Genomic DNA, 109,650 nt, shown 5'->3' on the forward strand with positions numbered 1-109,650 from the left:
TATTATTTGTACACATGATCAGATAAGGCCGGCCACACACAGAACCAGGCGGGTCGGGGCGCGACAGGGCACGACGAGGCGCCTGACTTAAGCCCTGTCTTGTTGCCGTCACACACAGAATGAGGCAGGGCACGTCAAATAAAAAGTTTAGCCCCCATAAACCTGAAAATTAATATAGGATTTTTTATTTCTGAGCCTTGAGCCGATTTAGCCAACTTTAAAATTTGACTTTGAGCAGAATAGAAAACAAAATTCAAAGTCATACCTCCAGAGGAGTGGTTTTTTTAAACCCTTAAGATATGAACGTTGGCCCTCTCTTTCCTCAGTTATTAATACCAAGATAAATTATTAGTTATTAAACCACTGTAGTAATATAATTGATATTACTACAGTGGTTAATATCATCACTGCATAGTCTTATCAAAGGGTGTAATCTTTGGTCGTATAAATTGTTACAGTCTTGTATGTAAATAATTGTCTGTCGCACAAGACGCCCCGGGGCAAAATGCCCTGTCGCGCCCGCCCCGCCTGGTTCTGTGTGTGGCCGGCCTAAGACAACACAAAGTTTACTCTCCAAACCACAATTATATTTCTAAAAATGGAAATCACCAATAATTTTTTTTTATTCCTGATCCTTTTTTATTGAGATTAACTGAAAGCACGAAAATACGTCAAATAACAGTTATAATACAGTAATATATTTACACTTATGCTGTTTACTCACAAGACAGTTCATACATATAAAAGATGGTAAGTGGTGATCGATTTTGATTGGACACTCCATTCATCACAGACCCAATAGGCCAATGATGAGTCATGAAAGAGTTCCAAAGAGACATTGGACTACTCCATCTAGGTGAGGTGAACCCCTCAACCTAATAGTGAAATGACAAAGTTCTGACATAAGCAACTATGAAAAGCTGCAGACAGTCTTAAAACAACTTGAGTCTATTAGATACATATAGTAGTACACAACTGGCAACACCACTGCTATGAGTACCTATAGTAGTAGGTAGTGATGAATGTACTCTGATAGTCGGTTTGTTTGGCCTTATGAGAAATAAAGGGTTCACTACTAAAATGTAATGAGGGGGAAAAGGGATGGCAGAGGCAGAGGATGTACAGTACTGTATAGTAAGGAGGATTAACACATTCACAACCAGATCTCGCAATCACAAGGCTCCTATAGACAACTTTAGGTTTGTGACAGAGATCTTCTAACAAGCTTGTGGGATATAAATATGAAAATTGGGATAGTACCATAGATAAAAGAATCTATGATAGTACTTACATTAAGTCAAATAATTCAGGCAAATGCAGATCTGGGCAGGAAAAATACTGTTGCATTAATCGAGTTTAAATCTTGCCGTGATGTGCACTGAAGTTCAACATTGTTGGACCAAAAAGACTAGGCTAAATAAAAAGAGCCAAATGTTTTGGGAGGTACAAAAACAAAATATTTAACTACTTATATAAACAAGTCACTGACAGTACTGTACTTAAATACGAGCAGCAAGGCTGGCTTAGAACTATGACGTTCGTGTTGTTGTGTTGTTATTTAGGGATACATAGGGTTGAAGTTGAGGGGGGCCCATAGGCATAGTATCCGAGTCTTCGAAAGGTCGTGAATCGTGATAGATCTTTCTAAGATGCAATACATTTGTCTGTGTTTATATTATTGGTGTACTGGTGTACTATCATGGAAATTAGTAATTTAAATCAGTATACAATCTATATCGGTGGCTCACATCGACTACGACCATGGTGGAAGGAAAAAACACCTGTTTTTTCCTTCCACCATGGACTACGACGATTTTGATTTAAAAACCAGTGTCTATGGTCAGTGTCTATGGAATGTCCATAAAGTATTTTTTTCCAATGATTTTAACTTCCAACAACAATTAATCCAAAGTGAAAGTAGTAAGAACTTCTTCGTTTGTAGTACATTCCATACAGTATACAGTCAACGAAATCAAATATATTTTTGCTCAAATGCTGCATTTTTTTTCAAACAGATGTTTTGAATGTATTGTCAAAATTAAAACAGACGCAGCGCAGACGACTCCGTTCCCTTTAACCAAAAGGACCAAAATAATATGTTGTTACAAATCTGTTTTGTGATCGGGCGTTGCCTTTGTGTCTAAAAGAGTGTTTAGCAAACTAGTGATCTGGGTTTTGAAAATCGTGATCTTATTTTCCTTATGTAATATAAGTTAAAACCTTCACTCTGAGAAGCTCAAATAACGAGGAGGAGGAACTAAATAGTCTACAAATACAACGAAAATCGACATGGAAAAACCAGTGTGTTTGATGAACTCCATTTGCCTTTTTAAAAAGCGGCATAGTTTTTTTATGTCGAGAAACATTTGACTTTAATAGATCTATGTAGAAGTTTTGAAATTCTAAAATGTTTATTATCAGTATTATTATTGCATTTTCCTCTACATGGTGTTTTCATTCAGTGTCTTCTGAAAGTGGTAAGTAAAGCTCACTTAAGATGTCCCTCCAAGACGCTTAGACTAGTATGTATTTGTAATAACTTAACTTATAGAGTTTTTTTTTTAGAAGTTAAGCCTATGTATATTCACTTTTCAATTACTCAGGACGCTATTAGAAGCTGTCCAATTGCATGAATTAATTGCCCTTAGGCCTATAGCCCGGATTTAAGTATCCACTTGATTTTCAATTTTGCACACCTTGTTAGGCTACGTTTACTGTGAATAATTTACCTTATTACCATCTTCTTGGCCGTTGACCCATCTTATGATGGGAATAGGCTGTGTCAGCGTTAAACAACTTATTTTATTTCCCGCACATGTATAAAACTCACAAGGACTCACAAATTAAAAAAATCTGGTAAGAAAACATACTTTAGGTGCTCATGGCGGTCGCTATGCTACTAATTTAGCTCATCCAAACTACCTTCCAGGAATTCCTTTATTGAGTAGTACCGTAAGGGTTTTACAAAAGAAATTTCCTGTGATGGTTTTCAACATTCTGCTGGCAAGGGTCTTCATCATCATTTGGCTCTACATCACCTCCACATAAATCTCATTGCAACAATCGTTGTGTATCTACATATAGTTTATTAACATAGACGTATCAAACGCTTTTTCAAAATCTGTGTAAACAACGTCAACCTGACCTGAAAAGTACTGAAAATGAGTTATAGGCCTATGTAGTTTTTTATATGAAGAAATATTCTGTCGTAATGTTAACTTAGCGTCTCGTTTTTAAGAACTCCGTGCAATATATCTTGTGACAAATGCCACCAGCATGGATGGATTCAGAATCTTTATTGATCATTAAGTTAAACACATACAGTGCAATAGATCTTTTCATGCAGCATGCAATAAAATAAGGAGAAAACATTAACGGTAGGCCTACCACATCAAATCCAAAGTTAGCAAATGCATATTAGGCCTACTGTAACAAATAAATTAGAGTCCAAGTTTAGCTTATATGCAAAGGAAGACATTAGGTGTTAAAAGCAAGATCTAAAAGAACAGATTATGTGCAAAAAAAGAATAAGTTAGGCCTATTATAGGCCTACATAACAGTGTTCGAACAACAAGCATGAACAACAACATGAAAAATACTGACTAGCCTAACCTTTAATAAAATTAATAAAACATAGATCAGTATAAGCTATCACAGGTACAATGTATCACAGGTTTAATGTAACGTAGATGTAACTAGGCCTACTAAACTGTTCAAACATAAAGGTGAACATGTGCAATAAAGTCAAGGGATTTTCATGATGTCCAAAGTTTTCTATAACAGCTTATGTCAATATTTTTAGAGAGCCTTTGTGACACCTGTTTAGTTATGTTTTCAGCATCATTCTACGGAGGCAGCTACGTGCATGTACCCCTTCAAGATGCAAAGAGCACGACTGAAGTGCAGCTCAAGTTTAGGACCAAGCAGTCCGAGGCGTTATTACTTCTGGCGGCCGGTCGCACTGATTACTGTCTTATTAGACTGGAAGCTGGCAGACTAAAAGTGAGTTTTTGATGCAATTTAGGTTAGCTACTAGTTGCCTATTGACAAGGCAAAATGATTATTTGTAAGGTGTGTGTGAGACAGGTAATTTGTGGAGTCAGATGTGAGGGAATATTAGAAGGGCCTAGTTTGCTAAGTACGGTTTTAATATTGGTTATCGACCAGTGGTAGTGTGTGGGGCTTATGTTCCTCAGGTCCTGGGTTTAGATTCCACCAATCATGAATTGCTTTGAGCAATACGCTATGATAGCATCGTGAACCTCTAGGTTTAGCCTGAATTAACGTGTAAAATGAACTACGTAGGCCTAGATTTCTAGGACGTAGAGGTGGGGTAAAAAGAAGGTTTCAACATTTCTTTTACCACTTAATCCAATGGTAGGCCTAAAACAAGACAGGCCATTCAAATTCAGAGATATGTGGAGAAGGAAGAATTTTTTTGTTTACAACTCTTTAGGCTACATTAAATAAAACTGATGTACGTAAGCATTCTTATTTTTGTAATTAGTAGCATAACCGTCTATAAAAGTTCCTTCTCTGGAACTAATCTACCAAATATATCAAAATGCCACCTCTATTGGCCTACCCCAGGAAACGAATAAATATACACTTTACTTAGGTTAAAGTAATATAAATGTTTGGTTAACCCATTTGATCGTTTTCTAGGTTCATATTAATTTAGGCGCAGGTGAGACGGAAGTAGCCTCCCCGAAGGGTTTGAAGCTTAACGACTTGACGTGGCACCAGGTCGTAGTGTCGAGAACAGATGCTAACATCACTCTGTTGGTGGATCAGATACACGTCACCAGGTTCGTTCTGTTGTAGTCTTCAATTTGTTTTGTTTTAGAATTTAACCATCACTGCTGCATAAGATGGCGGTTACAATATTTTGGCTGTTTTTACGTAGAAGAAATCTATCTCCACTTGATCCTACCTTTAAAACAATAGCTTGACAGCTGAGGTTTGCCACAACGTCAATCAGCTGCAACATATTCATTAGGCAAAAAATGTAGTGGAAAAACTTCCCGTCAAGCTGCCTAAATTTGTGAACAGACTAGGCCTAGGACTTTACCTAGTCTTTAGGCTTAACCATAGTTAGCACTGGTTTTGCCCCTACCACAGGAAAGAATATGTAATACTGTAACTAATTAGGCTACTTCTAGCTTAATACTAATATAACTTATATGGCACTGGACAGTAAATCAATAAATCATAGCATAAAAAAACTATTCTAAAATATGTTATTACAAAAAGAAACAAGTTGTTGAGGGTTCTATTTGTTTTTCTTCTCCGTTAGAGTTTGAAGTATCCGCTCTATACATTCATATCAATACATTTTTGTATTGATAATTGATAGTACCGTATTCAAGATACAACAAGATACAAGAACTTTATTGTTAGTAAAATACATAATATGGTACATTAGTATCTTTACTAATGTACTCGATCTAGTACTCGACTAATGTACTCTACTCAGTGCTCGATTTGTAAAAAATTGCTGGAACTGTAACCTATTTAATGTGATGAGTAACTATTAGGCCTAATGTACTTATTTATGCAAATATTTTTTCTTTCTGAAAGAGAGGTACCGGAACTCAGTTCCGCTGCGTTCCCCCGCAAATCGAGCACTGACCGTATTGATAATATTCTTGTTTTTACTCATCATCATTCAAATTATTAATTTTACTTTTTAAATATAAGCTAAAACAGTAACATATAATATTCACAAGTAGGCTAATGACTTGGATGTACTTTCAATATAAGGTGATTTCACTGACCTAAATAAGGAAGAGTCCAAAATGGCCAAAGAAACACTAAATTTTAAACACTATACAAAAAACATAAACATGATACTTCCTAGTAGTCATTAGGCCTGAAGAAACCCCTCTTTCTTAGTTGAAAATGCTGTCAGTGACAGTGAAATATTCTAATGTTTTGAGTTGGTATATAGTATAAAGTTTTGTGTTCCATATGCTATTTTGGACCCTTTTCCTATTGGGTAAGTGTGCTATTCTCACTAGAGTATTTTCTTATCTAAAATGAAATGTATTAATTTGTTTACTATTAAAATTTGAATTAAAATACAAGTTTTAAGCGTAACAAAGATCAAAGATCACTAGGTTTTTAAAATTAGTGACATTGCTCTATTGATTGAAAAAGAAGAGGTACAAGATCTTAAAAGTCTCAAATGAAATGATTGAACCATATAGCAGTAAACTAATCCCATAGGAAAGTATAATGTTGAATTCTAAGTCCAGATTAATGTGACCGTATTTTAAAGCTAGTTCAATAAATTTGTGGTTTTTGACAGAGAAAAGCTTCCGGGGAAGTTTTTCGAGCTCAACATCCACTATGGGGTGTACGTAGGTGGTCAAGGTGACTTCTCCGAGTTGTTCCTAGGCCATGGGGAGTGGCTACGGGGATGCTTAGCGGACGTTGTCTACAACGGGGTTCAGGTTGGTGCTGTTGTTCAGTTTTACAAGTGCATTTTGTGACAAATCAATCAATGCTGAGTGGTTTTAGTACTCGCCTTCAAATTTGAAGGTTCCTGGTTCGATTTGAATCATTGGTTTTGTACCTAGGTGCCACGATATTAAATGGTAGCAAGACAGAGGTTTGGAAGGTTTCCTTAAAATAAGCGTAACAAATGTGAGTAGAAAACCCTAAATAAACATAAATTGGTTTGTGCTAACCTACGGTTAACGACTCAAAAAATTTGACTTGAAAAGACTGGGTTCGATCTGTGGCACATAAGGAAAATTTAGGGTGTTGAACTCTAAAGTATTGGTGATTTTTCCGTACAAAATGTCACTGGCATAGACAAATCTACGATCCAATGTATGGGTATTGCAGGCACTGAAAACGTTTGTGAATTTTATTTTGGATATATAAATAACTATGATGCAATTGGATTCAAATTACATAAATAAACTTTGGAGCAATTCCTTTAGAAAAATGGGCTATTGGTCGGTGAGGGGCCAAGGACAAATGGAGATTATTTTTTGGCCTCCGGTTTTGATGAATATAAACACTTCGAGTATAAACTCTTCTAGACAGTTTTGTTTGTAACAAATTAAATTTTTGTGATTTTTATTTTAAAAGTTATTCCAGCTCCACAGGTTTAACACTCTGACTGTAGATAGGTTGGTTGAAGATCAAAGATCATAAGTAGACAAACATTTAGATCCATTCCTCAGCTTTTGAACTTGTACTATTTTTCGAGATGTCAGAGTTTTAGATTATTTGACAATATACTTTTTTCTCAACACTACGCTACTTGTCAAATTTTTCACAACTTTGATTGAACCACGATTTTTTTTCTTAACTAAAGTTTCTTTTTTTGTGACATCCACTAAAATATCTTTCAGTTGATCCCAAAAATCACCAACATCTTGGGACATGGTTTCTTCTTCTATTAATGACTCAAATCTATTTTTTAGTTTCAATTGGAAATTGTATACTAAATCCTTATTTTTTTAGTTTGCTGACATCTAATTTTTTTTTTTATAGCATTTGCCTTATTGTTGTAAGCACTAGAAAATAACCTACTCTCAACCACAATCAGCACTTCTTAAGCTTTTAATGTATATTTCTATAATACTGTGTCTGTGTATTTTATCAATCAAAATTTGATCAATTTTATTTCTAGTCTTTCCGTCTGGTGATACCAATGTTTCTTTATGGAAGTTTTTCCTAGGGAACGAGGTGCTTGCAACTGTAAAATGTGTGGCACATGCAGTTCCATTGTTGTTACGGTTACTATGCAAACTCTCTTTTCCACAGCAGTCCTTCCATATATCTTTTTGTCAATTTTGGAATACCATCTGCTAGTATAATTACATCATTAAGAGTTTGACTTACCAATAACTGTTCTAATCGACCATAAAAACATTTTTCTTGTCATCCCTCTTATTCTCTGTTGAAACATAAATGCAGGTAGGTTTTTTTTAAATTTTCCTTTTAATCTTACATAAAAGCTTTCATTCACAACCTCAAATTTGACTACAGTATCTACAATCTTGTTATCGATGGCAAATCCCACTCCTGCTTTTGATGTATGCCATCATCTCTACCACTGTAGTATAACTTGAAATTTCCAACGTTAGTGTTTCCATTAAATAGCCTCCAATTTCCTGCAAGGCTACCACATCCATTTTGTACTTTTCCAGTTCGCTGCTATATCAAGTACTGATGACGCAGCTTAGGTCGTCCAATGTGATCCATCCTGTCCGGGGTATTCCGTAGGACCGATGTAACCAGGTTTGTTTTACAAGCGAGGGTGGTTAGCCCATCACCTCAACCCCCAATATGAATGGAGGGCCTTACTTCTGGTCATTATAGACTTTACTTCAGTACAGACTTTACTTCAGTACTCAAGTACAGACTGTACTTCTGGTCAGCGGGTCCATCGGACCTAGCCGGGAGGACTGACAAGCAGATCCACCGACCTTCCCCATATCCGCCACCCAGGGGACGCTCCGTATACGCTGAAGTAGGAAAGCGCACGGATAATTTATTACCAGATACATAAAATACTAAGACTAGGTACAAAAGATGTTTACTACTAGATACCTTATTTTGATACATTCCTACTAATAAGTTGGTTCTAACTCTTCTTGATTCATCTTATTCAGGCCTTGTCCTTTTTTTTTCTTTCCCCACGTGTCTTCAATCGTCTCACAGTGTTGTTGCCGAAGTCTTCAGTTTCTTCCTCTTGAAGTTTCTCAGAATTCAATCGCCTCATCCATCACCTCCTACATTTCATCATGTTTCTCAAACGGTATTCCATGGATAATCCTTTGGCACTTTTAAACAATCCTCTCAACTATGTGGATCCTTTTGGTTTTACCGAAGCAATAGTCAGGTCTCTGTGTAGTTCTAATCTCTCATTTCCCCAGGATTTGCTACTTGGTTGCTTACTGTAATGATCTTCTGTAGCAATAGTGACAAGAACAGAAGAATTCTGCCAAGTTTTCACTGGTGTTTCATCTTCCAGAGCTGCTCTACATTCTACCCTCTGGAATGGAGCACATACTCTTAACTTTCTTGATTCTATATTCTTCCTCAAAATAATTTTGGCAGGAGAAAAATTTCATCTTGCATTAATTGAATGTGTCAGTGAATAAATTAAATAAATGGTTTCTATGGAGACATAAAATTATGTAGGCCTACTGTCAACATGCTGTTGTTGAAGAACCTTAGACCTTTTACAATGGACATATCTAGCCATTCCATCCTCTATCTATATATAAAAAAGGCAAAGCCCTCACTGAATCACTCATCACTAATTCTCCTACTTCCCATTTACCTAGGAGACAGAAATTTTGTACGATGATTCTTTAGGCATTAAATAGGAAAACCTTTAAGTAGCATAGTTTTTATTCTGATCTGACTTCCAGGCTCCGCCCCAGTGGCTCTGGAGTTTCCCATGTTAACCTTATGAGTATTCATATTTAAAAGTAATTAGGATGTTAACAGCTGTTTCAATTAAACAAGTTGGTTCTAAGATGTTTAATAGCATTATACAGTTTAAGGTTTACCAACAGGTGGCAGCACTTTTAATTATTTGTTTAAATTAATGACAACAGCTAATTTGAACTATGCAGCAACAACAAGCTTTGATAAGCACGGGTATGGCGGCTAATTTAGTTTCCTAAAAAATACTGATGAAGTCAAATGGGACCCAAGGGTAACAGCTAGTTTCTTCTAAGTTTAAGTCAAACTAGGTGAACCTGTGCGAATTCGCACAAATAATAAATTAGGATATTATAGCAACGTCGATAGAAGTTACGTCGTTGTATCGACGTTGGTCTTGAGCTCGATCGTTGGCTATATGCATTCTAAGTTCATTTGCTGTTCATTAGGAGTATTTTGCAGGACGGAACTAATGCTGAAAACTTGCGTGTATGGATTAAAATCAACCAAATGTTGAGTTAAAATGTGCATGAGTTCAGTGCTGCAAGAACCATTAGCTTTGTTTAGCATTCTTCCTTGAACAGCGGTTTTGACGTCCGTAGATATAAATTTGGGCATATGTGGGATGCTCCCCTTCTGACTGTTGAAAGGTGCCAATTGAGTGATAAATTGTGCACCTTATACATTAAAGGCCCTCCACCGTTATGTCCTTCAATTTTAGCTCGAGTGCTGACCATTGTGAGCGCAGAGTTGTATGATCTAATGTTCTCTTTGTAGTTTCTGCTCAAATGATTTGCTCCATTACGTAGGCTCTGGATTAATAGATTTCTTGTGTTGTTTGTGGTAGATTCACTTTTCCTTTATGGCAGCAGAATAAAATCCTTCACCTCGTCCTCTTTGTTCTTCTTTAAAATGTAGCACACCACATTTCTGACATTTTAATGCCATCTCGCCAAGCGAATGCTACTGAATTCTTGTATTTGTCAGTGTAATTTTGTAAGTACACGTTGCCACTAACAGTTCCAGCTCCTCGTCTGGGCTCCTTACGTTTTGCATTGCTTGCCCTATGTTGACTCACAGTGTCCGACCGGCAATATTTCTTTGTCGTCGGGTCCTTGACATGTTTCAACAAAAATATAATGTAAAACTTTTCTCCCATCGTGTCCTGTAGGTAACATTTCTTTGCCGGGTTTCTAATTATTTTTAAAAACATGCAAACTGTTTACATTTCAAAACCAAACAAAACATCTGGGATTTAATTTTTGTTTAAACTAATGTATTGACATCTGTTTCAAAATATAATAACACTCTTTGTTCTTCTTTAAAATGTAGCACACCACATTTCTGACATTTTAATGCCATCTCGCCAAGCGAATGCTGCTGAATTCTGGTATTTGTCAGTGTAATTTTGTAAGTACACGTTGCCACTAACAGTTCCAGCTCCTCGTCTGGGCTCCTTACGTTTTGCATTGCTTGCCCTATGTTGACTCACAGTGTCCGACCGGCAATATTTCTTTGTCGTCGGGTCCTTGACATGTTTCAACAAAAATATAATGTAAAACTTTTCTCCCGTCGTGTCCTGTAGGTAACATTTCTTTGCCGGGTTTCTAATTATTTTTAAAAACATGCAAACTATTACATTTCAAAACCAAACAAAACATCTGGGATTTAATTTTTGTTTAAACTAATGTATTGACATCTGTTTCAAAATATAATAACATTCAAATCAATCACAATGTTATCCTTATGGAAGGAACTTTGAGGGCAGCCCACGCCCTTAAAAAGACATATTTCGAAAATCGAAAGCCAGTTTGCACATCTACACACCTAGACGAACATTTTGGTATATAATATGTGGGGTTAAATCTTAAAACAAAAAAGCCTTATTGTTCACAAAGTTTCATGTCGCGTATTAAATATATAGATTTAGAACGAAAACAAAATAAATGTATTTATTTAAAATGAACCTTCAACATGGGTCACACTAGGCTAGCATCAGCCATCAATTGAAAGAAGCGACTAATCAGCTTAATGTGACCACAACATTTGCAGCTGGCACCAGTAGCTGGCGAGTATTTGTCTGCGGCTGGCGAAGTCAGACATGTAGCTTTTGGGAGAAAAATATTTTGCGACTATCAGGTCACAAGATTATAACTCAAGGTCAAGATGCACTAGCTAAAGACAGCCAAAAGCGTAGTGTGACCACCTCTAGAAGCGTGCCAGCGGCGATCAAAGCAATGCGGTGGTTTGTTTTGTTTTACTGGTTCTATATGATTATGATAGTAATTTGTAGTGTAGAAGTAACTGAGCTAAAGTGGTCGGGGAAGCAGTATATTATTTCTTTTTATTTATATCAAAATTATCCGTGCTTGTGAGAGGTTTCTTCAAGGGAGTATTTAAGATAGTAACTTCAAAGAAACAGATGAGCTGAGACCCTAGTAATAAATCATAAAAATCGTAAACAAACATCTGATAAAACTTTATTTTATGTGCTCCAAACCAACGGCAGTGAATCAAAAGTAATTAATTATTATAGGCTGTACCGAACCGTATTTGTACTGAGTAAAATACTGTACCAAACCAATGACGGTAATTAGACCAGAACCGTACTGTACTGACTTTTTCGGTGCACTGCAGACCCCTACAATATACTTATCATGTTTTACATAATAAACATTTATTGTTATACTAGCTGTGTACCCGTTCTACGCACGGGGATCTTATAATATTCAGTTGAAACCTTCTTATATAACGAACAGCAGTTGGTTTGCATATTTTAAGATATGCTGGCCAAACTATTATACATAGCTTCATTTTATGTTGTTTTTTGTTGTTCCGGATCGGTATGACAATCAATAAAAGGTTAAATTACCTCTGTGTCTGCCGGTCGATCCTATAACGGTAGGCTTACTTTTATTTTTACTATCTGATCTCGTTTGCATGGCTCAATCACGTCCTGGTTGAAGTTCGTTCGCTACGCTCACTCACCTGTATGTTGGAGCTCGTTCGCTGCGCTCACTTTCCTTCAGGTTAGCTCGTTCGCTACGCTCACTTGCCTTCAGGTTAGCTCGTTCGCTACGCTCACTCGCCTCCAGGTTGCAAATTAACTGTTGTCATAAATGTAAAAGAAATAATAGTGCTAGTGCTGCACCCTGTTGGTAATCCTTGTAACTTTAATGCTATTGAACATCACAGAACAGAACCAACTTGTTTAATTGAAACAGCTGTTAAGATTCAATAATTTCATTTCTCATAAGGTTAACATGGGCTTCCAGAAATTCCACGTCAAAAATCGACAAAAACTTGATTTTCAAGGGTTTACTGTTAAATATCTAACTGTCTCATATTCGATGAAATACGTCTAAAACCATCTCATATATGTATAGTATTTGGAAAATAAGTTTCAGGCGGGACAGTGCTATAGTTATTGAGGAGTAGTTGTAATAAAGTGCGTATTTTAGCGTTACCAAGAGAATGACAGATAGACAGACAGACAGACAGACAGACAGACAGACAGAAATTGAGATAAGGTTTGATTCGGTTTCTCTGACCTATGAAATGTAAAAATAACCAAAAAGTTCATTATTCTAAGCAATGTACAGACAAAACTCTAATTTTATTTATATAGATTTTGATTTATCTTTTCAACATGAAATTGTAAAAATGTACCTAATTACATTTTCTGATTCCATTCTTGTAAAAAACTTAAAAAATAAATCCCCTTCAATTTTTTTTATAAATCATGAGACGAATCAAACAAAATATCAGTTGAACTTATTTCTCTTATGTTTTACATGGTTTTGTCACAGGTGCTACAAAGAGCGAGGCAGCGTACTGGCAAGTCCGACGCACAAGGTGTGACGTGGAACTGTGCGGCAGAGTTTGATGCCAGCTTGGAGCAGGACATTAGTTACGTGGAGGATGGTGCCTATATAGCTCTGCCCAACATCATTAATCGAACTGGAGTCAGGTACATGTAATCTTTTTCTAATCTCTTCCTAGGGCCAAGCTTCAGCCTTTGTTTTGCCTCTGACTGTTGACGGACTTAGACATCCCATTTCACTTTATTTTAGAGTTCTGGGTTCGAATTCTGCCAAATGAAACACCACTGGTGTTGAAAAAAATCTTTAAAAGCTTGTAGCTGTGTACAAAAGGTTCTGACCAGGCGATTTGGTGCTAATTTAAGTTGTTGTCAGGCAAGATGAGTATTTTCACTTATTGTAGAACTCTTTTTTACTGGTTTTATTTACATTAAAAATATTATTGACTTTTATCCAACAGTTTTAAGAATTAAAATGGCAAATCTTTGCCAAATAATTTCCACCCCATAGCGGATTGATTAGCATACTGTAGTTATGAGTATATTTCTGAATCCTGATTACACTGTTACAATTGTATACGGGATAAATAATTGTAATGTTACTTGGTGATATTGTTGTAAGAAAATTCATCTTATTATTATTGTTAGCTGCTCATTTTATATTTTAAGGCAAATTTTCAAAAGAATTTAGAATTTTTATGTTTTGGAATTGCATCTCCAAAACTCTACTATCTTATTCATACTGTTTTCAAGAGCTTGCAAGAACAAAAAACTGCAATGACATTCCAATTTACCAGAAACTTGAGCAATATTTTTCTTTCCGCAGGTGGGAAGTAGAGATCAAAACATCATTTCTACAAGGAGTGTTGCTGTATTCCAGTGGCTTGTCTCCGGGTCGCAGCGATTATGTCGGTGTCGAGGTGTGTTTTAGTTTTTTTTCAATTAGTTTATAATCTAAATCTATATATTAATAGGCAAACATGTGTCTTGAAAACCTTTTTTCTCAGTTTGTGTGAATCACAGGGAAAATCTGCGCATATTGTTAGAGAGATATTTGCCTGTAGATGTGCAGAATCCCTTAGTAAATTGAAATAGGCTAAAAAATAAGCAGAAAAAATTTATTTAAAATAAACAAAATAACATTGGTCTTATGGGTTGCCATGCTGGGGACGAAATAACAATGAAATATTTAAACAGAAATTCAAAACAAATGGAAGAAAATTCAATCACATGTTTTATTTACAGTGTGTGGTGAAAATAGAGAAGTTTGCACAATAATATTTTTGGTCGAGTTTACAACCACAAAGCGACCACTAGTTATTATTAATTTTTAATTTTAGCCTATAACTTATAATATTTACAGTAAAAAAATTATAATTTATAAATATTTTTTTATAATTGTATAATAATTTATAAAAAATGTATAGGCCCTAATTTAATTATAATTTTTTATCAATTTTTTTTATAAGTAGGGCTAGCCTTAGTTGAATCAATTAATTTCTTAATAAGTTAGGCTTGCTATCTTAATCTTAGGTCGCATCAGGCTTATTGTCATTTTTATACTGTAAGCTGTCTCATAACTATTTATTTATTCGTAAAATAAAATTTAGTTCCCAGGCGTTAACGGTCATTGCAATTTCTGATCTGTATTTAACAATACTAAGAGACTGCTTTTCTTAAAGTTAGTTCTTATATTCTAAGTTAGCTTTTACAATTGAGTACTGATCTCAGGTGGTGGGAGGGCAAGTCAGGGTAACCCTGGACAAGGGTAACGGAGCCGTTGAGTTGACCAGTGACACGGGCGTCAGTGACGGAGTGTGGCACAACGTCGCAGTCAAACTGACACCTTCCATCATTGACATCGCAGTGGACGGACACAGTAACTCACTGCGGCTGGCTCACAGCGGGAGTCGATACTTCGATCTGTCTGACACGGTAAATAAAGCTGGCCATGGTAATATAAGGATTTCCTAAATTTCTGTTTGTGCACTTTGCTGGTACTAATGTTAAACAGCTGCCATCAAACTTTGGTTTAGTAGAGATAGAATCTTGCTTATGGAACGACCGTGCGCTTTAATATACTTGTGACGAGCAAGGAAGAGCCTTAACAGCGAGCACAGTGCGACAATTTGTAATGCACAGCTCACATGGTCTTCCTCCACAGTGAGCTTTGTAGTACATGATGGCGAGTGGGGTAGTTGGACTCACCAGATAACAGCCACTAATATTACAATGCATTGCCATGTAGATCACTGGTTCGGTTCAACAGACACCACTTAAGTGTGCCATGGAGTGAGTGTATCCTCTGTTATGCTTAGGACTCTTAGAGTTTATATAGAAAATTAAAACAGCGATAAATTGTTTAAAGAATCATTGTGGACAATTTCCATAAAGAAAATGACAGAAGAACCAAGTACTACTAATAGATGTTAAAACAATAAAATGAATACCTAAAGTAGTTAAGGAATAAGAATAGAGCATAGTTTTGAGGCCAAAATCCTGCCTCATTATTAGAAAATTGAAATAATGAAAAGCTATTAAAGGAATTATTGCAGAAATTTTCAATCACAGTTTTCATAGTTCAGGATCTGGGTTAACAATATGAGTACACAAACCCAGCCAAAGAACCTAGCCAAAGCTGGAAATTCTCTTTATTCCTTGATCTTGAATGAACTTTATTTCTTCTGTTATATTGTTATTTATACAGCAATGGTGTTTGTGCAGGTATACATTGGTGGTATGGAGCTTAACAAGAGGGCCCGGGCATTAGGACAGGGCCTGAAGGCTGCAGATACAAGCTTTAAAGGCTGCATGCGACTTTTGGCAGCCGACGGTAAACGTTTTGGCATCCCTAACGCCAAAGTGACACAGGTAAGCTATACATAGGTAATATTTAAACATTGCATTGAATAGAAGTTTTTCATGGGAGACAAACGTTTAAGATATTTTAGCTGAAATCGGAGGTACCGATCAGCTTTGAATCCAATGGGACTGTTTTCTTGGCAACACGGTACATAACTTAACTCCCAACCGCGTAGCACTAAGCGTGATTTGGAGCACTACCTCGAGAGCAGTTAGCTGCAAACCATGCTGCCGAACTGGTCTATAATTTACACTAGAAATGTGGAAAACACTAGTTTGAGTTATGCTACCAAGTTTACTGTTGATGACGACAGTTTATGGATTGAGTGTGAGTTTGAGTTTGAAGTTCTAATATTTTACATCTAATCACAGGGTATTCTGCCTGAGTGTGTGTGGTCGTACATGTGTACACAGAACCCCTGTGCTCCGGACGCTAAGTGTGTACAACAAGGGGTGGATTCTTTCCGCTGTGAGTGTTTACGATCACACTGTCTTAAAGAGGACTACGCAACATCGTACAAGGTATTTTTGTACATTTTATTTCGTCCTAGTTTAGATTGGTTAGAGGTTATTGTTTGTTGAGAGGTTGGGGCTTAAGGGTTTAGTTTTATGTACTGTAACAATTTTAACAATCATAAAGCAGTAATAAACGGCTTTCTTCTTCATGTTTTATGCAGGGCTAAAGTAGTTATTTTCACTCCTAGGGAGTACATTTTTCTTGATTTGTTAACTAAATTAATCAAAATCATTCTAAATGTCATCAATCATCATTCAAATCAATAAAAAAAAAATGAGAGTTTGTTATTTTGTCTATCATCCAAATTGTTCTTAAACTTCATTTTGTGATTGGAGAGAGTCTCTTGATGGGCCCTTTAGATGGACATGTTACATACTATTTAAAAAAATACAATTTAGTTTTGTCATTGACTTATTTTGGTAGACATATGAACATGCTGTAACAAAATGAGCCATTGAGGAAGTTTGCTACTTTCAAGCACCTATTTCCTCTTTCGGCAAATTTCCCCTATTAGTTTTTAAAACGGTGATAGTTAATTTAGCTTAGTATGCTATGATTACAATGAGTTTTCTTTTAAGTTTAACATAGTTAAAAATTGTCTTGTTCGGCCAGAAATCATTAATTAGCATCAGCATGGTCTGTTGGGGGCTCAAATCAATGTTCATATTTGCTCCAAAAACGGGCTAAAGCTTTAACTTTGGATCATATACTTCTGTCATGTCAAAGGTTATGTATGTTTGGTGAATTTGTCCACTGTCTCGTTGTCTTGTAAAGGTATTCACATCCCTATTGATGACAGGTGTTCTCCAAGACATCGCAACTTGAGTTGGTGGAGTTGTCGCCAGTGAGTGTGGTAGAAGGACAGAACGCACTGTTGACCCCGGCGCACATGAACGTAGTGCTGGACTATGCCAAGTACGGTGTGAGGGACTCCGGCGTGCTGTTCCTGACTGTAGGTGCGCCGGAACATGGCAGACTGGCTGTGGAAGTGTGGGAGAGGGGGGGACAGGGGAGGGACCAGCAGGTGTTCACACTCCTGGACCTGGCCAAGGATAAGGTAAGCAACTCGAAAATTGATGTAAGTTCTAAAATTGATTCCTTGACAAATTGTCATTTTTTTTATGCCATGGCAAAAGTTGGTAACGTTTTGGTAAAAATATAGGCCTACTTTTTTAATAACCATTAAAATGTATAAATAATAACATTAAGGGTATAAAAATAATGTTTTGAAAAACTTTATAGAGTGATGGGACAGGAGATTTTAAAATGTGAAATCATCTGATCAAAGGAAGTTAGATTACGTTTTAGGGCTGTGTTAAGTTAGGTTAGTTTAGGTAGAGTGAAAAGCCAACCTAAAAACAAAAAACAAAACTGACCATTGTAATTTTTTAACTGAACCGGGATGGTCACGAATGTTACCGCGATTGTAGGATACCATCACAGATGTTGCTGCTATTCTGGCATTAACAGTTGTGAAAATCTACTGTAAGTTTAGAACTGAATCAAAATAAAGTAAATAAGAACATTTTTTTTTCTCTATCGTATTCTACTTCAACTCAAGATGTGAAAAAAAAAATGTTTAGGATTACAATTTGTGATTTGAAATCCCTATATTATTTTCATTACCGTCTGTAGTTAGGACAATAGACCGTATCCAAAAACCAACATTTATATACATTAATTCTGTTTTTGAAGGTGCGCTACCTACACGACGGCTCTGAGAGCACACAGGACAGTATTATGATGGATTTGGAGCTTGCGCCAGGTCCCGGGTTTATCATACCCGGGTATCTGCAAGGCAAACACAGGTTCATACTGCACGTGGACATTTCACCTGTCAATGACCCGCCTACTCTCAACATCCCGTCCAGCCGGGTCCTGCGACTTGCTCAGGTAAATAACCCGTCTGTACTATGACATATAAGTGTAGCGTGACTCAGTGAGTCTTCAATCTAGATAGTTTTTGAGTTTGAGATTTTAGTTAAGTTTGTTTCGTTATAGTCATTGGCCATCTGCTGAATGTGATCAGCTGACTACTTGACTGTCTTTGCACCGAAAGATAAATTATTAAATGCTCTATTGATGGATTTAAAGTTTAAGTTAAACACCCAGACCCAGTTATTGTGTTAGTTGGAATAAAGTTACCTGTTGTGTCAAATTATCTTGTTAAGTTGTTGCTTCTTAAATAAAAATGTTTGGTTCCTAAAAGTTCCTACCCCCATTTTACGCCCACGTCATGATGGTTATGACTTATTTTAGTAATGAAATAGGTAAAGAATTTATCTTAACTTCTTAGGGTTTTTAAAGAAGTTAATTATCATATAGTTAAAGCCTGTTAGCCTGCAATCAGATGGTTCAGCGCTTTCACTAATCTGCCATCAGTCTAAAGAATTTTGGTTAAAATCCTTTTTTAAGCCATGTTACTAATTAGCGTGTTTGGGAGTGATCAGTAGGCGACAGGAGCAAATGGTAGACGTCAATTGCACTCGATTGAGTTTGGGAGGGTTTTTTCTATAATTTCCAGCATTTTATATCACTACCGAAATTAAAAAAAAAAACACAATAAAGCCATAATAATGGCTGTCCTGCCTAAGATTTCCTGTTGACACTATAAAATTAACAGTATTTTTTTGAGTCTTGCAATAACAGCTGTTTAGAAGACACTCGGTAATGTGGCACCACCCAAGTCTCGTTGTACCAGATAAGCAAGCATCTTACTGTAGAAGTTTTCATTCTTTTTGATATAGAGAGTTGTTGAACCCAAATTTTATCCAAGCCGTCATATCTTAAAAAATGTACATCTCCATACTAATATTTTGTCAGTAATATAGTTTTAGGGCTTCTGAAATATTTTATTATGGGATAAATTTAAAAAAATGATTGAAAATAAAGTAATGATTACAGGGATATTAGGTATAGTTAATTTTCTTAGTTTGTTTATTTATTTCAAATAACACAATAATAACCAATGGTAGGTGATAAAGTCGGGTGATAAATCAAAGTAATGAGAATAGCAGTTAACAATATAATCAAACAATGGGTCTGTCCTGTAATTTTAGTAAGGTTAGTAAAACTGAGAAAAATTAATAAATCTAGGTAATAGATTTGATTTATGTTTGCACAAGTTAACTTACAACATAACTTTGAAAATGAACCAATGCATTATTGAGGTTGCTATAGTCCTCACCACCCTAACTTGAGGCAGCCCAAGGCCGCACTAGATATACGGCGTGCGGCCTTGGGCTGCCTCAAGTTAGGGTGGCGAGGACTATAACTACTTTTTAGTATGATTTGACATCAGATCTTACAAATTAGTTTTCAATTTATTTTAATATTTTCTTTAGGCCTACTGTTTGTAAAATTGAACTAACTTTCTTTTGAATCAAACTAACATATTTTTTTAATCTTCATGTATTTTTTGTAGGCCTAATAGGTTTATACTTCTTGCAAATACAAATCAATTTAATTTTAATTTTAATTAACCTACATTTCTCTAACAAATGTATATACACTAATGTAAGTTTACTTAATAACTACACTACACTGTGCTAGGCAATTAATGATTAACAATCAATTCAATATTTAATGCCTTATTTGTTTGTTATTGTCCTAACTATAATTCTGTTATATTACTTTTTGTTATTTAAACAATTTCAGTTTTTTGAGTGCTTTTTATTAACCCACTTCAATTTTGCAATGTGTTGAGCATGTTGTTTCTTCTGTTTTGTAGATTAGTTGCAGCTTGTTACAATGCATGTTCTGTGTATTTTTTATATGGACTATTTGAAGGCTCCCGAGCGAACAAAGTGGACAGAAATAACTCTCTAGGTAAATATACCTTTTTTGATTTTTATAAAACCAATTATACTTCTAGTGTTTATTTTGGTAAATTTATAGATAAAAATGTACTAGTCATAATTAACAACAAAAGAACACCATAGAGTTTATTTTTAAAAGTGTATAAATAATTCATTAACTTATTGACTTTCTTTTTTCCAAAATGTTTATAAAAACCTATTGTATTTTGTATGGTTTATGTCCCAAAAAATAATGTCTGGGAAACAAAAGTAGCCAGTTAATGTTTTAAGTTAATACTTTTAGTGGATTAATAATTATTCTCTTAAGCGTTCTCTTCCCGTTTGTGAAGCACGGGTATGGAGGCTAGTTTTATTATATTTATTGAAATTATCATAATTCTCCAATGTAGGTAATTTCAAACAGTTTTCATCCAAAGATAAAGCAGATGTTTTTTGTCACTGTATGCTAATATAAAACCAATCCTTGATTTTGTTACTGGATGGTGTTGAAACACATTTTTTCCACCCTTTAAATAATTTATATATACTTTGTTGAATAGATTTAGTAACTTAAAATTTCAATTTGTTTATTTAGTTCATTGTAAATATTTTAGTAACTATTTATAAACCAAATTACGTTAAAAAATTATTAAAAATGCACCAATTGGCACAAATGTTAAAGAACCTCTTGACTAAGTAGCAAGACTTTATCAAAATGTGAGTTTTGATTTTCTGCTAAAAAGTTTTCCCGGAAGGATCGAAAGGTTATTGGTAGGTTGTTAAACATATTCAGACCAGCAGCTGGGAAAAAGTTTATGAACTTTGTCAGATTGCAACCAAAGAGCATGAAACACAGAGATTAGAACTATTTATGGATGCATGAACTTGTATTTCTATAACTAAATCAGCCCTGCAAAAAATTGTACTTAGTAGAGCTCACAATACAAAGTATTCTCTGAAATTTATCTAAGTATTTGATTGATTATTTTCTCCCACATGATACAGTGTGTTGTCTGTGCAGGGAACTCGTAAGAAGCTCGGCAGAGAGCTGTTAAACGCTACCGACCCTGATACGGTAGCTGACAGTCTCCTATACTCTGTGCTTGGTAATAGCAGTGGAGGTAAGTCTATTATGTGAAGCCAGTTTACAGTACGTATAATACTTGCCGTGCATTTAGATTGAGATGTTATAATTAACAGTCATTTGGATTAACTTTGAATAAGGATTTTGATTAACCGAATAAGGGTTTAAGAATGTAACATAGAGCACAAGGCCCTAGGTTTTTAGCATTTTTGTGGGGATAGCAGGCCCACCTGATTGGAAAAGAGTTCAAACTGGCACAAGAGACACATAACTTTATACTATATACTTTAATACTTTCTTTTGCTTTTGAAATGGCAGAACATTAAAATATTTCACTGTCACTAGCAGCATTTTCAACTAAGAAAGAGGGAACATCAAAAAAATTTTGTTTTTCTTTGGAAATTTACTTGCTGATTCCCAAATTGCAGAACAATAAAATTGATTACAGTTTTTTGTTGTAGGCGTAGTCTGAACAAAATAGAAATATTTTGATCACATCATTACGTAATTGTGATAGGTTTTATTACAATTTTAAAAAGTCAAATGTTATTTGTTTGGTCCATCCAGGTATCATAGAGAGAACAGACAACCCTGACGTGTCCATAACGTCGTTCACTCAAGCAGAGGTTGACGATGGAACCATCTATTACCGTCACACACGACGCGAGCCTGGCAACTCTAAATTGGCTCTGCAGGTAACCTTATAGTATTGACTTTGAACACCGAAACTCATACCTTTCCCTCGTTAATGAACTTTTCATATTTTGTCAAAGCCATTTGAAAATTCTCTAATTTTATAACGCTGCTCACTGCTCGTTTCCGAAATATTTCTTACTTCAGCCAAAGAGCTTAGAACCAGTTTTCTTTCGAGTAGATAGTGTAAATCTGAACATCCCTTGGCACAACAAGGTCTTGGTGAATGACGAATGTACCATATCAGGTTAAAGAAATGAATTTTTTGTGTGCGTTTTTATCAAAAATTTGTTTGTAAGTGAGTTATTTGCTGAAGGAGAAACCGTGTCGTCAGTTTACAATTCCTCCCATATGTTTCCACCTTAATTTGAATACTCGTCCTCAGTGGCTATGCTGAAAACCAAGTATTCTAAACCAACTGGGAGTTCGCTTAGCCTGCAGATTTTCTGTTACCGAGGTTATTTTGATCTATTTGTCACAATTTGTAGGAATATATGTAAGCTAAAATATTTCAAGTAAGTTATATTTACATGATTTCTTAATTTTGTTCAAATATTTTTCTTGTTTTATTTATAAGTTTTACAATTAAGTGTTTTATTTGTTTTAAAGTCAGTTAAAAAAGAAATTTCAATTGCAGGTGTCAGATGGCATAGACACTAGTCCTGTGTCGTTTCTCCACATTTCCGTGTTTCCATTACAACTTCAACTGGAGAACAACACGGGCGCTGTTCTCACGCACAACTCGTGGACAATGATCAGTCCTGCCAACCTTAGCTATACTACCAACGCTGACGATCCTTCACTCCTCGTACACTACCAGGTATACCAACTGTGGTAACGATTACTATTTACCAATTACCAGTTACTATAGAGACTGGGAAAAGATCCCAAACAAGAATGAAGAATGAATGTATGAGAGCTGTTCAGAAAGTAAAGAACTTTTCCGTTTGACGCCGATAGCACATGCTATTGCACATTTTCAAGTAGACAAATGTTAACCTACTCAATGACTGCCCAGCTGTCACAGCGGAAGTCTCATTTTGCTGCCCCTTGTCACAATATTAATGATAAAATTGTGCTGCAATTAAAAATCCCACTAGTTTTGAGATGCTATCTGTGTATGGTTTTTGGTGGGCGTTAACATAAAACGTAACGAAGTTTATCATCAAGTGCATGAAGTGTTCAGAAATAACGTAATAAATGAAAGTTCTGTTCAGAAATTGTGCATTCAGTTTCAAAATGGCCAAAGCAAAGTTGACGTCCAAAATTGGTTTTTGCATGACAATGCAAAAGAGACACAAAGAACAAAGAATCAAACACAAGATCTCGTTTATTCAATCAAATGGAAGATTTTCCCACAAAACCAACCTCTGGTGGGAGACCAGATCTTGCTTTCAGTGACTTTCACTGGTTTACAAATTGAGTGTTTTGGCAACACAGTGCTTTTGACTAAAGAGCTCCAATTGCGTGTCACCGAGTGGCTGAGCTGGCAGGCGGTGAAAATTTACGACAAAGGAATTTCAAAACTACCTCATAACTTTATTTAGTTTCCTTGATTTTTATTGCAACCTATTTTGTCTTGTACAAACCTTTTATTTGATTCCAAAATGTTCTTTACTCTCTGGACAATCCTTGTAGAATCTCAAATACTTTTTGTAGCTTTGATAGTGACTAAAACCAGCTGCTTCTTTAGTCATGACCAAATATTAAAAGCCTAATGATCAAGGACATTTGGGCCCAGTTTCTAACAATCAAAAATTCATTGGTTTTTCTCAGGATCAAACGAGCTTTCGACCTCACCTAGCTGCATTTTTACCAGTGCCACTATTGGTAAATAGGCACCATACTAATAGTGTTACAGATTTTTTTTGTACATATTAAAAGTGTTGCCAGTTGATCAAAACTGTATAACATATGCTATAACGTTATTTATCGTACAAAGGTGGTGAGTGGGCCGCATTGTGGGACGCTACAGAAGCAGATCTTGGCAGGTCAAGACTCGTGGTACAAAGTGGACAGCTTCACCAGCCACGAGCTGGCTCTGGGGGAGATCAGATATGTGGCGTGTGCCGGTACACCTCGCCAGGACAACTTTACGGTAAACTACCCAGTGGTTACAAACTTACAGTTCCAATGCAAAGTAGGCTATGGTTGAAGTGTCTGAACCTGGGGTCTAGTGGTAGAGCACGAGACTACGGTCCTGAGGTCTGAGGTCCCAGGTTACAATCCCGACAAATCATAATCATTTATAATGCAGCAAACCCTAGGTATAGTCTGAAGTAATGTGAAAAACTTTTGTTGTAAAATGTGATATTAAATCAACTTTGGTAATAATTAACTGATTCTCATTATTATGAATGTTTCAAAATTTTCAATTGATTCACAAAAATATGTGCCAGAATCGCAGCATAATTATCCAAACTCAAACTATCCGAATCGCCATTTATTCATATCCACCAGAATTCCTTCTTAAAGAAAGCATTATAAAACCCTAAAACTACAGTACTGTATTATTAAGAATCGTCATTAAAAAGGCAGAAGTCATGATTGCAGCAAAATCCTGAACATCTGCAGTTATGGACATCATTATTGTCTTCTGTGGTCAAAGGAAATCATAATTTTTTCTTACGTTAATAAAAGTAACATCACCAAAATTTAAGAGAAAATTAAAAGAACACCTAGTTGAGAGAGCATTATACTCACTAGATGAGTTTTTAAATAACTAACAGCCTTAAATTTAATATTTGCCAACAGAAATGGTGGTGTTTATAACATCATTGTACGTATTGACAGAAATTGTATTATAAGGATTAGTTTTAAGAAGTGACGCATGTTCAATGTACTTACGCTACAAAACAATGAATAAAGAATGTTTTGACTTTGACTTTGACTTTGAAAAGTGTGAATTTTTCTTACTTTGCAGATGCGTAAAACAATAAAATACCCCACATTTTGGTAAAAATCCAATTATCCAAAATTGTAATTATCTGATTGGGGTATGGTCCCAAGTAGTTCTACTGTATGAGATTGAAGACTTGAATTTTGAATCCAGCTGATCAAATTTTCAATTCAATCAGGTTAAATTTAAATTATATTTAAAGTTTTGTGGATTAGAGTTTCAAGATTCAACTTGGACATACGTTATTAACATTTGCGAAATATGTAGTTCCATTCCAATACTAAGTACGTCAAGATAACTAGATAATTTATCATGCTAGACAAGTATATGTAGTTGTCAATCACTGGAGAAATTCTAGTTATTTCTATTTTTGACAGATGCAAGTATCAGCTGCTGGCGTGGTCGCACCGTCCAAGCCCACGTTCAAACTGACGTTCACGGAGTTGCATTTGCAGAGTGTCAACAACGCAGCTGTAGTGCTGGATAGTGTAAGAGATGCTGTGGTTACTGAGGCTAACTTGCTGTACACCACCACCCCACTGCCTATAGACCCCACCACACTCACCTACGAGGTAAAAATACTGTAGACTTCATAATTTCCTTGTTTTCTGTGAAAGAACTCTATATGGTTTAGGCCTAATGGTTTTTTCCCCAGAGGACAAAAACACCATTAGTACAAATAATATTTTTATTATTATATTATATATTCATAAATACCAAAATCATATATATAGCAAGAAATTTGGTACAAACGTGGAATTAAGACTATTTGAACAAGTTCACAAACCAGCATGACCGGTCCATGTGAACGGGATTTTATAGGTTTGCTCAGTCTGCAGCTTTGCTGCGGCGGGATTATTAGTTTGTATACTATTTTAGGTTCAGTCAGCTGTACATGAGTAGTGTATCAGTAGTTTTGAAATACTATCTCAAAGTAGTATAAATACTAAATAGTGTAAAATTGGCCTCAATAAAGCCATTATGTCAACAGGTGGTGGGTCTGCCGAGGTATGGAACTTTGTCAGTCAACAACTCAGTGCTGCGGTTGTCAGATGTGTTCAGTCAGCAGGACGTAGCCCAGGGCAGACTGAGGTACAAGCTGCTCCGCACCGCGTACTCCCACGTCACTGACGGAGTCATGTTCCGAGTGTCCGCTCCACAGTGTCAGGCCCTGGCTCCAGACAAACTCCGGTTTCTCCACACACCTCCGTCCCAACTGCTGCAGAGAGTTAGCGTTGTGCTTAACATACTCAAGGTATGGTTTTTTTATTTTGTTTTTATTTTTTATATGATGAAACAAGAGTTTTTGCTACAACTCTGATATCCTTGATCTGCCTCAAAGTTGTATTTTAGTTTTGTCTCGGATGTCCCCAAAAACCTACAAAATTTAAAGATCCATAGTTGGTTTGTATAAATTATTCCTGATTTAAATGTTTTATATTTCTTTCTGAGAAAAAATGAATTGTCTGTAGTGTACTACTAGCTATTTTTATGCGATAAGTGAGGTTAGAAGTAGCTTGAGCTATGTTTTCAGCTCATGACATTTTATTGTGAACTGTGAAGTGCAAAATCATCAAAGCTAAGTCTTTTGTCAGCTGACTACAATATGTCTTGTCGTTACATGTCTGCTGCAGCATATGTTAGATAATTTACTTAACTTATATACACGTAAAATTTCCCTGCAATTTGCTGGTTAGGTCCCTGAAATCCCAAAATAACATCACACTTTTGTATGGGTGATGCTGTTGACACTCTGTAAAATAATTATTTCCTTACTTTTCTCCTTTTTCCCTACTCGCTTAGGCACACATAGCTAAGTATAAATTTGGTCACATCAACAAAATACTTCTAATGTCTATTCAAAGACAATTTTTAATTTCTTACTTTCTCCCTGTGGGCCAGAAGGGTGCAGGCTGTACCCGTGAGTCGTTTAACTAACCTGTAAGTGGGTTAAGTGCTGCTCATGTGATTGGTATGCTTCAGGTGGTGGAGGGTGGATCAGCCCTGCTAAGTCATGCACACCTAGACATCAGCATGCTGGGTCTCAGTTCGCTGCAGTATGAGTTGACTCACGCCCCGGCCCATGGCTGGGTGGACGTGGTCGGCCAGGACGGAAGCGTCAGTCGCCCCAACACCTCCACCTTTACAGCGGCAGAGGTCGGCCAACACAGAGTGCGGTACACTCACGATGGATCAGAGACGCAGAGGGACGTGCTGCAGTTTGTGGCTGTGTCTACCCGAGAGGAGGACTTTCTGGTGAGATTTTTAATGGTTATGTGAAGGCTAGTCTTGGTTTGAATTGAAATATTATTATTCCTTTTTTCCAAATCAAAATCCTATATCTTTTTTCCAGAGGTTTCTTTTAATTTATGGGGTTTTATTGGGGGCTCTTATCTCTCAGGTCAAGGTCAAGGTCAACTATCAATAGCTGTCAATAGCTATCAACAGCTTATCATATGTCTAGTTTTACTATTTTTATGTAATCATTATTGGCTATAGTACGCATTCCTAATTCAACGAGTTTTAGGAAATGTCCATTTAACCGGAAAACCTATTATCCTGCTTTTGTCCCGAGTAGTCAGGATAAGAGGAAGTCTACTGTACTCACATCTAGACTAACCTAAACCCTTAATGTTGCAGTATGTGGGAGAGCTAGAGATCGCAGTGAACCTGACCAATGACAACGCACCAGTGAGAGCTGTAGACAGAGTGTTCAGAGTGGTGCAGGGCGGTGAGCGGCTGTTGACCGGACGAGACCTCAGGTACATAGACGCTGATGTGGACTGTACCCCGGCCAACATACTGTACACTCGCAAGGACATCACCAACGGAGGAATCTACGCGGCTGACGAACCCAACTCACCGCTCTACCAGTTCACACAGGTATGAAACATATTTGGAGGATGTTCAATTTGGTAATATTAAAACTACTGTGTAAAAACTCTTGCTCTTGTTAGTTTGCTAACTGTAACAAAACATCAAACATTTCCTACCGTTACATACTAACCTCAAGCTCTATTACGATCGCAGGCAGACCTGGACGCTGGCCGGGTGCTGTTCCGCCACAGCGGGGAGACGGAGAGCCGTGTGTTGTTGTTGGTGAGTGACGGAGTGCATCACACGGAGGGAATGTTGGAAGTCAATGCCAGTCCTCCGTATGTGGAGATTGTCAACAACACCAGGCTGGTAGTGAGGCAAGGCGGTTCTGCTGGTATCACATCCCACAATCTGTACACTGAGACCAACGTCAACCTGGCACACCAGCAGATCAGGTGAACAATTCTTTCAGATGATTTTTATATTCATTGCCTTGAATATGGCACCAAAAGTACTAACGTTGGTGAATAGTGTTTCATCTATTTCGATCTGGTAGTTGCCTGTATACCAACTTATTCATTTATCCTAATTTTTAATATTTCTGTTTAACATGTGAAACATGACTTGTAGATTAATTCACAAAGTAAACCAAACCAAACTATGTATTTTTATTCTAGGGATGGACAAGTACAGAAAATCCAGAAAATGTTTGGGGAAAATATATTTTTTTATTTTTTTTCAGGATTACATTTAATCTGAGATTTTCTTAGAATTTGAGGTGTTCTGTGTCGGAATTTTTCCTGAAATGCCAAGTGACCATGATGATATCTCCATACCTGCTGGAGGTGTTCACGATTTTACCAATAAATAATGCAAGTGATAGTGATGATGTTTTACGCGATTGCGGAGATAATGATGATTTAGCCACTACCGTTGGTGACGATAATGATATCTCCTTAATCACGGTAGACAATCGTCATTTCGACCGCTATGATGGTTTTGGTAGGCGATGGTGATGTTTCCGCAATCGTGAGAGATGATAACAAATTCGCCGTGTTTGCAAGAGATATTTACAATTTCTCTTTGGCAAGTGATAATGACGATGTCCCTCTGTTTGCGGGAGATAGTTAAGATGGTGCCTGACTATGGATTACAGTCATAATGACTTAGAACAATGAAATACAGACTGAAAATTGATTTTGCCATTTTCACTTAAGTAAGATTTTGAAAATTAACTGTAGTTTTCTGTTGCTCTGGAAGAAAAATCCTATACCATTCTCATTTCAAAATTAGAAAAAAGTATTGAAATTCAGTCCCGTCCTAAACTTAAAGTTGTATCTCGTCCATCCTTATTTTATTGGAAAACATATCTGTAAGTCTTTACTACATAAATTAATACCCTTAACAAGTTAGCAATGCAGTTGAGTTCAACATGGTATCATTGTAGGTTCGACGTGTCCGATGGGCCTAGTCAAGGTGTGTTGGAGCTGGAAGGCAGTCTGGACCCTGTGAAGGTGTTTGTGCAAGACGACATCATCAACAACAAGCTGTCATATCGACACAACGGAGATGTCACCAGTGTGCAAGACAGCTTCCTGCTCAAGGTTTGAAACACCTTGAGTCTTGATAACCCATAATCAATATGGTATTTGTATCAACTTTAGATACTGCATGAGAATGAACCATTAGGTTCAAAACCATGATTGCTTTGCCAAGAAACAGAATCACTCAATAGTAAAACAGGTATTTTCAACCTTGGAAACATGAACCAGATGCTACAAATGATTAAACTCTATTCTGTTGCAACAATATCATCAGAGAGACTTGTATGTTAGACATGTGAGGAGACTCTGTGAATGCTAGCATTTTTCTTGCTCTAACATGTTTCAACCTGTTGCCAGGTGTCAGTGGAGGGTGCAGAAACCTCAGCTCAGTTCCAGGTGAGAGTGTTCCCAGCTGGTTACTGGGATCCGCTCACTGTTGCCAACAATCAAACTTTGCACGTTGAAGAATCCACGAGTGTGCCTATCACAGAGGAATACCTTCAGGTTTGTTGAACGTTGAAGATGTTGATTAAAATTGCAGGATATTGTGTTTATTCAAAATTTCATCTTCATTGAAGTGGAACTTAAAAGTGTCGATTTAGTTTAAATTGACTCTTTTAACGGTCCAAGACTGGTATTTACTTTACTTTCAGAAGAAAATCATGAAGTTATCTTGTGCTTTGTTAAACATAGGAAACAAAACACTTTGACACTCTCTACAGCTTATGTCTGGTGAAGAATCTGTCTAATTAAGAAGAAGGTATACTAATTTAAATGTTTTCAAATTGGTTCTAAGGGATCTACAATGGTAGTTTATTACGTTATTTTAGTTACTATCATTTTGAAATTTACAAATGTACACACAAAATCTATTCCTACAATAATTCATAGATATTTTCTGACTTTTAACTCTATCACAGTATAAGATTTGTGTTGTCGCCTGCTCCATAACATTCTGTTAACCAAGCCGGGACAATTGTTGCTAATGATTAAAAATGTTTATTTTGATTTCAGCTAACCCCAGTTTCGGTTAAACGGGGTGCAGTTAAAATGGTTTTTCTGAGCCAATCAGCTTTTAAATTTACACATTATTAAACTCTTTAATCTTACTCGATAGGTGAGGCAGCCGCACGTGCCCCCGTCGGACATCACATACCTGGTGGTGGAGCCGCCCCGCTATGGCTACTTGGACTTGGATAGTGACGAAGCAGTCACTACCTTCAGTCAGGAGACGGTCAACTCTCGACGACTGCATTACGTACAAGCTGCGGCCAATCAGACAAGGGATCACATGGTGCTGACAGTCACCAATGGGATTACACAGCTTACCAACCTGCTGGTATGTGTGATAACCAGGATAGTTGTGTGATGGAGTTTGGAACTTTGGGAGAGTTGACGAATATTTGTTAAGAAATATCAACTTATTGGGCTCACTGAGCTTTAAATCCCATGGGATGCTTGCATAGGTTCTAGAAGTCTGTGGGCCTGACTTTTACCTCGGCTCGAGTCATAAATTTTGGCCTTTGGGTCACAGGCCAAAATCTCGGTTGGGCCGAGATCAGGTTCCTTTGGAAAGATTCAGTATTAAAAACATGAATTGTAATACTACAATCAGTTTAACAATTTTGTCCACTATGCATAATCATATGTTTTGTTAGATTGGAAATTTAAGATTTTTCTGTTTTACTGTACAGGTAAGTTTCCTGGTGGTGCCAGAACGGTTGTACATCGGCGGAGGAGAGTTGCGGTGTGAGGAGGGGGGGAATGTGACCTTGCCTCCCTCTCTTCTGCCCCCCCTCACCGAGTACTATGTAGGCAGGCTGACAGAGTACCGGCTGGCACGACCACTGCACCACGGTCGACTTGTGTCTGCAGCTCAGCCAGCGCGCACCCTCACTCGGTGGAGTCCTCAGCAGATGCAGGCTGGCTTGATACAGGTGGGTTGACTGTTCCATCAGCTGAAGCCAGGTTTTTATTCAAAGAGTTACTCTATCAACAGCCAAGGAGAATACACATCCATTCATTTATGATTTTTTCTTGATCACAAAAAACTCTTAAGTAAAAATACTTGTCACCATATACACTCATATCGAAAAAATAGAATATTCTTTTCAACGGCCCAAACAATTTAGATTAAAATTTAGTATGTATGTCATAGTCCTTTTAATTCCAATCAAAATGGTACAACCCCAATTGCTGTAAAAATTACGGTTTATAAGTTATTGAAACTTTCGTGATTTTCCCCATAGAATTTCATAGTTACTTCAACCACCGCTTACCCTTGATAAAGCGTTGTTGACAAGTAGGGGTTTGCGAAGCAGCAAACAATTTTTTATTCGAAGCAACGATTCGATTCAAAAGATTTTCGCACAAAAAAGCAACATGCCTATTTTTCTATTCATACTGGTCAAAGAATTGAAGTAACAATCTTTATTAAAATTTGCCACTTTTGTGTAATCCAAATTTTTATTGATGTAGTATTAGGCCTATTCATACATATGGCTTATAGAAGACTTTTGGTGAAAAATATTTATTTTCAAATATATATGATGTTTTAGAATCTGTATTCATATACGATATTATATCAGTATATCCATATACATTATTGAATTGTAAGGTACCAAATTTTAAGGGGGGTAAAAACGTACTACGAATAAATGAACACCAGAACTTACCCGATTTTTAACCACAATAGCCTACTCCGAGGCCTATGTGTTGGCCATAGCTTGGGCTATGGGCCAAAGAACGTAGGCCTATTTTTATTCGCAGTGAAGTAAACAAACACATCCACAACTACATATTTTTATTCTTAATAGCACTTCGTTTCACATAATAAAGTTAAACCGGCCGATTTTACAGACATTTAACGCCGCCGACGACATAACCCCAAACTGGTGTTTATTTGTTGACAGACGACAGACGAAACTAGACCAGCTCAACAAGTGAATTCGATCAGCTGTTGTCTAGTAGTACTTGAGTTCGCCGCTTGAGCGCGTAAGCCTCGAGCGGGCAGGAACGAAGGATTTTACTCAAAGACAGGATTATTCGTTCGTACGCCGTCTTCGAAGTAACTTCGTCGTTACATTCGCCTGTTATCAACGCTTGCACGATCATCGATAATTTGTTTACCGAAGGTTAGCTATATTAGATAATCACATTACTACGATTTACGTTTAAATTTCCGTTTAACATTCGTATTCCCGTTTCCAAATTCGATTTTCAATAACTAAATTTAATAACGTAAATTTCGCCGACTTGATTCTCGACCCGCCAGTTCCTGCTTGCCAGTGACTAGCGGTGATTATCGTTTGGTTTGATTTAAACCAATTAGTTTCAAAATTACGATTTCTACGAATGATTAACGTAGGCCTACGTTTATTCTAATTAGTTCGCCGTTTTAATACCCCGAGACTCGTCGTCTGAGTTCTAAACCCCGTCTTTGGCGGGTGAAAGAATCGAGTCTTGGGAGCAGGCTGAGTTGAATAATCAGCTACAAAAATTAGTATTAAATTTATTTTAAACCACTCACGTTAAATTATCCGTCCAATTATATTAATTAGGCCCCGACGACTCTGTAGGAATTGCTTTTTACATTAGATTCGATTTTATTATCCACCACCGTCTTTAGCCAGATAGTTTACAGTTTAATACGAGTATTTATATCACATTGGCTTAAGATTGAATACTCGTCGGCCCTACAGAGTCATTCTAAAAGTTAGGCAAAATTCTCCAAAACACGTTAGCGAAGGTGAGGATGAAATAGCTCCTACTGAGCGTCTGCAGGATTTCCTGAGCGCTTCTAGAGCTCTGAGCCTTCGATTAAATTTAACTAAATTGATCAGTCAAAGCCGTGACAACTTCGTATCGACCCCTGGATTTTTTCTCGGCTCCTTCTGAGCGCTCCGGGGAAGAAATTTGAGTGTGGCCGGTTCTAGGGGTAGGCCTAGCCTGACTTAGGTGAATACTAGTTTATTCCCCCCCTAGAATTTTGCGTCACATCTCTGGCGCCCGAACATTTGGACTCGATAACACGGTTTTGACTTTGATATTTAAACGAAATTACGAGATAAACGAAATCTACGACGACTTCGACTACTACGACGACCATTACTCGACCCGAACGTTATCGATTAGCCACGTAACGATAGACACGGTGGAAATTCAAACGTCGACGACTACAACTACGACGAAATTTCCGAAATAATGACTTCGACTATGGAGAGCTTACCGAGATCGCCGATAGACGACCCGCGCGTCGGTTGGATCCACACTTTGAGCGGACGATAATAGCTGAGACGACGAAGTATTAGCTGGGAACTGGGAGTAGCGTCGCCGAGCTTCGCAAACGCTGTTGCGAGTCTTTGGAAAACCCGTTGGGAAGCATCGGTCAGCCGATGAACCCGACGGTGACTACGATATCGTGGACTACCGCTTATGCGGCCCATGATAGCCGAATTTGACCGCAGTTGCTGAAACCTCCAACGCGCCAGGAGACGGCCAGCATGCGAGATATATTCGGGACTCCCACCGAACATTCTTCACCCGTTCGACGAACCCTCGAAGTGTTGTTAAAGCTGCCAGCCAACATCCCGTCGCCCTGGCAAGATATTCCGTCGCGCATCACGTTTTTCGGTCCAACGACGGAACACGATCACCACATAACGTTCGATAGACACAATGATTTACCCGACGCCGTACGACCTCCGAGTGGAGCCGTTTGCTCCATTTCATAACACAATTCACGGGAACCGTCAGCCGCGAACGCGCCCCCAGAGATTACCGACCCTTCGTCAACGTGGTCATCTCAGGTGAGACGTTCAGCGCCCTCGTCGATACCGGCTCGTCAGTCAGTCTGATTGGAGATCGTACGTCACTTTCGGACGTGCGTCGTCGTACCCGACCAGACTGACGTCAACCAACGAATGGACAACGCAGCGTGTGTTTCGGATCGATACCGAGTAGACGACGATTGCTGGCCAACCTTATTCGCGGGATATCCACGTCCCGGGCCTAAGTGTGGAGGTGGTACTCGGCATTCGGTGTACTGCTGACCTCGCTCTAGTCAGAGTACACACCGTAGTACGAAACCTCCACAACGACGATGTCTCCCCGCCCTTTCCGGTCAAAAACATCAACCACGAAATCAAAAATTTTCAAAATTACACGGAAAACAAACACGAAATTCGCAGAATTTCTGGAACACGAAATACCGCTGTTTGACAACGATTAGGGGTAGTCGGCGTTGACTGAGCAGACGCAGTGGCTCAGGGCAATTGCAACCCCTGTCAAACAGAGGTATCCCAGAAATCCTGAAACGCAATTTATCGTAAAGGACGCTTTCCCGAGGCAACCCGTGGCAAACGGGGGCCAAACGGACCTGGCCACGGTGAGTCACCTCACATCGGAGGTGGCCGACGTGCCTCGTGAACGTTCCAACGTACTAATTCGCCGAGACCGGAAAGACGACGCATCGAGGCTACCGCGACGAACGACGGCCAATCGGGCCTTGTCGTGGTGAGTCACCTCACATCGGAGGTGGCCGACGTGCCTCGTGGACGACGCCCGACACGACGTAGATTCTTCAAAACCGAAGAGCCGACCGAACAACGCAACGAACTCCGACGCACGCCCCGACGGAGCTGGTGTGGTGATATCCCTCCCGTTGGTTGATACGATACGATACGAACGATTACGACTAAACGACGACTTCTACACGCACTCCTTCTTCGAGACCATTCCGACCCCGTCCGAACCCCTACGTTTAAGATATTTTTTTCTTTTTTTTTTGCTGAAGTTGGTAAGGGGTGTAAGGTACCAAATTTTAAGGGGGGTAAAAACGTACTACGAATAAATGAACACCAGAACTTACCCGATTTTTAACCACAATAGCCTACTCCGAGGCCTATGTGTTGGCCATAGCTTGGGCTATGGGCCAAAGAACGTAGGCCTATTTTTATTCGCAGTGAAGTAAACAAACACATCCACAACTACATATTTTTATTCTTAATAGCACTTCGTTTCACATAATAAAGTTAAACCGGCCGATTTTACAGACATTTAACGCCGCCGACGACATAACCCCAAACTGGTGTTTATTTGTTGACAGACGACAGACGAAACTAGACCAGCTCAACAAGTGAATTCGATCAGCTGTTGTCTAGTAGTACTTGAGTTCGCCGCTTGAGCGCGTAAGCCTCGAGCGGGCAGGAACGAAGGATTTTACTCAAAGACAGGATTATTCGTTCGTACGCCGTCTTCGAAGTAACTTCGTCGTTACATTCGCCTGTTATCAACGCTTGCACGATCATCGATAATTTGTTTACCGAAGGTTAGCTATATTAGATAATCACATTACTACGATTTACGTTTAAATTTCCGTTTAACATTCGTATTCCCGTTTCCAAATTCGATTTTCAATAACTAAATTTAATAACGTAAATTTCGCCGACTTGATTCTCGACCCGCCAGTTCCTGCTTGCCAGTGACTAGCGGTGATTATCGTTTGGTTTGATTTAAACCAATTAGTTTCAAAATTACGATTTCTACGAATGATTAACGTAGGCCTACGTTTATTCTAATTAGTTCGCCGTTTTAATACCCCGAGACTCGTCGTCTGAGTTCTAAACCCCGTCTTTGGCGGGTGAAAGAATCGAGTCTTGGGAGCAGGCTGAGTTGAATAATCAGCTACAAAAATTAGTATTAAATTTATTTTAAACCACTCACGTTAAATTATCCGTCCAATTATATTAATTAGGCCCCGACGACTCTGTAGGAATTGCTTTTTACATTAGATTCGATTTTATTATCCACCACCGTCTTTAGCCAGATAGTTTACAGTTTAATACGAGTATTTATATCACATTGGCTTAAGATTGAATACTCGTCGGCCCTACAGAGTCATTCTAAAAGTTAGGCAAAATTCTCCAAAACACGTTAGCGAAGGTGAGGATGAAATAGCTCCTACTGAGCGTCTGCAGGATTTCCTGAGCGCTTCTAGAGCTCTGAGCCTTCGATTAAATTTAACTAAATTGATCAGTCAAAGCCGTGACAACTTCGTATCGACCCCTGGATTTTTTCTCGGCTCCTTCTGAGCGCTCCGGGGAAGAAATTTGAGTGTGGCCGGTTCTAGGGGTAGGCCTAGCCTGACTTAGGTGAATACTAGTTTATTCCCCCCCTAGAATTTTGCGTCACATCTCTGGCGCCCGAACATTTGGACTCGATAACACGGTTTTGACTTTGATATTTAAACGAAATTACGAGATAAACGAAATCTACGACGACTTCGACTACTACGACGACCATTACTCGACCCGAACGTTATCGATTAGCCACGTAACGATAGACACGGTGGAAATTCAAACGTCGACGACTACAACTACGACGAAATTTCCGAAATAATGACTTCGACTATGGAGAGCTTACCGAGATCGCCGATAGACGACCCGCGCGTCGGTTGGATCCACACTTTGAGCGGACGATAATAGCTGAGACGACGAAGTATTAGCTGGGAACTGGGAGTAGCGTCGCCGAGCTTCGCAAACGCTGTTGCGAGTCTTTGGAAAACCCGTTGGGAAGCATCGGTCAGCCGATGAACCCGACGGTGACTACGATATCGTGGACTACCGCTTATGCGGCCCATGATAGCCGAATTTGACCGCAGTTGCTGAAACCTCCAACGCGCCAGGAGACGGCCAGCATGCGAGATATATTCGGGACTCCCACCGAACATTCTTCACCCGTTCGACGAACCCTCGAAGTGTTGTTAAAGCTGCCAGCCAACATCCCGTCGCCCTGGCAAGATATTCCGTCGCGCATCACGTTTTTCGGTCCAACGACGGAACACGATCACCACATAACGTTCGATAGACACAATGATTTACCCGACGCCGTACGACCTCCGAGTGGAGCCGTTTGCTCCATTTCATAACACAATTCACGGGAACCGTCAGCCGCGAACGCGCCCCCAGAGATTACCGACCCTTCGTCAACGTGGTCATCTCAGGTGAGACGTTCAGCGCCCTCGTCGATACCGGCTCGTCAGTCAGTCTGATTGGAGATCGTACGTCACTTTCGGACGTGCGTCGTCGTACCCGACCAGACTGACGTCAACCAACGAATGGACAACGCAGCGTGTGTTTCGGATCGATACCGAGTAGACGACGATTGCTGGCCAACCTTATTCGCGGGATATCCACGTCCCGGGCCTAAGTGTGGAGGTGGTACTCGGCATTCGGTGTACTGCTGACCTCGCTCTAGTCAGAGTACACACCGTAGTACGAAACCTCCACAACGACGATGTCTCCCCGCCCTTTCCGGTCAAAAACATCAACCACGAAATCAAAAATTTTCAAAATTACACGGAAAACAAACACGAAATTCGCAGAATTTCTGGAACACGAAATACCGCTGTTTGACAACGATTAGGGGTAGTCGGCGTTGACTGAGCAGACGCAGTGGCTCAGGGCAATTGCAACCCCTGTCAAACAGAGGTATCCCAGAAATCCTGAAACGCAATTTATCGTAAAGGACGCTTTCCCGAGGCAACCCGTGGCAAACGGGGGCCAAACGGACCTGGCCACGGTGAGTCACCTCACATCGGAGGTGGCCGACGTGCCTCGTGAACGTTCCAACGTACTAATTCGCCGAGACCGGAAAGACGACGCATCGAGGCTACCGCGACGAACGACGGCCAATCGGGCCTTGTCGTGGTGAGTCACCTCACATCGGAGGTGGCCGACGTGCCTCGTGGACGACGCCCGACACGACGTAGATTCTTCAAAACCGAAGAGCCGACCGAACAACGCAACGAACTCCGACGCACGCCCCGACGGAGCTGGTGTGGTGATATCCCTCCCGTTGGTTGATACGATACGATACGAACGATTACGACTAAACGACGACTTCTACACGCACTCCTTCTTCGAGACCATTCCGACCCCGTCCGAACCCCTACGTTTAAGATATTTTTTTCTTTTTTTTTTGCTGAAGTTGGTAAGGGGTGTAAGGTACCAAATTTTAAGGGGGGTAAAAACGTACTACGAATAAATGAACACCAGAACTTACCCGATTTTTAACCACAATAGCCTACTCCGAGGCCTATGTGTTGGCCATAGCTTGGGCTATGGGCCAAAGAACGTAGGCCTATTTTTATTCGCAGTGAAGTAAACAAACACATCCACAACTACATATTTTTATTCTTAATAGCACTTCGTTTCACATAATAAAGTTAAACCGGCCGATTTTACAGACATTTAACGCCGCCGACGACATAACCCCAAACTGGTGTTTATTTGTTGACAGACGACAGACGAAACTAGACCAGCTCAACAAGTGAATTCGATCAGCTGTTGTCTAGTAGTACTTGAGTTCGCCGCTTGAGCGCGTAAGCCTCGAGCGGGCAGGAACGAAGGATTTTACTCAAAGACAGGATTATTCGTTCGTACGCCGTCTTCGAAGTAACTTCGTCGTTACATTCGCCTGTTATCAACGCTTGCACGATCATCGATAATTTGTTTACCGAAGGTTAGCTATATTAGATAATCACATTACTACGATTTACGTTTAAATTTCCGTTTAACATTCGTATTCCCGTTTCCAAATTCGATTTTCAATAACTAAATTTAATAACGTAAATTTCGCCGACTTGATTCTCGACCCGCCAGTTCCTGCTTGCCAGTGACTAGCGGTGATTATCGTTTGGTTTGATTTAAACCAATTAGTTTCAAAATTACGATTTCTACGAATGATTAACGTAGGCCTACGTTTATTCTAATTAGTTCGCCGTTTTAATACCCCGAGACTCGTCGTCTGAGTTCTAAACCCCGTCTTTGGCGGGTGAAAGAATCGAGTCTTGGGAGCAGGCTGAGTTGAATAATCAGCTACAAAAATTAGTATTAAATTTATTTTAAACCACTCACGTTAAATTATCCGTCCAATTATATTAATTAGGCCCCGACGACTCTGTAGGAATTGCTTTTTACATTAGATTCGATTTTATTATCCACCACCGTCTTTAGCCAGATAGTTTACAGTTTAATACGAGTATTTATATCACATTGGCTTAAGATTGAATACTCGTCGGCCCTACAGAGTCATTCTAAAAGTTAGGCAAAATTCTCCAAAACACGTTAGCGAAGGTGAGGATGAAATAGCTCCTACTGAGCGTCTGCAGGATTTCCTGAGCGCTTCTAGAGCTCTGAGCCTTCGATTAAATTTAACTAAATTGATCAGTCAAAGCCGTGACAACTTCGTATCGACCCCTGGATTTTTTCTCGGCTCCTTCTGAGCGCTCCGGGGAAGAAATTTGAGTGTGGCCGGTTCTAGGGGTAGGCCTAGCCTGACTTAGGTGAATACTAGTTTATTCCCCCCCTAGAATTTTGCGTCACATCTCTGGCGCCCGAACATTTGGACTCGATAACACGGTTTTGACTTTGATATTTAAACGAAATTACGAGATAAACGAAATCTACGACGACTTCGACTACTACGACGACCATTACTCGACCCGAACGTTATCGATTAGCCACGTAACGATAGACACGGTGGAAATTCAAACGTCGACGACTACAACTACGACGAAATTTCCGAAATAATGACTTCGACTATGGAGAGCTTACCGAGATCGCCGATAGACGACCCGCGCGTCGGTTGGATCCACACTTTGAGCGGACGATAATAGCTGAGACGACGAAGTATTAGCTGGGAACTGGGAGTAGCGTCGCCGAGCTTCGCAAACGCTGTTGCGAGTCTTTGGAAAACCCGTTGGGAAGCATCGGTCAGCCGATGAACCCGACGGTGACTACGATATCGTGGACTACCGCTTATGCGGCCCATGATAGCCGAATTTGACCGCAGTTGCTGAAACCTCCAACGCGCCAGGAGACGGCCAGCATGCGAGATATATTCGGGACTCCCACCGAACATTCTTCACCCGTTCGACGAACCCTCGAAGTGTTGTTAAAGCTGCCAGCCAACATCCCGTCGCCCTGGCAAGATATTCCGTCGCGCATCACGTTTTTCGGTCCAACGACGGAACACGATCACCACATAACGTTCGATAGACACAATGATTTACCCGACGCCGTACGACCTCCGAGTGGAGCCGTTTGCTCCATTTCATAACACAATTCACGGGAACCGTCAGCCGCGAACGCGCCCCCAGAGATTACCGACCCTTCGTCAACGTGGTCATCTCAGGTGAGACGTTCAGCGCCCTCGTCGATACCGGCTCGTCAGTCAGTCTGATTGGAGATCATACGTCACTTTCGGACGTGCGTCGTCGTACCCGACCAGACTGACGTCAACCAACGAATGGACAACGCAGCGTGTGTTTCGGATCGATACCGAGTAGATGACGATTGCTGGCCAACCTTATTCGCGGGATATCCACGTCCCGGGCCTAAGTGTGGAGGTGGTACTCGGCATTCGGTGTACTGCTGACCTCGCTCTAGTCAGAGTACACACCGTAGTACGAAACCTCCACAACGACGATGTCTCCCCGCCCTTTCCGGTCAAAAACATCAACCACGAAATCAAAAATTTTCAAAATTACACGGAAAACAAACACGAAATTCGCAGAATTTCTGGAACACGAAATACCGCTGTTTGACAACGATTAGGGGTAGTCGGCGTTGACTGAGCAGACGCAGTGGCTCAGGGCAATTGCAACCCCTGTCAAACAGAGGTATCCCAGAAATCCTGAAACGCAATTTATCGTAAAGGACGCTTTCCCGAGGCAACCCGTGGCAAACGGGGGCCAAACGGACCTGGCCACGGTGAGTCACCTCACATCGGAGGTGGCCGACATGCCTCGTGAACGTTCCAACGTACTAATTCGCCGAGACCGGAAAGACGACGCATCGAGGCTACCGCGACGAACGACGGCCAATCGGGCCTTGTCGTGGTGAGTCACCTCACATCGGAGGTGGCCGACGTGCCTCGTGGACGACGCCCGACACGACGTAGATTCTTCAAAACCGAAGAGCCGACCGAACAACGCAACGAACTCCGACGCACGCCCCGACGGAGCTGGTGTGGTGATATCCCTCCCGTTGGTTGATACGATACGATACGAACGATTACGACTAAACGACGACTTCTACACGCACTCCTTCTTCGAGACCATTCCGACCCCGTCCGAACCCCTACGTTTAAGATATTTTTTTCTTTTTTTTTTGCTGAAGTTGGTAAGGGGTGTAAGGTACCAAATTTTAAGGGGGGTAAAAACGTACTACGAATAAATGAACACCAGAACTTACCCGATTTTTAACCACAATATCCTACTCCGAGGCCTATGTGTTGGCCATAGCTTGGGCTATGGGCCAAAGAACGTAGGCCTATTTTTATTCGCAGTGAAGTAAACAAACACATCCACAACTACATATTTTTATTCTTAATAGCACTTCGTTTCACATAATAAAGTTAAACCGGCCGATTTTACAGACATTTAACGCCGCCGACGACATAACCCCAAACTGGTGTTTATTTGTTGACAGACGACAGACGAAACTAGACCAGCTCAACAAGTGAATTCGATCAGCTGTTGTCTAGTAGTACTTGAGTTCGCCGCTTGAGCGCGTAAGCCTCGAGCGGGCAGGAACGAAGGATTTTACTCAAAGACAGGATTATTCGTTCGTACGCCGTCTTCGAAGTAACTTCGTCGTTACATTCGCCTGTTATCAACGCTTGCACGATCATCGATAATTTGTTTACCGAAGGTTAGCTATATTAGATAATCACATTACTACGATTTACGTTTAAATTTCCGTTTAACATTCGTATTCCCGTTTCCAAATTCGATTTTCAATAACTAAATTTAATAACGTAAATTTCGCCGACTTGATTCTCGACCCGCCAGTTCCTGCTTGCCAGTGACTAGCGGTGATTATCGTTTGGTTTGATTTAAACCAATTAGTTTCAAAATTACGATTTCTACGAATGATTAACGTAGGCCTACGTTTATTCTAATTAGTTCGCCGTTTTAATACCCCGAGACTCGTCGTCTGAGTTCTAAACCCCGTCTTTGGCGGGTGAAAGAATCGAGTCTTGGGAGCAGGCTGAGTTGAATAATCAGCTACAAAAATTAGTATTAAATTTATTTTAAACCACTCACGTTAAATTATCCGTCCAATTATATTAATTAGGCCCCGACGACTCTGTAGGAATTGCTTTTTACATTAGATTCGATTTTATTATCCACCACCGTCTTTAGCCAGATAGTTTACAGTTTAATACGAGTATTTATATCACATTGGCTTAAGATTGAATACTCGTCGGCCCTACAGAGTCATTCTAAAAGTTAGGCAAAATTCTCCAAAACACGTTAGCGAAGGTGAGGATGAAATAGCTCCTACTGAGCGTCTGCAGGATTTCCTGAGCGCTTCTAGAGCTCTGAGCCTTCGATTAAATTTAACTAAATTGATCAGTCAAAGCCGTGACAACTTCGTATCGACCCCTGGATTTTTTCTCGGCTCCTTCTGAGCGCTCCGGGGAAGAAATTTGAGTGTGGCCGGTTCTAGGGGTAGGCCTAGCCTGACTTAGGTGAATACTAGTTTATTCCCCCCCTAGAATTTTGCGTCACATCTCTGGCGCCCGAACATTTGGACTCGATAACACGGTTTTGACTTTGATATTTAAACGAAATTACGAGATAAACGAAATCTACGACGACTTCGACTACTACGACGACCATTACTCGACCCGAACGTTATCGATTAGCCACGTAACGATAGACACGGTGGAAATTCAAACGTCGACGACTACAACTACGACGAAATTTCCGAAATAATGACTTCGACTATGGAGAGCTTACCGAGATCGCCGATAGACGACCCGCGCGTCGGTTGGATCCACACTTTGAGCGGACGATAATAGCTGAGACGACGAAGTATTAGCTGGGAACTGGGAGTAGCGTCGCCGAGCTTCGCAAACGCTGTTGCGAGTCTTTGGAAAACCCGTTGGGAAGCATCGGTCAGCCGATGAACCCGACGGTGACTACGATATCGTGGACTACCGCTTATGCGGCCCATGATAGCCGAATTTGACCGCAGTTGCTGAAACCTCCAACGCGCCAGGAGACGGCCAGCATGCGAGATATATTCGGGACTCCCACCGAACATTCTTCACCCGTTCGACGAACCCTCGAAGTGTTGTTAAAGCTGCCAGCCAACATCCCGTCGCCCTGGCAAGATATTCCGTCGCGCATCACGTTTTTCGGTCCAACGACGGAACACGATCACCACATAACGTTCGATAGACACAATGATTTACCCGACGCCGTACGACCTCCGAGTGGAGCCGTTTGCTCCATTTCATAACACAATTCACGGGAACCGTCAGCCGCGAACGCGCCCCCAGAGATTACCGACCCTTCGTCAACGTGGTCATCTCAGGTGAGACGTTCAGCGCCCTCGTCGATACCGGCTCGTCAGTCAGTCTGATTGGAGATCGTACGTCACTTTCGGACGTGCGTCGTCGTACCCGACCAGACTGACGTCAACCAACGAATGGACAACGCAGCGTGTGTTTCGGATCGATACCGAGTAGACGACGATTGCTGGCCAACCTTATTCGCGGGATATCCACGTCCCGGGCCTAAGTGTGGAGGTGGTACTCGGCATTCGGTGTACTGCTGACCTCGCTCTAGTCAGAGTACACACCGTAGTACGAAACCTCCACAACGACGATGTCTCCCCGCCCTTTCCGGTCAAAAACATCAACCACGAAATCAAAAATTTTCAAAATTACACGGAAAACAAACACGAAATTCGCAGAATTTCTGGAACACGAAATACCGCTGTTTGACAACGATTAGGGGTAGTCGGCGTTGACTGAGCAGACGCAGTGGCTCAGGGCAATTGCAACCCCTGTCAAACAGAGGTATCCCAGAAATCCTGAAACGCAATTTATCGTAAAGGACGCTTTCCCGAGGCAACCCGTGGCAAACGGGGGCCAAACGGACCTGGCCACGGTGAGTCACCTCACATCGGAGGTGGCCGACGTGCCTCGTGAACGTTCCAACGTACTAATTCGCCGAGACCGGAAAGACGACGCATCGAGGCTACCGCGACGAACGACGGCCAATCGGGCCTTGTCGTGGTGAGTCACCTCACATCGGAGGTGGCCGACGTGCCTCGTGGACGACGCCCGACACGACGTAGATTCTTCAAAACCGAAGAGCCGACCGAACAACGCAACGAACTCCGACGCACGCCCCGACGGAGCTGGTGTGGTGATATCCCTCCCGTTGGTTGATACGATACGATACGAACGATTACGACTAAACGACGACTTCTACACGCACTCCTTCTTCGAGACCATTCCGACCCCGTCCGAACCCCTACGTTTAAGATATTTTTTTCTTTTTTTTTTGCTGAAGTTGGTAAGGGGTGTAAGGTACCAAATTTTAAGGGGGGTAAAAACGTACTACGAATAAATGAACACCAGAACTTACCCGATTTTTAACCACAATATCCTACTCCGAGGCCTATGTGTTGGCCATAGCTTGGGCTATGGGCCAAAGAACGTAGGCCTATTTTTATTCGCAGTGAAGTAAACAAACACATCCACAACTACATATTTTTATTCTTAATAGCACTTCGTTTCACATAATAAAGTTAAACCGGCCGATTTTACAGACATTTAACGCCGCCGACGACATAACCCCAAACTGGTGTTTATTTGTTGACAGACGACAGACGAAACTAGACCAGCTCAACAAGTGAATTCGATCAGCTGTTGTCTAGTAGTACTTGAGTTCGCCGCTTGAGCGCGTAAGCCTCGAGCGGGCAGGAACGAAGGATTTTACTCAAAGACAGGATTATTCGTTCGTACGCCGTCTTCGAAGTAACTTCGTCGTTACATTCGCCTGTTATCAACGCTTGCACGATCATCGATAATTTGTTTACCGAAGGTTAGCTATATTAGATAATCACATTACTACGATTTACGTTTAAATTTCCGTTTAACATTCGTATTCCCGTTTCCAAATTCGATTTTCAATAACTAAATTTAATAACGTAAATTTCGCCGACTTGATTCTCGACCCGCCAGTTCCTGCTTGCCAGTGACTAGCGGTGATTATCGTTTGGTTTGATTTAAACCAATTAGTTTCAAAATTACGATTTCTACGAATGATTAACGTAGGCCTACGTTTATTCTAATTAGTTCGCCGTTTTAATACCCCGAGACTCGTCGTCTGAGTTCTAAACCCCGTCTTTGGCGGGTGAAAGAATCGAGTCTTGGGAGCAGGCTGAGTTGAATAATCAGCTACAAAAATTAGTATTAAATTTATTTTAAACCACTCACGTTAAATTATCCGTCCAATTATATTAATTAGGCCCCGACGACTCTGTAGGAATTGCTTTTTACATTAGATTCGATTTTATTATCCACCACCGTCTTTAGCCAGATAGTTTACAGTTTAATACGAGTATTTATATCACATTGGCTTAAGATTGAATACTCGTCGGCCCTACAGAGTCATTCTAAAAGTTAGGCAAAATTCTCCAAAACACGTTAGCGAAGGTGAGGATGAAATAGCTCCTACTGAGCGTCTGCAGGATTTCCTGAGCGCTTCTAGAGCTCTGAGCCTTCGATTAAATTTAACTAAATTGATCAGTCAAAGCCGTGACAACTTCGTATCGACCCCTGGATTTTTTCTCGGCTCCTTCTGAGCGCTCCGGGGAAGAAATTTGAGTGTGGCCGGTTCTAGGGGTAGGCCTAGCCTGACTTAGGTGAATACTAGTTTATTCCCCCCCTAGAATTTTGCGTCACAGAATCCTTAACCATATACATTATTGAACCGGTAACCATATACGTTATTGAATCAGTATCCACATACGTTATTGAAATCAAAATAAGGTATTTGGATACGGATTCAATGACATATATGGATACTGATTCCCTCGTGAATCAAATCGTAATTTTGATCACCACTGAATCGAATTGCATTGAATTGGAATTTCGATGCATCGCACGCCCCTATTGACAAGTTGGGAGAAACTATATGTCATATTGCTAATAGTTTATTTTCCCTTGCAGTACGTCCACGACGGCAGTGAGACCACAGAGGAGGTGTTCAGTGTTGTAGCCAAAGCCGGAGACAAGGAGAGTCATCCTGCAAGAGTCAAAGTGATCATATCTCTAGTCAATGATCAGGTAAGGGGACAGAGCTTTGCTTTGGAGAGTCACAAGTGATGGTTTTAGGTAATTGAGAAAACCAGGTTTCATTGAAGAAATTACAAAATGGAAAAATTACTTTGCCACCTTTACTGTGTAAATGTGATCGATGGTTATTACCATTTAATTGACGAATATATTGATAGTAATTAAATAGTATTTTCCACACAATGTAAATGAGGTTTGCAGGCTCAAAGTTTAAAGTTTGAGAGCTTGTACAATGTTTTGTCCAAGGAGCAGACACTATTTTCCACTGATTCAACTCAAAGTGGCAAAATTTAACCCTTGTTACTAAATTATAGTAGCATGTTGAATTAATTTTGCACTTTACTCCACACACTCAAAATTTACATATATGTCTTGAATTTTTCTCAACAATCCTTTTATATTTGCACTTTTGTTATATTTGTGTCTGCTGTCATGGCATTTTGTTGTGGTGCTTTTGTGCACATTCGAGTAACAATGAGTGTTAAGAATTCTATTGATTGAAAATATATTTTGCCTTTAGTTTGTCTCCAAGACATAATATGTTTTGACATTTAAATATTTTTGCCTTTGGACTGGCCCTAACACATATTTTGGGTTTTTAGAATATTAACATGCGCTTGATTATTGTTCGTTTTGTTATATGGTTTGTATTCTTGTTCGAAATTAAAACTGAGGGGCTCAATTACTTTGCTTTTAATTAATTTTAGTGTTTTTTTCCTCAAAATATTAATAAAGTCTATAACTGTTCTTAATAACTCTAAATTTCAAATCTCAAGACACCTCAAAATTAATAATAAGAAAAAAAATTGCAGCACTTTATTTAAAGGTAAACTCTCTTCCCACAAACATTGTAATGAGTGAGAAAATTCATGTAAATAGTTAACTCTTAGTACTGTAGAGGTTTTATGGAATAACATACACATACACTACTATTTACTTCAGTAATTCCATTATCTATTTTATTAACCTCTACCACCATTTCCGTTACCCAGGATTTGATCATAAATTACCTCCATAATTCGTATTGCTCAAACTATGCTGTATTCAAAACTCTAAAATATAATTGTTCCATATATTTTTATCAAGGAGTGTCATCTTTTTTGTATCAATCTTGCTGTTAGTTATCTGGAAAATGTGTTATTTTTGGCACTAACTAGATTACTCTTGACAGGTGCCATTGGTGATCAACAACACAGTGCTGAGGTTGTGGCGAGGCGGATCACAGACCATCACATCTGCACATCTAGGTAAGTAATTTTAAAAAATGTTAAGAGGTTGGCGTTCTTTTTCATTTCTGTTTTTTCATCCACGTTTAAACTGATGGCCGTACGTGAAAGGTACGTAGAAGAGTTGAGCCGGTAGAGTATAAGATAAATTTTAGAGAACTGTAGTGATAAATTATTAGTGACGGCACTGGGACCCACAAAATTGCTCCCTTGGAATAAGTCCATTGCCCTACTCGTTGAGCCACCAACTCACAAAACAGAAATAAATCTGTTGAAAAATTATGGCACGAAAATACTTTACCTTCTAAGCTAGCTTAGATCTGTAAATAGTTTCAATTGATTGAAGTAGGCAGTGTGAAATGTAATCAGAATCCTTAGTCATATGTAGCAAAAAAGATTGATCAGATCACCTACCAAATCTGAGGATAGGGAGAGTGAAGTGGTTGTCTTTGTGATGTTATATTATCAGTGGGTAAATCCTGAAAATATTTGATTTAAAATGGTAGTTCTAAAGACTGAGAGAAATTAAAATTGGCCACGTAATTGAGGAATTTTAACTTTTGCACTGTTACTCAGTCCCGGATTTAAGGTAGCCTCAGGCCCGTAATGAAAATTCCCATTGTAAAAAGTGAACATCTCTCTTGATCATGGAGACATAATCATCATCACCCAAGGTCGCAAAAAAATATTAATTTTAGGAAAAAGTCCATTTTAGTTCTAAAAGAGTGTATTTTTTTTACAAAATGCTGCATCCCCCTTTTGCTTGCAGTGGTAAATCTGGCAAAAAAAATGACTATAAAGAACAAACCAACAACCAATTTTGATTTCTTTATTGAAGCTAAAATAATGTTGACACTATACAAGTAATTATACTCAGATTATGTGTATATTTAATGAGGTTATGTATGGCCAGGTGCTGAAGACCGGGACTCGCCGCCAGAGAACATAACGTTCGCCATACTGTCGGCCACAGCTGGCCACATTGCGCTGGCTGCCTCGCCTCACTCCCCCATCGACAAGTTCACTCAGGCTCAAATCAACAATCTCCAACTGGTATTTGTACATTCTGGTAGGTTGCTCTTTGAGAAGCGTATACCTCGAGATGTGTGTCAGAATTGTTGTAATTAATACAAGTTTGCAAGTCTGGTATTTGATGTGGTCAATGAATACAAACAAACCTTATAAGAAACAAAATGCCCATGTTAAAAATTTAGCCTGAGATTTTTGAATTTTGGCTAGTTCCCGCGACGACTGCCCCGCAGGAAAGGCGCTGCTATCGGGACCCCACAGCAGTGTGAGTGTGACATAGACTTGGCCTAGAAAGGGAGGGAGGGAGAGAGAACGAGGATAACTTAGTGCTTACTTAGGGGCGGCCGCACATACTCGTTTTGGCGGCAAAATCCAGTTTGACTATTCCTCATAAGCATTTAGATTCTTATAATGTTTGTATTCATTGATGTGGTACAAGTAAATTATTTTTATCTTGATTACTAATTTACATGAGTACCAAGTCCAAATGACTTGTTGATTTAGTACCTGGATAGTTTGGGCCAGTACCATTCTTTAATTTGAGGTTATGTTGCAAGACTAATGGAAATATGGAGAAATTGTCGTGGGATAAGGCCTAGTAAGCCCTGCTCTGCCGTAGCAAACCTGCAGACTAAGCAAATTTATATTTTTCTTGTTGGATTTTCACTTAAATATTTCCTATTTGAATAGATTTCTTGTCAGATTTATTCCCTATTTGAATAATATTAGGTTTAACAATTATTTAAAGGTTTGATACTACAGGAAGGATGATAAATTGTGTTTTTAAATAAATATTATTAGCTTAGTATTAAACTAGCTGTGTGCCCGTTCTACGCACGGGGATCTTATAGTAGTCAGTTGAAACCTTCTTATATTAAGATTAAGAACAGCAATTAGTTTGCATATTTGCAGATATGCTGGCAAAACTATTATATATAAACCTTCGCAAATACAGTATCTGACAGTTCAAGCCAAAATAAATGCTTCGCAATTAAATGTCACCCGGATCGTGTTGGTCCATATGTCCAATGATTAAACTTAAAAATGTTTTATAGATCCATGAAGCGTAGCCCTAAAGTAGGCCTATAATTGAAAGTTACTTTCTACATCGGTTAACTTAAACGTATTTAAAGTACTACCTCAACCTCACCATTTAACACTTTATTCCGGTTGACATTTTCAGTATCAAAGGTGCTCTTGTCCATTCCGTGAAACACTGAGAAATAAGGACATTAATGCGTTACCAACATACAACAAAACAACACAATACAACAATCCAACAAAGGCCACGAACTATTGATACATAAACAATATAAAGGCGTAAACAATTCATGATGGTTTGCCCAACAAATGTTTTACTCAAATAGGTTATCATTTTCTTAGCATACCGGGTAAGCTAAGATTTGGAATCCAGGCAGAAAAAGCAAAACTTATACAGAGTTAAGACATCACTTAAATTGAATACGGACGGCTCTAATAAATAAGGTGCAACACCAACGATATCTAATTTGTAAACTACCAGTTCTAAGGAAAAGAACCAGTACCTACGTAAGAACCTACCTAAGAATTACAGTAAATCGGACCAATTAAATACATTAATATCTAGTCCCGAGGTTATTGATCTCTTGCTTTTGGATTTTCTCGTAAAAAGTTATAGCGTAAACTTATCGGTGTCAGTTTGAAAAAGAAGCAACCTTACCCAAACAACTTTTTGTTATTTAATAGATTACGCATTCTCTAAACAATTATTAGTATATCTATTAACATTAGAAGGAAATGTGACGAAAATCACACAATGTTGGGGGTTTGGTCATTTGTAATTTTATTTTTTAAGTAGGTAGGCCATGTATTCTATGGAAAAGTACCGGTATCAAGGATCGTCGTCAAAAAGGTTGTTATGAATAAATATGTAGGCTTACGTACCCAAGATATGAGCTATGGGCCTATTGGCTGTATGGTCCAGCGATTGCATCACACGGTGAGTAGAAACAGAAAGTTACACATTGGAAAAGCGAGTTTAGCACTTCCTCTGTTAAACCTCTGTTACAATCACCCACTCAGGGGCGGACTGGCCCGCCGGCCCACCGGCCGGTGGGCCGATACGCCTTCTCAAAATTCCAATATTTGCGCCCTCGTTAAAGGAAAAATTCATAATTAAAAAAAAAAAATGAGACGAGACGTATTTTTAGAAAGCAAGAGTAAAAACTTCGAGTAAAAGTTTCAGCAGTAAATAGGAAAACATAAAGTCGGGTGTGAGACCTGAATAGACACTGTCGACAAGCGAGAGCAAAGCAGCTCTTCTCTCTCGTACGTGTAGGCCTACTCCGAGTGGAAGGCACTTTAATCTGTGCTGTGGTCTGAGCTACTTAAAACAGCTGTCCTCTCCCCGCGTCATTTTACGCCGAACCCGAAAAAAACTGCACTGCGACTGCATCCGACATCGGTCTCGGTCGGTGTCACGATGTATTGTCGTCTGTGGTAAACAACTAGTGAAGATAATTTAATATTATTTCATACTTGTTATAATATTTCATTATTGCTCACACTATAACTATTTCACTTTAAGCACAGAAAACATACTACTAGTATGTTTTCTGTGCTTTAAGTCACATTTAATTTTTATCAATGTCAACTCAACTCTCTTGTAAAATGGCGTTTGCCGTGCATGTAATAAATAAATAAAGAGTGTGAGCTGCCAATTAAAATGTGTCCCTCTTTAGTGAGTGTCTAATTTGTGTCTCTGTGTCGAAAGCTTCAATTTATTTTTATATTCTTTACCTACACAGGAAACATGAACGAATGTAGTATTGTAGAATCCCTACTTTTACAAAATTAAAATTAGATTTAGTGACAGTGTATTTGTTACTTGTATACTTACTTACTTGTATACTTGAAGTCTGTGTCGTTGACCGATGATATCGGTATGACTGCGTCATATTTACTTAATACTAAGAAAACTATTTACACACTATTTACACTGTGGCAATGGCTAAAAAGTGGCTCGTTGCCTAGCTCTTCAAGGCTGTAAAGAGGCCTATTTACCAGCCTGTCACGTAGGGCCGTCTTAAAATCGTCTAGGTCCAGGTCGCGTACATGTTAACTTAACCATTACACAGTAAAGGTTAAACAGTAAACAGTATTTTAATATGTGGCTACCGCCTATTAATTAATGATTTCAATATGCACTATGGCACTAATTTGGTCAACTTTCCTATTTTACTTACACATAGCCAGCCCAAAATACCTTCGTAGTTCTCTCTAGGCTATGGCTTCCATTTCGTTTGTAGAAATAGCTTAGGTAGGCCTACTTTAGGGTTTTTGACTTAATGTAATGCTAAAACAATTTAAGTCAATAAATTGGGGTTTTTCACAGTGAAAGCATTATTGTTTGTGTTAAAATAATTTCATAGAAATCTGAAATAGGTATATAACTTCTGTTATTTACAGTGCCAAAAAATACAGCAGTTGCAGGTTCAGGTTGTAAACAGGAGGAAGCACATGATTTATATTGTATGCATGCAGCCAAGTCATGCAAGGGAAAATAGTGAAAATACACAAATATAATACGAAAGAACCTAAGAAAATCGTTTGTATTTTTATTTTTGTTAGGATATTTAGAATAGCACCAAGTCGTGTGGGTAAATAGTCTAAATTTTGTAAACCAAACATTGACCAATAGTGTCAGTGATCAGATTTCTGATTTCCACTGTTAATGCCTCTAGATTGCCTAAAAATGCGAGTTTACAGGTATTATTTTTTTAAAATTTCCCGGGGGAGGACCCCCGGACCCCCCTCTGTCCAGGGGGGTATTCCATACCCCCCAGACCCCCCGGTTGGCGCCTTCGGGCTGGTCAAGGTTTACGCCCTAATAGAGTACCCAGTCCGCCCCTGCACCCACTGCAGTTGTGATTTTTTACTTTACACTTTACACAATCGCCATTGAAGCGCCGTCAATGAGTGGAAACCTTTTTTGTAAGCTATTGGCGACGATCATTTCAGTGTCACATCCCTATACAACACTGATTCAAGGTCTTCTTCTTTCTGGTTGTCAAAACTCAAGAAACATTTTATACTCAAAGAATTTCTGGTTCCGATTTGGACGATGTCTAGTTATTTAATTTCATTTACGGTTACACTATTAGACTATATTATTGCACTTGCGATTAATTAAATCCGTTATGTAAGAAAAACGTTTTTAATCTCACTTGGTTGGGATTTGCTTTCAAAACGTGATTCGAAATAGTTGCGGTATTTGTAAACAACATTTGTAAACATGTCATTGACAGCTAGAAAAAATAATCTTGATCCGAACAGCTGTTCGTTATTTCATAGACGATTATGTGATAAAAATTGAACGAAAATTTGACAAAAATCGCACAAAACTGCAATTTTGAACGTCCGTAATTTTATTTACAAAGTAGTGAGGCTATATTTAAATCACTAAAGACACTCTCGCCAATCCAGTGAATACATTAAAATGACTTGGATCTTGATATGTACTCTGGTTTTCACGGAGAAGATTGCGTAAAATGCCATCTTGAGTGTTACAGACAAAGGGACAGACAGACAGACAGACAGACAGACAGACAGAAATTGAGATAAGACTCGTTTCTGCTTCTTTAATGTATAAAACGTAAAAATAACTTAAAAGTATATAATTCTGAGCAATGTACAGACAAAACTCTAATTTTATTTATATAGATTAATACATTTGCAAACTTAAACCAAAATACACCCATAAACAAGCAAACTACAAAAGTTTGTCTATTATCCAATAACAGTAAGATAAATTTTAAATTTTTTTTAGTTTTCTCCGTGATCAATTACCATACACACTTCAAGATACTATGTTATAATTTTTTTAAGGTCTACTAAATGATTCAGAGATAAATTGGTTAATTCTGTTTTGAAGGTCAAAAATGAGAAAACCCAATTTTCACCATACACACTGCCGTTTCCATAGTCTGATCATGCTTGTTTGCAAACTCGTTCATAAACGGTACACGTCTGTACCAAATCTTATTGAATTTGGATAATTTTTACTCGAGTAATCACGCTAGGATGTTGTTTTGGCATCTGTGGACATAAAAACAAACAAGTAAATCGATACCGGGGTCTTACCATAAGACCTGTCATAATAACTTATCCATGAAATTTGCTAACATAAATGCAAATTGACACTGTTCCCCCTCAGGAGAAGCAGTGAATGGAGAGGTGGACCTGGCTATCAGTGATGGAGCCAACTCTGTAGGTCCGATCATCTTCAAGACCCGCAGTGAGGAGGTGACTCTGCACTTGTTGGTCAACAAGCCTCTCAATGTGTTTCCTCTGCTGAGACGTGTCGTCACCGCAGAACACCTACACGCTGAGTGTTCCGACCCCTCCAGACAGGTTAGTGGCGTGACAAAGTTGAACGGCAAATACATTGAAACACAAGAAAAGAGTTTTTAACGTAGGCTTTTGCAGCCGGTGTCATCAGAGTTCATAGTGTTTTTCGACGTGAACTGAGACTCGGTCACTGAGGATGACACTTCACAGAAAGGGCGAAACGTCTGCCAACATTGTATTAGTGTTGACCCTGAAAAACACTACCACGAACTCAAGAAAAGAGATTGATTAGATTTGAGAATCATATCTGACTTAGCTTTTTAACTCCTAACATAGTTGTATTATACGGTAAAAACTTACACCGTTTTGAGTGATGGGTTTAAAGTTAAAAAATTAAGTAGTTTTTTCTATTTATTATTCAACGTTCCTGTACCTCTCTTTCGGACAGATAAAAATATTGGCATAAATAGGTACTAATCATGTGAAATAGGTTACAATTCCACCTCATTTTTCCCAAATTGAGTACTGTCAAAAACTATTCATTTTAACGCAAAATTTTCTATTTAAAAAATCCATGATAAATTGCTAACCATAATGGTCCTCTTCATAATCTTGTTAAAGCGAACGGTTACAGAGTTACCAGAAAATCACTTTAAAAAATACTTTTTATATGGATAAAAGTGGACATTTTCAAACATTTTTAACACTTTAAAATATTTGACTTCATTATTATGGTTTTTTTATGTATACAGGATCTTTTTTTAAGCAAATTGTGACATTAGTGGCCTGTGAATGTTAATGATAAGCCCTTGAAGGAACAACAAAACCTCGCCGAGTCTCCCTCTTCTCAATAACACTACATTTAAGAAGAAAAACACATGTCAAAGCTCCGAAACAAAAAATATTACAAATTTGTCAAATTCACACCCCCCCCCCCTCCATCCAGACCTGACGCTCATAATGGTGTTACTTTTTACAACACAATACAGGGGCTATATCTAACAGTTTGGAGTCAAACATTGCTTTCACTTTAGTGTGTTTAGAGTTATAGGTCTAATTGCAACGTTCTTTGTTTATTATTTCTGTCCATCATTCTGTTTCTGTTGATCATTCTGCTATTTGCTATACAGGTTATGTTCCGAGTGAGATCACAACCCACCCTAGGACAGTTGGTGTTGGAGCCTGACAAGTCTCCTGTTCTCAACTTTACGCAGAGTGATGTGACAGAAGGTAGAGTCTCCTACCAGCACACTACACCTCAGAACCAGGTGTTCACAGAGCACGCGACCAATGACAGCTTCACGTTTGATGTGGTCGCAACTCACGCCACTCCTCTGCTTAACCAGGTAAGAATTAATATAGTGCATCAGCAAATAGCAATACACTGTGTGTTCCTTGTGTTGAAAAAGGTTTGCTGGAAAGGTAGGTTGAATTTAAAAAGAAAATATACACAAGAGGGGAAGTTATTTAGAAGTAGATTTTCAGCAAACTTTCCTGAGAAAATGAACGTCCAGGGGCTTAATGGTACTAGTAAAGTACAAACATTTTGTTCTAGTTGGTCTCTTTTTTCCGGAGAGTATATGTTGAAAAATATGATTGATGACGGAAGTTTCTTATAATACTACAAGGTTCTGGGCTGATTTTCTCAAGTTAGCTAAATATTAGGAATTGAGACGGGATTGTATTTTTAGTTCAGGATATCACGGGATGGTTATTTCCTTCCCGATTTTTGGGACTGGACGGGATTTTTTCATCATGCAAGAGAGGGTTTGTTTTAAAAATCTTGAGTAAACATTCTTACAGATAGCAATAATGACTAACCAAATCAATTAGCAGTCTTTGTGGCACTGTTATACAAAAACCAATAATGGGTAAAAACAAAAACTGTCTACTAAAAAAATTCTATTTCTAGCAATTTAACTGTGAAACATCAATTTAATTTTTTAAACACTGCACTAGCTAACCACAAACAGGTATTTAAACCAACCATAACTGCGTTTTTTTAAATCTGTAGGTTGTTAAGGCCTTATATTTTTACTATAGTTCGGCCGCTTAGAAAACGACCTGCACGCTAATGCTAAACCAATGCTGGAGGAGGTTGTTTTCTAAGCGGCCGACCTATAGTAGAAAAGCAGTATTAGTATTAGCTTTAGTAATCATATATTTTTTAATGCTTACCTAGCTCAACATCATCATAAATATAATCTGCAATCGCCATCGGGATCATGTCCTTTGTTCGTGGCCCCATCGTCAACATGTCTCATGTTCACAGTGCCTTCATCAACATTCCTCGCGATAATAATAATAGTGAACATCTTTCTGCAATTACACAGACATCATGGTCTCCTGGTTTTGCAGAACCATCTCAAACATCTCCCGTGACCCAGGATGTAGCAAAATTGCCAACGATTGGAAAGATTCCCGTTCCAAGAAAATCCGGAACAAAATGTTATCCCATCCCAATGGTTAAGAATATATTTTTTCCAAAAATGTCCTGAAATTTTGGGATCTGTCCCTTCTTACTAATATTATCTTTTCCCTTGATGCTCCGTAGTGAAATCATGAGTATTGCTTTACTATTTCATTCTGTGTATAATATTTCTCAAAATTCTAACTGTTATTTATGTGTTCTGTAATCACATAAAAAAATACTATTGTACTATTGTAATCTAATGAATGTATCCATTTTTGTTTAATAAGTAAAACTGATTGCTTGATTGACTATGTAAAGTTTCAAACAAGCTATCATTTTGTAATATATTCCAGGATTTCCAAGTGGACATTTCAGTGTGGTCGGGAGGTCTGGACGAGTTTCTAGACACAACCTACTCTCTGGAGGTGGAGGAAGGTGGTCACTCGAGCATCAACATCAACACCACTCTGATGATGAAATTCCTGTCTCAGCACGTAGGGACTCCCACCATCACGGCGAAGCTGTGGGTGCCTCCCTCACACGGCGCGGTGTGTTACCACGGCAACTGCGGTGATAATCGGACCACCTTCTCTAACTGGGAGCTCAACAACGGCTGGGTGGAGTATCACCACGATCACTCGGACACGCTACAGGACAGTGTTAGTCTCTCACTGTACCTGGAGCCTGGGGACGTTTTGTTGTGTAACATCACAGTGCCTGTCAGAGTGAGGCCGGTGAACGACCAACCCTTCCAACTCATCACGCAGGCTCCTCACGTCAAGTGTGTGCAGGGCCAACGCAGGACCGTCACCAAACTGGACTTGCTTACGGAAGATGACGACACTCCTCCGACAGAGATTGTTTACGAGATCGTCAGCGGTCCTAGTCACGGAGTGATTGCAGTCGGCGGGAATACGACTGTCGGGAGGTTCACACAGGCCGATATAGACTCTGGAAGAGTCGTTTTTGAACACTCTGGACCTTTGCAGCCTGCGTCTTTCTACTTTAGAGTTTCAGACGGTCAATTTAATCCTGCGTATACGGTGTTCAATATTGCAATTATACCTGTGACACTCAACGTGTCGGTTGTAACGCCTGTGCTGTTACAACAAGGATCAAGTGTTGCTGTAATCACCAGCAATGTTTTCCTCATCAACACTAACGGCAGGGAAGACAGTGTAGTTTACAATGTCACCAAGTCACCGTATCACGGTGTCATCTATGTAGACGACATTGCCACCAATAGATTCAAACAGAGTGATTTGAACACACGGAGAGTTATGTACATGCAAACAGACATGACTACTCACAGTGATACGTTCGAATTAGCTGCGACTTTCCCTCTTGAAGACGCTCCCGTCGTCACAGGACTCAATGTGAACATGAGTGTCGAACCACTCATAAAATTGGGAAAATTTTTTGCTACTGCAGGAAATAGAACAAAACTCACAACCGAGGCTTTAGATGCAAGTCCTCTAGCTAAGTTAACAAACTCTGATCCAACATTTAAGGTTTTGAAGAAACCAAGATTCGGGAGGTTGAAGAAGATAATTTACAGTTCAGGAGAGAAGCGAACCGTCAAAGAAAAAGAAGTGACAAGATTCACCCACGAAGAAGTGAGAAGCGGTGTTATTTACTACTGCGCTCGACGGATTCAAGAAAGTCAAACGGACAGTTTCCCGTTCCTCTTGGCAGCCTCTATTTTTCAACCCGCAATTGGAGAGATGAGGTTCGACGTTGTGTTGGACACGGGATATCCATCGACAACATTTACTCCACCAAAACCTCCCAGACTCCCCGGCCCTAAACCCCCAATAGGTCATGAAGGTGTGGAAATAGCCAGTCCCAACATGAGTGACGATTACTTGTTAGTCGTCGGGATGGTGGTGGGCACAATAATACTAGCCATCATCGTCGTGATGCTGGTGCGGTGTGGTTCTAAGCGAGCGGAGAGTTTACACAGTGCTAAGAGTGATTTGAACGCTCCTCTACCACTACCTCAACCTCCGGACGAACTACTACCCCTCTCTCCTCACCCGAAGCGTTCCGACTCTATGACGCCCGGTTCACTCCCCCAGTGTAAAGTGATCCCTCTCGGTCCGACCATGGACTCTGTGACAGGCTCGGAAACAGAACTGAACCTGCGTTATCCGTACGGAGCGGCCGACGAAGACTGGAGCAGTTACGAGGCGTCGGAAATGGGCTATTCTCAACGAGCCAACAACCCGATGCTACGACGCAACCAATACTGGGTCTGATAGTGTCCTCGACAACGCACTCACGCGTTGTCTGCCAAGACTATCACTAATGCTCATTGACTGCGACTGAATGGTGTTTGGGTTAATGTGAGTGAGGGTTCAAAGTCACACCACTTGTGAATTTGTTAGATTACTACTAAAATTAATCGTACATTTTTTACTTAATCATATGTTAGCTAAACAACACATGTGTATTCCCTTCATATTATTTTTCATCATTTGAATTAAATCCATGAAGTAAAATTTCCAAAAATGGTATCAAATACATTGAGAGGGAAGGAATGGATATACTACTTACCCAAGAAAAGAGTAGTAGGATGAATTTTACTAGAATAGAATCACACTACTTTTCTCAGAAATATCATCTTTCCTCAATGAATCCCTAAGCCAAGTGCTTTTTCTGCCAAAAAACAGTTAGAGAAAGAATTTAGTCAGCGTCAATTCACAATTGGTGTCGCTCTTAGACCTGTTTGACAGGTTTTACCAAGAAACATTGTGGACAGAGTAATGTAATCGTATTAACTAACGTGTGTTAGAAGCTGTAACTTTAAGTTTTCAGGGTACTAAACAATCAATTGATTCTTTCAGTTATATTTGTTTTGTAAATATTTGTGCTATCATTCTTATGTCTCAACTGATTCATAACACCATTGAATACCTCCTTGACTATAGTTTGAGTTTTCATGTAGTTTTTATGTCTAGAATAATTGCAGTATTACGTGTAAGATACTTTTGTAATTTCAAATTGTTTACCCCTGTGTAATTTATTTGCCAAAGAGGTATTTTGTGTCAATTACAAACTGTACAATAAGTTGATAATTTTTGTAAGTTAATGTGAAGAATTTTTAAATAAGCTGAACTTTTATTTAAGATTTCTATGAGTTTTTCTAATCAATGTTATTAAACGTATTTTAAAAACATACCAAAGAAGTTGTAGTGTACCAAAGCTAAATTAAGATTATTGTCTCTAGTTAATGATTTGGTTATTGATTATTTGTTGTTAAGAGTAATATAAAAATGTTTTATAATTATTCAGTTAGTTAATGTTACCGTTAAACTATAACATAGTGCTTTTTTAATGTGACAGATTATGTGTAGATATATATAAATACATAGGTTATTTACTGTCTTCGCAATCCTGATTTGTTATAGCACTACGGCCGTTTCGGAGATAACTCCATCGTCGTTGGGTGCGTAGTCGCACACTAAACTAAATTACTGTATTTAAATTTGTTATGAGATTTCTTAATTTTCATTGTGTCAACGCTCTAATGGTTTTGTGTCGTTTGTTGTGATTTATATGTATCATTTATTTAACCGTTGACACAATGAAAATGAAGAGATCTCGTAAAATAGTCATTTAGTTTAGTTTATGACTACGCAGAAGATGGAGTTATCTCCGAAACGGCCATAGTCCAATAACAAATCAGGATTGCAAAGACAGTAAGTACCCTATACATTTATGTAATAAACTTTTTTTATGTACTATCAAATTTTTAATTGTACAATGCTTAATGCAGTATATAATAAAAAAAACAAATGCCAAAAGTTTAATAACTATTATGTTTTCTTTTGTATTGATTGTAAATAATATATGGAGTATATTTCTTTTACAAGTCATAAAAAATGTGTTTGATAATCTTTCACTAATAGGAATCTTTTTTAGTATGTGCATTCACTTTTAAAAGTTTTAATATACACTTGCCTTTAGCTATCTAACCGATAAAGGCATTAAGAATAAACTTAATTTTATAACTTGAATTTGTTAAGTTTGTGCATTTCTAAGTCAGTCAAACTACTTTTAGCCGTTTTAATACTTTATATTATTGAAATATAATTCTTGTAGGACTGAAATCTGATTGAAAGTAGGCTTATCTATAACGTTTGTGCACCATTTTATCAATAATATTACTCGTTTTTATTACCAGAAGAGTGAGAATTACATTTTTAGTTAACTAATGTGTAATTTTTTATTGAATCTAATCACCAATAACTTCAACAATATCTTGTACTTTTTAGTTTTTCTTAGTTTTTTTGTTTTTTTATGAATTCTGTTAAGGTTTCTAAAGTTTTCTGTATAATTAAGAATTATTACTTCTAGTCCAAGCTTTGTGGAATCAACTAACTCACATTTCCGCCCGTTTCTCTAAATCCATCCAACTCTTCTTTAAAACTGCCAATCACTCTTTTACTCTTGAACAGTATTAGTTTCTATGTGCCAATATTAATCACATTGTTTCAGTAAATAATTTATTTAACTCTGATAATGCATTTTTAAATGTTGGAAACCTAGTTTAAGTACTTTATTTAAAAAATTAAGTTGAAGGAGTTTCAAACGCACACTAACCTTAGTTTTATATGTTATTAAATAAATATAAAAAGGCTGTTCAGGAAGTGAGGAATGTTTTGGAATAAAATAAAAAGTTTGTACAAGAAACAATTTACTAAAATACTTTTCTTCGTAGCTCCCAAACAAATTGATGCATTTAGCAAAGCGGTGGACAAGCTTTGGAATTCCTATGTCGTAGTATTCCACAATTTTCAAGCTCAGCGACCGGTGAAACACAATTTGATGTTCTCGTTGTAATTAAAGGCTGTGCTGCTGACCGAGTGTTTTTGGTGCATAAAACAGTCAAAAGTTACTAAAGTCTGAACTATTGGGTCGGGGGAAATTGTCCCATTTGAATGATTGAAGGAGATTGTGTGTGCAATGTTACAGATGAGGTCGGGCAATGTCGTGCAAAAAAAAAATGTTGGGTGTCAAATTAAGTTCTGTTTTGAAACTGAATTCATCATTTACGAACATAACATTAATTTATCACATTGTTTCAGAATCACTAACGATAAATTTATATATTTTAAAGTATCGCCAACAAAAACTGTATTAACGCTCCTTTCAACTGGCGGGAGTTTCAGTTGCACCTTTTTAAAATTTAATGTCGTGACAACGGACAGCACAGTGACACTTCCGCTGTGATGGCTGGACATTGAGTAGGCGAACACGTCTGTACTAGAAAGTACGCGACCAAAACGCGCCTATCAGCATCAGACAGAAACATTCCTTACTTTCTGAACAGACCTTGTACAATGTGGGTACAGAAACGCAATGCTAATACAGATAATAATAATTTTCGCAGCACAAAAATACAGGATACACTACTATATAAGAGTTACTTAAGTACCTAAGAGTTTTCCAATAAAACTTAGCTTTTAGTTTGTTGTGTGGGTAACTGCTAGGGTTTTTCAAATATTTACAGATTTAATAAATTTAATTTTTTAAAGATTAACATAATAAAACTGGTGATTTTGTTTAATTTCTCAACATGCAACAGTATTTGTTTTTAGAATTTTAGAAGCCGAGCTTATACGACAATCGTTACAGTGTGTAACTTAAATTATTGAATAATTTTGTCTCAAAGTCAAAATAATAAAATAAAAATCAAATTCCACGGTAGAAATTTTACTGAACCGAGTGAGTAAGGGGGTTACATAATAAATAAAATGACTTATGTTTATATTTGACCTAGAATATAATATTTTGAAACAACAAGTATTCCCATCTTTAATGTTTGAAAGCACTATTCACTTTTCTATTTTTGAGCGGAGTGAAAAAACTTCCTGGTAAACAATAATGATTCAAATTTAGACTTATAGCAATTTTCAACCAATAATATCTTACATTTTTTCTTAATCCATTTAATAAATGCATACATTGCAAAATGAGGTACTTAACGTTTTATTGGCATATGTCAATTAATATAGTTCTAGAAACCAATATGGCTACCTCAAAAATAAATTTTTCTATTTTTGTATTTTTATTTATGGTTAGCTTTTTTATAGTTTATCCGTTTTCAGATAATGACCTAAGTCCACACACAGAGATGTAAGGTACAGGAAAACTTACTTTTGGGACGATCATGCACTTTCAGCTGTATGTTGTGCTGGAAATATACTTGTGTCGAGCCGGGAAGAGTCTGGGTGGGGAGCACCCTGTACAGGGCACAGTGTCTTCCTCCACCGTGAGCGTTCTAGTACATGAGGGCGATAGGGTGGTGTTGGACTTTGCCCTAGACACCAGCAATAGTGCTAGACACCACTTAAGCGTACCATTGAATGTTTCCTCTTACCTTACTTCTCTGTGGTCTACAGTATTATGTGTAATGGGTTACAAATAAGCTCAAGGGGTCAAGACTATTGAAACCCTGAAAGGATATTTTTTCACTTGTTTAGTGAAATCACAACATGCTTTACAGTAGAGATAAGTACGTAGGTTAGTGAATATTGTTAATTTTAGCAAATTAGAGTTTTATATTGTCTGATCTTTAGGGTGTGAATATAAATAAATTAACTCAGTGCAGAGCTTCTTGCGGAGTTCTGTGCTAATACTTGTTCATTTTGGGGTTTTATTCACCCTATTTTATTTCAACATATTCTGATTCTTTGGTCACCCAGAAGTATACATTTCTATTCTACAACTAATAATTGAACTAGGCCTAATAATTGTCTAGGTAGCCGAAGCTTATCTTTTATTATGAAGGTTCCTAGAACAATCAAGCTATGTAACAAAAACTCTATTATAAAGTAGTGACAAGATCAGGGATTGGTTTATTCTAATTTTTAATCGGACATTATGGTAAAAATATGTCAGTAGACAGAAATGTAAAATCTGTGTCTGAAATTCTTGCATTGAACCCTCATATACACTCTTTTTAACATTCCCAACTAAATAGTTACTGTTTTTAAATTAAATGCTTTAGGTGAGAGGTATTATTCATTTGCAAACCAGAATCATGTCAGACTTGATTCCATGAATGGTTATGCGTGATATCGCGGATTTAACTTGACAAATATAATGGTGAGTGAAGCCCAAATACAATTTTCATAAACAGTTACTATACATAAGACAAAACAATGTCCCTAACCAAACTTAGAGCTAAAAAAAGCCAATGACCAACCATAATTATTTTTATTTATAAAGTTTCAAATTGGACTGGGGTTCACTTTGATTCTTAATCAAGTTTTCAGAATTAGTTCAGTTGTGGAGCACTTTTGGAGTTTGACTTTGTGGACCTTTACCCCCACATCTTGTATTTACTACTTCACTACCGAATGAGTTGTAAATTTGTCAGATAATCCACACCTTGTTTGATGACATGCTTGTCAACATTTACTGGCAATGATAAGCAAACATATGTCCTCTAATCAGCTGAGTTGTCAAAGAAATTAGGATACAGCAATCAACCGTATTGCATCACCTGAGAACATCATTTTTTTATGTCCCAACTTCATCATCAGGAACTGTTTGACAAATTACTTTAGGTTTAGGATAGTCCTAAAGGGTCATGTCATTATCACATTGATAAAACCCATTGGCGGGATTTGAAGACCTCGAGCTTCGAAGCCTGTTAGCTTTATACCACTAGACCAGCTCGCTCCCTGAGTACATCATTGATGGCTTTTAGCCATATGATAATGCCGAAATATGGTGGCTTGTTAACTTTCGATCCAAATACCATCATTATAATTATTATTATTAATAATAAACCGTATCAGCAATCTGATAAATACTTCCTCCCAACTTAAACAGCAATAGGGGTTGTACCGTTTATTGAAAAGGACTAAAACATATTAATTTTTCATCATAATCTTTATGGCTGTTTTTGTAAAACATTATTTTTCTGTTATTTAATGGCTTTTAAAAAATTAAATCACTGTGAGAAACCAAAATTTCAAAAATAAAAAAAGACCAATATATTAGATTATTTTCTACAAAATCGGACCACAGGTGTGGTTTGTAGCTCTATGCACATCCCTTCACTCCAAAAACCACTTTGGGGGTTCAGGGGGACCCAAAACGGATAATTATGTCCAGCCAAAACAAAATCTAAAAAATTTTTATGAAAACCATATTCTTTCCACAAATACTATGTATAGGGGAGAAAGTAAACAGATATAATGTATAACGTCAATGTGTGCATCAAAAGCAAACTGAGAGAAAATAGCGCTCGCCTGGTTATCATAATATCGCCGGTTTAATCTTAAGAAAAGTCATAAACTTTGATGGTTAGAAACAGCGGCTTACAAGGAATGGTCCTAGCAAAAGAACCAGATGATCAATCATAGTTGGTAAAAAATCTTAAGTTAAGTGTAAAACGATCTGTAATATCACTTGTATTCGCTTTAAAATTGCACCATGTGAAGTTGGTGTTGTGTAAATTTATCTAAACAACATAGAACTGTTATGATTCAAAATAAACTTCTGCTTTAAAAAGTTGAAGAGGATTTTATTTCATTTGGTATTGAGATCTAAAGTCTGATGTGGAACGTTGAAAGGAAGTCAGGAGCTCGCAAGATGACATGTTCAAACTCCATGTAGGAAAGTTTACCGTCCCCGTCAACATCTGCCTCCTCCACTGCCTTCTCCACAACCTAGGATACATAAAATTAGTACTGAGTGAAAATAAAGTAAACAACATCATCCAACGTGGTAAGCCTTGGTACAAGCATCTATCAAGTATAAATGGTGATCTTGGCCAACTATATTCAGTATGGCTTCCTCAACCAATGTCCAGTTATGATTTAAGTTAAAAACACTTCAGATAAAAGTCCTATTGTCAATTCCTTTTAAAATATAATTTACAAGAAAACAAAATATTGAGATTCTTTGACGAAGCTTGTATACATAGTTTCATGCCAAGCCTCTCTTGTACTAAAATAACTGAGTTAGTCATCAGGAAGAGCAAAAGGCAATCATTGATCATCACATGGACCACTGTATGACATTTCGCTCCATAGCTACATGACAGATGGGCCATTCCCAATTTTCAACTTTCGATTGTTTAAATACCCATATCAGTGGAACACCAATTGAGCATCATCCAATGCTTCTATATATATATATATATACAAGCGAACTACAACAGTTTACTTATTCCTCATAAGAATATCATAAGCATTTTAAATTTTACATATAGTCTTTTTTCTATAACAAATAACTGTGCAAAAAAACTTCAAAATACTAAATTATTTGTTTTTAAGCTCTACAAAATGGTTTAGAGAGATATTGGGAAAGTCTATGTTTTGAGGGTAAAAATGAGAAAACCCATTTTCACCCCATATTCCGACCTTGCTGGTTCACAAACTCGTTCTAATAAAAATTTAGGTTTAAAGGTTTGTAACAAATTTAATCAAAATCAGATAATTTTTACTACAGCTAACAAAAAAAAACATATAAATGAATTTGAACGGAAGGTGCTTTTGGCATCTGGGGACATCAAAACAAAAAAACAAAATCGGTTCCGGGTTTAGGTCTTGCAAGAGACTTTCAGTATAATAGCTTATTCCCATAACATGTGAAATTTACTAAAACACTAATAAACATTAAAATAGCCTATGACTGTATGGACGAAAGTAAAATACTAACAAAATAATCAACAATATAATATCACAATCAATGATAAAATACCTGAGAGATCTCTTCTGGAGTAAGTTCTCCATGTGTTAGTAGTCTCAGAGCCGTCTCGATGTCCTCAGGTCCTATGTGTTGATCATTGTCAAAATCTAGCCAAGGAAAGAATACAATAATTACATGCAACCATCTTAATTATTTATATTTTTAACAATCTGCATGCTAAAAAAATTGTATAAAGTCTTTTAAAAATTAGACTTGCAATTTTACCGTGATAATATTCTTAGTAAATAGGTAGGTAGGTATATTAGATGGCAACGTTGCACATTTTTTCTAGACTATTCCATAATCTCCAGAACCATGAGGGGTTTAAATTTACTTGATAACCTTTCATAATTATTGAAATGCACTACTGTAGTTTGTATTCATATGAGTTATCAATGGATTTTAATGGGAACTTTTTTTTAACTACCGGTACGTTTAAAATTTTATTTTGGAAAATCAAATTGAAATTAGGTAGCAAAGCAAGGGTAGTTGAGATACCACCTATCTTTTAAAAATAAATTGTTGATTTAAATTTAACAGAAAACCATTATAGACTTGTAAATAAATTGTAGTCTTAAATCAAAAATTTTAAATCAACCCTTGCATAAAAATAAAAAAAAATACTTTTGTTTTATATTCAATTTTAATTTATTGTTTGTGTTTATTGTACTTATTTTAGTTATTCCTCACACTTCAGTTTTCAGTTTATAATTTTGATAAAAATATAATTCAAATATTTTATAGGCCTACTTCATACTTGAATAATCTTCATAAGTGATAGAGGATTGATTGAATTTTTTTTCTATGGAATTCTTAAATTTAATAGAAATGTATTTTAGACCTATCCCATTTCCTTTATCGCGAAATTAAAGTTTTATCATCTAACGCGATGTTCAATACTCGCAGTTTCAATGAGTTTAATGAATATAATTCAAATAGAGAAGGGGAAGTAAGTAAACAAAGATCAATGGACTGTGACTGGTGACATAACCTCTTCACGCTCAGTTACCCGCGCGCGCAACTAACAGCTGATCACAGCCACTGTGTCTGGCGATCAGCTGTTCTGACCTTCCACAGCCTCTCCACGCCACTTCGCCGCAGCCGACACGTACTGTATTGAATAAGCGGTCAACCTTGTATAGAGGTCTGGACTCGACATTGAGAAAGGCCCGGCCGAATGGCTATTATGTTATAGGAATCTAACTATTATTTTCACTTTATTGATTGAGTGATACTTGATTTACTAACAAGAAATTTGTATTTATTTGAAATCAGTATGAATGATATGGCACATTTTGAAAGGGATTGGTTATAAGTACAGTATGACGATGCTGAGAGCTGAGATGCATTTAGTATTGAGAAAGGCCAATTGGTTATTATGCAATAGGAGTCAGAACTATCACTTCACTTTGCCAGTATAGGGTTACTTGATTCATGAGTCATAAGAGCCCTGTCATAAGTCCTGCATTAAGCCATAAGGCCAAATTTGCATTAGCTACGTCAAAAACTGTTCTAATGAAATATTTGCATGTGAATCATTTACGGAATACTTACATATGCACGAAACAATCTGATATTAAAGTATATGAATATATATATATATGAAAACCTATCTTGATTGTCAATGTCTTTAGGAAGACTAGAACTGTACTATTATCTTATTATGTTTACTGATAACCAATAAAATTCAGCACGTATAAAAGGTACGTTTTGATTGGTTAATTGGAAAGTGCATAGTGAAGATACGTAGTCCTGCGTATGTTTACTAAACTGTGTAAAGTACTCACCGTATATTTTGAAAGCATAAAACACTTTGATGTCCCGAGGTGCTTGCTCGCTAAACACGGAGAGAAGATCCAAAAAATCTTCAAAGGTCAAGTTTCCCTTTCCATCCCTTGAAAATACCTCAAGGATTCTGGTTCTGAAGGGATTTTCCTGTTGACATTAAAAAGAGACATTAAAATCATGTTTCAAAATTAAGAAGTTACTACACCATTCAGTTTTCCTATTTTGAAATCATATCTTACCAACAGAACTTTCCAAATTAAAGAATCAGGAATCCCCCAAGGAAGCGTACTTGGACCATACTTGTATATTCTCTATACATCGGACCTACCATAAAGTGTAAACACTATGGTTGCTACATTTGCGGATGGCACGGAGACAATCCGGCTCAAGCTACAGCAAATTTACAGCGAAACTTTGATGAAATTTCCCATTGGTTTAGAACATGGAGGTTCGAAATTAATGAAAATAAATCAGCACACATTACTTTTACCCTAAATCAGGCAGATTGTAAATTAAATAAAGTTAAAAAAATCATATAGCAAACAGCTGTACTGTACTGGTCAGACCAAAACAATAATAATCTAGGTAATCAAACATAGCATGGATATAAACTTTAAACACTTAAAAGTCAAGTTGAAAGAGAGCTCCTATAATTTTATTGGACTTCTTTGTGGAAATGATACATCACGGTACGGTGGTACGGTGTGATGAAGACCTCCTGAAGTTAAGACGTGGGAAGGAAACCTCATAAAAGGTTTGTACAATGTATCCCTTTTGAAGGTTCTATGAAACTGAAACTTTGACATTTGAAATCTGTTCTAGATCAATTTGATCATCCATAATTTCCCTAAGACAGCACATTTTCTTGTCACATTTCAAACTGGCAGATACGAGTAATTAATTGAGTATTTTTATAGCATAGAGTAAGATACATTTTAGCTTTGATGCTGACTGTGACCAGTCGTTTCTTTAGTGATAAATTCAAACCCTAAAGTTATAGATGGATCTAGTCTATACAAAAAAGATACTGGATCTCCTTAAAATTGAACCATAAAAAAGATAAGAATTTATTAAAAAAAATAAACGAGTCTGCCTTAAAAATAAGGTTGCCAATGACACAGATAAAATTTTGAATGATTTAACATCTATGACTGATTAATTTTGATGTTTCGGTATAAATGACTTCTTATTATAGTCAATGAACCTTTAATATTTCATGTATGAATTAATTTTCAAAAAGGATCTGTCCAAATCATATAGTTTCCAAAAGCTCATAAACAATTTTGATAATGTTCCTCTAGAACCAAAAAACAATCCAAAATCCCCTCCATTTTTTAAATATTTAAAGGTTGATGCATAAATTTGTTTCTTTTCCTCATTCTTTTCATTAGGTTGATTTCATATCGAGTTTTTATATCGAGAATTACCCCCTTTTGTTACTATGTCTTTCAATCAACAAAATACCGACTCTTCTTACTGGTGCTTCCGTGATCCTCCAGAGGAAAGACAATGTACTTATTCGTGGACTTTCAATGTAGGTGAGATCTATTACCGCTAAACTGTCCAGCTTAAAGGCTGCTACTATTTCTGATGGTTAAATAATTAAGACATCAATATAACATAGTTGTATGTGGTCTTTTTGAGAAGAGAGTTGTGACTTTTAAAATTCCCCCTACAGGTTGGGTTAGTTATGGCCACGGTTAGGTTACATCAATTCACCTCAACTTCATTTGTAGGGGCAAATTTTAATAGTGGTAACCCACTTCTAGAATAGACTCGTTTTGTTTCTGAATGCTTTTAGGTGAGGTGTTATTTATTTACGAAGATTATTGTGGCCTTCACCTTTATTTTTGTCTGTGATGTCCAGTACTCGTCAAAACACATATAAACACATATACACACAACACGAAATCGTCCATGGCATCAAAAGTCCGACGTTCGCGGAACTCAAAAGAAACGTCCAGCTTCCTCAGGGTTGGAAAACACTTTTTTTTAGTTCCGCGAAACGTTGGACTTTTGATGCCATGGACGATTTCGTTGTGTGCGTATATATGCGTTTATATGTGTTTTGACGAGTCCTGGACATCACAGACAAAAATAAAGGTGAAGCCCACAATTATCTTCGTAAATAAGACTAGTTTTGTGGTGTGAATCATTATTTTACCAACCCTCAACTCCGGCAGCCTCTCCATCTGCTCCCTGTTGACGCGGACCGTGTGTGCCTCATTGCCTGTCATAGTCTTCGGCACTACATCTGGACTGACCTCCCTGAACCTCTTGTAAACCCTGCAGCAAAGTTTCATGTTAGCCTCCGAAGCACTTTTCGTAAATTTAAAAAGTAAATAATACCTTTTAATGCTGGCAATTGTTGAAGACCAATCTAGATTACTGGATTCAATCTCCGAAGGGGTTTTCTCCAGAAAAATCATGTGTGGATGAAAATTGACACATTGTGTTCTGAAGAAGTCTTCAGACCCCCTTCTGAGAGTCGAAACTGGTAGCGTTAAAATAACTAAAAAATTGCTCTGTAGTAAATAGTGTATTCACTTGTATTCAATTTGAAAATGATTTAAAAAAAACCTTATTACCTTATACTTATTAAATTAGGAATAAATCTGACATGTTTAGGGAAATATTAAAGTGGAAATCCAACCAGGCAAATGGAAATTCTCTTAGTCTGCAGGTTTACTGTGGTGGGGGTATTTTAATTCTATATTGGGGGTAAACTTTTATAAATATACAGTAGCTAACGTGTAATTGGTCTAACTAGAGTCTGAAACAAAAAATACCAGTTTGAATTTATTAAAAGTTGGCTTACTCATCAGATATCGGTATCCTACTCAGTCGATGGTTTTACCAAACGACGATAATTTCATTTTAAAACTAGCTATCATTATTACAACTCATGGAGTATTAAATGTCTAGCTCTATCGTAAGTCGACACTGAAATTCTGAATACTCTAAACGTACACTGGTTTGAACAACAACCCAAGATACCTACTGGAGGGCTACATTTCCACCCCTGCCCGCTCTTCTACTTCTTCCACGCACATTTCCAGCCAAGAGTACATACTGCAATGCATTGCTGCAGGAGTCCATATGCTTCTGCATCCACCCTTCGATCCTTCGACCGTCTAAGGACACTCAACTAAATTCGATAAGTAATTATGACCGGTTAAGGTCTGGACGGGAGCGCCCGTGGACCTTGATCCACTTACGGCTGCCATTGGACCTCCACAGTCCACACATCTGGTCGACAGCGCTCTGGATCTGCTAGTCGCGGTGAAATGTTCAATAAAAACATAATAAATCATTATTTGAATTGAAAATACGACTGTCGAAGCAAGCCTGTAGACTAAGTGAATTTCTACTTGGAAATTGGAAAATGAGATATTTTCTTCAACTTGACAAATGTATTCCTTGTAGGTTAGAAGGGTACTCAGGTTTGCTGTTACAATGAAGGTAATTAGTGTGATTCTTATTTAAATGCTAGTAGTTTAGCATAAACAATATAATTAGTCATAAACTCTCACATGGTCTACATAGGAAGACATTTTAAAACGTTAGGGTTTTAGGGTAAAAAATGAAAAAAAAAACATACTTTATCCCATAAACCCCCGTTCCCATAGTCTGAATTCTTTTGCCAAATCGATCGAATAAACGTAGGTTTACACGTCTGTACCAAACTTCGCCGAAGTCTGTTCACTTTTATACGAGTTTTCGTGCTAACGGACACACACACGTTCGAATTCACAAATATTTAAATTCGAACGGATTGTGTTTTTGGCCTCTGGGGACAACAAAACGTAAAAGTAAATCGGTCCCGGGTCTAGGTCTATATTTAGGGTAATACTTTATTCCATACATGGGAAATTTGCCAAAAGACTCAGAAAGATATAAAAGTGTACATAAACGGTGTGTAAAAAGTTTTATTGATTTGTGATGCCGCAAAGAGTGATGGACCAAGATCAGAGCCTTGCGGGACTCATAAATGTATTTGTTGGGATGCTGGTTATCAAGTTAATAGATTTGTGCATATGCTTTATTTACGCCATATATTTGACTAGTGATAGAGCTAAAGATTCCATTCACATATTTAAGATGCTGCTAGTTATAGTAAAATTTTACGGAGCTACCGCACAAACAGAGAACACTGACGGCCTTGCTGATGTAAGTTGAATACAACTTTTTAACAAAGCGAAGATAATATTTACAAAGATATAAGCACTATAAGCAAAGATGCAATATCTAAGAATACCAAAGAAAAAGGTCATATAGTTCGTTTTTATAAGCTCACACAATAGTTACATTATTGTTGAAGGTTGAATCAGAGTTTTTCAAATCCAAATTATAGAGAAATATTTTTATTATTTAGAATTTCTTTAAAATAATCGCAGACTGTTTAAACGAGTCCCATGATTATTAGCTTTTGATTTTATATTATTTAAGCACACAAGTTACTTCCATTATTGCCAAGGTCCTTCAGACATGTTTTTGTAGCAGATCATTTAGTGATTATGTCCGGATTACAACCGCAAAAGAAGAACTAATCCTCAACCTTCTATCTCAACGATACCAAAAAGAGATAGACAACGAATCTGTTATCACCCTTACCCCTTCAAGAAAATTGTTATCAATCCCCTCTAGCTCAGATTAAATTCTGACAATTTGATTAAAATTCGGCTTTCAAGGCCGTCCTATCATAACCTCTATATCTAATGTTTGTGACCAATTAGTTTGGGTATATTTGTTTATTTGATAACATTGTTTTGGTAGTTTTATAAATAGGAGACCCAAGAGCAAGTCAATTTTTGTTCCATTGCTATTAGCGAACTTCTTATAAGGAATCAACTATTTTAGTAGGTCTCGCGGTAAGACATACTATATCAGAGACCGATTCACATTTTAGATTTGATATCCCCCACTTCATTTTATATTAAACGTATTTAATAATGTTTAAATGTAAGTGGATGTACTTACCTTAATATTTCTTTCCTTGTGAAAAATGTACAGTCCTGAACAAATTTGAGCGTGTGGCATTATAACATTTTAGTATTAAGACAAATCATGTGTTAAACTTTTAGTACCTCTAAATTTAAATAAAGTCTATGAAACTGTATAATTTTCTAAGTAAGGCCTTACAAAATGCCCTTTAATAATATTTTAACCTTAAAAAGCCTTAAAACTATTTATGTATCTCTTATGTCTACATAGATTATGTGGGTCATATTTTGAGATAGTTAATTAAGTTTATAGGTTAATTGAAATTCTACGTTGGCAACCCTGCAGGGTCAACAATGCTTGGTTTAACAGCTGATAGCTGGCGTTTGAACTGTGTGTATTTGCCAGGTGGCAAGTTTCCATCTATGACGTACATTGTTGTCCCGACTAGATAAACCTTGTATAACTTTCAATGATAATTTCTTTTAAAAATAACTGCAGTATTTATAACAGATAAAAATAGTTTATTTTAAAATTTTCCCTTTCAGTGATTTGTAATCTGTTTATTTCCACTGGAATGTGTAACCAGTAATTAGGTTAAAAATTATGTGCATTTTCTTGAATCCATTATTTTGTAAAATATTGTTGCTAAAGTTTTTTTTTTTTTTATAAAAGTTACCTTACAGTGACTTCAAATATATTAATATTACTCATTAATGATACAAAAAAACATTCATGAGGATCTTAAGTAGCTTTTTGAAGGGGACTTAGTTAGTTTATAACATAATTAATTTGATAAAGGTATTATGAGTTGTACCCTCAATCGGTTTTGTAACCTAGCCTTCGGAGTTCCCATATGAGTGACTGTGATTTCGCGACCTCCTCTGCAAAGATTGCAAGGAAATGATGAATTATGGGAGTCCCAAATGCATTGTTATGTTAGATCTGCCATCGGTGGTGCGCAATTAGTTTCGCCAAATTATGTGTGAAAGGCTTCGATGCGCGGATGTTCCATGTTGGAACGCGGACTTGAGTTATGGGGTCCGAGTGTGATTACTCACTTATTTAGGTATTGACAATTTTGTTTTATCTTTCTTTTCATTTCAGTTTTATTTTCTAGCAGAAGTGTAATATAATTTAATCTACTTCTTGCGTTCGTTCTTCCAATCTCGTTAACTTTGTTTTCTGTTTTACTTTCTCCCCTTAGTATATGGAAAAGTATTTTTTGTCAAAATTGTCAAGTTTGAATTTTGATATCCATTTTGGGCGTCATTGAACGTAAAAAGGGTGGTTTACAATGTGATGTCCGTGTGCGAGTTAGAAATTTGGTATGTGTACTAATCCATGGTATTCCCAGGTGTTGTTTTTCATATTTTTTATTTTTCAATTCCATATAGGGGTTCTTGGGTAAAACCCCATAATATAAGGGAAAAACAGGATGTTCAAAACACGGCCTGAACCATTTTGTTTAAAATTTAGTGTGTTATAGCCATTTTAGATCTTAACACAATTATTCAGTCCCTATTGCTATAAAAATTTGGATTCATAAGTTTTTGCAACTCATGCGATTTTCCTATAAAACTCCATACAATTACGGGAAATAAAAGTATTAACTGCTGTTTTCGTAACAGCTCAAACGAGTTACAGTATTTAAAAAAATTCAGGTTGATACCCAGTTGAAATGAGATGGTAACGATACCGTTTCTGTAAAAGAGCAATCTAGAGGCTAGGTTTTGGTATAAACACGAAGGTGTATGCTGGTGGCGATCGATGTAAAACCATACATTAAAGAGAGTAGAAGTGAGTAGGTATACTATCCTTTTAGTCTATGGTAAAACGTATCCTAATGTAAGAGCAATTATTACGACATCTGTGCACTCTAGCGCAACCAACCATGAAACACGTATAAAAACGAGCTTAAAGTGTTACAATAATTGAATCAGAAGACTATTACAGTCCTAAGTAAATGCTAATTTAATTCTAGGGTTCGGATTTCTTTTATAACATGTAACAATGTAGGTAAATTATAATTTAATCTTGACGTACTTTCGTTAAGGTAATCGGGTGATAACTAACCGTAATGTGACATTTTTTATCAAACCGCTTTAATAAATAAAAACTTTACACTGCTTCCCCATTACAATATTAAACATATTCGTGATATTATTTTTTTGTGAAGCTATACTTAACAGGCAACGTGTATTACCACCGAAAACGTACTTTTCTGTGGGATTACCTGGGTACACCTAAAAAATAAAAAGTTAAATTTTGAGTAACTGGGTTATATTATTTTAGCAGTATAATGAGCTAATTGTTCATTCCAAAAACATTGAGTTTGCCAATAGTCCCCAATGTATTATTTTCTGATGGTGCATTGCATCTCTAATATCTCTAAATATATTTTTTCCAAAATGGAGGACATGGTAACCCAACTTTATTACTTCTGGGGGACTGAAATAAATCGACGGCAAAAGCAATGACTATTTTGACCTCAACACTTTTAAATCTAGTTAAAAGTTCCGGGTGTTTTTTCTTTCTCCTCTCGAAAGCGGTAACAGTGAAAAATGTTTTCCTATGGTGTTTACACTTTACTTAAAAGTATTGTTTTTTTATGTTTTGCCAATGGTAGGTTACGTACACGTGGGCTGGGTGGGCGATGGATAAATACTATAAGGTAAGGATATTTTAATGAGATATGTTTTAAGATACTTTAGTTTTGCACTACCTCGAAAACTAGATGAACAAATCCATCAAATTACAGTATCGATATAATGTCCCTACCAAGTTTATTACGTAACCTAAAAAGACATATTACCAACAAACACGCTAACGTGACATACACTTAGAATTCATATTATTATTTATGACTAGCTGTGTACCCGTTCTACGCACGGGGATCTTATAATATTCAGTTGAAACCTTCTTATATAACGAACAGCAGTTGGTTTGCATATTTTAAGATATGCTGGCCAAACTATTATACATAGCTTCATTTTATGTTGTTTTTTGTTGTTCCGGATCGGTATGACAATCAATAAAAGGTTAAATTACCTCTGTGTCTGCCGGTCGATCCTATAACGGTAGGCTTACTTTTATTTTTACTATCTGATCTCGTTTGCATGGCTCAATCACGTCCTGGTTGAAGTTCGTTCGCTACGCTCACTCACCTGTATGTTGGAGCTCGTTCGCTGCGCTCACTTTCCTTCAGGTTAGCTCGTTCGCTACGCTCACTTGCCTTCAGGTTAGCTCGTTCGCTACGCTCACTCGCCTCCAGGTTGCAAATTAGCTGTTGTCATAAATGTAAAAGAAATAATAGTGCTAGTGCTGCACCCTGTTGGTAATCCTTGTAACTTTAATGCTATTGAACATCACAGAACAGAACCAACTTGTTTAATTGAAACAGCTGTTAAGATTCAATAATTTCATTTCTCATAAGGTTAACATGGGCTTCCAGAAATTCCACGTCAAAAATCGACAAAAACTTGATTTTCAAGGGTTTACTGTTAAATATCTAACTGTCTCATATTCGATGAAATACGTCTAAAACCATCTCATATATGTATAGTATTTGGAAAATAAGTTTCAGGCGGGACAGTGCTATAGTTATTGAGGAGTAGTTGTAATAAAGTGCGTATTTTAGCGTTACCAAGAGAATGACAGATAGACAGACAGACAGACAGACAGACAGACAGACAGAAATTGAGATAAGGTTTGATTCGGTTTCTCTGACCTATGAAATGTAAAAATAACCAAAAAGTTCATTATTCTAAGCAATGTACAGACAAAACTCTAATTTTATTTATATAGATTAATCCCTAAAGTGAATCTAACATTGAGTAATCAAGGACATTTTATAATTTATTTAAATATTTGTTGAGTAATATTAAGCAATGGGCACTTTGTTCATGATGTGAACTTCCCAATAGGTAAATGAGGAATTAGCTATTATCGTAGCATTCACAGGGCGGTAACAGCACTTTTCTTTAATTTCACAATCCCTGGAAGCAAAAAGTGCCAGTAAATCAAATTTACATAGACAAAATTATGCGCAATAACACTCTTTAAAATTTTTAAACGCAGATTAAATAGCTGCAAACAGTATAAAATGAGGACACTTTTGGATTTTTCTCTTCCTACATGTTGAGTATATTATATACAAATGCAGGGGATACAAATGTGTCTTATATATCTAATAACAAAAATAATCAAAGTATTATTTTGTTGTTGCCTTATTTTTCTTATAAGTTGTTGTGTTTTTGTTATGTTGTTACTTTATTATGATTTCGTGTTATTGTGATACTATTTGTATCTTATTGAATTATTATGTGATGTTACTGTCATACTAAAACTGTACACAGTCATTGAATGTGTCCATACTGATATGTATACAGTTATAGTGACGTAGGGTATCAGCTGAGTGGTTATAGTGCTCGCCTAAAAATCAAAAGGACGCCGGATCGATTCTGAGAAAAATCAGTAGCTTTTTGATGGTTTGTAACTGGACCCAGCTGTCCTTGGTCGTTGGGATTTAAATCAAATATCCTGTCTAATGAAACAGCTGATCTTAATCAGTATCACTACATAGATAATCACACTCCATTATCCCATTGACTATTTGATACTGAAGTTGTATTAATAGTTAAAGATTATATACTCATCCTTCACTCATATTTAGGTTTAAATACACACATAGGTGGCGTCCCTATCTCAATAATCGATATAAAAATTTATACGTTACAGTGTGGTCGCGTTATTGTTTATAACTGGCATTATTGTTATTGTCCATTACTGTAGAGGTGTTATTATTATTTGCTGAGGTTTTATTATTTTTGTATAGGGTTTGTCATGCAATTCCGTCGTTTTATATTATTTCAACCTTATTTCTATTTCATTGCAATGTATTGTAATTTTACCGCTGTATCGCTATTTTATTGTTAAACTGGTGATGTTCCCTACCTGATAGTTGTCCAGTTGCTCCTCTGTGAAGGTGACCACCTTGTTCCCCATGGCCAGGTCACAGGTCACTGATGACCTCAGGTAGGGTGTGCCTCACTAAGGGCGTGGCGCTCTCTACATTGATCACCAGCTCTTACAACAATGTAACCTCCTAGAACCATCCCTTATTTGCTTCTATCATTGAATTTAAGATACCATAGGAGACATACTATCTATATAGACAAACTGGTACAGTTTTTAAAATATCCCTGGCGCAGCAAACCTACGGGCTAAGCGAATTTCCGTTTGCCTGATTGGATTTTTGCTTAAATATTTCTTTAAACCCGTCGGATTTATTCCTACTAATTTTGTAACTAAATGTTCGAAATAACATTAGGTTTAACGAGTTATTAGCTGGTACAGGGAGGGTACTACAGTGTGTTTATTAGTAATATGTTTATAGCTTAGTGGAAAATTAAAAAAATACCCCATAAAACACTGTTCTCATGTAAAAATTAACGCCTTTACATAGACGTACAAAACAAACTAAATGGGACTTAACAAAATGACGACATTGGCGCACTATTTGAGAAGCTGATACAACTTAGCTATTTTTTATTACATTGGCTACCGGTGATTCATAATAATATGTCTACTTCAGTATCCAACAACGTTGGTTTGAACGGTTAAAAGATTTGCCAAATGGACTCTAGGCATTTTCTCTAGAGGAAAACGCAAATGACGCAATTTTATACGCAAAAGTTTGCGCAAACATGAGAACTCCGCGACTCTGGCAACAGGAAATCGGCGAATCATCTTCAGTAAATCACAAGACGCGACAAAGCACGAGGAAAAAGTAAATGATATATATGAGTGGACGAACGAAAATGTTTGCGTAGTCTGTGCGGTGGTCTGAGCAGCATGTAGTATCTTTGTATTTTCAGTAACAAGTAACTTTAGTAACAATCGTGCAACCTAATATGTGATACGTACATTTAACCATGGATAAACCAACCCTTAGTAGATTTCACATCCTTACGGATCAGCTGAAGACAATTTTATTATTCGTTCTGTCCGGTGTACTGTAGAGTCATGTTTTGTTTACAATTCGTTTCTTGTTATTTCAGTGATTTACAACTTCGTTTGACCAAATAAAACGATCTAACCCTAAACAACAAATCGTCCCCTAGTTATATAACCAAACAGGAAAGCACAAATCAAGAAATAAACCCTGAAATAATAGAATAAAAATGTCGTCGTCACTAGTGGTCAGTGTCACCGGACATGAACTACACGCGAAAAACGAGCTTCAAAATTTACATTGTGATGAGAAGTCTTGTGTTGGTTAGTGTATGATTTCACTCTTGTATAAAACAAAGCTAGAAGTTAAAACATGGGAAAGTTGATACGGTAAATAAGCCATACTTATGCCCGCTGGGATATGGGCATTGGGCATACCATCCGGGCGCGAACTATTGTTACTATTTCTATCTACTATGGATGTTACAAGTAAACTTTTCATCCTACTTTAACAATTGTGGATTGTTGATGTGCGTTTCGTGCCTGTTTACGTTTAAGCACACTGATAGTTAACTAATAATATACATTTCAGGAATGATTTTACAGCGGGCTTTATTATTACCCGATGACGTGAAAGCACAAACAACGACGAGTAATTTGTGATTTGCAAACGTTTTAAAGTTTGTAAAGTTGCAATATACGAATGGTAGAAATAAAAAAAACAATTGTACAAATGTGGGAAACGTGCTTTAAATTATTATTAGCTGATCCAAAAGGACAATAAATCCATAGAATACAAATGATTATTCCTATTTAAAAAATAAAAAAAAGAAATTGAAGAACATATTTTACTCTACACAAGATATTTGTACTTTAACGTTTTGGAAAGATTACCTTTAGGCTTACGTTTTGAAAAGTATTACAATTTGTAATATAATTATATTGTTATGAAAGGACGCATTTATGTTACAAATTTACTTAAAACCTTTATCAAAATTTAACATTGTCTTTACTCAGTTTATAAGCCAATATTAATCAACTATAACATTTCTTGAGGGACAATAAGTGTGAAAACAGAAGAGATGACATTTTATTGGACATTTCTTTTTTAGAACAGTATATTTAAGCATTACAAGTTGTCACGACTTCCACCTACAGCCAAGGGCGAGTTAGTCTCGTGTGTGACCGCCAATGATGAGTCGGCTCGAGACTGACGTCAGAGACCAATAAACAGATTATGGCAACCAGGTCGGCGCGCTTCCTAGTCTATTTTAGAGGTCTTTGAATCACCTGACAATCGGATATTGCATTAGCGGTTGTGACGTTATGGCGGGAAGCCGTCTAAGTATTGGCGGGTAACCTAACCTAAATGTCAAGTCTTAGTGGCCATATTGCTAGGGGTTGATTATTCATTTTCAATTCGCTTTATAGTGAGATTTACTCGTATACCATAAATTTGTATAAAAATAAAGTAACACAAAGTCCTTGGTCTTCTGGGCACGAAGCCTTACTTCCAAAAATAAAGTAGTCTTAATTTTAGTGAATTTAATATATAGGGAATATGCTAATACCGTAGGTCTCATGGTAAGACCTGACCTACACCCGGGAACACTAGAATTTTTGGTTTTGAGATCCCCAGGGACCAAACTCAATCGGTATAAATGCAACCAACTTGTCTTAAGAAACTATGAATGGGCTCTCCAGTTGGTACTTCAACCAAGTTCCCCCCAGGTTTTAATTTAAGACAGTAAAAAAAATATTCAATTTAGCTGATATTTAATTTATGTTTTGGTCTGTCTTTAATTTTCTCTCTGGTCTGTCATCAACCACATGTACTCATTCAAAATTCAGTTATTTGTAAATTGTTTACTCTCATTTTTATTTTGTTAATTTTTCCGAGTTCATTTTTTTTCTCTTTGTTGAAAACGTTGGTAGCCTATAATAAACGGAAATTAGCACTGTTCATATTTCGTTTTCGTGCATCGTTTTCTACGAATGTAGAAGAATTGTATATACATAATAGTCTATATTTATTCCCCTGGTGAAATAGTAATCTAAACTCCAAACCAAACTGAAACCTATTTTAGATCTGTCATCTGGTATAGGATTACTAATCTTAAAGTAAGAATCATTTGATTTCGGCCAAAACTAACAAGAAATCGAGCGTAGAGCACCAGTGACCACGCGTCTCGGGTTAATTGTTGTCTAGCAGTAAAGATGTTTATTTGCCCTCACAGCTGTTAACAGGTAGCAGTCACAGCTGTTTGCTGAGTTATTGCTTTTAACACCTCGTCACGCGTTAGAAACAGGGTGTAAACCGAAACGATCCGTCACAGCTGTTTTGTTTGGCTTTGACTTGTGGATTTGTGGCAGTGTTAATGCAGATTGGATGCCGTTTTATGCAATTGGTCCCATGTAAGGTAAAAAGATGTTTATAATTGTGGTTAATGGTTAGTTTCAGTTTATTTGATATTTTGCGAGTCTGTCATTGAGGAAGTGCTGAAGGTATTAAGAAGATGATTCGAATTTACTATAGGTCAAATTATAATAATATTAGGTCAGATATATCAAGATAGAACACTAACTTTCTATGCTACGGAAAAAACTAATACATATAAAAAACAATATCTATATCCCAGATGTACAGTATAATCAATGAAATTCTACCAACACACTACCAACATTTCCCCGCTAAATATCCCCAAGAAAGTGAGAGCAGGTCCGCACTGTTGCCAGTTTCCGGTAACCTGTTCTGGTTAAGGCACTGGAGCGGAGAGAAGGGGGCCAAGGCGAGCATGATTGTTGTGCCATTCCCCCCTTGCAGCCCCCCAGTGCCCCCCTGGCAGATAGTGTAACGTTGTGGGAAACACCGCCAACAGGGGGATCCTGATAATCACCACAACATTCTTCAAGGACCTCTGAGTCACCACTGCGTGATCTGGACTTCGCAAATTCCCGTTGATTAACTCTGGCTAATCGCTACTTGTCTAAATGCCGCTTTGCTGAATGTCATATTGCAGAATACTGCGGAATGCCACCCGGCTGAATGTTGTCAACTACCACTTCCACTAGGGTTCACACATTGTTAAATGTCATGACTGAATATTACACTCATGAATACATGGCTGAATATTAACAGCTTTGATTGACGCGTAGCTGAATATTACATTTTTGAATGACACATTCCTGAATATTACTTGTTGAACCTTGAATGTGTTTTCACTGAACAGCATATATCGATTGACACGATACTGAATACCATAGTTTTGAATGTCATATCACTGAATATCATATTGAATGACACATTACTAAAAAATAACATTGTTCAGTGGTACATTACTACCACATTGTAAAATTTCATATTAATCCATACAATATTGTTAAATGGTAAATTACTTAGTATCACTAGTGGCTGAGTGTATGTGAATTGTTGTATGAATTATGGTACATTCGCACTTTTAATTTGAAGTTGTGTACAGAATGAATGCACAGCAGAGTTAGAACAATTACTGAAGTGGTTATCTCAAACGTCTCGTTAATGGAATAATGTATGCAGATGTTATAACCATTAAAATTATATTTTCCATGTAACTGTTGAACAAAATCAGCAACCTATTGCAGCTAAATGTTTTGTTATAATTTTTCAAACATAATTTTCTACACTTTTTACTTTCTAACTTATTATCAACAGCTTTTGTATAGTAAAATAGTTCCTCTATTATTAGTACGTATATGTATACTATAAAACCGGCCTATGTGTTACTTTGCGTAACTTATTATGCAAAGTTCTAATGCTGCATTTTTTGCATGTTTATATTTCTCCTAATCTCGCCCACATTTACATAATTATCCGAGCCAGTAGAGATACCTGGTCTGCAAGGTTGACCCATTTCCCTCAGGGTCGCCACAGCTAATTGTACACAAGTTTGTACGGAGAACGCCCCTCGTACAATGGGCGCCCTACACACGTGGGCGGGGAGCGCCTTGGGCTCACGCCTTCATTAGCGAAAACAGGCACAAGTGGAATTCGAGTGAAGTATGTTGCGCCTGTTGAGCGCATTGAGTGTAATATTTTATTGTGGATACTAACCGCTGTGGATATTTAGTAAAGTAGTAGCAACGACAGTCCTGCCCTTACCAATGGCTTGGACGAGCTTCAGGCATTGCCCCAAAGATACAAATTTGTAAAAAAACGGTACTTTCCTGTTAAAGGGAACATTCATTATTATCGATGGTATTTTTTCTCGATATATCGATGTTTTTGTTTTCCGATCCATTACAAATTGACAACAACTAACTGATCTTGTTTAGGCTAAAATAGTCTATTATATGGATTAAGAAATGAAACTGTTTCTAAGCTAACTTAACATAACCAACCAAACTTGCTGTACCATTTAAAAATTCCGTTTGGGTTTGAATATAAAAGGCAAGTTATAAACACGGATTTTTTATATGTGTCAGCAAGTTTGGTTAATTATGTTAGGTTATTTTTTTTTTAACAGTTTCATTTCATTAATGTTTGTTGATACTGAACAATATTTTTCGTAGTGGTCAGCTGATATGTTTCAATTTGTTAATATCGATATATCGAGAAAAAAAATCATCGATGATAATGAATGTTCCCTTTAACAGGAAAGTACCAAAAAAACTTATAAAAAAACAAAATATTTTTTGAACAGAACATACACATTTATTTAGGAGCAGTGCCTTTTGGGGTAATGACTAATCATCTAAATTCTTTTAGTGAGTTTCCCTTAGAGGGATAGGGAATCAGTTTCAGAATAGATTTTAATCTAGTCCAATTGAGCCATCCACAAAGTCTGATGCTTTAAGTTTATATTTTCTATTCGAACTGGTAAAATTGCATTCTAAAGTTATCAAACTAACAAAACCAAGGAAGAAAATATAATTTGAAATGTAGCGCACTCTATGTGTGTGGCTCATACATGTGTTCAGATTGAATAAAAAAATTGCTTACAGCTGGTCGATATAGATGGGAAATCTACTTCACTATCTAAATTATCTATCTACTTTCATTTTCATATTAATTTTTCAGTGCGAGCTAAGGACCTTGCGTTAAAAAGCAATCCTTTAACATGCTTCAGACTTCACATAATAAGAAGCTACTTGCAGTGTCCCACTAGAGTTTCTGTACCTATTTTGCCTATCAGCGCCGTACGCTCATCCCGGCCATGGCCTCAATAGGCTAATAACGCTGCACTTATTTATAACGCACGATTTACCCCTCTTCAACACGTATGGATGCCCTCGATGAAAATGCATGTTTAGTGCAACTACTTGCCAAGCTAGTTTTGCATTAGGTAGGTAATACCACGAGGAATATGCTTTCAAGGAGGATTGTGGGGTCAACTTAATAAGAGAGTCAAATTTGTTTAGCATATTTGGGTACTGTACTATATTATCTTATTGGTAAATTGTATATTGTTCTATTTGACCAACCAATATATGAGGACGCAATTAGACACACTTAAACCCAAAAATAAATTAAGGATGGGTGTGGTCAGAAGTGACTACGATCAGATTTTTTAACCAGGACCATGTAATAGTAGTTAAAAACTTATACGAGTGTCGTTAACACTATTTACGCGAGTTGCGTACACTACTTTACCCATGACAGTGTTTTAATTATTAACAATCATTACTCATAACTTCAAAGAGAGGTTATGTTTTATATGTTCATTGCCCCTGACAGTGATGCGATGCAACGAAACATTGTACCAAACACTAATTGCACCACTCAACAATTAAATTGGCCTGGACAGCTGATTAGTTGAAGTTTGAATCAATACAATTTTACTTCTTCTCTCTTAATCCTTGAATCTCATTGGTACGTTGCTCGTGTTGTTATGAATAAAACTATGATGTTATGAAAGTAAACAATGCAGTTATGGGACACTTTGCCCAAAAATGTGTCTAAAAACTGAACTAAAGCGGCTAATTTAAAAACGGTCGTAGGTAAAAGCATTTAAACACCCTAAAACAAATCTATTATCGCTTATTTTAATTACATCCATATATAAATCCCAATTACCCATGAACTTTGGAGAAAACTAAAAGTCACACCCCCATAAAAAATATACTTTAAAATGTTCGTATTTACGAGAAACCTTGCGCAAAACTATCCATTATTTCATAAATTGCCATTTAAGGTCGTAATTCCTTTCTAAGGTGAACTTTCCATATACCTAATGTAAAAAATACCCCAGCTGTAATCATTTTGTTTGTTATTCTTTCAATTTATTACCTTATTAAAATCAGGTGTGATTATTTGTTTTATTCATTCTATTTGTCTATGGTATTACTGTATTCTGTTTTGATTATTTCAGCTCAACTTAACCAATCAATAGTTTTATTAATACTCATGAAGTCAAACGGGGTGAAGCCCATGGGTAACAGCTAGTTGTGTTGAATAACACATTCAACTTTACTGTATACACGCATTTTAATAATTTGAATTCTCAATACAGTTTTTAAATGGCCTTAATAAATAATGGCCCAAAGCAATAACCAGAAGTGTTATGAGCACCACGTGAAGTTCGCTCTCATTTACCTTTTAAAATCCTAAAGGTATAAATCAACTGACTTTTTTATGTATCTCTCAAGATATATAAGTCACTTGGAAGATGCGTGGTTACGCATCACTTGTGAAGACAAGCGATAAGCGAAAAGAGTAATGTGTGTTACATTTTCTTTTTATTAACATACACCATATACCCTCATCATGCCAAATTTCAGCCCAATCCGTCCAGTAGTTAATGCGTTATTGAACTTCAAACAAACAAACACACAAACTTTCACATTTATAATATTAGTAAGATATACACCACGTTTTTTTTTATCAAATTCCAAATTTAAAGACAATTTGTATCAACTAGCTGCGATAAGGTGTCAATATATTTACATTTAAAACGACAACAAACCACGCATGGGTGGTTAATCTTTGACTCTTTGACGGAGAGATCGAGTTGAGAAAATGCCACGATTTATTGCACGATCGCGTAGGCAGACACGGAGAGGTGGACACAGTATGGTCTAGGCGCAGGTGAACAGCTGTTTATGTGAACAGCTGACTGATTTATCTGCAATATTGGAGGGCAATAGTGGCGGGAAAGTCTAGCCTTACCCCTTGCATTGTTGTGATAGGCGGTGCCAAGTGACGTCACGCTGGTCTTTGAGCTGCATACATAAAGATTTTGATTAAGTTTTTTATAAAATCACAATGTTGTTGTTGGGATAGGAATCGCCCTGCCGCAGCAAACCTATAGACTAAGTGGATTTCCATTTACCTGGATAGATTTTCACAAATATATTCCCTGCTTAAATTGCCAGAATTATTTTCTACTTTAATAACAATAGTTTTAATGAATGCTTAGGTGTGCTGCTATAGGGAAGGCAATAAAGTGTGTTTTATTGAAATGTTAATAGCTTAGTTTGAAATAATAGTATATTTCGTACTTAGGGCCATAAATTAGGTGTTGCCGGCTCGAGATAATTTTTCAAGTTCGAGATGAAGTCGAGATTTCGGCCCGTGGTACGAACGCTATTTTTCACCACACTATTCAAAATTTAGAAAATACATACAATAAATGCACACTAACAGTCAACACAACTACAGCTTTAAGGTTAAGGGAACGAATATTTAGAGGAATCATCAAAAATCTATCTATCTATCTATCTATACTATTATAAAAAAGAGGTGGTGTCTGTGTGTGTGTATGGGAAAAGTAAACGCGAAAACTACTGGTCGGATCGGGCTGAAATTTGGCATGATGATAGCTCACATTCCCGATTAACATATAGGCATATTTTTATCCCAAGAATCCTTTCGGGCTCCGCCCCAGTGGCTCTGGAGTTTCCCATGTTAACCTTATGAGAAATGAAATTATTGAATCTTAACAGCTGTTTCAATTAAACAAGTTGGTTCTGTTCTGTGATGTTCAATAGCATTAAAGTTACAAGGATTACCAACAGGGTGCAGCACTAGCACTATTATTTCTTTTACATTTATGACAACAGCAAAAGGTGAGTGAGCGTAGCGAACAAACTTCAACCTGGAGGCGAGTGGGCGTAGCGAACGAGCTAACCTGAAGGCAAGTGAGCGTAGCGAACGAGCTAACCTGAAGGAAAGTGAGCGCAGCGAACGAGCTCCAACCTAAAGGTGAGTGAGCGTAGCGAACGAACTTCAAAAAGAACCGAAATTTCTTAAACCATGTCCTCACTCATAACTGCTATAAGCATTTGATACTTATATGCCAACCCCGTACGAAGGACGGGTACTCTGCTAGTACTATTATAAAAAAGAGGTGGTTGCTGTATGTGTGTATGTGTGTATGGGAAAAGTAAACTCGAAAAATACTGGTCGGATTGGGCTGAAATTTGGCATGATGATAGCTCACATTCCCGATTAACATATAGGCATATTCTTATTTCAAAAATCCTTTCGGGCTCCGCCCCAGTGGCTCTGGAGTTTCCCATGTTAACCTTATGAGAAATGGAATTATTGAATCTTAACAGCTGTTTCAATTAAACAAGTTGGTTCTGTTCTATGATGTTCAATAGCATTAAAGTTACAAGGATTACCAACAGGGTGCAGCACTATTATTTCTTTTACATTTATGACAACAGCTAATTTGCAACCAAAAGGTGAGTGAGCGTAGCGAACGAACTTCAACCTGGAGGCGAGTTAGCGTAGCGAACGAGCTAACCTGAAGCCAAGTGAGCGCAGCGAAGGAGCTCCAACCTAAAGGTGAGTGAGCGTAGCGATCGAGCTCTAACCTAAAGGTGAGTGAGCGTAGCGAACAAACTTCAACCAGGACGTGATTGAGCCATGCGAACGAGATAATCTTGAAAATTAAGAAGTTAAACGGGGCAAAGCCCGCGGGTTACAGCTAGTACTGTATATTAATAAGCAAGCGTGTTTCTTTAAAACCTTTTTTCTCAGCTTGTGTGCATCACAGAGAAAATACTGTTGAAAATATATTTCATGTATATGTGCAGAATCTCTTCATAAATTAAAATAGGCTCAAAAATAAGCTCAAAAAAGAACTTAAAATTAAAAAAATATTAACATGGACCTTGTGGGATTATACCCTCCCATTACTCAACTGATGTTTTGCAGCTTCCAAAGACAAGAAAGGTAGACAGGAAACTTGCTTATGGGACAACCGAGCCCTTTCAGCTCTAGAATTCAGTGTCGAAAACATACTGTACTTGTGACGAGCAAGGAAGAACCCGAGCGGCGAGCACTGTGCGGACATTCCTATCGCACTGGACACAGGGTCTTCATCCGCCGTGGTCATTGTAGTACATGATGGAGAGGGGTGGTTTTTGACTCTCCCTATACATCAACGACTAGTGCTAGACACCAAGTGTACCATTGAATGGTTCCTCTGTACCCTGTGCAACTTCTCTGTGCAAGATCAAGGCAGCAGCCAAAAGTTGACGGATCGGCAAAGCTCGTGCGGCCCTGAACTGGTCCGATTGGGCAACGACAGCTTGCAACTTTCATTTCGCACAGAGGCTCAGCTGATTATGCAACCTTGTCATGTGAGTGATCGATAGATCGCACGAAAAATATCGAGTTGCAATCGTCTGCAGATGAGAATTGCTGGGTTCAATAGTGGAAGCGAGCCAACGAATGTTGCCCGGGAAATAAAGATACAACTCATTCTGATTGAGATTTTGATCGGTGTAGGGTGTGAGCTTGTAGCGAATAAAAAACAAGAATAATTATTGATGTAAAATAAGCATTTTAAAATTATTATTGACAAAAATTTAGATGACCAAAACACAAATAAATTCTGAAAAAGACGCCACAGATTTAAAAGCAAATCTGGTTTTTATAGGAACAGATGGGAGGCCTGGGAAAAGATTGTTACCAAATTCTTTATGACCGTGCGAAGCAATCCTACTCCATTCGGTAAGTTACCCAAAATATCTCATTTCAGCTCATCGACCATTCGATCTAAGGCAGAGTATGTTTGCAATATGTTGGAACAATTCTAGTACAGTATACTGCGAAGAGTAGTCATTTACACTTTGATGAAATAAATCACTATCACACCTGCCGTACAACCGTGGTGACGAAGAGTCGCAACGTTTTGGCGAATTAAGAATTTAATATTATGGCTAGGTTCATCTTTTGGTTATTAACCTATGGCCTCAGAAGTAAATTTGATTTATTTGCCAAGTTTTACCTGTTAGACTAGTCTCTGCGATGTATGACAACTTGTTTGACTAACTTATTTATGTTCATAATGCTAATATTGAGGAAGTCTTCGACTGTCTGAGCATCGTCGTATTTAAAATATGAGGAAATAAAAAAAATACCCCCATGTATAAAACCTGTTGAGTACGTGTAATTTGTGTAAGATTGTATGTATTTGACGTTTGTAACCCTGAAATAATGAATATGTTAGTGCATTCTTAGTACTCCCACTTGCCCACTATCAAAGAATCGCTCCGAAAAGCACAACTCTGAAAGATACTGCACTGAAAACTATTTTTTGATGAAGTGCCTAGACACGTACATTCTTTGCTAAACAGTCCTTCGATCTTCGATCTTTTCGGAGTAGAGAACTTCTTCTTGAAAACTTCTCTTTGAGTGTGCCTTTCGGAATAGTCCTTTCGTAGCTGTTCCTTTTGAAGTAGTGCCTTTCGGAGCAGTGGCTTTTGGAGTAGTTCCTTTCGGGGTAGTTCCTTTCTGAGTAGTGCCTTTCGTAGTTGTTCCTTTCGATGTAGTGTCTTTCGGAGTAGTGCCTTTCGGCCTTTCGGAGCAGTGACTTTTGGTGTAGTTCCTTTCGGCGTAGTTCAGCCTTTCGGAGTAGTTGTACTTAACAATTCTGCAGAAGGTTTTGTACTCAAGAAGAACATATTATGATATTAGCCTCTCCTTTACTCCGCATTTGTTGAAGTTATGTTTCTTTATTAGTTTATCCACTATGATGGTTGGTCAAAAAGATCACATATGAGAATGTAAACAGAGTTAAAGCATCCACTCTGTCGGTGCACCGGTCCATCAATCAAATAAGGTTTTTCTTTTGAAACTGGCTACAAATTCAACTTGAAAATTGAAAGTCTTCTCCACGATAGTAAATCTCAAAAATTTCATACTCATAGTCAAAAGGCATACTCATTAAACTATATCCACATTCGGGTTTGCTCTAACATAGGCATACATGTACATTCCACAAATTGACACATTTATCCGTTCTTGTTCTTATTTGCCAGTTAAGTTGTGAACCGTTGCGAGTCGCTCTAGTTCGATTGTAATAAAGTTGCAGTTATATGATGCTTTAGGCTCGTGTATAGCCATGAATGTTGTTGCTCCCCTTGACATGGGTATGTGGTTACTATCCGAGCTTTGCACACTGACTATCTAGTTCTACATCTTCAATGGAATTCGAGTAAGTGTAACCCATCGAAGTGTAACGAGCTAATAGTTATTTAGTTGTTTTATGTTTACCTCGAAAAAATCTATAATATTTGGAACACTTTTTAGAGACGTTACAGGGGTTTTGTTATTGGAACTTACCACAATTTATTTGAACAGATGTTTAATTATGACTGCAGTCGGGCGTGCATTATTTTGGTCTAAACGGGATCTTCAATATTTTAATCGTCATCGATGGCTGTGCACATTCAAATTTATTATTTAGTTAATATACAACAAATTACAAGTTTGCTCTGTTCAAAATAACAAATTTTTGACAGTTTGCGCAGCTTGTAGATTTTTAAGTTATAATTATCAATGGTGATACAACAATTACAGTCATAGTGAATTTCCAAAGTTGGCAGCCATGATGTGTAGAGTTTAGTCCTGGGGTGGTGGCAGACTTGTTCCAGGGGTCAAGGTGGGTGACTCACCTGGTAAGGGCACAGTTAAAGTTCAGTCATCTTAGCAGTTTTGTCACATCATGTTGCGAGTGTTGGGCAAAAACGTGTCAGAAATAATGTATGTGGCGAAAATCTGTGAAGTTTCACAAAGTACCTGAATGAAAAAATTTGCAAAAAAATGAAAACACAAATCAGTAACTACAAGATTTGTGATATCTTGTTTAAGTGATTTGTCACTACTGATATATAACAGTGGGTGGATTTCGTGAGCGGTTATACACCATCGTGAATTTAATCACTAAATTTGTAATCACATTCTTGTAAAGTAACTGTAAGTTTAGTTCTTGTAAAGTAAGTTTTTGTGAATCAAGTGATTTATTTTTTAGTGCATTTAGTCAATGAGCCCCCTTCAAGAATGGACGTTTAAATAGGTCGTAGCCGTTGAAACTAATAGAATCTTAAACATTTTAGGTATAGTTGTAACGTTTTAATCATAAAAGATAAAACACCAAACTACCACACTTTTTTATGAAAGACAATTAGTCCTTCAGTGTAGTTAATTTTCTGAATTTCTAATCAAACGACATTTTTATTCTGTAAGTGAACTGTTTTCATTTTATAACGTCCATCTGTTGAAACAGCACTGCTTTATGACTGAGTAATTTCTCTCTTAAGAGAAAATGTATTTAATCTGTAAGAACCATTTATACAATAAATCTATTACAGAACCTGCTACTGTATTTTATATTATTTTTTAAAATTATAATTCAAGATTTAGTACAAATAACTATTTTCAAATTTCATTGAAGTGGTCGATAGCTTGCGGTTTCGGCTCCTCAAATTGTAAAAATCAAACTTTGGAAAGCGTTTTGATAAACCAGAAGCCCAATGAAAATAGAATTTCCTAATATCCTGAACCAGATTTCCTTGGGATTCAAAATCCCTCTTCAGATGACCTTTTTACTATTTACACTTGAAAACTTTTTTTAGAAAATTTCATTTACCCAAAATGAGTCTCTGAGATCTTCAAACTAAACATATTTTCTTTATTGAGATTGGGTTCTTCGAGTTGATTCTTGTTCTTCTAATTGAGTTGAGGAGAATCAACCGTATCAATTTGAATAGCCACAAAGGTATCATAAGTGAAAAGCCGACCTCTTAATTGATCAACAGCAAGTCATGAACTGCAGGTCACGATCATAACGGGGTCACTGTAGGATCAAACTACTCTTGATCATATCAGTCTACAGTGGCAACGTGCTTTGTCATTTGATGGATTGCTGCTGTATTGAAACTTTGACTATATAGTCCATCGTGGAGTAAAACATGTTAATGTTTTATCCAGTTGTGTAAAACCGGTATCAGTATCAGCGTTCAAATTTATATATTTAATTATATAAATGTGTCCGTTAGCACGATGACTAGAGTAACAATCATCCGATTTTGATGAAATTTGGTACAAGCATGTAAACCTACGTTTATTCGAACGAGTTCATGAACCAGCATAATCGGACTATTGGAACGGGGTTCTATGGAGGGTTATATAGAGTAAAAATGGGGTTTCTCTATTTTAACCCTCAAAACATACAATTTTTAAAATTTCTTTCCAAACCATTTTGTAGAACCTAAAAAACAATTACTTTAGAGTATTAAAGTGGTGTTGTGCATCTGTTGGTTATAGAAAAAATTAAAAAAAAATAATTTAAAATTCTCATGCTATTTTTACGGAGAATAATGTATTAGCTTGTTTATGAATCTATGTTTTTTAACAAATTTTACAAACTTATTCATTTCATAGCTACTAATATTTAACTAAAAAACACGCATTATTACATTCCCTGTAGCAGCAAACCTAGGTACTCAGCTAACCTATTGCTATTTAAATATAAGATACACTGCCGTTTTTTAAGCCTATTTTATATTTACAAATCCAAACAGGCAAATATCAATTCGCTTAGTCTGCAGGTTTGCTGCGGAGGGGGTACTTTGAAAATCCAGATTAAACAATTTATGACGTTCTTTGACACTTCTTGACACTAAAAGCTTAAACGTGAACGAATTCACTCGATCATTTCACAGTAAGGCACTGGTGTAAACAACCTGTTCTGTGTGTGCGTGGGCTCCAGCCTTCACATACTTCGATCGACACATATCAGACAATTCAATACGTTTACTACTGATATATAACAGAGGTTTACACCGTGTTTATTGTGTGTTTGACCTATCCAACACAACACACAAGAGTGTACAACACTGCATGGTGTTGTGTAAGGGGATTTACTACTCAAACACTGATAGTACATATCGCACAGCGTTTAAACTTTTACTGTTGAAACATTGTTTTGTGGTAATTCCAGATGTTTTAAGTCTCGTTTGTGCTTATAGAACTAGTCATGCGTTTTTTGTTAATGTTTATCTTCGGCAGAAATTTAAATGTCCTTTCTTAACTGAAAATCCAAAATGTTCTAAAAACCGAAAGACCAAATTAAAACAATTCCGGTAAATAAAATAAAATATTCAACTTAAGATCTGATATTTGATTTCTTCTCTTGAATTAGCCTACCAATTTATTATTCATCTTTACACAACATTAACTTATTAAGTAACGGTGTCGGAAAAACAGTATTTGAAAGCACAATCTGTCGGAGGTTCAACTAAAATACGCCATTTTCAATTCTAAAAAGTGTCCACAGCTCAACATGGATCATTTTCGTGTATTTACAGTATTCTTTCTATCCATCCATAGGTACCTATCTATATACTTAATGTAACAAGGGGCTTTCTCTGAAACATCCCTTTTACAGAAGTCGTCTTAATCGATTTTTACGATTGAGGTGTTATTTTAAAGCTTATAATCTAGGGGAGTGACGAATTGTGACTAAAAAGGTTCTTTAGGGCTGCGCTCCCTAGCGTTTGATTAATTTTCAATTTGATTTTTTTGGATACGTATAATCTTTGGATTTAAAATATGCCATGGATTCCAATACAGTATGTTGTTTCCTCATGAGTAGGACGGGTCCACAGCTAGTTCAACATAAAACACTAACTAACATCGGCGCATTCAATTCAAATACCTCAATGATTCAAAGACTTCACAACTTTAACATGGGGATGGTGTGTCTATTTATCATCAATTTAATGCTAATAAACCGTAGTAAAAACATATTTGCAGTCAACAACATTAGGATATTTTTATTCTGTATTCTTTCTACACCACTTTCTCCAGACTCGACCGCCTCCGCAGATTTCACTCTGTCATCTTGCGGACAACGGGGGTTGGAAGACGGAGGTGTTACAACAAAAACCAGCGAGCGGAACGAAACGGAAGTGTGTCAAGTTCAGCATTGAACCGGAAACCAGAGAGAAGGTACTTCCTGCAAGGTAACTTTAGTTGCGATGCTAAAGGTCAGGACCAACCACGGGTGACCTTCCTATCTCCAGAGGTCACGACTGTGTATTGTTCATTGGTTGGAATATTAAAAGGGAAATTTTAAGAAGAAAAAGTTGTGTGGATGATAAATAATTCAAGTGAAGGACTCGTCAGTCAGAACATACTGGAAGTGATGCAAAAAAATAGTAGGACCTCAATAACTAGAACCTTAAAACCTCGATTTTGTTATAACCTTGGTAAATCACAATATATAACACCAATCTCGATTATACTTGCTATTTGAAATTTTGAGCTACCCCCTAAAAACTGAACACAATTATTGCAGCCCTTTATATCCAAAACAAGTTGCCGCAAAGCGATTTCAAACATATCAAATAGTTAAAAAGTTAAATTTTCAGCCACCCTCATGGTTATTTGGATTTGAAACGTTTTAGGGCTCCATTTTGTTGTTAGTGGGCCGATTTTGGTTTTTTTTATGTCAATTTTTATGTTTCATCAAGACCTGTAAAATGATACCAAACTCGACTATACTTGTCATTTGAACATTTTGAGCTACCCCCTACCCCCTCTACCCCTAACGGCAAAATTTTCAAGATTGACCATTATTATTGTAGCCCCTCATACCTATGAAGGTTGCCACAAACAGATTTCAAATATCTCAAATGGTTGAAAAGTTAAGGGGGGGGGGGGGTGTAAGTTACTTTTCTGCCACCCTGTATATCATTTATGGTATATAGTCAATGGCAATACTTTGCCTCTATTACTTGAAGTATCTCGTTCACATGTATCAATAACTCGACGTTTACCTTTATGATGGGTACGTTCTCACGATGTACTGTTTATCAACTTTACTATGATACAAAGTTTAGTTACAGTGATCGGAGATTTTAAAAGTAACTATCACACGATTTAAAATATGTTTAGTTAAAGGATGCAATTTAAAAATCACTGTTCAAAATTTACACTCATCAATATTACACTCTAACAACGTATACAAGTCATGGACTTTGGCAATTCGATTGTATGTTATTAAGTTGATCTAAGAAAATAATACGCCAAATTTTATTGAAAACCCTATTTGCGCAGTTGTGTTCTTAAGCAGTGTGTTTCGCGTAGGTTGAGTGCAGACGCTAACTCAGCGTTCTGACGAAACTTGGCGCGCCTTCTGACTTTGCTCTGAGATGAAACCGTGTTTGTTATTTCCTCTGTGATGTTGTGATACGTTTGCAACATTTTTACATGACGTATTTTTGTTAAGTTTAAATGTTTGTTTTTTTGTTGGACAGCCTTTTAATTTAACTTGTGACCATTTCTTGTTTAGGTGAATAAATACAACTTTCTTTGTATCTAAACGTTATTGGCATTTACGATAAAGTAAAGAAACTATGAAAAAATGGTCTTGTTATCTTTTGTAGACATTTTGGTGAATACCGTTTCGTTCATTACCCAATAATTAATAAATTAGATTAACTTAAAAAAAAATTTACCCCACTTGGGGGTCGATCCAGCAACCTTTGGATTTAAGGCGAATGTAAAAAGATGAAGATACAAAACAGAGAAAATAGATACTGAACTTTTATTTGTAAGGGAAATAAATGAACTGGAGATGTGTTTGTTTTGTTGTGAACTGATATTCTTGAAATGATTATTTGATAGAAAAAATGTAGATTAAATTAAAAACACTGTGATGTGAACAAAAGAATGTGTATTATTATTGAAAACTGTTTACAAAAATTAATAATGATTAATAACATGTGTTAATAACAAAAGTACAAGAGAAAAATGAGTATACAGACCAAGGGATAAAATTAAATGATTTTAACATAACTCCCTCGCAAAAAAGTGATTTAGTGGGAACTTTTTAACAACTTGTTGATTGGTCCAACAAAACTTGTTCCATTGTCATCTAAAAATAGATTTAAACTTGAAAGTTTACTGTTGGGTTTCACACATTTCTTCTTCTGCAAACATAATATTTCTTCAGCAAAATGAATTTTTTGAATTTGTTTGACAATACATAGAAGAGCATTGACTAATTCATTTGGGGTAATTGGTCCATTTTGTAAAGGCTGTTTGAGATTGTTTATACATCTTTGGCAATAAGCAGTAACTCTGATGGCTTTGGTGTATGAACTAAATTTTAAATACCACTCATCAGAACTCTCTTCCATAAGTAAAGCACATTTGACGGATCTTCTTTCAGGTACATATGGATTTTCATTATGAATAGGTTCACTCATTTTCATGTTCTTATCCAACAGACATGAAGGTCCAAAACACCACAAATCCTGATTGATAAAATTGTTTCCTAAGACACCTGTAGATGCTAGGTCAGCAGGATTATCTTCTGAACAAATGTGATTCCAATCTGATGTGTTGGTGAGGGATTGAATTTGTGACACTCTGCTGCTTACAAATGTTTTCCATGTGTTTGGGGGTTTTGAAATCCATGCCAGCACAACTGTAGAGTCGGTAAATAAATAAGTGTTTGAGGTAGGTAAAATTGGTTTTACTTTGTCAACTAGTTGAGCTAATAGCACTGCGCCACATAACTCCGCCTGGGGATTGAAACTTTCTTAAGTGGACATACTCTTGACTTAGCACAGATCAATTGAACTTGTACATTTGATGTTGAAACACTTCTGAGGTATAAGACTGCAGCGTATGCCTTTTCTGAAGCATCGCAAAAACCAAATAATTCATAGATAACTTCAGACCCAAATAAAACTAATGGTCTGGGTGTCTGAAGATTCTTGAGGTGTGACAAATTGTTACAATATTGAACAAATTCATTAGATAATTCATCAGAAACTGTCTCATCCCAACCATTATTGCATAACCAGGTTTTTTGCATGATGAGTTTTGCTTTGGTTATTACTGGACACAATAGACCTAATGGATCGAATAGACGGGCAATTTCAGATAAAATTTTACGTTTAGTTATTTTGCTTGGTAAGTCAGGTAAATTAATTGAATACTGATAAGTATCACTTTCGGGATTCCACAGAAGTCCTAATAGTTGGACTGAAGAGTCTTCTGATTGAAATTGAAAAATGGTTTGACTTGGTGTTATTTCATCTAGAACTTCTTTGGCGTTAGATGACCACTTGCGCAATGGAAACCCTGCTTGATTTAGTGTTCGAACTAGTTCATTTTTTATGGATAAAGCTTGATCTACAGTATTGGCTCCACTTACAAGATCGTCAACATAAAAGTCTTCTTTCAATATCCTAGCCACTTCAGGAGAATAATCCTTAATGTGGTCAGATAGTTGATGTAAACAACGTATGGATAAGAATGGTGCGCATGATGTTCCATAAGTACCTGTGTTAAGGTCATAAGACTTAATCGGTTCTTCTGGTGATGATCTCCAAAGTATTCTTTGATAGCATTGATCAGATTTGCTCACTAAAATTTGCCTGTAAAACTTCTCAATGTCTGCCGTAAATACAATTTTATGCAATCGAAATCTAATTAGCAAATTCATTAGGTCAGTTTGAAGTTTAGGACCAGTATACAGATGATCATTCAATGATGTACCTGATGTTGTTTTGCATGATGCATCAAAAACAACTCTGGTTTTAGTTGTTGAACTCGAATCTCTATATACTGCATGATGAGGTAGATAGTAGTGTTTGTTACTGTCAATGGACGATAATTCTGTGGGTGTTTGATGCATGTGACCTAAATCACTGTATTCTTTCATGAAAGACTGATAACATTCATGTTTGTCAGAAGTGAGTGTCGATTCTAGTCTTTTAAATCTGCTTAATCTGTAATCCAGCTACTAGGAGGTCACGAATTGTGGATATTTATAGGGATGCACTGTGGATGTGATGCTCCCTGGTGTGGATTAACGTCCGCACTAGTGAGTACTACGACTATCCGCAGTACTATCCTGATAATTAGACCAATTCGTATATACCAAGGAAAAAATGTGGTTCGGATTCCACTATAAACTGTAGGTCCCTTAGTTGCCATTAGCTGTTTGGGCTATTAATTAACAGCTGTGTCTAAGGAATGTCGGCCTTAGTCACTAACAAGACTACAAGATCGCGCCACTCATCCTACACTCATCTCCATTCATACTTGGCTTAAAATACCTACATAGTATGGTCGCCATTTCATAAGAAAGTATAAAGTATAAAGTAAAAGTATAAGTATAATCACCAAGCTCAGTAATTGATGGTTTAAAAGGAAGACAAACACAAAATCTTCCGGATTCATCTCGAGAATGTGTGGTCAGAAAATGATTTTCACAATTGTCATTATCTTGCAATTGAGAAGTAGGTTCATGATTGACCTCTTCTATCTTCCAAAAACGCTCTACTGCAGTGTTTATGTCATTGCTTTGAATAGATAATCTGAATGAATGAATACCTTCAGATGATGGATCTGATAATCTTCCTGACAACAAGTAACCTAGTTTGGAATTGATAGCTGATGGAGTGTTTTCTGGACCTCTAACTATACCATCTATCAATAGATCTACGTAAATATCAGCTCCTAGAATGATATCTATTTGACCTGATTGGTAGAAGTATGGATCAGCAAGTTCAAGGTTTTGAATGTGAAACCAATGATCAATGGATGTGTTGAGTGAGGAAACGTTAGTTAGCTTGTTCAAGATGTATGCTGTAACTTGAATGTCTGTATCTTGCTTGGTTTGAATGAAAAGTGATGTTAATCCTCGTGTATAACCAGCATGGCTGTTACCTACTCCGTGGACTGAAACGTTGAATGGTTGTCGTGATAATCCTAACTTTTGAAAACAGGTTTGAGAAATGAAGCTTCCCTCACTCCCGGGATCTATCAAAGCCCTACAGTATTGATACTCACCCCAGCAGTTCTTTACCTTGATCCTGGCTGTGGACAGCATCACTCTTGTAGGAGAACCAATGCCTGCTGATAATAGTTTTGTACTATTACTACATTTTGGATTATTCTTTTCTTCTGATTTGCTGGAACCACTGTTGTGTGAGCTAACTTCAGGTTTGGGCTTAGCTTGAAATCCTGTGTCAAGTTTATGCTTAGAACTAACTTTAGGGTCTAATTCTGGCATATACTCTTTAGAGATATGTAATAAGGTATTGTGAGCTCTGGAGCAGACCTTGCATTTGGATGCTTTGCAAGTGTCAACCATGTGAGTAGCTGATAAGCAATTGAAACATCTATGAAGCTGTTTGACCTTTTGAATTCTATCATAGGGTTTGAGACTTAAAAACTCTGTACATTTAAACAAGGGATGATCTTGTACACATAAAGGACAACTCTGTGTAGTACCTTTAGATATTTCAGTTGAATTTGTCCTAATGTGTCTAAATACATTAGTACCTTTGCTGGTATCTTGACTTGTTTCTAAAGCTTGAATATACTGATTAAGAAATTGTTCCAATTGTGTGAAAGTGCCTACTTCTTTGGTTGTATTACTCAATTCCCATTTGGTTCTTAAATTTTGATCTAATTTTGATGTTAGCAAATGAACTAGTAATACATCCCACTCCTCAGTCTTGTACCCAAGGTTGTTCAATGCCCTCACATTTACATTGGTGATGTCTAATAAAGATTTCAAATCTGATAGTGAGTTTACATTGGGCAGTGAAAACAAAGCTTTAAGGTGAGTGTTAACAATTATTTTCTTGTTGCAATACCTCTCTTTTAAGAGTTCAATCGCAACTAAGTAGTTGGACTGAGTCAGGGGCAAAGTTGAAAGGAGATTTAAAGGTTCCCCTTTCAAACATGACTTGAGGTAGAAAAACCTTTGCACATCTGATAAACATTGATTTGCATGAATCGTTGATTGGAATAGGTCGTAAAATGAAACCCAATTTTCATATTTTCCATCAAATGGTTGTAAATTGAATTTAGGAAGTTTTAAAAAATTGGATTCTTGTGACACATTGCCAATTGAACTACCAGAACTTGAATGATTCAAATCAGGCCTTGAAAGATTCTTATTTGTATTCAAAATTTCCTTGAAAGCTACTTTTACCATGTAGTAATTTTCTTCAAATTCATCAAAACTGTTGTCAGTTTCATCTAAAGTGATTGCAACTATTTTGCTGTGAATGTCTGTGAATTCACTGTACAACTGTTCTAACTTTTCATTTCTAATTTCAATATCTAATAAATTACCTGTATTGATGTCAAAATTGTTCACAAAGGTCTTCATTTTTGAGAGAGAGCCTTTGATTGAAGCTCTCTTGTTTTGTAGAAGCCTAAGTTCTGCCATGATTGTTTGAAATAAAAATTAAAACTTACTGTGATGATTCAATGAACTGTAGAAAAATAAATCCGTTGGCTCGAAGGACCATGTTCGTTTTGTTGTGAACTGATATTCTTGAAATGATTATTTGATAGAAAAAATGTAGATTAAATTAAAAACACTGTGATGTGAACAAAAGAATGTGTATTATTATTGAAAACTGTTTACAAAAATTAATAATGATTAATAACATGTGTTAATAACAAAAGTACAAGAGAAAAATGTGTATACAGACCAAGGGATAAAATTAAATGATTTTAACAAGATGTTTACAATTGTAACTGAACATATGTATTTTTATTTTTATTTTTACAACAAACAATCAACCCAAACAAGTTCCATTCCAACAAACTTGAAAAGAGTGAAATCAACGTGTAAATAAGAATGTGACCAAGAGGAGATAAAGATACAGGGAATAGACAGAGAGGGAGGCAGCGCTGGAGATTAGAGAGATGTTACTGCGGGAGATAACCAACTTACGTGAATCACCTGTGGAGAAGGTCAGCACCATAGTGGGTAAATAGGCTGGCAGCCTGGCTCTAGCCTGGCGACGGCGCTCTCTTGCGTAGTAACAACGCATGCGCAAAGGTAAAGTATCAGACATTGCCACAAACGTGTATCACTTAACACTAAGAAGCTGGGACTGTCGCAATCCTATACATTTACCTACAATCGTTGACTATGGATAGACATTCCATTCTCGTTAAGTTGTGGTCGGGTTTATGGTTTAGATTACGATGCCGATACGCTGTACGCTTTTTAAAGGTGAAGTTGTAAATGAGTGATTATTGAATGAGATGATAGAACTGTCACTTGGATCACCTGGTTAGCAAGGATATGAAAAGTCCAATGATCCAGTACAGCTGGGTCCATTATGAACCAGCAAAAAGCTTATGACTTTTATCAGAATCGTATCCACTCACTATACCATAACTACAAGGTTTTTACTTTCTTAATCACAAATTTTATTTCCTTCTCTTAACTCACTACCATATATCACAAGACCATCTGAGGGTACAGCTGGTAGGGAACGTGTTATTGCCGAAGACTTTGGGCTCCAGCATAAAGGACTTTTATCTATATCTATACTTATTTAATACGCAAGCAGATTTTTGTGACAATTACTCCTCCGAAACTACTGAACCGATTGTTATGATTTCGGTGTCATTGGAAAGAGCGTAACGTGAAGTTGTGCAGGAAACTTTCTTTTTAGGGAAATAATGAGAGAGTGAGGCCCTGGAGCCCTTTAAAGTTTCGTATTTCTCCTAAGGTTAACATTGGAAAGAAAAATTGTTATGAAACTCCAGCTGTGATTGCCATGTTTTTGGTGTCATTGGAAAGAGCGTATCGTGAATTTGTGCAGGAAACTTTCTTTTTAGGAAAATAATTAGAGAGTGAGGCCCTGGGGCCCTTTAAAGTTTCGTATTTCTCCATAAGATTAACATGTGAAACAAACATTGTTTTGAAACTCCAGCTGTTGTCAGAAATTCAATATTAATAATAATTGGTCTCCATGGAAGCATGAGAAAATTCACAATGTTTACATTTGCTTTGACATTTAAATGTAAACAACCAGAACTGTCAAATGCCTATTTAACAATTTCAGCCAGCTGATCCAAAAAAATAAAACAACTATGTGGCAGGTTTATTTAATCTTAAACTTTATGATAGATTATTTTTATTATAAATCCATGTCAATGAGTAGTTATGATAGGAGATGATTTTATGGAGAATTGAAATGTATTTGAAAATTTTCATTTATATGTGAGTGTGATGGTAATTTTTAGTAATTTTACACAAATTTCACACACATTTTACACATCTATCACGATAGTTGTGTAAAATGTGTGTGAAATTTGTGTAAAATTACTAAAAATTACTATCACACTCACATATAAATGAAAATTTTCAAATACATTTCAATTCTCCATAAAATCATCTCCTATCATAACTACTTCAATGATTATGAAACAGATTTTTCCCGTTGCAAAAATTAATAGTGAGTAAAAGAGGATATGTTAATTGTAAACAGTCAATGTGTAAATTATCTATATGTTGTATTACAAATTTTAAAAAAGATGTTAGTTTGTGTTTAATGATATAAGTTATTAATTATAGAATTTGTATTTTAAGGATTTGGCATATGAGTAAGCCTATGATAAATAACACCATTTCAGAGTTCTGCCAGTGTTTACCTAACTCTGTCATGTAGAGTTTAACGTAGCCTACACCTTATTGTCTACAAATTGGCTAAACAACTTAGGTACGGTACTTTATAAAAGCTGACAGCCTTTTTACGTTGACTTAAATTGTAAGCTTACCTTTTCCCGTCCATGGACAGTTTGATTGTTTAAAATTAACCCTTTAAACTGGAATAGGACTGTTATGTAAATTGTGAGTATTCCCATTAGTTATTAATCTTTTAGTTGTCTCTTTTAAAATCAATGGAAATTATGACTGTTTTAGTTTTTAAACAAGTTATTTGTTTATAAATAACTCCTGTACTTATTTGCAATTGCTCGATTTCGAGCAACATGTACACTAGTCATAGATAAAACATACTCCCCCAGTGTTGGTTAGTCTATGCTTTTATTCACTGTCATTATGTCATGACCTGTCTCAAGTTAGGTAGTATTTTTCAAATTTTACCTAGATTACTTAAAAATTACTACAAATCCCAAAAAAATAAAGTAACTAAATAAAACCTACCATGTATAACGTTTACAAAAAAATACTAAGCGCACCAAACATTTCAAGACAAGTTTCATAATAAACCCAGATAATGTACTAAGAATGCAATCAAATCAAACAAAAATATTTCACCACATCACTGATATCGCAACTTTATTTATTTTTACATTTCTTTCATTCCAATCGCGCGATCGTAACCCCGTCGTAGTGATAACCTTCTAGGCACCAACAATGGTCAAATTTGCTGAGCTCCACGTCTGCTACAGATTATCAGGAATATTGGTTAGTAAATTACAACATTGACTAGACGGCGTCAGTGAAATGCTGAAGTGTTGTTTGCCATGTTGGAACCACGTCTTCATCTTTACATCACACAATGTTTTTATTGTTTGGACATTGCTCTTGAGTACGAGGAATGATTTCCACTATCCGTAGGAAGCTGTTGTTTTATGTCAGCATTTTTAATACATGTAAGGAAATTACTTGGGGAAATTACCAAATAGATGATTGGTCCCATACAGTGTAGCATATAAGTTAGTTGATGAGTTAACTGCCGTTCTGCCTACCCCTTTCCATAAGACATCTTTAAGGTGCGTACATGCAAGAACGCATTAATTGTTGACTGCAAATCCTAAAATCCTTTAAAATTTACAGTCAACGATTTCAATTGCTTACTGAATTCAATTTATATGTGTGTAGGGAGACCATTTTACCCAAATTGAATTATATATTTCGCTGTGGAGTATCTGACTGAACATCCTGTGGTCTTTGCGAAGATTATACGATGATATTCCATTACATCAAATCACAGACCACCAAATGAGTTGCCGATTCTGACCTTGTCGTAATACGAAGGTCGTGTCAGCAAGTAGGTCAGCTGTCAGCGACATCTGTAAGGTCCTCAGCGACTCAGCGAGTGGTCTAGTGAAAGGATCAACGGTCAACAACCCCTAGGTCCTTCGTCCTTCGTATTGAGTCTTATATGTTTTACGTTCCTTGTGTGTGTATGAAATATATTATACACTATATCTTTTGCAAAACTTATGACAGCTAGCCTGACCATACTACTGGACCGAATTACACGCGGGTTGTACCAAAATAAATGTTATCGGTCCTATATGTGCAGGTTTTATTTGTATTTTGAAAATATTTATGTTAATTGGGTCAAAAATGGAATTTAAACTTTTCTTATGGAGATTTAACATGGGGTTAATTCTATATATTAATAGACAAGCATGTTTATTGAAAGCCCTTTTTTCTGAGCTCCTGTGCATCACAAGGAAAATCTACGCATACTGTTAGAAATACATTTGACTGTAGATGTGCAGAATCAGTTTATAAATTAAAATAGGCTAAAAAATAAGGACAACAAAAGAATTTTGAAATTTAAAAAAATTAACATGAAACTTATGGGTTGCTATGCTGGTGACGAAATAACAACAAAATACAAACAGAAACCCGATACAAATGGAAGATATTCCAATCACATGTTTTATTTACAGCGTGGGTGAAAATAGGGAAGTATGCACTATACATACTTTTGGTCAAGTTTTCGACCATGGGGCGAGTTCTAGTTATATCTAATCTACTCAAAAATTAGTTATTTGTTAGTAGTAATTATTTGTAAGGTTGGGTGATGAAGAGGATTTGCCAGTAAATTAGCCTCACTGACTTTCAATTTAATCCCTTATCACAAAACCCGAGTCCATCCGTCCATCCCATCCGTTATAGTCTTTTTTCCCATCCTAAAACATCTAATCCCATCTTATGTACTATAATCTTATATTACCTCATTTTAAATTATCATATACCGTGTCATCTCACCTTCCATAAGGTTCATTAAAATTTATTAGAAACATGTCGGCCTTAGTCACTAACAAGACTACAAGATCGCGCCACACATCCTACACTCATCCTTTACTCATATTGGGGTTAAAATACGCACATAGTGGCGTCCCCATCTTGATATAATTTATAATTTATATAAAATTTCTTACATACTTATTACTCATTCCTCAGTCCCAAAATAGTTAACTCGTTTTCAGACACGCTTTTTAATTATGAAAAATCCTTTCTATGATTTACAAGTGATTCGTTAAATCGCTGTTTTGTATAAAGAAATATGTTTTACTCGTAAAACAAAACAATAATATCTCAATTTTTTTCCACATCTACATTGTTACAAGATAAAATAATAACGTAATTATTTGTGGTCTGTTAACTTAGCTTCTCTCAGTTTTAAACCTTTCGTGGCTACAGTTTAGAAACGTAGAATTAAAAATGTAGTTTTTCTATTATTGTACTGAGTCTCAATTATGTATGTTTTACAGCAAAAATCATCAATATTTACATTTGTTTTCTGTCGAAGCTGAAAATACAATCGCAAAATCCTTCATTCAAAGTGCGTAGGCTCAAGGCCACACTAAGGTAGGCTCCACAAACCCGTCCAGACCTTGACAGTAATCAGTTATCAGTGCGTTAACTAGAGAAAGCCTTCAGCGAGATTATCAGTGAATCTCAACAGCGGAGGTCGGGTATTTCGGTTGAGTTAGATAATAATAACTGGATGAAGATGTACGTTTGACAACAACGCGTGAGTTTTCGGTCAAGGAGCTCCTAGAAATAGTTCAGACGACGCGTGCTAGTTTGGGGAGTTGTAATTCAAATTTGTCCTTAGCAGTGTAAATACTGAGCTTAAATAATTTCAAGTACGAGTATTATGTGTTTATTTACATGCTAGTAGTGTAACTCGTGCATTGAAATAGGCACGCTTTAAATTGCGCGGACCAATGGAGTTTACATGTTATTTCCATTGCCTCGTGGTTCGGAATCCACTCAAACTTGTAGATATATTACTATAACCTCTCTTAACCAACTCTTACGGGATTAAATCAAAGTCTGATTACTTATAGGTCGCTTAAAATGGGCCACTGTGTAAACATGTAACGTACTCGAAAAAGTAAACAATTTTACTACGCGTGTTACAATTATTATCTCCTCATTATTACGTGAGGAAAATATTAAAATACCCCACCACTGCAAACCTGCAGACTAAGCAAATTTCCTTTTTCTAATTGTTTTTTACTAAAATATTTCCTTATATGTCAAGAGTTATTCCCTTTATAAATATAATTTTTTTAATGAGTTCCTGGGTTGAAAGAACAACGAAGTTCCTGGGTTCAGGGAAGAAAAAGGGTGTTTTTTAATGTCGGTATGCTATAATATAAAATAAGTAAATTTGCCCGATTTTACCAAAATACTTCCAAAAACTAGGAAACTACAAAAGTTTTTTTTTTTCTCTTGAAGAACAACGTGGGAATTAAGTGTTCAGTCTTGTTCGATTTTTTCCGTAACCTTAACTCCTACAAGAACGCTTCAAGGCTTAAAATTGTTTGTTTTTACAAGCTCTACACGATGGCTATAAATAAAATCTGTCATTTTCATATTCTAAGGGTAATATTTGGAAAAACTTTTTAAAAAGATTTAAAACCCCATAACATCTTGCCATGGCTCGAGATAATTAGTTATCCTGGATATTGGAAACAGCTGATTTTAGTAACGAGGCTACAAACATCGTTACACTTTATTTTACACGCATACTATAATATAGTGTTTTCGGTGTCTGGGTACCTAAAATGAAAAAGTAATTATCTCCCAGGTCCACGTCTTGCCCGTACTACCTACGGTAATAGCTTCTTCCCTATATAGGAAAATTGCTAATAAAACTACAACTGCACGGGAACTATTCTACAGTGTGACTACGAGGATAAAAACTGTCTAAATTACTGTATCCATAATAAGGATATGCATCTCAAGCAAAATCCTTCTTTTGGAGAGCTTCACACAAAAATTGCAATAGTAACAGTTACCTAAAGTTCCACTAGTAAATCCTCAGTTTTGGTAACGAAGATTACTTAATTACTCGGAAGTGCTAAGGACCTTGTCTAGGGCATTATCATCTCATCTTGATAACAATGCCGCCAAGGTCACTGTGATAACTCAAGGCCACTCACACCGCAGACTTTACTTCCTATTTCCTTCCGTTGCACGTGAGTTAACGACCTTTCCTTATCATACCCTTGATGTTGTTTACATTGGTAGTAATCATCACAGATCGGAAGACATCCTTCCATTATCACTATGACCTTGTGTTATCACCAGTCCTTCACGGGTGACAAGCGTAAGTATTAACCCAGTTCTCTTCGTTATAGTTTGCTTCGTTTTGCTTATTGATTACTACACACTGATTTGTTTTGTTATCCTTTACACTAATTGCTTTATCCTTGCTGCTATCTTCGTGCGTGGTAGTTCGGAGAAATTAAAATTAGGTCACTGACTTTGGTGATTTGTTTTACTCGGCAAATTACGACTTATTGTGCTGAAATCCTTGAGGAGATTGATTTGAATAATTGGGTGTGCGATCTATTCGAATGGGATAGTTGGGTAGTTAGTTCGCTTGGCATTGACTATGCGAGAAATGTGATCGGAGGTTTCTGGATTTTAATGGCTGATCCTGGAAGGGGTGAAAACACGCTTAGTTGGGTCCCCGCGTATACTAATAATAATATACCCCAAGTATTCGGATTCGGTTAACAGTACAATATAGCTGATAAACTGATTGCAAAGAACATCGAGACAATATTTTATGAGAACTTGAACCTAACGTTCTCATCCTTTACCCTACACCAAATGTTTACAAAATCGTTGTTCGAAGCTAATACTAATTACATCACATTGCATTATACTAATTATATTCATTATATAATGGTAATACAGGGAGACCCTGAACTCTCTACCGAATTTTTAATATGTCATTCATAAATCAAAGACGTTGTAAGTTTAATTGAAATTTTGCTTATAGGTGAATAACATAAACACATATTTTTGAAAGAAATTGCTTATCAAGTTTGGTTTCGAAATGGCAGCCATATTAAAATTGTCAACTGAAATGATATAAAAATTACGTAGGTAAATGACACTACTCTAGTGAAGTTTTATTTAGGCAATTTTCTTACCATTTAAGTTGCCAAATTTAAGAAAATCGGTCCATTAATAAGTGAGATAATTCATTTTTAAAATACTATCTTCGTCAATATTTGCGCTCATTGGGTAACCAACAATTAAAACAGCTGATTGTTTTGCAGTTACCCAAGGACCACAGATGATATTGTTTTAAACACAGTCTTAGAGTTATTTATCTACGCACCAAATTTTAATTAAGACGTAAAGCAGTTGTCAAATAAAAAATAGTTTTGTAAAAACGGGCTGTGGTAATTTTTGAGTTTTGAAAATTGTTTACACGATATTTTAGTTTGTCTTCGGTCCAGAAATGATACTTAAATGAGTAGAGTTAGGGGGCACAGAAGAGGGTCGGTAGAGTTCAGAGACACCCTGTATACCAGCAAAAGATTATCGTTCACATTAAATCCTAGATGTAATTATTGACCTGGTACTTACAATGTAACCGGTTAGACTCTAAATAGATTGTTGACATCCTTAGTGCCAAGATTTTAAAGAACAACATGCAGTACATCAGTGTGTAATTGACCAAGAAAACACTGCTTAATGTTGTAGGATATACGTAAATACATGATGTAATAATTGTTACTGGAAAGTTAACAATAATTAACTAATAATTAAGATAAAATTTAATGTCTGAACATGGAAATCTTCGTGAAAAGATATTTCGTGTAATTTAAATTGACTGTAACACCACATTTCTTAACAAAGTATTTGCTACTATTTGGATTTAAACTATTATAATAGTTAGAAATCCTCCTTGTTCACAAAGCCTGTCACAGGAAAGGCCTAGCTAAATCCGCACATGGCACTTCATTTAACCACTTGGCCTCTATGTTTTATTAACACACTTGACTTTCCAAGAACACGATTTGTCCCAATTCAGGCCAATTTCTATCAACACTAAATATAGGTTAAAAGTGTGTATACAACAATGTAAAAAGAAATTAAACAGGAAAATTCATAAAAATTCGTTTGTGATCATTCACCATTAAATTTGAATCGGTTTCAATATCTCCTTACTAGGCTAGACCCAATCATGAATATTAAAAGGTAGAAACTTCCACTACGAAAACAGTCAAAATGTTTGTTTACACCTACAAACAAGTGTTTGTTGACGTCATCATTCGCAAAGACGACAGAACCGATCAGAGTTTAGTAGTCTTTGCATTTACAACTGAGTGTGATATCACCCACTGTGTCGAGTGGGCAAGCAGTGTAAACAACTGTCATAGAATGTTGTTGATAATCTGTACAAAACGTCGATATACCGGTATTATCATCATATCAATAACGATTATTCAATGAAGCTGTGATTACTTGGCTTACGAGGTTTAATTGTTGTGAGAATGTTTATATTTCTTTGATTGAAAATAAAGTTAGTTTCTAAACAAAATGTTGATCTTTCCACCTTCAAACAACGA

The 109,650-nt window shown here is 37.2% G+C and overlaps 2 protein-coding genes across 2 annotated transcripts; one reads left to right on the forward strand and one right to left on the reverse strand.

Annotated features, from left to right (window-relative positions):
- The first annotated feature begins 2,098 nt into the window (after window positions 1-2,098).
- LOC128996616 (chondroitin sulfate proteoglycan 4) lies at window positions 2,099-59,963 on the forward strand. Its single transcript, XM_054422021.1, has 30 exons — window positions 2,099-2,477; window positions 3,827-4,002; window positions 4,666-4,808; window positions 6,311-6,455; window positions 13,224-13,384; window positions 14,061-14,154; window positions 14,966-15,169; window positions 15,959-16,105; window positions 16,469-16,618; window positions 17,413-17,670; window positions 18,309-18,506; window positions 21,432-21,531; window positions 22,062-22,189; window positions 22,825-23,007; window positions 24,130-24,285; window positions 25,464-25,658; window positions 26,078-26,341; window positions 27,070-27,342; window positions 27,727-27,969; window positions 28,117-28,358; window positions 29,351-29,507; window positions 29,805-29,951; window positions 30,565-30,786; window positions 31,142-31,384; window positions 46,488-46,604; window positions 47,785-47,860; window positions 48,753-48,908; window positions 54,063-54,259; window positions 55,327-55,542; window positions 56,963-59,963. The coding sequence occupies exons 1-30, from the start codon at window positions 2,408-2,410 to the stop codon at window positions 58,865-58,867; spliced, it is 6,966 nt and encodes a 2,321-aa protein (XP_054277996.1). The 5' UTR covers window positions 2,099-2,407; the 3' UTR covers window positions 58,868-59,963.
- Window positions 59,964-65,154: 5,191 nt separating this feature from the next.
- Window positions 65,155-78,057, reverse strand: LOC128997108 (calcium and integrin-binding family member 2). The gene is made up of 6 exons (XM_054422686.1): window positions 78,006-78,057; window positions 73,089-73,123; window positions 70,277-70,394; window positions 68,108-68,255; window positions 66,333-66,427; window positions 65,155-65,296 (listed from the first exon to the last, which is right to left on the reverse strand). The coding sequence occupies exons 1-6, from the start codon at window positions 78,054-78,056 to the stop codon at window positions 65,174-65,176; spliced, it is 570 nt and encodes a 189-aa protein (XP_054278661.1). The 5' UTR covers window position 78,057; the 3' UTR covers window positions 65,155-65,173.
- Between the last annotated feature and the right edge of the window lie 31,593 nt (window positions 78,058-109,650).

This window comes from Macrosteles quadrilineatus, unplaced genomic scaffold (genome assembly GCF_028750875.1).
Source record: "Macrosteles quadrilineatus isolate MER2022 unplaced genomic scaffold, UCM_ALF_1.0 Scaffold_6__1_contigs__length_79288215, whole genome shotgun sequence".
Taxonomy (NCBI): domain Eukaryota; kingdom Metazoa; phylum Arthropoda; class Insecta; order Hemiptera; family Cicadellidae; genus Macrosteles; species Macrosteles quadrilineatus.

What these genes read in the sequence shown, in the direction of transcription:
- LOC128996616 (XM_054422021.1), top strand. Translation starts at nt 2,408, where the DNA reads ATGTTTATTATCAGTATTATTATTGCATTTTCCTCTACATGGTGTTTT. An exon ending in CACTCCTCGTACACTACCAG is followed by an intron (nt 23,008 to 24,129) that starts GTATACCAACTG and finishes TATCGTACAAAG; the next exon opens with GTGGTGAGTGGGCCGCATTG. An exon ending in CCCGAGAGGAGGACTTTCTG is followed by an intron (nt 27,343 to 27,726) that starts GTGAGATTTTTA and finishes TTAATGTTGCAG; the next exon opens with TATGTGGGAGAGCTAGAGAT.
- LOC128997108 (XM_054422686.1), bottom strand. Translation starts at nt 78,056, where the DNA reads ATGGGGAACAAGGTGGTCACCTTCACAGAGGAGCAACTGGACAACTAT. An exon ending in ACAAGGAAAGAAATATTAAG is followed by an intron (nt 70,395 to 73,088) that starts GTAAGTACATCC and finishes ACTTTGCTGCAG; the next exon opens with GGTTTACAAGAGGTTCAGGG. An exon ending in CTCCAGAAGAGATCTCTCAG is followed by an intron (nt 65,297 to 66,332) that starts GTATTTTATCAT and finishes TATGTATCCTAG; the next exon opens with GTTGTGGAGAAGGCAGTGGA.